The sequence below is a fragment of the Gigantopelta aegis genome, chromosome 9 (genome assembly GCF_016097555.1).
Source record: "Gigantopelta aegis isolate Gae_Host chromosome 9, Gae_host_genome, whole genome shotgun sequence".
NCBI classification, from domain to species: domain Eukaryota; kingdom Metazoa; phylum Mollusca; class Gastropoda; order Neomphalida; family Peltospiridae; genus Gigantopelta; species Gigantopelta aegis.
The window spans coordinates 38167030-38288925 of NC_054707.1; the positions used below are offsets into that span (position 1 = coordinate 38167030).

A 121896-nucleotide genomic window follows, 5' to 3' on the forward strand; every position below is an offset into this window, starting at 1 on the left:
TTTATACACACACAAACTGATAAAAATCATGTTTTATTTATTAGTGCTGATATTTAGAATAAACTGGTCCTCAAAAACTACCAAACATATATGACAACGTAGTGATATCGGGCTAATATTTATACACACTAGTAGGTGGTGTCATGAATAACAACTGTTTTAATGTATTGATAGTATCAGCGTTATATTTATTTATGAATTTATTGTTTTGACTGCACGCGTACCGTACGTGTCTTGTTACACGTGCGAGATGCAGAGAGAATTGAGGTTACGGTATGTTTGTTTACATCATCAAGAACAGTTTTTACTGACCTACTGTCTTGTGCAGTTTACATTTGAGAGATCAGTGTTGGGAGTGGCAGCCTCGTAATGACAAACTAGAAAGGATGTTATCGTTAAAGGGAAATTCCTTAGTTTGCTCCATTGTAAAATGTTTCCCCGGACCTATTAAAATATTTTCTACGATTAAACTTACATATTAAATACATTTTCTTGTTTAGAATATCAGTGTCTGTATATTCAATGTGTTTTTCTGTCGTCAAAATATTTGTAAGAAGCCCAAACGGATTCTATCTTCAAATAATTTCGTACGTACGCAAAAAAAAAAAAAAATTTAACCCTAGTATTAAATATTAGACTATCAGAACCACGTTTAATATACAGCCACTAATATTTTATGCAGAAAAATATATTTGATATAGTAAGTACAATCGTTATAAAAAACTCTCTGTTACTCGGTAACATCTTATACACTTGCAGCAAACTCAGGGAATTCCATTTAAGGGTCCCGTTTACGAAGCGATCGTGGAGCTAAAATCACCTCAATGCGTGCCATACGGTATTTAAGCACGAAAGTGATTTCAGCGCTAAGATCGCCTTGTAAAACGGGGCCCTATTTGCGATTTTTGAAAATATGTAGCCTGGTCCCGTTTTCCAAAGCAATCTTAGCGCCAAGATCATCTTAAAGTGGCATAACTACCAGTGTAAATAAAGTCTTGTCTTGCACTAATGTGATCTATGGCGCATAAATCGGCTCGTAAAACCCCGGAGGCCAAGGCAGTGGTAGCCGTCATGTAATATTGAAGCGCATGATGGATATTCTTGGTAGCAATGATCTCCTTTTTCACTCTGCCTTGTGGTGCAGAGATATGGATTTTGAATATAATAACTTATTTTGTTAAGATTCTGTAATTATTTTTTCAAACTTATATTACAAGAGATTTGCTTATGTGTATATTTTGTGTATATAACTACATGCAAGTGGAATAAATAACTCGATGGTACATTTTTTTTATTTATATTCTCGGACAGTGGTTCCAATAGATTAATTCCCAAGCTGTGGTTGTTCAATTCTCTACTTGAAACAAAAATATTTTTTCTATAGATCGGAAGGAATAATGGCCTGCAGATCGGAATGAATGACTGGCAGGCGTGGGCGCAGGAAACTTGTGTTCTGTACTGTGGCAAGCGACGTTTTCACGACGGTCAAGTCACGCTACCCAGGATAAAATATATTGAAGACATTATTCTAGCTTGGACAAGGGGGTCAGGCCCCGTGCTTATAACCCTTAAAGTCTAGAGACTTTAATAAAGAGTCCAGACTTTAACGGCATGCCCCGCCAAACGCCATTTAAATAGCATGACCGCGCAGTAAAGTCTGGACTTTATTAAAGTCTAGACTTTAAGTTTTATAAGAACGGGCCCTGACACCCGAATACTCTAACCCCCTCCTAGCGCCGTCTTTTTCTATCCCCATTACACATACGTAATGCTAAAAACTGCTGTTTTAATGCAAAACAAAACAAACAAATTGTGTCTTTTGTGAGTTTGTTTCAACTGTATTTTATTTAATTTTTTTAAACAATCGTCTTTTAGTTAAATTGGTTACCAATGTCATTTGTCCGAATGTTAAATATATATTGACATTTCTTCTTTTTTTTAAATAAATTTTAAATATATCATTGAAATACCCATTTATTATTAATCGATTTTTATTTTAGTTTACACCACATGTTTTTATATATGTTTAATGAATTTAATGGAATTTGTTAAATTTGGGACATTCGTATAAATATTTCATTATTTATACTGTCAGACTCCTAAAAAAATGTTCTGGTCCGATGGTCTGATAATTGTCATGTACATGGGCCTCTTAATCTGCCAGTGACTCGGGTCACTTTAACCGTGAGACTATTTTGCATAATATATTATAACAATTCCTGTTACTATTCTTTAATACCCCTAAAATATGTTGTTGTTTTTTCTACATTAAAGTTAATTTGCAATACAGTATGATGTATATAATGTATTGGGATTCGTGTCCACCACAACTAGTAACAAATTGTTGATCCAATCAAATAACTCCTTACAATGAACGACAATACGGGAATTGGCAAATAATTATTTGCAGTCACACTCGCAAGCATCATGAATGTTAATAAATACGTGTAGTTCCACATAGAGTACTCCTTGACTGACGTTTCGTTTCTTCATTGTCTGCAGTACTTTCGAGGGGTAATCGGACTCATTCAAGTTTCATTCTGTATGAGAAGATTTCGATGTTTAGTTTGTAAGATTTAAAAATACGCGTTTGTTTATGAACGTTGATTTTTTTGTCGTCTATGAGACTATGACGTATCATTTTAGCAGAACGGTATCGTAGACGCCTATGAGTTCCTGTGAGTAAAACGTTTCGTTTTTGATTTCGACCTAGACATTATCAGAATTACTTTAAAATTAATTTGGTTCGATTTATGTTATGTTACGCTATACATTTATATTCTAGTGTCTAAGTTCAAGGTGGTGACAGTTTCCTAAATGAATTCTAATTAAGTTCACTTCAGATTTCGGTGTTAATAGACCAAAGTCACAGAGGAAGAATTTCGAGTCGTTTTGGAAGTCCTAAAGATAGTGGAAGTATTGCCAATTAAATTTGACTGGATCCAACCATTTTGGATAACTCGCCCATCCATCACCACCAACACCAACACCCCCAGGCACGTTGTCTTTACGCGGTGATCCAGTCGTAGTATTCGCTGACTCTCGCGTAAACGCTCGGGTAGGTGACCATGCAGTTTTCCGCTGACGACAACAACCAGATGCAACCCCGGAAACCTTGTTGTTGCACCTCGCTGGACCACCAGAGTCGCCCTACAAACAACAACAACAACTATAATTACAACAACAACAACAACAACAAAAGTAATAATAATAATAACTTAAGCAACCCCCCGACTAGACGTAGTTTTTTTGTTAATTTAAATTAGAGGTACTTACATTTTATATTTAGAATATTCATTTTCAATACACCTGAAAGTGGTTCTAGTTGTCCAGGTTTTGGTAATTACACAAAATGCATTTTTAAAACGACACGTCAGTCCGTAGAAGTAATTATTGTCGAGACAAGCTCTAGTTATGTTTAGACGGTATTTCCCCGTTAAATATCACAGATATTAGCTTCTCTCTGTTATAGCCTTATCCAAACGGTGTTACAGGTTTCTCGTCCATTTACACGGGTTGAAACTAGGGTCTGAGCCTTTAATTTTAAAGTGAGGTTATATGAGAACGATGTCTGTATACCACGACAGATTTTAAAACTTTATGTATATAGAGTAGCAAAAAAAACTTGGAGCACATTATAATATGGAAAATACTTCCGGTGAGACGTTAATGTAACTCTGAAAATATTAACAGAATATTGACAATACTTTTTAATAGTACCATATACAGTTATATATACTGACACACAATGAAAACGCAAAACAGATATTTTTCAATATTTTGTTGCCATTAATGAAAACTATATTTATTGGACTTAAAATAACAATTTATGAGAGGAAGCCATTGATTGGTACTTTTGTCTGGGTTTTAATCCTGGTTTTGTTCTCGTTACACATACAATAGCAGACACACACAAAATGGTGTGAAATGCGTTCACTACATGCTCAATCATGTTGCATGCAATGCACGTGAAATGCCAGTATGTGGACACATAAAAGTCACGTAACGGTGTCATATTCCTCGTCACATTAAGAATGTCACGACTCAGAGAAGAACAAAGGGAGCGAGCGTTGGGCGTGGTTCAAGGGGGGACATAGCAAAGCCAAGTTGCTAGGACCTTCAGAGTCCATCCATCAACTATTGGACGACTTGTTCAACGTCATCAACAGACCAGGAATGTCCGTGATCGACCTCGACCTGGTCAACGTCCCGTTACGACCCCACGCCAAGATCGGCAGATTCGACGACACCACCTCCGTGACCGGTTCAGAACTGCGATCGTCGCAAGCAACACGATAGGACGTCATGGAAGGCCTATCTATCCGATGACGGCCATCCGTCGACTCAGAATGGCTGGACTCAGATGCAGACGCCCGTACAACGGTAACATCATGACACCGCGACATCGTGCTGCGAGACTACAGTTTGCTCTCCAGAATGGTAATCATCCACCAGCCTTTTACCGGAGCATTGTTTTCTCAGATGAGTCCCGTTACTCTGTCTCCTTTGCCGATGGAAGAGCACGTGTGTACAGGAGACTCCATGAACGGTACGCTGACGGATGTGTGAGGGAACGTGATCGGTTTGGCGGCGGTGATTTCAGGAGTGATCTCATCATTGTCCACGATGCCCTTACAGCCCAGCGTTATGTTGACGTTATTCTAAGACCAGTTCTCCAGCCCCTTTTGCGCCGTCACCGAAGACCAGGAGGTCCCCTTCTCGGTCTGTTTCAACAAGACAGTGCCCGTCCACATACTGCAAGAATTACCCAGGCATTCCTGCAACAAGCCGGTATCACCGTTATGAACTGGCCCGCCGTTTCACCGGATTTGAACCCAATTGAACACATGTGGGATGAGTTAGGACGTCGTGTACGTCACCGCCAGCCACCACCGCGTAACGTCGCTGAGCTTGCATAGGCGTTGAATGAGGAGTGGAGGAACATTCCTGTGGCATATTTGAGATGTTTGTGCCAATTCTTTCTCCGTCGTCTTCACGCATGCTCACGGGCCAATGGTGGACACACCAGATACTGACCTTGATATGGGGGGGGGGTTGAACTTTTCGATTACGAATGCAGCTCGATCACTGATGATAACTGGCCATGTTTCCATGTGAATGTATCTCATGAATACCAGTCATTAATGTCATATTACATTATCCATCAATTCATTAATAGTTTGTCGTTATTTGCAATGAAAAGTTGTTTTTGCGTTTTCATTGTGTGTCAGTATATATATATATATATATATATATATATATATATATATAATTTCAAGCTTTCTAAACATTATAACTGTTGCATTGTTATATTGATGTTGATCAGCACATTCGTTTTGTATTTACCATAGTTTGACACCCAATAGCCGATGTATTTTTGGTTCATGGGTGTCTCTGAACATCTATTCTATTCTATTCTAAACATTATACAAATATTCTGTTCAGGTTCAGTGTTAATAGACGGAAGCTACAATGGAAGGAATGCCAGTCTTTTTGGAAGTCCTAGTATAGTGGAAGTAAGTTGGTCACTTTTTCAGCGTCAAATATACTTTTACATAATATACTGTTCTCATTATTAAAAACTTGTAAACAATTCATGACATTTAACGTTTTGTTTTAGGTATTGTTTTATTTTACTTTAACTGGTAAGACAGACTACTGTCAGCGGACTTGCAGGTTTTAATTTAATTTTGTGTGATGTATTTTAGCAAGATGATGATATTTAGGAAATAAAAGTATTGAACATTTTATATTGTCAAAATTCAAGATAATTCGTAGCAGAAATCAAAACGTACATTAAGAATTGACAAGATTTGACAAGTGTGTAGATTAAATTCATGCAAAGTAAGTGTCCAATTACTTTTCTTTGAAAACAGGGTAACATTTAAAATAATAATATATTAACCTATGTGGGGGGATTTTAATAATGTTGGTTTCGTTGTATTTCAGAGTTCAACAGACTTCAAACGTTACGATCTTGCAAACAACTAGCAAGTGGAAAGAAGATGATATACTACATATTCGTCACACACACACACACACACATACACACACACACACATACACATACACACACAAGCACACACAAACCACACATAAACACACCAAAACTACACACAAACACACCAAAACTACACACACAGACAAGCACACCACACCTACACACACACACACACACACACAAGCACACACAAGCACGCACACACACACAAGCACATATAAGCTCCCAATCCTTTATTGTTCCAGTCCAGCTGGTCTTCTCATTTGTTTCCTATACACCTTTTGTAGAGAAGACAGATATTTTTGGTATCACGTAGTGATATTGCATGTGTTGGAGATATCTTTAAGGCATCTGATTGGCTAATAGTTTTATAGTTGCAAAAGACTTTTAAATTTCTTTCACACCTGGTTTATTGACGATATTAAAAAAAAAAAAAAAACTTTATATGCGTTTGATACCATTTAATTTACAACTAGCTGTTTAGATACGTATACTATCCAACTCGCTTTTGTTCATGAGATGTTTTGAAACAACTTGTTAAGATAAATGGTATCTAACGTCTACTCGTATAGTATGTTCTATGACACCAGCTCCTGCTTTTTATCTTCGTCTACCCTTCAACTCCATATCCCAGTCCTCGTATCTCCAACTGTTTTACGTGCTTGTCTGTTGTAACTGTTCATTCTACATACTTGATGTATCAAGGAGCACTTACAACCACCTACTATGCTCCTCTGCAATAGACGATTTGGTGGTTTGTTTGTTTGTTGTTGTTGTTTTTTGGGGGGAGGGGGGGGTGTCCTTGTCAAATAATGTATAAATATAATTATCCATATATTATTATTGGTGTGTGGTTTGTGTGTATAATTATCCATATATTATTATTATGTGCTTTATACACACACAAACTGATAAAAATCATGTTTTATTTATTTAGTGCTGATATTTTAGAATAAAACTGGGTCCTCAAAACATACCAACCATATATGACCGTAGTGATATCGGGCTAATATTTATACACACTAGTAGGTGGTGTCATGAATAACAACTGTTTTAATGTATTGTATAGTATCAGCTTTATTATTATTATGAGTTATTGGTTTGACTGCACGCGTACCGTACGTGTCTGGTTACACGTGCGAGATGCAGAGAGAATTGAGCGTACGGTATGTTTGTTTACATCATCAAGAACAGTTTTTACTGACCTCTGTCTTGTGCAGTTTTACATTTGAGAGATCAGTGTTGGGAGTGGCAGTCCTCGTACTGACAAACTAGAAAGGATGTTATCGTTAAAGGGACATTCCTTAGTTTGCTCCATTGTAAAATGTTTCCGACCTATAAAATATTTCTACGATTAAACTTACATATTAAATACATTTTCTTGTTTAGAATATCAGTGTCTGTATATTCAATGTGTTTCTGGTCGTCTTAATATTTGTAAGAAGCCCAAACTGGATTCTATCTTCAAATAATTTCGTACGTACGCAAAAAAAAAAAAAAATTTAACCTAGTACAAATATTAGAACTATCAGAAACACGTTTAATATACAGCCACTAATATTTTATGCAGAAAAATATATTTGATATGTAATTACAATCGTTAAAAACTCTCTGTTACTCGGTAACATCTTATACATTGCAGCAAACTCAGGAATGTCCCTTTAAGGGTCCCGTTTTACGAAGCGATCGTGGAGCTAAAATCACCTCAAGTGCGTGCATACGGTATTTAAGCACGAAAGGTGATTTCAGCGCTAAGATCGCCTTGTAAAACGGGGCCCTATTTTGCGATTTTTGAAAATATGTAGCCTGGTCCCGTTTTCCAAAGCAATCTTAGCGCCAAGATCATCTTAAGTGCATAACTACCAGTGTAAATAAAGTCTTGTCTTGCACTTAATGTGATCTATGCGCATAAATCGCTTCGTAAAACGGGGCCAAGGCAGTGGTAGCCGTCATGTAATATGAAGCGCATGATGGATATTCTTGGGAGCAATGATCTCCTTTTTCACTCTGCCTTGTGCAGAGATATGATTTTGAATATAATAACTTATTTTGTTCAGATTCTGTAATTATGTTTTTCAAACTTATATTACAAGAGATTTGCTTCTGTGTATATTTTGTGTATATAACTACATCAAGTGGAATAAATAACTCGATGGTACATGTTTTTATTTATTATTCTCGGACAGTGGTTCCAATAGATTAATTCCCAAGCTGTGGTGTGTTCAATTCTGACTTTGAAACAAAAAATATTTCTTTCTATAGATCGGAATGAATGGCCTGCAGATCGGAATGAATGGCAGGCGTGGGCGCAGGAACTTGTGTCTGTACTGTGGCAAGCGACGTTTTCACGACGGTCAAGTCACGCTACCCAGGATAAAATATATTGAAGACATTTATTTCGCTTGGACAAGGGGGTCAGGCCCCGTGCTTATAAACCTTAAAGTCTAGAGACTTTAATAAAGTCCAGACTTTAACGTCATGGCAACGCCATTTAAATAGCATTATGTTAAAGTCTGGACTTTATTAAAGTCTAGACTTTAAGTTTTATAAGCACGGGCCCTGACACCCGAATACTCTAACCCCCTCCTAGCGCCGTTCTTTTTCTCTCCCCATACACAATACGTAATGCTAAAAACTGCTGTTTTAATGCAAAACAAAACAAACAAATTGTGTCTTTTGTTAGTTGTTTCAACTGTATTTTATTTAATTTTTTAAACAATATCGTCTTTTAGTTACATTGGTTACCAATGTCATTTGTCCGAATGTTAAATATATATGACATTTCTTTCTTTTTTTTAAATAAATTTAAATATATCAGTGAAATACCCATTTTATTATTAATCGATTTTTATTTTAGTTTACACCACATGTTTTTATATATGGTTTAATGAATTTAATGGAATTTGTTAAATTTGGACATTAGTATAATATTTCATTATTTTATACTGTCAGACTCCTAAAAATGTTTCTGGTCCTATGGTCTGATAATTGTCATGTACATGGGCCTCTTAATCTGCCAGTGACTCGGGTCACTTTAACCTGAGACTATTTGCATAATATATTATAACAATTCCTGTTACTTATTCTTTAATACCCCTAAAATATGTTGTTGTTTTTTCTACATTAAAGTTAATTTGCAATACAGTATGATGTATATACTGTATTGGATTAGTGGCACCACAACTAGTAACAAATTGTTGGATCCAATCAAATAACTCCTTACAATGAACAACAATACGGAATTGGCAAATAATTATTTGCAGTCACACTCGCAAGCATCATGAATGTTAATAACATACGTGTAGTTCCCATAGAGTACTCCTTGACTGACGTTTCGTTTCTTCATTGTCTGCAGTACTTTCGATGGGGTAATCGACTATTTCAGTTTCATTCTGTATGAGAAGATTTCGATGTTAGTTTGTAAGATTTTAAAATACGCGTTTGTTTATGAACGTGATTTTTTTGTCGTCTATGAGACTATGACGTATCATTTTAGCAAGATACGGTATCGTAGACGCCTATGAGTTCCCTGTGAGTAAAACGTTTCGTTTTGATTTCGACCTAGACATTATCAGAATTACTTTAAAATTAATTTGGTTCGATTTATGTTATGTTACGCTATACATTTATATTCTAGTGTCTAAGTTCAAGGTGTGACAGTTTCCTAAATGATCTAATAAGTTCACTTCAGATTTCGGTGTTAATAGACCAAAGTCACAGAGGAAGGAATTTCGAGTCGTTTTGGAAGTCCTAAAGATAGTGGAAGTATTGCCAATTAAATTCTGACTGGATCCAACCATTTGATAACCGCCCTCCACCACCAACACCAACACCCCAGGCACGTTGTCTTTACGCGGTGATCCAGTCGTAGTATTCGCTGACTCTCGCGTAAACGCTCGGGTAGGTGACCATGCAGTTTCCGCCTGACGACACAACCCAGGATGCAACCCCGGAAACCTTGTTGTTGCACCTCGCTGGACCACCAGAGTCGCCCTACAAACAACAACAACAACTATAATTACAACAACAACAACAACAACAAAAGTAATAATAATAATAACTTAAGCAACACCCCGACTAGACGTAGTTTTTTTGTTAATTTAAATTAGAGGTACTTACATTTTATTATTTAGAATATTCATTTTCATACACCTGAGTTGGTTCTAGTCGTCCAGGTTTTGGTAATACACAAAATGCATTTTTAAAACGCACGTTCGTCGTAGAAGTAATTATTGTCGAAACAAGCTCTAGATATTTTTAGACGGTATTTCCCCGTTTAAATATCACATATATTAGCTTCTCTCTGTTATAACCTTACCCAAACGTGTTATAGGTTTCTCGTCCATTTACACGGGTTGAAACTAGGGTCTGAGCCTTTAATTTTAAAGGTGAGGTTATATGAGAACGATGTCTGTATACACGACAGATTTTAAAACTTTTATGTATATAGAGTAGCAAAAAAAACTTTAATTTTCGTCCTCGAGTGGGGCGGGGAGGGCACCACAGCGACCCACCACCACCCCCATCCCTTGATTCCTGCAGGTCTGTTAAACCTACTAATGCCGGTGTACAAGGAACGCAGGTCCGTAGGACCTCGGTTCCTAGGAACAGTAGTCCTTTCGAACCTCCATAGCTTAGGAACCATAGTCCTATCCGGACTTTCATGCTTGATTTATTTTTAAGTTGTTTTTATCCTAGTACTTGTATTCCTACCGGACTTAAATTCCTTCTACAGCAGTGGCAGTCTGTGGGACTTTTATTCCTTGGAATTTAAGTCTTTCAGACGTGGATTCCGAGGAATGTAAGTCCGTGGGACCTTTATTCCTGGTATTCCTGGTCCACAGAACTTTCAATCCTAGTATTTCTAGTCCTCTGGAATTTATTTCCGATATTTTGCTTATTACATATATATACATATATATATGATTCGTGAAAGTCCCTGAAATAAAACTTTGAAAACTGTACTTAGTTCTAGTAGTTAGTACTAATAACTAGTACTATACTGACTAGTTAGGCCCTACTACAATATAAAAATAACAGGAATAATAAGCATGAAAAATTACCTTTTACTGATGAACAATTAAAAATGGCATCAAAAGACTTGAAATTAATTATTATTATGGCAGTTTTGGCCATCATAAGCATAAGAGACAAGTTGGGGAAAGGGTCTCTGTATTGTTATACCTGTTCGTTAGAAACATCATAAGCGTTCGAGACTGGGTGGAAGTTGGGTTGGGGGGGGGGGGGGGTAAATTGTGTGTGCATATTATTGACAGTATGATAATTGTTCAGGGGTTACTGTTTTGTCTTAGTCGGTGTAGTGGCCCATTGAGCTGCTAAAACCCACTATTTCTATTAATTGATGAACCTTAATGATAACCATTTAACATAGTTTGTTATTGATGGTATGGTTGGTTGGGACTAAGATATCATAGAGCCCAGAATCTGATATGTCATATGTTAGACCAAATTAATTTTTGAAAATGAGCAAAATTGACAAAGCAGGCACATGTTCAGTAAATTATGCAGGGGGAGGTCTAGACTGGGACAGGTAGAAATTTGTTTTCAAGAGGGGTGTTTATACCACGCCACCCCACCCCACACCGTATGTAAACGCGCCTGCAACATTATTGACAAAACAGACCCAAACTTAAAAATTATATAATAAGATAATTTATATAACGCAAATATCACATTTTTATAGTTGAATTATTATTATTATTATTATTATTATTATTATTATCAAATACCAGTATATAATGTCTAACATATAATTGTGTTGGTATATCAGATGGGCAAGTTATACTTATCTGCGAGTACTAATAATGCTTCGAATTATGGAAAATCTTTTCGAGTTACTTTTAAATGTTTAAACATTCATTAGTTGGAACAACACACAATGAATAAAGACCTTGGTTTTGCTCGTATAATAAGGTCAACAAAATGTGTACATACTCTTGCAAATGATATAAATGGAAAATAATGGAATAAATAGAAAATATTTAAATAAAGAGAGGCGCCAGTATCCCAAGTTAATTAAATCATTTTGTTTATATTTAAAATGTATTTTTTATATGTACCGCCGGACTTAAATTTTGATTGTCCAGGAATGCAAGTCCGACCCGGACTTAATATCCTGGCAGTCAGACCAGTATTCCTAAGGAACGTAAGTCCTAGGACTTGCGTTCCTAGGTATATTAGACCTAGGACCTGCATTCTTAGGAGACTAAGTTCGGCCAGACAACTATTCCTACGGACTTGCATTCCGTTTACACCGGTTTTCCGTGTGCACCAAACTGACTGATTCTAACCGCGTCGCTTAAATAAAACAGCACATTCATTTATTCATCATCGGCTAATGGATGTCAATGAATGAGAAATGTGGTCAATAATTGTTTTATTACATAATATTATCCATAAGATTCATACATTCCTGCTTTATTTATCAGAATTGAAATACGCCAACGCTTATAATTTCCCGCAATGCCTTAAAACGATGGGATTTAGTGACGTCCCGTAATCCTATGACGTTGTATGACACGCAGAGGAATGCGGAAATAAACAGTTGAAACATTACTATGACAAAAATCAAATTTGAGACATTATAACCAGCAAGAGAGTCAAAATCATATTAAAAGCAAAATAAAACACAAAATGTGATAAATTTTATTTATAATGAACAGTTACCTATCACCTCCAAATGCATTTTTTTCTAAATTTGTAACATAAAACCCTGAGTGCCGATTCCAACGGCGTTTCTAAATCTGCGAGATATTGCATACACAATTTGACGATTACTGACCTTGTTTTTGTTTACATTAGAATTATTAGCAGTTGATGTTGCATTACGTTACCAACTCATTAATTGGATAGAATTTTGTCTCATCTTCATTTTCATTGGTTAAATCTCCCAGGGCAATATCACTTTTGATGGACCGGTGAGACGTCTCAGGGCAATACCACTATTTACGGACGGTCATGTGACTGGTTTTCGACCAATAAGAATACAGATATATTCTTATTATGTAATAAATAATAAAACAAATAGCAAATAGAATATTACGAATATGTAACTGGTTGAATGAAGTACTTTTGCAGACAAATTAAATGTATGTATTATAGACAGTATTTTTATGTCAGTTGCCCTATGTTTTTTTAGCGACACCACTAAAGAACATTAAATTACAGAATCATCGACTATTTAATGTCAAACATTTGGTAATCAAACAACGTAAATGTGACATTAAATAAAACAACAATTCGCTTGCCACACACATGCTACTCCTTCCAACTAGCTTTTTCATGTGTGCACCCGTGGCACAAGTATGATAAAACACAGAGAGAGACAGAGAGACAGACACACACGAGTGATTAATTGCTCCTTTACCTTAAATTATGAGGAGCCATCACCGGCCTCGGTGGTGTCGTGGTTAAGCCATCGGACATAATAAGGCTGGTGGGTATAGAGTCCGTAGCCCGGTACCGGCTCCAACCCAGAGCGAGTTTTAACGACTTAATGGATAGGTGTAAGACAACTAGACCCTCTTTTCTCTCACTAACAACTAACCCACTGTCGTGTACAGACAGTCCAGATAGCTCAGGTGTGCCCAGGACAGCGTGCTTGAACCTTAATTGGATATAAGCACGAAAATAAGTTGAAATAAAATGAAAGGATACGAGGTGGGACGTAGCCCAGTGATAAAGCACTCGCCTCTCGGATCGATCCCCATCGGTGGGCTCATTAGGGGATTTCTCATTCTGTCTGAGGCTGCATATAAAAGATCCCATGCTGCTAATCGAAAAAAAGTAGCCTATCGCGTAGCAGAAGCAGGTTTCTCTCTCATACCTGTGGTCCTTAACCGTAATTATAATTGTGTTGAGTGCGTCGTTAAATAAAACATTTTATTCATTCGTTTTCTGTCCGAGCTCTATTTAAATAAGTCTCTTGAGCATTCTCCTGCGTTTGTTGCCCCTGTAAAATGTAACAGAGCCTTTTTAACAACTAAAATTACACGTTAAATACATTCATTCCTTCCTTTCCTTCCTTCCTTCCTTCCTTCTAAAGGTATACTTACATTGCATGCACCAGTGCCGGAACTACTGAAGCAAATGTGACCTGGGCCGATCTTTCCACCCATAGCATTCATAGTATTCTCGCAGGAACTGCTTACTAAGGCGGGCATCTGCGTCTGTTGTAATGTCTCCGGTAGAGTGTTCGAACCTGTTAGTAAAAGTAAACACGTTAGATAGCCGGACCATGGCATATATATACAAGGGAACTGGGGAGACTGCCCAGGTGGAGCACACAGAATGCCATTGTTTAATTAAAGGCATATTGTCACAGACGTCTGACTTATTTAATGGTCTAACAAAGTATTAGCTGAACAAAAATAATTTGATTTGTCCCTAAACGTACTTTATTCAACCATCTTCAATAACCACCATATTAATGATATTTTGTAAAAATAATTGAATTATGGCAATGGTCCATAATTCAAAAACTAAAATTGCCGAGAGGGTTGACTTGGATTTCACTCCATCATGGTTCAGTTAAGGTGATGCGATAGCTAGATTTGGTTTCCAACAATTAATGTAATTTTTATTTATTATTCATCTTTAGATAAATACGGTCCGTAAATTCGTGACAGTATTCCTTTAAGCTACTCCAAAATATTAACCAAAAACAAACAAGTTTTATATACTATTAACTAAAGACAGACTGATGATTTTTCTGTCTGAAAGTTTTAAACAAGAAAGAGGTTGTAGACAAGGCAATCCACTTTCCCCCTATATTTTCATAATTTGCGCCGAGATACTAGCTATATTAATAAGAAATTCAAAGGATATGTCAAAAGAGAAGTACTAATGCAAGACTATGTAAATGGAGGCATCAAAATGCTAAACATTAGAAATTTTACAACTGCGTTAAAAGCTACTTGGTTAAGAAGACTTCTAATATCAAACTCGAAATGGACACATCTTTTCCAAGCTGCAACAGGCTTAACGACAGCAAATATGATTAAGTATGGAGATCATTATATTCAGCTAAAAATAAAAAAAAAAAATAAAAAAAAATTGGAAAGATGTATTACAAAGCTGGCTTACCATTCAACAGAAAGAAACGCCTCATAATAATGAAGATTTAATGAGCCTAAACATTTGGTACAATAGTAAAATAAAACAAAAAACATCAAACCTTTTATTTCTATGAAATATTTGCAAAAAAGCATAGTATTTATTCAAGATCTGATAGACGAAAATGGAAAATTAATGAATTACAATACATTCATAACAAAATATCAAGTACAATCCATTTTTTTTTTTTTTAGAATATGCTTCTTTAATTAGAGCCATTAAACTATATATTAGTAAAACAACAAAATCAAACAACCAGTTTTAACCCGATTCTTCCGTTAAAAATAAAACTATTTTTAAAAGATATAAACCTAAGTAAGCAAATATATGCAATATTAAATCGCACTACAACAGTTCCTACGTCTCAAAAAAGATATTCAGCATTGGGGTTTGACTTCACTTCACAATTATGAGGAACGTATTATGCCCTACCATTCAAAACTATTAAAGACCCATCTTTTTTATGGTTCCAGTATAAAATTTTACACAGAATAACAGCTACCAATATATTTTTAAATAAAATAAAATATGTTAATTATAATATTTGCGATTTTTTTCATCTTATGCCAGAAACACTCGAACACTTATTTTATGAGTGCTCTAAAGTTACAGTTCTGTGGAAAGCAGTAGAAGAATGGGCATTAAAAATGTGAAAATTTTCAATTGGATAAAAACATGGTTTTATTTGGTATCATAACAAACAAGCATTGTTTTATTAATTGGTTGATTATTAATATAAAGTATTATATATATATATAACGAAATTACAACAGATCAGATTAAATAAAAACGCAATGCTAAGATTCATTATTAATAAAATACAGATTAGATTGAAAAATATATATTTTATAAAAATTGCCTATATAAAGACTTTGATGATCAGTGGGAACCTTAGCAGCAGTTCTTCAAACAAATTGTATAAATTCATGTATAAACTTATTAATAACAAAATATATGAATATGCTAATAAGCATACTTTTATGCAAAATATCGCCAGTTCGGAAAATGTATCTCAACTTTCTATAATTTCTTTTCTTTTTAAGATTTCATTATCTTTCAAGAAAGGTTTTTTTCCGCTTCTCTCACTCTTTATTTCTATTTCTAGTACTCTTTTTCCTAGTCTCCAGAACACTTCCCCTTCAGTTATGTAAGGCTTTTGCATTGCTAATATCCCTTTTTACAGTATCATGTTAAGCCTATCTGCTTCATCTTAATATTGAATACTATGCATGTGTGCATACATCTCGCGACCTTTGTGTTCCCTTTCGTTTATCTTCGGCTTCATCCCTGTTACTCCAGACGTCCGTGTCTGTCTGTCTGTCTGTGTCTCTCTCTCTCTCTCTCTCTCTCTCTCTCTCTCTCTCTCTCTCTCTCTCTCTCTCTCTCTCTTTCACCACGTATTTTGAAATGAGTTCTATCAAACTCGTAAGCACACATTATTAAATTACCTAGGAGCAACAAAAACACCCCATCCCACATATTGATTTCTGGAAGAATCCTTACTGCTAGTTCTTCCCCACCCTGTTAGGGTACATTCATCTCCTGCGAAGTTCCCATCTCCGGGCTTTGCGAGGTCTGCCACCTGAATGTTTGGGTTATTCAAATCCACAGGCGCTGACAACGTGGCTGTGGCTACGTCGTTGTAGAATGTGTAATCGCCGTTGTTGTAGTTTGGATGCTGTAATGCAACAAAATTATATTATAATACATTCAGCTCTCTCTCTCTCTCTCTCTCTCTCTCTCTCTCTCTCTCTCTCTCTCTCTCTCTCTCTCTCTCTCTCTCTCTCTCTCTCTCTCTCTCTCTCTCTACCCCCTTCTTTCTCTCTCCATCATTCTCTCTCTACCTCTCTATCCCCTTCTTTCTCTCCCTCGTTTTCTCTCCCTCGTTCTCTCTCACGAGCTTTAGCAAGTGACAATGAAAATTATTTCACGAGGGACATAAACATGATACGAAATAGTAGCGAGTTTAATATCCTATTTAGTACCAATAATCGTTCTTAATTTATAACACTCATCTTGTTTCGTTGAGGTTCCTGTAAGGTTGTATTGTGCTAATTGATGATGTCATCATGTGATGTCAAAAGTGTTACGTCCCACTTGGCATTCTAGTGGGACGTATCACTTTGATATGTACCAAGATAGTTGTAACCATATGGGTAATAAAACATATTACTCACCATAGCAAAACCTGTAATCGATATGTCTTGCCCCACTGTACGATCCGTTTGTCCAGCTATTACAGAAAAACGCGAAGCTCTGCAATTGAAAAATAATTGTGGTGAGTAGTATTTCGTCTGTTTTTAAAGGGACCATACCCTAGTTTTTAAACACTAACGCATATTTTTGACTATTATAACCATTTTTCATAACTTAAATCATACTTTACTTAGATTTTATTGCTTAGATTATCAATTCCGTATATTCGAAGTGTTATTGGTCATCCTGATGTTCTCATATTTTTAAAAACGCACGTGCGTCTGAGAAGAAACAGTTATGGAGTCGAGTTTTAGTCTATTTTTAGAGGGTATTTCACCGTTTCAAAGTCACAGACTCATGTTTCACTCTATTGTAACTTTATCCAAATGTGTTATAGGTTTGTAGATTAACTAAACTTAGTGTTAATTTTCACGAGTTGAAACTAGGGTATGTCCCTTTAATACAAAATACAAATATATAGTAGTAGTATTCTGGATCTGTTTATTATGTTGTTTTCGTTGATAATTATGATCAACATCATGATCATCATTTTCGCCATAACCCGAGATAACTGATTTCAAAAACATTAGTTCTGACGTGTTTTTTTAAAAATTATTTATTGTTTTTTTTATTTAGCCATGATGGAGGTTCCTTTACCCAGTCAAAATGGGGTTTTTTCTTCTTTTAACGAATGACATAAATCGCCGTTTTCAAACCTCAGCAGTATAGCCCCACTGAGGAGGAAGGGCGGGGGTGGGAGTAATTTAACTGTTTCATGTCTTTATATACTCACTCCCGTCCGTCGACGCAGTGGGCTGCGGTGAGGATCTTGCTGGCGGAGAGGATGACGCACCCACACGTGTGGGAGCCGGAGTAACGCAGAGAACACTGGTACGGGTAGTCGGCGATGTCAGCATCGGAACCCCCAATGATGTGAGAGTCAGGCGCCGCCAGGATCGATCCTACGTACACCAGGCAAAGACATATTACACAGTCTAACTAGGTAACTGTGAAAACAGTGTGTGTGTATGTGTGTGTGTGTGTGTGTGCGTCTGTGTGTGCGTGCTTGCGTGTGTTTGTGTGTGTGCGTACGTGCGTGTGTCTGTGTGCATGCGGTGTGTGTGTGTGTGTGTGTGTGTGTGTGTGTGTGCTCCAGCTTTTGGTGCCTACATAATCACAACTCCTAAGATACCTTAAAACATGTTTAGTGTATGCAGTGGTGAAACAACGCCAAAGAAGTTGTTCCATCAGGGTTATGATGTCCAGGATCACAGAGGACATTCAATAAGGTTTATGGTAAATATTTGGAGGCTATATCTAGTAATTAATATACATCACTGACCAAAATTATGGCTGATGTTATTCCATATTTTGATCATTTTTGCCCATCGTTTTAGATGAAGTGACGGACTTAAATTTTGGTCTGTTTGTCACGACTTATTTAGAACATAACAAAAGTGCAATATAGTATTGGTTATGTCTACTTAGTACCTATAGAATATGATAAAATGCGAATGAATACTGTATTATTGTTTTGACCCCAAAACATATATATATATATATATATATATATATATATATATATATATATATATATATAGTACAGGGACTGCAGAAATAAGTAGGCTGCTAGAAAAAGTGACGCAGATAATTTCGTGTAATTTCTATTTTAATCCAAAGATTGGGGAGGGGATTATTGTTACGAGTGTAGCAGATTACAATATTGATATTCTCGAGTTAATTATGTAATAATTATGTATGGAATCGATTAGTTTGTAATTAGTTACTACAAATACAAAAACTAGAGAAATGTTGTATTTCATCCATAATAACGGACGTATTTCGTGATGGCGACCGTGGTGTGTGCTACCTTGTCTGTGGAATGTTGCATATAAAAGATCCCTTGCTAATAATGGAAAGTTGTAGCGGCTTTCCTTTCTAAGACTATATGTCATATTACCAAATGTTTGGCATCCAATAGCCGATGATTAATATATCAATGTGCTACAAAATAAAATTTTAACTTTTATTTCGTGATAGGGTGTTGTTAACATTCATTCAGTCATTCCTTGATAACGAACATTTAACGAGCGCGGCTAAATATTGTAAAATGGATAAGTGAAAAGAAAATATTCTTATATTAATTTTTAAATTGGTAACCTAAGATACTTACCGACCAAGGCAATCAAAGAGACCAGTGTAGTAATCATCTTCGCGTTTTCCAAAGTGTGTATGCTCGCATATGTAGCCATGTTTTATAGAGAAGAAACCCTTCCACGTATCCTTTTTCATAAAATTTATGATTTATCGTTATATTGATTTATGGAAGCGCCATAATTATAAACCGTCGAGTATTTAAACTTTATAACCGATCACGTGTCAAATTTCACACGTTTCGAGTACATTAAAGTGCAGCGAAAAATTGGTCAATTGTGTCAATTAACCTCCAATTAAATACGGTTTCAGTTCTACTTATAATAAATTAAAGATATAGTTCGTATTTAATTAATTCTATGTTTTTTATTTCTTACCAATTTAAAAGAAAACTGTGTAATATTTATGATATGCATGGTAATATTCAATATAAGATGGGGTTACATTTACATAAAGACGTCTGACCGGCTGCTTCGATCGCCAAGACGTCAAGACCACCCGCATATTGAAATTAACACTACCGATGTCGATACCTAATAATCAAAAATATGTCAAATGTGCAAGTGTTATAAGGACGTTTAATATTATTTTAAGCCTGATTATTTTTCAGGATATGTAAGAAACGAAGTACACTATTGTCCATTTAATTATCTTTGTTCAAAAACAAACTCATCTCGCGTTTGCTGCTTAGCGTGTCTCAAAGACATCCTAATAAATAATGATTTTGATAGATGTCGACCATCTAATCAACATTTAGTGACTGAATTTACATACAACTGTTTATTTTTATTAGTTCTAGATGAAATTAATTTATTTTTAAACATTAACGTTTTCTATACACTGCAGTGGCATAACACCACGGTAAAAACTTGTAAAAAGGTACATATAGCGAATTTAAGTACCCGTGTGTGTGTGTGTGTGTGTGTGTGTGTGTGTGTGTGTGTGTGTGAACACTCGAACACAGATGCTATCTCACGGCAAATAAAAACAGCACTATCTTATGAAATCGTAAACCTATTAAATTTCTAGTGTGGAAAAATTGTCACCTGGTTTGACGTGGCATGTCCAAGGTGTTGATATATTTAGCCAGCGTACGTGTAACTACCGTAAATAAAGACTGGTGATCCTTACCCTGTTTAAACAGAGATGATAATGGTTCGTGCCATCCACTTCCAATTAGTAGATAATGAGAAAAGGTGTCCTTCAATTTTTTTTTTTTTTTTTTTTTTTTTTTTTTTTTGGGGGGGGGGGATTTAAATAGTGTGCTATATTATGGGAATTAAGGTTATAGTGATAGACATCCAAATGGCCAGTCAGTCAGACAGACAGAAACATAACACAGATGTAGGCAGACTGGTTTATAGGCAGACAGACAGGTTTATAGGCAGATAAGCAGACAGACAGAGGGGAGACAACATTTAGAACATTTTACATTGTCAAAATTCAAGAGAATTCGTAGCAAAAACCAAAATGTACATTAAGAATTGACAAGATTTGACAAGTTAGTAGATTAAATTCATGCAAAGTAAGTGTCCAATTACTTTTCTTTGAAAACAGGGTAACATTTAAAATAATATTATATTAACCTATTGGTGGATTTTAACCATGTTTGTTTCGTTGTATTTCAGAGTTCAACAGACTTCAAACGTTACGATCTTGTAAACAACTAGCAAGTGGAAAGAAGATTATATACTACATATTCATCACACACACGCGCACACACACACGCACGCACGCACACATACACCATGCTCCCAATCCTTTATTTTTGTTCCAATCCTGCCGGTCTACTCCTTTGTTTCTTACACATCTTTTGCCGAGAAGACTGTGATCTTTTTGGTATCATACAGTGATATCCCATGTGTGGGATAACTATTTAAGGCGTCTGATTGGCTGATAGTTTTATAGTTGCAAAAGACGTTTCAATTTCCTTTACACCAGATCTCTAATGACGTCACACACATACAAGTTGTATGGCATTGTCATGATATTAGCGTCTCAGACTCTATTATATTCTCGAGTCTAGACTCTAAACGTTTTATAAGCACCAGGCCTAGTTTATTGAGGATATAAAAATAAAAAACTACATGTTCTATGACATCAGCTCATGCTTTTCATCGTCGTCTACCATTCAACTCCACATCCCAGTCCTCGTATCTCCCACTGTTTCACGTGCTTGTCTGTTGTAGCTGTTAATTCCACATACTTGCTGTATCAAGGGGCACTTACAACCACCTACTATGCTCCTCGGCAATAGACGATTTATTTTTGCTGTTTTTTGCGGGGGTTTTGTTGTGGGGGTTTTAGGAGGGGGAACACCGTTGATGTCCTTGTCAAATAATGTATAACTATAATTATCCACATATGTGCTTTATACACACACAAACTGTGATTAAAAATCATGTTTTATTTATCTAGTTATGTACATGTGCTGATAGTTTTAGAATAAGACTAACCATATATGACCGTATAGTGATATCGGGCTAATATTTTATTTATATATAGATATAGATATAGATATAGATATAGATATAGATAGATGATATAGATAGATAGATAGATAGATAGATAGATATAGATATAGATATAGATTGCGAATACATTGTCTAGCAATCATGATTACAATCATGATTACATTTCCACAAATCTACACAAATAATGAAATGATGTTACCACCATGAAGTTATGCACTTTATTTTACAACCATACCGATTTCATTCATTGAAAGACATAATGGATAATTTTGGATCATTTATTAAATTATTTCAAACATTTATAAATGTATGTATACTGCAGGGAAGGAATCAGTTTCCAAAACCAGATTTATTATTCTTAAATTTGGTTTATTGACGAAAAGGTACACATAACCATAGGTATAATTATTGTATCAATGCATAACATATACATTTTGTTATATTATTGAAATAAGCCATAATTAGTAATTGCAAACTGTCTGATCACTATTACTTGTGTTTTTTTTATTGTTTGTAGAACGTATACCATTTAATACCATCTACAAATTAATTTTTAATTTTTTTTTTAATCTATAAATGAAGAAATAAAGAACGAAAGAAAAGAGCAAACAAGTAAATAAATAATTAAATTGCTATCTGCATACATATACATGTGCACAAGTTGCTCATTGCCTTTAATTGTTGACATTCTAAACATGACTATTATTAATGAATCGATTTGTAGTCATGCTTGCTTATAAGGATCCAGTTGTATTGGTGAAAATTGCAAGTATCTTGGTCTGGGTGTGTTTATTTTGGTATCATTAGAAGCGCCGCGTTTCGTAGAACATCTGTTAAAATCAGCTTTCGGGAATTTTTATCAGACGTATTAATATTTTAAGCTATTTTATAGGAAAATAAACCAAGGTTTATCGTGATAGACTACTTTCAAGTGGGTGTTTGCTTAATTAGCTACGTTATTTGTGCTTGTGTATGCAACAGGGTAAGGATTACTGCCCATGGAACCAAGCTTGATACGACTGCAGTCGTAACCAATAATAAAAGAAAAGAAAGTTTGCCACGGTACCATTGGTGGACTTTCACACCTGTGATAAAACGAGATATTGTCAAGCGTTTCTTAGTTGAATTCAGACCCGTTATATATATATATATATATATATATATATATATATATATATATATATATATATATATATGTATATATATATATATGTATATATATATATTATTCATTTTTTTACAGCAATGAATTAGGACACAAAACTGGGGCATGGTGCAGCGCCCTTTTATATATTGCTAGCTAGAACACTGTATTCATTCAAGTGGTTTTATAGTAAACGTAAACACGATACATACCATTATGTGAATGTGTGCCTTCATCCCCTGGGTAACATTCAATTGATAATCCAGACGTTATGTTCCCCTATTTCTCAAGGCAAATAATAATTCTACTATGAGAGTAGTAGACAATGGGAGATCAGTTCTATTGACTGACCAGTATTGCTTCTAACTATAGGCACTGTTACTGGAGTTGATGCTAAACACGTCTAAGTTTAGTAAATAATTATGAGTAATCATGAAAGTAATCGCTGATTACGATTATATTAGCAATGTAATCGATTACGATTGCATAACATTCTCAAACAATGTAATCGATTACGATTGCGATTACATAAAAACATGTAATCGATTACAATCGATTACGATTACTGATTACGATTACCCCATCGCTGATATACTAGTAGGTGATGTCATGAATGACAACTGTTTTAGTGTATTATATAGTAACAGTTTTATTCTTACGAGTTATTGGTTTGACAGCACGCGTACCGTACGTGACTGGTTACACGTGCGAGATGTAGAGAGAATTGAGCGTACGGTATGTTTGTTTACATCATCAAGAACAGTTTTCACTGACCTCTGTCTTGTGCAGTTTTACATTTGTGTGATCAGTTGGGAGTGGCAGTTCTCGTACTGACAAACTAGAAAGGGTGGCATCATCCAGGGTCCAGTATTTTCGAAGCCATCTTAGCTACGACATATCGTAGCTAGTTAAGAGTAAAATACGAATGTCGTACATTTAAGACACGACAGATTTTCGAAGATGTCGTAAAGTTATCTTAGTGTGTCAGAATTTAGGATATTTGTCGTCAACATCTCTCATTAAGTGAAGATAAAAAGACATCATCAAGGAAATTCCCTCTAAAGGTCATCTTGATACAGCCGACTTCCCAGAATGGACACTATATGCAAGCGTCCAAACCCCCGACAAAGAGGCCTCTTAAGAGAAACTGTTGTTCCATAGAAGTGGAAATTTTAATTTTGGATGTGGGGAAGAAGTCCAACATTCTTTTTTCTTCTTTTGGCTGGTTAACAGTGATCAGGCTACATTAGTCCCACAATACTATATATATTAATGTATATACACATAAATCTTTTCTTGTTTTTCTTTTTATTTATGAATACGAGTGGTCGGTCTGGGATCGATCCCCGTCTATGGGCCCATTGGGCTATTTTTCGTTTCAGCTAGTGCACCACGACTAGTATATCAAAGGCCGTGGTATGTGTTATCTTGTCTCTGGGTGATGCATATAAAAGATCCCTTGCTATTAACGGAAAAATGTAGCGGGTTTCCTCAGTAAGACTATACATGGGCGTAGGAAGGTGCCAAAAAGTGTGGGCGCGCACATACACACACACACACACATATATATGTATATATATATATACATGTAGTATTAATTTATAAAAACCATCGCTGCAGCTAAAAAGTGGGGGGAAATGCCCCCCCCCCCCCCCCCCCCCCCCCCCGCTTACCACGCCAGTGCTATAAGTAAAAATTACCAAACGTTTGACATTCAATAGCCAATACTTAATAAGTTAATGTGCCCTAGTGGTGTCCTTAACAAAACAAAACTTTAATCTTTAATCTTTAATAACTGAAAATCGCAAATTAAAGAAGGAAAATGAATGCAGCCTATGGGACCGTTCAACTATTATGTAAGGCTATTTTGTCAAAATTAGACGACCTCCCTCGTAACGCTAAGTAAAGCTAGACCATACACTCCACACAAAAAAGGTAACGCTCGGAGACACCCCCCCCCCCCTCCCACCCCCCAAATTTCTAAACAAGTCATGCCATGGGTGTAATATAATTTCACTGGCGTAAGAAGCGGGGGGCAAGGGGGCATGATCCAGTAGCAGCAGCGACAGTTTATATATAGGTCAGGTCATAGGGCTGTACGTGCATACTCAGAGCAAGCTGTTTATATATATAATTTATATATATATATATATATATATATATATACATGTGTGTGTGTGTGTGTGACGTTTTTGGCACTAAGACAGCTGTGAAAATATGTAGCCTTGTCCCGTTTTCCAAAGCAATCTTAGCGCTAAGATCATCTTAAGTGCATAACTACCAGTGTAAATTAAGTCTTGTCTTGCACATAAGGTGATCTTAGCGTTAAGATCGCTTCGTAAAAGGGGGCCCAGGCAGTGTTAGTCGTCATGTAATATGAAGCGCATGGTGGATATTCTTGGGAGCAGTGATCACCTTTTTAACTCTGTCTTGGGCAGAGATATGATCATGTATTTTGTCGTTCAGATTCTGCTTCACGACTGGTATCTCAAAGACTGTGGTGTGTTCACTTCTGACTTTGAAATAAAAAGCGATCTCATGCTATAGATCAGAATGAATGGCCTCTGTTGCAACAATGGAGTAGCGAATTTAGCAGGCGAATACATCGGCTATTGGTTGTCGTGGCTGGTATCTCAAAGACCGTGGTGTGTTCAATTCTGACTTTGAAATAAAAAGCGATTTCGTGCTATAGATCAGAATGAATGGCCTGCAGATCGGAATGAATGGCCTATGTTGCAACAATGGATTAGCGAATTTAGCAGGCGTGTGTGTAGGAATGTGTGCGGGGTGTGTCTGTACTGTGGCAAGCGACGTTTTCACGACGGTCAAGTCACGCTACCCAGGATAAAATATATCGAAGACATTTATTTCGCTTGGACGAGGGGGTCTGACACCCGCACACAAGCCTGTTTAGCGAAGTACATATCGCAGTTCTTTCCCCTCCCCATACACAAACACTACACATGACATAATATATCTATATTAAAATGTTTGTTAAATATACTGAGAGGCATAAATAACGCAGTAGGAATTTACTTAATATTTTCTGTAAAAGAGGATTGTATTCAAATCGGAGGAGGGAGTAATTGGAATAAAATACGATTGAAACAAAAAACACAATTTTGTGTTTATGTGAAAATCAGGTACATTGTTTTGTTGTTGGTTAGTATGTTGTTGAGTTGGTTTTGTTTGTTTGGGTGTGGCGGGGGGGGGGGGGGGTTCCGTTTTTTTCAATATGCCACGATAACTAATACTTTTTTCCTTTTTTATTGCAAAACAAAACAAACAAGTTGTGTCTTTTGTTTAGTCATAGTCATAAGGATTAACGTGTACATTCAGAGCAAGCTGTTGTAGCGCACGCCTGTTATGGGAACGGGTGCCGGCCGTAGCCGGCTACTTTGTCCAGGACAGGATTTGGTTTTTTGTTTCAAATGCAATTTATTCCTTTTTTCCGATTTGAACAATATCTTCTTGCAGTTAAATTTGTCCCCAATATGTCATTTGTCCGAATGCATAATATATATATATATATATATATATATATATATATATATATATATATATATATATATAATATGACATTTCTATACGAAACTATCAGTGAAATACCCATTGCGTTATTAACCGAAATAAAATATTGTTTAGATCATCAGGTTGAATGAATTTAATGGAATTTGTTACATATGGACATTAGTATAATATTTCATTATTTTATACTTTGCCATATTTTTAAAAATGTTACTGGTCCTATGGTCTGATACTTTTTATGTACATGGGCCTCTTAAGCAGCCAGTGATCCGGGTCACTTTGACTTGAGACCATTTGCATAATATATTATAACAATTCCTGTGACTCTCTGCCCATGTGAATTCTTCTTTAATACCCCTAAAATATGTAGTTTTTTCTACATTAAAGTTAATTTTAAATACAGTATGGTGTATATACTTTATTGGATTAGTGGCACCACAACTAGTAACAAATTGTTGGATCCAATCAAATAATTCCTTACAATGAACAATAATACAGAATTGTCAAATAATCCTTAACAGTCACGATCGCAAGCATCATGAATATCAATAAAATGCTTTAGTTCCGATAACAGTACTCGTTTACTTACGTTTCTTTTCGTCACTATTTACAGTAATTGATTATTTTAGTTTCATTCTGTATGCGAAAATTTCGATAATGGTTTGTAAGATTTTAAAAAAGCGATTGTTTACGAACGTGATTTTTTGTGGTCTATGGAGACTATGATGTATCATTTTAGCAAGAAACGGTATCGTAGACGCCTATGAGTGCCCTATGACTACAGCTTTTCGTTTAGATTTCGACCTAGACATTATCAGAATTACTTTAAAATTAATTTGGTTCGATTTATGTTATGTTACGCTGTATATTTATATTGTAGTGTCTAAGTTCAAGGTGTGACAGTTTCCTAAACGATCTAATAAGTTCACTTCAGATTTCGGTGTTAATAGACCGAAGTCACAGAGGAAGGAATTGCAAGTATTTTTGGAAGTCCTAAAGATAGTGGAAGTATTGCCAATTAAATTCTGACTGGATCCAACCATTTGATAACCGTCCTCCACCACCACCATCAACACCCCAGGCACGTTGTTTTTACGCGGTGATCCAGTCGTAGTATTCGCTGACTCTCGCGTAAACGCTCGGGTAGGAGACCATGCAGTTTCCGCCTGACGACACAACCCAGGACGCTATCCCGGAAACCTTGTTGTTGCATCTGGCTGGACCACCAGAGTCGCCCTAGAAACAACAACAAAAATAATAACACAAAAAACAACACGTTAATTTTTGTTCTCGACTGGGAGGAGGGTCCCACATCACCCATTCCCCAATTCCTAAAGACCTGTTAAACCTAATAATGTCGGTTTTCCGTTTGCACAGAACTAACTTATTGTCTCTAAAATGAAAGTTAGTTTGTTTTGTGTAACGACACCACTAGAGCACTTCGATTTATTCATTATCGGCTATTGGATGTCACCTATTTGATAGTCTTAGACAGGAAACCCGCTACATTTTTCCATTAGTAGCAAGAGATCTTTTATATGCATCATCTCACAGACAGGATAGCACATACAACAGCCTATGATATACCAGTCATGGTGTACTGGCTGGAAGGAGAAATAGCCCAATGGGCCGACCGACGGGATCGATCTCACGCCGACCGCGCATCAGGCGAGCACTGTGTGTGTGTGTGTGTGTGTGTGTGTGTGTGTGTGTGTGTGTGTGTGTATATATATATATATATATATATATATATATATATATACAGTATATAATGATGGGGAGTGATCGTCACATAACATGGAAACTGACAAATACACAATTACAAATATGCAATCTAAAACTAGATCAAATTAATTTGTATTTATTTGCATAATTACTTATTATAAACACTGTGTATGTTGTTCTTTAGCTAATGTACCGCTCATTACCACAAACCAGTTTGTAAAGAGTGTGGAAGAGGTGATTAGTTTTTGTCTTCTCATTTACAGCTACGTAGCCGTAATTCAGTTGTATAACAAAATATCTATAGCAAGTGGAAAATTACGGATACGTAACTGAATGAATGAAGGAAGGAAGAAAATGCTGTATTTAACGACGCGCTCAACACATTTTATTTACCACACAGATATTGAGAGGAAACCCGCTGTCGCCACTTCATGGGCTACTCTTTTTGAATAGCAGCAAGGGATCTTTTATATGCACCATCCCACAGACAGGATAGCACATACAACAGCCTATGATATACCAGTCATGGTGTACTGGCTGGAAGGAGAAATAGCCCAATGGGCCGACCGACGGGATCGATCTCACGCCGACCGCGCATCAGGCGAGCACTGTGTGTGTGTGTGTGTGTGTGTGTGTGTGTGTGTGTGTATATATATATATATATATATATATATATATATATATATACAGTATATAATGATGGGGAGTGATCGTCACATAACATGGAAACTGACAAATACACAATTACAAATATGCAATCTAAAACTAGATCAAATTAATTTGTATTTATTTGCATAATTACTTATTATAAACACTGTGTATGTTGTTCTTTAGCTAATGTACCGCTCATTACCACAAACCAGTTTGTAAAGAGTGTGGAAGAGGTGATTAGTTTTTGTCTTCTCATTTACAGCTACGTAGCCGTAATTCAGTTGTATAACAAAATATCTATAGCAAGTGGAAAATTACGGATACGTAACTGAATGAATGAAGGAAGGAAGAAAATGCTGTATTTAACGACGCGCTCAACACATTTTATTTACCACACAGATATTGAAAGGAAACCCGCTGTCGCCACTTCATGGGCTACTCTTTTTGAATAGCAGCAAGGGATCTTTTATATGCACCATCCCACAGACAGGATAGTAAATACCACGGCCTTTGTTACACCAGTTGTGGAGCACTGGCTGGAACGAGAAATAGCCCAATGGGCACCCCGACGTAACTGTATGAATAAAGTACTTCTCCAGACAAATTAAATGTATGTATTTTTAGCCAGTATTCTCTCAGATCAATCTAAGGTCAGTTTCCGAATGACCCTGCCGTTAAACTTTGTTTTGATTTGTTTAGCAACACCACTAGAGCACATTGATTAATGAATCATCGGCTATTTAATTTAAAACATTTCGCAATGAAACGATATAAATTCGCTTCCAACACACATGCTACTCATTCAACTAGCTTTATTATGTGCGCATAAGTGGCACAATTATCAATCTGATTAAAATTAGCTCTACTGGTCTACCAGTAGATCTAACAGCATTGCGTGGACTCCCATGTCCAGGTGACATTTCATCTATAAATAACAATTTAAATATAGACCAATTGCACTTCGCCTTTTATTCGGGAGCATACAAATTCTAAAAATATCGGGCGAGACTATTTATGCAATAGGCGAACTTATTATTTATTTCAACATTAAAGTAAGGTTTGATTGCTCAAATGAAAGGTCAGCTGAACATGAGCTCCAACGGGGTGTTGTTAGATCCACAGGTAATAGTAATTAACAAGCGGAGTTAATTTTAATTAGATTGCACAAGTATGACCATCTTCGCAAGCCAAGGTACCATTCCATAAACAGTATGCTATATGGAATGGTACGTTGGCTTGCGAAGATGAAGTATGATCGAACACACATATGATACCTGTATGAGGAGAGTGATTAATTTCTCCCCTAACGGTTTCTATGTGTACTAAACGGTATATGTGGCATGACGTATCCCAGTGATAAAGTACTCGTCTGCTGCGCGGTCGACCCCCGTCGGTGGGCTCATTAGGCGATTTCTCATTCCAGCCAGTGCTCTACAGTGGTATGTACTACCCTGTCTGTTTGAGGTTGCACATAAAAGATCCCTTGCTGCTAATCGAAAAACAAATAGCCCATTGCGTGGCCGCAGAAGGTTTCTCTATCATTATATGTGTGGTCCTTAATAATTGTGTTGTGTGCGTCATTAAATAAAACATTTTCTTACATAACCGTTGGTGAAAACACCATGTGTTATTTTTGATAACACATACATGTAGTTGTTTACACACGTATGTGTGTTAACAATTTCAAGACATACGACTGACTGCTCCTAGGTGATGACCAGGTCACCAATGTCATACGTCCAATGAAAACACAGCACGGTGGAAATCGATTACACTGTGACGTATAGTTAATCTGGCAGTCATGTGTTTGTGATGCCTAAGGCAGCTACAAGTGCAAAGGGTTGTAAATATCTTATAGTCGGTAAAGATATTAAAATTTCCTGGGGGTTTTTTTTGAGGATATATAAGAAATAGAATAATACATTCGTGTCCGTTGGATACCATTTATTTCACAACTCGTTGTGAGATAAATGGTATCTAACGGCCACTCATGTATTATTCTCTATTTATTCTATCGTTTTCTGTTTTGGGTGAATAGCGAAGACAGATTTCTAAAAAAAATTAAAGTTTCTTGAGGATTGTCCTGCGTTTGTTGCCATTGTAAAATGTGTCTGAATAACAGAGTTTGTTAAACAACTAAAATTACACGTTAAATTTATTTCTTCCTTCCTTCCTTCCAAAGGTATACTTACATTGCATGCACCAGTGTCGGAACTACTGAAGCAAATGTGACCTGGGCCGATCTTTCCACCAATAGCATTCATAGAATTCTCGCAGGAACTGCTTACTAAAGCGGGCATCTGCGTCTGTTGTAATGTCTCCGGTAGAGTGTTCGAACCTGTTAACAAAAAGTAAACACGTTAGATAGCCGAACTATGGCACAGAACAGAACAGAACAGAACTTTATTACACTCAGGCCGTTCCACAGCGGCGTTAGAGGAACATACATAATAAATAGTATAAACGTGACAAGATGGTTTACAGGAGGATGAAATAATAACATATGATAATACATAATACATGCATTTACTTGTATATGATATTAATTGATAATAACTGTAACAGTAGTAGTATTAGTATTAGTAGTATTAGTAGTAGTAGTAGTAGTAGTAGTAGTAATAATAATGGTGGTAGCAGTAATGGTAGTCGTAGTAGTATAATAATAGTAGCAGTAGTAGTAATAGTAATGGTAGTACATGGTACAGTAATAATAATAATAATAATAATAATAATAATAATAATTGTAATATAGCTAGGAAACAGTTTTGATTGTGACATGAGTTATTCAGTTACAAGGACGTTTAAAAACCTGGCAAATTACATTTATAAATTTCGCCAACTTCTTTAATACACTTATTTTCTTACTGCTCATTAGTTCTTTGAATTTGTAGGTGCTTGGTCTAGTATAATAATAGAGATGTAAAAATCTTACTCGTGAATTATGAAAAAATATACATACAAATAAATAATGGAATTCATCACCAATGTCACTTTCATCACAAAAAGTACACAATCTGTCTCCACAACCTATGGGAATGATAATTTTTCAAAAATGAGTTTCTTCTTTAATGAACGGTCCCCTTTGATATGCTTTATTCCATATTGGGATAATTGTACCTTTAAGCCATTCGTCTGGGAAAACAGAATGAACATCTAGTATTGTATTAAACAATTTAACATAGACTGGAATGAATAAGTCAGGAGTAGATTTAATATATTCATTAATTACTTGGTCGGTGCCGGACCGCTTTGTTATTTTTCAGTTGATTTATGGCCCTTTTAATTTCGTCTTCGCTAAATTTTCCGTTTATGGTTTCATTGTTATTTACTTCGTCAATTACTTCGTTTATATTAAAATCTGGTACAGTATCATTTACAGCACATATATACAATGGAACTGGGGAGACTGCCCAGGTGGAGCACACGAAATGTCATTCTTTAATTAAGCTACTCAAAAATATTAAACAAAAACAAACAAATTTTTATATCTTAATTATTGATTACAGATAGAGTGGGATGGTGAAGTGGGCCATTTTTTGCATTTATTTACTAAATATGTTTTTGTATTGTGCGCGTTATTGAACCTTAATACACGTAATCACATGTACGTATGTGCCCAAAGGCCATTCGGACTAATGAACGAACCTACAATGGATGCTAGCGTTATTCAAATGGTTCCTTGATGGCATTAGCTCTAACACACACCCCAACTTTCGTCCCATTCTTTCCCTTCCCTTCCCTTCCCTTCCCTTCTCGTCCTCTCTCTCTCTCTCTCTCTCTCTCTCTCTCTCTCTCTCTCTCTCTCTCTCTCTCTCTCTCTCTCTCTCTCTCTCTCTCCACAACATTCGCCTCAATTTTCTATGAATTAGAAACGATCTACGAAATTGCAACATGGTATAGTTCTATGGCAAAATGAATGTCTGCAGAAATACATTCAAACTCGCAAGCACACATTATTAAATTCCCTAGGAGCGACAGAAAACACCCTGCATATATTGATATCTGGAAGAGCCCTTACTGCTAGTTCTTCCCCACCCTGTTAGGGTACATTCAACTCCTGCGAAGTCCCCATCTGCGGGCTTTGCGAGGTCTGCCACCTGAATGTTTGGGTTATTCAGATCCACAGACGCTGACAACGTGGCTGTGGCTACGTCGTTGTAGAATGTGTAATCGCCGTTGTTGTAGTTTGGATGCTGTAATGCAAAAATATTGTAGTATAATACATTCAGAACATTTGTTCGAATTCGAGTAATGAATATCAATCTGTCTGTCTCAGCTGTCTCTGTCTTTGTCTGTCTGTCTGTCTGTCTCCTTCCCTCTCTATTTCCCACTCTATCTATGTTTCATCTTTCTCTCTCCATCTCTCTCCATTTTTCTCTCTCTTTCTTTTGTATCTCTCTCTTTCTTTATCTCTCTCTCTCTCTCTCTCTCTCTCTCTCTCTCTCTCTCTCTTTATTTTTTCCTTTTCTATCCCTACCCCCCACCCCTCTCTCTCTCTCTCTCTCTCGCTCTCTCGCTCTGTCTCTCTCTCTCTCTCTCTCTCTCTCTCTCTCTCTCTCGTCTCTCTCTCTCTCTCCTCTCTCTCTTTCTCTATCTCTCTCTTTCTTTATCTCTCTCTTTCTTTTTTTATCTCTCTCTTTCTTTATCTCTCTCTTTCTTTTTTCCTTTTCTATCCCTCCCCTCCCCCCTCTCTCTCTCTCTCTCTCTCTCTCTCTCTCTCTCTCTCTCTCTCTCTCTCTCTCTCTCTCTCTCTCTCTCTCTCTGTCTTTACATTTGTAATTCATAGAAAATGGAAGTGAATGTGGTTGAGAGAGAGAGAGAGGAGAGAGAGAGAGAGAGAGAGAGAGAGAGAGAGAGGAGAGAGAGAGAGGAGAGAAAGAGAGAGAGAGGGGGGAGGGAGGGAGGGAGAGAGAGGGAGGTGGAGGGAGAGAGGGGGAGGGAGAGAGAGAAGGGATGGGACGAAAGGTGAGGTGTCTGTTACAGCTAATGCCATCAATGAACCATTTGAATAACGCTAACATCCATTGTAGGTTCGTGCATTAGTCCGAATGGCCTTTAAGCACATATGTACATGTGATTATGTGTATTAAGGTTCAATGTATGTATGTATAATATTCTCTTCAAAAAAATAACAACTTGACATTGGTAAAAATAATGCAATCGGATTATTTTTACAGAAGCAAAGACATCGTAAAGACAATCAAGTAAGTGAGCGAATGGTGATGCAAAAACATTATAAAACACGTTCGATTCGCATAAACATAGCCATAGTCAACGTTTGTACTGATACGCAAAAGCGCAATCTTCAGAGAAGCACGTGCATCATGAAGTTCTGTAACTTTGCATGCCGAACCCTCCGTTGGTGGGGCATAAACGGCCACCTCAGCAGAGATTGAAACAGACCGCATAACGACCCTGTAGGTAACGCAATAATGCCAAGATAGACGTCAGCTCAACGCAATAATGCCATTAGGAGATTGCAAGTAGGGTCAACTCAAAAAGCTGTGGCGTGACGTCTCCAAACAAATCATCTCTGGTTTATAGGCACCGTACAACACCACTCAAAGTGTTAATGGCAGGTCAAGGTCAGGTCGTCCTAGAGTAATCATCTCCGCTCAAGATCGATACATCCTGGTGTGTTATCTTCGAAATCGAACCACAACAGCAACAACCACAGCAACACAAATCCCTGGACTACGCAGAATTTCTGACCAGACAGTTCGTAATTGGCAGAGGGAAGCAGGAATTTTCCCTAGAAGACCAGTGCAACGTAACGTTTTGACCCCACGTCACTTAGCGGAACATCTGCAGTGGTGCCAGCAGAGAGGGTGAGATGAACACGTGCCAGGTGGAGGACTGTTTTGTTCAGATGAGTCTCGTTTTCTCCAGTCATGTGCTGATGGACGCACATGTGTCTATAGACGTCGAGGGGAACGTTATGCTTCAAACTGCGTGCAATAAGTGGAGCGTTTTGATGATGGCAGTGTCATGGTGTGGGCAAGAATCCATCATGGTGGTAGGACGCCTCTAGTGCATGTGGCAGGTGCACTGGCGGGCATCAGATATCGAGACGAGATCCTGTAGCATCTCGTCATTTCGCACATGAACATCAACGGTGAAATGTTTCAGCATGACAATGCCAGACCACATGTTGCACGTGTTAGTCAGGAGTTTCTGCAGCGCGACAACGTCCAGACACTACCTTGGCCTGCCCGTTCGCCGGATTTATACCCAATAGAACATCTATGGGTTGCACTGGATCAGCGTGTGCGCCGGAGGAATCTACCACCCCAGACACTTCCGCAACTTCTTACGGCACTGCAGCATGAGTGTTAGAACATTCCACAACGTGTTGTGCAACGTTTGATAACTTTCATGCATCGCTGTTGTCGAGCTGTCATCAGGGCTCATGGTGGTCATAACCGATACTGACATTATGTCCACCTCTATGTCACACACATGCATGTGTACATGTTTCAGGTGGATTCCCAGAGATAATGTTTCGGACATGTACAGAGTACTACCCTTCACACGGCGTCTTGATCTTTGGATAATTGTATCATGTGTACCAGTCTTTTGTTTTTAATTAAACTTTGAAAATCAATGTCAAGTTTCTCTCTCTCTCTCTCTCTCTCTCTCTCTCTCTCTCTCTCTCTCTCTCTCTCTCTCTCTCTCTCAAGATTATTGTTAATTATTGTGTGTGTGGCTGTGTGTGTGTGTGTGTGTGTGCGTGTGTGTGTGTGTGTGTGATGTAACATATTACTCACCATAACAGCACTTGTAATCGGTATTTGTTGCCCCACTGTACGATCCGTTTGTCCAACTATTACAGAAAAACTCGAAATACTGCAATTGAACAAAATTGTAGTAAGCAGTATTTCGTATGTTTTTTAATTTTAAAAAATATTATTATTATTGTTGTTGTTGTTGTTGTTGTTGTGTGCTGTTACTGATGATGGTGCTGATTATGATGTTTTCGTTGATGATGTTCATCAACATCATGATCCTGATTATGTCGATTATAATGCTGTTATTGGGGCTGCAGTCTCGTAGGAATGATATCAGAAGTGTGTGTGTGGGGGGGTGGAGGGGGGGAGGGGGGTTACAACCTTTATTAACCAGCTAAATTTTTACCTGAAGAACGTATTCATTGAGTCGGCCCCTGCGTGTGCTGTAACCTCACCGTGGTGCAGGGGTGTAACATTCTCTTTGAGAATGGCCAATACAGCACAAAATTGAAGTTTTTAGTAAAATTCAGTATCCGTAAAATCTGTGATATATGTGTTTTTGCTCAGTTCTTTACACTGTTTTTGTTTAGGTCTTGAATTTTTATATTGATGTTGATCATCACTTTATTTGTTTGCATTACCATGGTTTGACGCCCAATGGCCGATGTATTTTTCGTGCTGGGGTGTCGTTAAACATTCATTCATTCATTGAGTCGGGTTTAGATTAATTTGGACAGATGTATAGATGGAAGTGTGTACTCCTGGATAGTAGTAATGATTGGTGTGGATATATAATATAGCATACTGATGCCATCCTTTATAATGATATGTTTGCCATAACTCGAGATGACTGGTTTCATTTTTTTATATAAAACATTGCTGTTTTGTTGTTGTTGTTTTTTGTTGTTGTTGTTTTTTGGGGTGGGTTGGGGGAGGGTTTTTTGTTTTGGGGTTTTTTATTGTGGGGTGGGGTTTTTTGTGGTTATTTGCGAGGGGGTTGGAGTTGTTTGCTTGTTTTGCTTGTTGTTTTTTGTTTTTCTAATTGTTGTTGTTGTTGTTTGGGGGCTGTTTTTGTTCTTTTAATGTGGGTTATTGTTGTTTGTTTTTGTTTTGTTTTGTTGTTGTTGTTGTTTTTGTTGTTTTTTTTTGTTTGGTTTGTTGGGTGGGGTTTTTTGTGTGGGTTTTTTTTTGGGGGGGGATGGGGAGGGAGGAGGGGTGATTGTTTTTGTACTTGTGGGTTTGGTTACAACAAACAATTACGTTTGACGGATGACCTAAATTGTAGTTTTCTAACTTCAGCAGTATACCGGCCTCGGTGGCGTCGTGGTTAGGCTATCGGTCTACAGGCTGGTAGGTACTGGGTTCGGATCCCAGTCGAGGCATGGGATTTTTAATCCAGATACCGACTCCAAACCCTGAGTGAGTGCTCCCCAAGGCTCAATGTGTAGGTGTAAACCACTTGCACCGACCAGTGATCCATAACTGGTTCAACAAAGGCCATGGTTTGTGCTATCCTGCCTGTGGGAAGCGCAAATAAAAGATCCCTTGCTGCTAATCGGAAAGAGTAGCCCATGTAGTGGCGACAGCGGGTTTCCTCTCAAAATCTGTGTGGTCCTTAACCATATGTCTGACGCCATATAACCGTAAATAAAATGTGTTGAGTGCGTCGTTAAATAAAACATTTCGTTCTTTCTTCCAGCAGTATAGACCCACTGGACAGGAGGAAGGGGGAGATAATTTAACTGTTTTATGTCTTGATATACTCACGTCCGTCCGTCGACGCAGTGGGCTGCGGTGAGGATCTTGCTGGCGGAGAGGATGACACACCCACACGTGTGGGAGCCGGAGTAACGCAGAGAACACTGGTACGGGTAGTCGGCGATGTCAGCATCGGAACCCCCTATGATGTGAGAGTCGGGCGCCGCCAGGATCGATCCTATGCACACCAGGCAAAGAAATATTACACAGTCATAATTAGGTTCAAGTGAAAACATTTTAAAAAGCAGACCTCCTCTCTCTTTCTCTCTCTCTCTCTCTCTCTCTCTCTCTCTCTCTCTCTCTCTCTCTCTCTCTCTCTCTCTCTCTCCAGAATATACATACATGTAGACACACATATACACACACACCCGCACATAGTTATACAAACACACGCATACACATACATACGCATACACGCACGTACATACGCACACACATAAGGATTGCACACTTACACACTAATTAAAAATAATACAATACTACCATAAAAAGTAAATAGTTTACAATTAAACAATCAGAATGTAAAAGAAACAATAAAAGGAGAGGAGATGAAAGGGAAAGGAAATAAATAATAATAATAATAATAATAATAAATATAACTGTAAGTGGTAAATGATGGATTCCCAAGCTATAATAGCTGTACATTACTCAGACATATTTATACATTAAATTACAGCAATAATTGCCACACACACACACACACAACCCACATACACGCACAAACCGTCACCTATTACTCAGACTTACTAGAACTTAATTTACAAACAACAATAATACTCTTTTTTTTTTTTTTTTAAACATACATAAAACCTGATACTCATATTTTATGTTTATTATTCCTTTAAGAACGGGGCTAGCTGTCGATGGCTGACCTCTTACATACAGATCTGACCTATTGCCCAGTGCATCTCGACAAATCGAAAGTACCCACGCGTGCAGGATATATTTTGTTTAGGGTATTTCATTAAACGACTTGCCATATTAACAAATAGCATTGCACTTCTTTCATATTTTACACGTGAATAAAGCAGTAAATGATTGATTATAACATACAAATTTTATTTCTGTCACATTAAAAGATTTAAAGATACAATCTCCTCAAATATGTGCAAGTTTCATTTGTAAAATCTATGTGAAAATTTTCAAAAATTAAAACATTTAAATCGACAGTTTATTACGCACTAAAGAGTAGGCCTAGATTACAACAGTAAAAATAAAACTGGTGTAACTTCAAAACTTCTCGACTTGCACGTACTTTCGTGTTTTAAAAATTAAGAAACTGTTTGAAAAGGGCCGGACCTAACATTAGAAATCCCAATTCCCCCGGAAGTAAACAACGGATTAATTCAATATTGTGAAACCTCTATGTAGATAGGCAGTAGAAATTAAATCTAGTATTTCAAGAGTTTTTATTTGTAAATTTCATAGAAACTGACATACAATACGACATTCGCGATAGAGGACAATACACATAACCAATACACACCATTTGTAATACGATCAATCCCCCCGATGCACTGAACTACCCACCAAATTTCAGGTAAATCGGTCCACAACCTTTTTCAGAAAATGACTAAACAGAAGAGAACATAACTTTATTACGCTCAGGCCGTTACACAACGGCATATGAGGAACATGATATATAAACTGTTGTGACAAGATAGGGTTTACAGGAGACAGTAGAACAATGGTATTAATACAAATGCAACACAATAATAGAGACAGTAGTATAATACAAATACAATAGAATAATAAAGGCAATAATAAAATACAATTAGAATAAAGTAATGTAATGTCACATTATTGTAATTACTACCAAAATGTGCTAATCAGAAGCGCACACATATATATGTATACTTGTATACTTGTTGCCTTTTGAGTTAGCTGTTTTTTGCTTGTATTAAATTTATTTAGTTTAGTAAAAGTAAGACCTAGGTATTTATATTCTTTTACGTTTTCAAGCACATCATTTCCAAGTGTAAAAACCTTATAATCATTACTGGTGCCACTGAAAATTATTATTTTACTTTTACTTGCATTTACTTTGAGTTTCCATTTATTGCAATATTGTGAAAAGACATTTAGAGATGGTTGTAAGTCAGAGGCGTTTGAAGCGAGAAGCGCAGTATCGGCAGCATATAATAAACATAAAAAGTAAAGAGCTGTTTCATAGAACGTTTCATCTGTCGCCAGGGATACCCCAGTACAATTATGGCTTTTTAAGTAATTATTTAGATCATTTAGATAAAGGGAAAATAGGACAGGCGACACATTTTCTCCTTGTCGGACACCGACGTTGCATGGAAATAGGTCTGAAGTTTCGTTTTTTGTACAAATACATGACTTTATTCCTTGATACATTTGATAAATTATTTTAAAGAATTTCCCATTTATAACAGACAGATTAAAAAAACACCAAATAATAGTAATAATAATCCCAGCAAAAACAATAGGTTCCCAGCCTTGGCTTGGGAACCTAATAATAATAATCCCAGCAAAAACAATAGGTTCCCCAGCCTTGGCTTGGGAACCTAATAATAATAATTACAGCAAAAACAATAGGCTCCCCAGCCTTGGCTTGGGAACCTAATAATAATAATAATCCCAGCAAAAACAATAGGCTCCCCAGCCTTGGCTTGGGAACCTAATAATATATTTTTATTTCAGATCAGTGATCCATAGAACATATTTAAAACATCACATACAAACTAATTATATAGTATATAGTAGCTTGTGCCAACGATTTACACATACAGATTTGACGTACACACGTGTACACCGCAGGTGGGAAAGTAGGTCGTTTGAAGTTGTTTCGATACTGCTCTTCGCGAATATGCTGTTGATCGAAGTAAAATGCTAAAGTTTTTTACTCGATGACTGACAAATATCTTGCTGGCACTGTATGATCGTCGTTGTCCAATCACCCATCGGTATGCGTTGTTATAATATATGTTAAGATTCTTCATGGTATCCTGCGTTAATTTCACCCATAATGCACCAGTGTACAAATTACTACAATAACTCACAAATAATTGTGTTTTAACAGATTCTTGACATTTTGTAAATCGCCGCAACAACATGTCTGCACGTACACAAAGGGTTCTATACTGTCGTTTAATATCTTTGTCGTCTTTCATGTTTTTGCAATATAATATGACCTAAATATTTATAGATGTCAACAAATTTCAGTACATCACCACACAAATATATCGAAGGCACATTGATCAACTTCAATTTCTGACTCAATACACATACAAATAGTTTTCATTGTATTATATATAATATCATAATCTTCTGCAAATTTCTCGCAGATCGTTAACATTTTTCTAAATACAGAAATAGATGGGGAAAAAAGTGACATATCATCAGCAAAACAGACGTTATTTAGAAACACCCCACCAACATTAAACCCAACTGCACATTTCGACAACTGTAGGTTACGTCATCAACATATATATTAACTAATAAGGGTGGCATTACCCCCACCTTGTAATTTTTAATTTCATTTTTTATACTTACTTGTTTAGTACTGATATTTAGCGTGGTTCTTCCTTTACACACTAATTACAAGTTAACTGGTTCAAATTATTTAAAGGCGTTAAAAGAAATTGTGTTTCCTGCTTATACAATTTACATTGAAAGAAATCATAATAGCGTTTTTCAAAAAAAAAAGATAACTACAATCCCACGAAAGATGCCTAATAAGGCCACAACGATATGCATCTGCATTTAAAATACTGCAAAATATTTCTTCACAATTTCGATTTTATAAGTATTCCAGAAACCAACCATTGAATGAACAAATTACATTTAGAAAGATTTGTTTTAACAGTGTTATAGATATGTCGTCTTCGTTCCTAAGTATGTAGTGGACAGGCTTAAAGGTGACTAGCCATTGACGTTCATATATGTATTTTTAACTGAGATTAAATTCTTCAAGTTAGAAATGGACCGAGTATTAATATGCATACATATGCTTGAACTAATAGACCATCAGTATGCAATATCGGGGTGCAGCTATAGATGTTCCTACCTTAAGATAATATCGGGGTGCAGCTATAGATGTTCCTACGTTAAGACAATATCGGGGTGCAGCTATAGATGTTCCTACGTTAAGACAATATCGGGGTGCAGCTATAGATGTTCCTACGTTAAGACAATATCGGGGTGCAGCTATAGATGTTCCTACGTTAAGACAATATCGGAGTGCAGCTATAGATGTTCCTACGTTAAGACATTAACGTCACAGACCCTAGTTTCAACCCGTGAATGGATCCACCAAGGTGGTTCGATCCTGCGACGCAAGCATCTCAAGCAAGCACTCAACCGATTGAGCTAAATCCCGCCCCTGATCAGGAACACTAAGTTTGGTTAGTCAACAAACTTGTAATATACATGTATCTGGATAAATTTACAATAGAGTGAAACAAGAGTCTGTCAAGCTAAAACGGGAAAATATCCTTAAACATAGTATTATTAGACTAGAGCTCGTCTCCATAGCGGTTACTTCTCAGAAATACATGCGTTTTTTTAATATGAAAAAAAAAGCATTTCGTGGTATTAGAAAAACCATGATGGCCAAAAAACACTTCGGATGTACGAATATGGATAATCTTAATAATAAAATCTATAAGTAATGTCTGATTTCAATGATCAGAAACGGCCCTAATATTAAAAAGTACGTCTTAGTATTTGAAAACTAGGGTCTGTCACTTTAATATATATATCTCTCGATAATTTCGATCTCTCGATCTGAAGCGACGGTCTCGGCAGAAATGCTATACAAACTAGTAATAACGGCCTTCGAAAACTCAAATATGTGTGTGTGTGTGTGTGTGTGTAAATGCCATCATTTTTCTTTCTTGTTTTTTCTACCAATAAATGCATGTGTGTATATATATATATAGTACAGGGACTGCAGAATGAAGTGGGCTGCCAAAGTTGATAACGAAAGAGAGAAAAGTAAAATATACTTTTGCAATATTTACGTTAGCCAGAAAACGTGACGTAGATAATTTCGAGTAATTTCTATTTTAATAAAACAAAATTGGGGAGGGGATTATTGTTACGACGAAGGTAGCAGATTACGCTATTGATATTATCCAGTTAATTATGTAAGTCAAAAGAAAATATTCTTATATTAATAATTTTTAAATGATGCTTAATTTTCAAATTGGTAACCTAAGATACTTACCGACCAAGGCAATCAAAGAGACCAGTGTGGTAATCATCTTCGCTTTTTCCAAAATGTGTATACTCGCATCTGTAGCCATGTTTTATAGAGAAGAAACCCTTCCACGTGTCACTTTTCAACAATTTTATGATTATAAATTACATGTTTTATGTAAGCGTCATAATTATAAAACGTCGAGTATTTAAATTATATAACCTATCACGTGTCAAATTTCACACGATTCGATTAAATTAAAGTGCAGTGAAAAATGGGTCCGTGGTGTCAATTAACCTCTAATTAAATACGGTTTCAGTTCTAATTATAATAAATTAAAGAAACAAACAAAGAAATGTTTTATCTAACGACGCACTTAACACATTTTATTTAAGGTTATATGGCGTCAGACATATGGTTATGGACCACACAGATAATGAGAGAGGAAACCCGCTGTTGCCACTTCTTGTGCTACTCTTCTCGATTAGCAGCAAGGGATCTTTTATATGCACCATCCCACAGACAGGCTAATATGCCAGTCATGGTGCACTGGCTGGAACGAGAAATAGCTCAATGGGCCCACCGACAGGAATCGATCCCAGACCGACCGCGCATCGAGCGAGCGCTGTACCATTTGGCTACGTCACGCCCCATAATAAATTAATGATATAGTTCGTATTTAATTAATTCTATGTTTTTATTTCTTACCAATTTAAAAGAACACTGAAATGCATGGTAATATTCAATATAAGCTGGTATTATATTTACTTAAAGACGTTTGACTGGCTGTTCCTATCGCTAAGACGTCAAACTAAATGCTGGTCTACTCGCCCCAAAACCAGCTCGCTCCAAACGGTTTAGTCAACTCTCCCCCAGAAAGGTTACCAACTGGCCCCACTGTTTGGTCAACTCGCCCCAGTGTTTGGTCAATTCACCCACAATTCCAACTGTACTGTCTATAAATCATTTTGACGATATCATTAATTTAAATGAATGTCTACAACGCTGGTTTATCATTTTATTTATTATTATGGTGAAACTCCTATATTACGACCACTTATGCTTCTTATTAAAACTGGTCTTATGTTAGAAAGGTCCTAATATCGGATAAACAATAATCTATTATTAATAATGACGATGTACAGTTTGATAGTGTATCGTCTAACAGGGCCGTAGCTGGGATTTTTTTTATTGGGGGGGGGGGGGGGGGGGGTCAACTGAGTAGTTAATAGTCTAAAACTCCTTAAACGGTTAAGAAGAGAATTTTCTTTAAGTTTCTATAAAACATTTCCGGATTGTCCCCGCTAGCTACGGCCCTGTATAATTATTTTTCCGGTATGTCTTGACAACTGTCATTTACAAACTGAAGGTATTTCAATGAATTGTGAAGTCTCCTTTAAAGTTGTCTGTCAGTCTGTGGCCTTAATTGTAGGAATGTGTGACTTCTTGGTCATGCGACTGACTGAAGTAGGACAGTTGTGAACATGTAGTGCTTTTTTCCCTTTTGATGTTCGAACGTTTTGTCACAGGAAAAACACAAATCAGTAAACTAAACATTGCATTTGTCATCCACCAGGGCCGTACCCTCCGGGGGGGGGGGGGGGGTGGGGCAGGAGAAGCAGTTGACCCCCTGAGTATGTCACTTTTTTACTCCAGAAAATAGCATATACATTTCAGGGTTTAATTTGTAGTAGTAGTAGTAGTTTATTTACTTTAAGCCGTGTGGCTCATAAGCATACAAGTATATACAATATTATAAGTCATATATAAATAATCATCAGCATAAACATAAACAAGTGGATGTGTATTTGGAGGATGGACAGTTATACATGTTGCGATCTTAAATGTAATGCATGTTTTAAATATTGTCCAAGGTTACAAAGTTGTTTTCTATTCTGAACAGACAATAATTGTATTAATTTGAAAACAGACGGTCTTAACCAGTAGTATTTTTTTACATACAATACGCGAATATGCAAATACAATGGACATATTAAAATAAAATGAAATTCATCTTCAATGTTATCCAGATTACACATACGACATTTTCTCTGTGATCGTTCAATTCCACAATACTTTCTTTGTTCAGTGAGTAATTGGTGCGATGAAACACGAAATTTTGTGATAAGAGATGAATAACAAATAGGTAATGATATCCTTAGATAATATTGTAAACAAAAAGTATCTGTTAAATACCTTAAAATATTACATTTTGGTGAATTGTTCAACAATATGTCTATTTTTTTAATACAGTGATCTGACAGGCGCATGTTAATTCTTTTTATAAATATTACATGATTATCAACTTGCTGATTAAACCATACATCTCCAAATCCTAAAGAAAATAATAAATGTTTTACATCGTGTAGCCAGTTAAAAGATTCCTGACTTTCTAACATACGATCATATATTGATTTCAAGATACAATTCTTCGTTTCTAAAAGTTTCAACCAATATCTAACAATTCTTACTTTACGTACTACATGTAGAGGCAATCTTCCTAATTCTGTTAACACAGTATTGTCTGCGTACATTAAAATAAACAGTGAAATATGCTGTATATGCATCGGCTCACTAGAACCTTTAATTAACTCGTTCTCAAAATCATTTACACACAATGAAAACAAAAATGGTGACAAAGCTTCGCCTTGTATAAGTCCTGTGTTACTACTGAAAAAACCAGATTGGAATTTTACACACGTCTTTAAGACCTCATACATAGATTTAATAATGGTATGAATTTTCCCTGTGATACCGTTTCGGGCTAATTTAAATAACAGTTTATATCTATTTATGTTGTCAAGGGCGTTCCTGTAATCAACAAAACAACAATACAGCTTCTTCTTACATCCCAACGCTTTTGAAATGAAATAATGAAGAGCAAACATAGCATCAGTTGTACCACAACCAGGTTTAAAACCAAATTGTGTATCTGTCACAGTATTATTTTCAGCTGACCAATTAAACGGTCTATTATTTAAAACTGAGGTGAAGATTTCCTCAAGACAACTGATCAGTGTTATTCCTCTATAACTATTCGGATTATTAGCATCTCCTTTCTTATGCAATGGAATAATTATACCTTCTGACCAGCTATATGGAAAGTTTCCACTTTCAAATATGACATTAAACAAACGACATAAAATAGGAACAAGAATATCTTGAAAAGTTATAAAATATTCATTAAGTAAATTATCTTTTCCAGGAGATTTTTTTACATTTCAAACTCTTTATAACATTCTTAATTTCTTCCTCAGTGAATGGGTTATCTAACTCAGGATAAATACAATCTGAATCATTACAGGTATATATATTAGAAGAGTCATCACTGTAACCACATATATAGTGTATAGTGTTTCATTTGTTTATAATTCAATTTAATATAACTGTCCATTGCTCCTGTTACTACAGTGATATTTATAACTATGAACTCCAAGTGAATGTTTTGGCGTGAAATACGTTACAGTTCCGTCAAATGTAATATATTAAATTAAGTTTACTTTAAACAAAGCCTAATAAAGTGCAATTGGGGCGAGTTGACCAACCACTGGGGCGTGTTGGTAACATTTTTGGGGCCGATTGACTAAACGGTGTGGGGCGAGTTGACCAACCGCTGGGGCGAGTTAGTAGGGGGTGAGTTGGTTTTGGGGCGAGTTGACCTGCTCCCGTCAAAACCACCCGCATTATGAAATTAACACCACCGATGTCGATATCTAATAATGAAAAATATGTAAAATGTGCAAGTGCTATAAAGACGTTTAATATTATTTTAAGCTTTATTTATTTTTCAGGATATGTAAGAAACAGAGTACATTCATGTCCATTTAATTATCTTTGTTTAAAAACAAACTCATCTCGCGTTTGCTGCTTAGCATGTCGCAAAGACATCCTAATAAATAATGATTTTGAAAGAAGTCGACCATCTAATCAGCATTTAGTGACTGAATTTACATACAACTGTTTACTTTTATTAGTCCAAGATGTTCTTTTAACGGTGAAATTCGTTAAATAATATATTAATGTTTTCTATACACTTCACTTGCATCACCCAGCGGTAAAAACCTGTAAAAGGGTACATATAGCAAATTTAACGACCCAAGTGCGTGTGAATATTGTGTACGTGTGTGCGTGCGTGTGTGTACGTATCGGTGTAAATGTATGTTCGCGCGTGCGTGCGTGTGTGTGTGTGTGTCTGAACACTCGAACACAGATGCTATCTCACGGCAAATAAAAACACCACCATCTTAAGAAATCGTGACACTATTAAATTTCTAGTGTGGAAAAGTTGTCACCTGGTTTGACGTGGCATGTCCAAGGTGTTGCTGTAATATGCCAGCGTACGTGTAACTATCGTAAATAAAGACTGGTGATTCTTACCCGTTGTAAGCAGAGAATCTGATAATAATGGCTCGTGCCCATCTACCTCCAATTAGTAAACAATGAGAAAATGTGTTCTTCATCATTCAATTTTTCTTTCTTTCTTTCTTTTTGTGTGTGTGTGTGTGGGGGGGGGGGTGTATTTAAATAGTGCGCTATGTTATGGGATCTAATGTGATAGTGATAGACATCCAGACAGAAAGGCAGGCAGACAGACAGAAAAATATGACAGATGTAGACAGACAGATTTATAGGCAGACAGACAGATTTATAAGGATACAGACAGACGGACAGAGGGGAAACAACGAAAAGGTGGGTAGGGTCGCGGGTTCAAACCTCCCTTGCTCAAAGCGAATTTACTTCTTTTTTCTTTCTTTTTTAAATTCCGGGGAAGCATGACTCAAAACCCCTTAATCTCCGATCGCCAATTTAGACACCCACCCTGCATAATTTCCTGCATACGCGCCTGGGGAGAGAAAAGGAGAGAATATAAAATGGGTGGATAGAGACAAATAGACAGAAACGCTAACTATATTAAAAGCCGTGGTATTTTCTTTCCTGTTTTTTTTTCCTACTTTTTTTGTGTGTGGTAAATCTCTAAATCTCTCAAACATTTAAACTTGCTCTAAATTAAGATGAGCATCTCAGATCGCACTGATAGGAAAGGATTTATACTATTTAAAAAAAAACCTACATTTTTTGCTTTGGGTTTTTTCACCCTGTCTTCTTATCTTAGCGCCAGCCATAGGAAGGCAATCAGAAATCAGCTTGGTACGTCTTTGCGGTTCACGGTACACCAGACTATTTAAATCGCCGCATTAAACAAACAAAAAATCGCGAAAGTTTAAAAAAAAGAAAAATCTATCATCTTTATATACAGGAGATACTGTGAAACAGTAACTTCACCCACTGGTTTAATCTCGATATATCTAATTATTTTACGGAACAGTTCCGTTTTGACTGTTCTGTCCAGGGCCGGATCCAGGCTTTTGTAAAGGGTGTGGGGTGGGGATCATAAAATTCTAAAAAGGGCGATTTGAGTTTGTCGAAGACAAAAAAAACTCAGGTTCCATCGAGTGCGAGATCTGTAGTGCACAGGGTCGGGAAGGCATCTTCACCAAACAAAATATTGAAATAAAGTCTGTTTTTATTTAACGACACCACTAGAACACACTGATTTATAAACTATCGGCTATTGGATGTCAAACATTTGGTAATTTTGATATGTAGTCTTAGAGAGAAAACCCGCTACATGTTTACATTAATAGCAAGGGATCGTTTATATACACCACACATACACACACACACACAGAGAGAGAGAGAGAGAGAGAGAGAGAGAGAGAGAGAGAGAGAGAGAGAGAGAGAGAGAGAGAGAGAGAGAGAGAGCACTAACTTCGACCTGTGATATGATAGTCGTGGTGAACTGGCTGGAACGAGAAATAGCCCAATCGACAGGGATCAATCCTAGACCAGCCGCGCATCAAGCGAGCGCTTTACCACTGGGCTACGTCCCGCCCCCTTGAAATGAAGATGCTGTAAAACGCGTGTTCAGGGCAATTTAGTGCTGCATACTGTGGATGATGAATTTAAAACGAAACAAACAAAAACGTCATTTAAAAAAAAGACACTTCAAACAAGCGGGAAGGGGTCCCGGGACCCCTGTGACCCCTGTGACCCCTGTGACCCCCCTAGCCTCTGGATCCGCCAGTGCCGTTCTTCCAACTCTCCTTTCTGTTTATCCCAGCCGTTCGGTGGAATAGCGAATTCTGATAGCTGCACACACGGTACACTAGCTACCGACTGGATTGGCCTGTACCAAACAGCAGGCGCAATATGTAGGGGGAAGTGAACTTGGGGAATAGTTGTATGACTGTGAGAAGTCTTCAATCCTTTGATTTCTAACTGGAAGTGCACACCATGTGAACATACGGGTAGCATGATTTAGATCGGGCTGAATTTATTTACAGCTTTAAAAGGAAAGGTACAACAATACCATAATAACTGGTTGTAGATCTGCATTATCTACAGGAGACAGTTTTACAAAGTGCTCGCTTTTTTTCTACCTGGAGATGGACAAAATGAAATTGCAGGTAAAAAAAAACGTAGACTGGACAGAAACATATAGCTTCGTAGTGGAAAATGGACTGTTTTCTTACTTGATGTTGTTTATGAATTTACAAATAAAATGTTTAGATGGGTTAAAAGAAAATCCTTAAAACCATAACTGGAAGTTGTTTTCTTACTGGAACAGAACAAAATGAAAGTACAGGTAAAATGAACAAACTTATGAAACAACAGCTATTAAAAAACATTTTTAATAATAATAATAAAATTCTAGTGCAATAGATGCAAAAGTTATTTCTATATTTTTAACGGAGTGTGATAACATTGAAAATACAAATAACATTAATATATCGGGCTGAATGAAAAACAAAATTCACAAAGATTATTTCGTTTAAAATCATTATAGCCTTCAGAAGATTGTAGGCTACAAATCTCTCTCGCATAAAGTAGATGCAATGAAAATGCAGGTTACGTCTTTAAATTACGGCTGAAAGAAAACAGATGTCTACAAAATACATAGCGGTTTGTGATTGTTATTGATGGTTTTGTTCTTATGCATATACTGATTACAGAATGGCGCTGCTTCGTAATTGTGGATTACACAGGTGTCCTCTTTATGTGGTAGCGTGGATTGTACTTGCGGTTTACCTTTGCGGTTTACATCGTGTGAGTGGTCAGCCGACGGTGCAGCAATTTTTCTGGGAGGAAACGTGTGACAGCAACAAGGACGACGAAATAAGGAAGGCTTTGGACTTCATTCTTCTCGAGGTGCAGAGACAGAAACACGAAAATCACCAGTTGAGATCGGAATTGCAGGAACTGCGACAGAAATCCACCGAGCACAGGCTAATTCTTCTGCAACTATCCGACAACGTCTCGTTGCTCGTGCACAAGTTGTTGAACAGCAGCAACTACTGCAACTGCCGCGGCGGCGATGGCGGCGGAGGTGATGGCGTCGGCAGCAGTAGCGTGCGTCCGCACAACAATGCAGAGCTTCCACAGGCAGATTCCGAAACCCGCATCATCATTAACAAAAATAAACAGAAGAATCTAAAGAAGGCTACAACAATACAAACAGCGTCAGATACGACGTTATCTGTAACGCCAACGTTCACAACGCCGTCGACGACGACGACGACGACACCGGGGGTTGACCCATTACTACAAATATATAATGGATTTGTGCCTCGAGGTAAGGTCCTTCTTCTTTCGTTCTTTTTTTCATCTTTTTTCTTTTACTTTTTGTATTATTGTTTTTAATTATTACACTACTGAATATTCCTATCCAGGTTATAGTTGCACATCATTGTTAATCATTGGCTATTTGATATTAAACATTGGGTAATTCTGACGCTGCATTTTTATGTTAGTAGCAAGGGATCTTTTATATCATATTTGTATCATCCCACAGAAAGGAGAGCACACACCTCACATTGGCGAATCCAGGGGGGGGGGGGGGTCACAGGGGTCCCGTGACCCACCCTCGTCATTTAATGTGCCCTTTTTAAATGGATATTTTCTTTAATTCATCACCTACTAAACAAATATTGGCGGGTCGCCCACCACGTCCTTTGATGCTCCCTTTTTAAAAAAAAGCTTTTTAAAAATTACTATTCATAATCCACTAAACAAAGTAAAGGGTCATTTTTTTTATATCGGAACACTTCGCTGTGTCGCCTGGAAAAAAAATTGCGTACAACTATGACGGAGGATCGATTATATGGACTTGCACTCATGCATATTGACAAAGACGTCGCTATCAACTCGGTGATTGACATTTTTGCAATGAAATTTCCAACACGCATGCAACTTGTCCACATTGTTCACCCCTCCGTACACAGACTGACAACATTACACATGTTGTTTCTTGGCTGATGCTTGCTTTCAGCTTCCCATTAAACCATATTATATATAAAATTCACACATTTTCCAAACAGAACAACTAGCAAACCAGTAAATTGCCTCGACAACTTACCTCTGAGCATCTATATTTAAAAACAGCATGCACCCAGACCCCCCCCCCCCCACCCCCCACCCCCCCACCCCCTACAAGATGTCGCTCCCTTCGGGAGCACGGGTCGTTTATCTTAGGCAAACTTAATGGTGCCCTTTTTATAATTTTGGGACCATCTCCTTACGAAATCCTGGATCCGCACCTGTCTCAGTTTGTTGAGGAGCACTGGCTGGAACGAGAAATAGCATAATGAAGGTTCCCACATAATTTCATTTCCAAGAACATAATGTTTACAGGATATTCAAAATCTGTAGTACGGTAACAGTTTTACGCGTATAGATCTAGATATTTGGCACACACACATTCAATTAAATGTCTGCCTATAATTCCTTGTGGTCAGTTGAAAGAAGAAATGAAACCTAGATAAGTTCTCTGTGTATTTTCACAAATAAATGCCCAAAACCAAAATCCACAACAAAAACAAAAAATAAAAAATCCCAGCGAAATCTGGCACATATAGCTGCAATAATGGACCTTTAGTAATGGTGGTAATAATTAATAATCATGTTTTGTGTTGTTGTTTCTACTTGTGTTTGGGAGGGAATACTAACATTTTATTTTCAAACTCCCAAGGGCGATTTACCAAATCGAGGATGACATTTGATTTTAGCCTATTGCATCTCTCTCTCTCTCTCTCTCCTCTCTCTCTCTCTCTCTCTCTCTCTCTCTCTCTCTCTCTCTCTCTCTTTGAAAATGGTACCTTAAAGTGTCACATAGGCACGAGAACAACGTTGGAAATTGTGCGGTTCAGGTTGACATAAAATAAACATTCGTAGGTAATTAAAACCATTTTCCCATTAGTAGCAAAGGATCATTTATAGGGATCCCACAGACAGGGTAACACATACCACGGCCTTTGATATACAAGTCGTGGTGCACGGGCTGGAACAAGATCTGGTTCCGTACGTAACTTGCAGTGGATACCACTGGATACAGTCGGAACTCTGACATGGATAGAAGATTCAGTCAAAAACCGCCCAAATGCATGACAAAAATCTAATGTCTAATTTCCCAGTTTTTTTCTTCTACTTTTTTGCTAATTAATTTGGAAAATAGAGCTGGGCGGTATTGAAATTTGAGGTTCGGTATCGATATCGGTAATTTTGGGTTGATTTACTTCGGTATCGGTACGGTATTCGGTATTGACACGATACCGATATCCAGCGCTATTTTCGGTATACTCGGCTTTAAATGCATGCCTGTGTTATGGCTCACCCGCAAATTTCATCTAAATACAATTAAACTCCATACACAAGGCTCTCGTCTGATTTATGCCAACCCAGTTTTCATTCGTCAGATATATTATTAGTACTTTCCGAGAAATATTTTTCAATACCGAAATTTCGGTATTTTGAAATTTGTTCGGTACGGTAAATCGGTATTGACATAATACCGATACCGAACGGTATATACGGTATACCGTCCAGCTCTATTGGAAAATTTAAGGATGTCAATTTGTTTCTGTCTGTTTCACTTGTATCTAGGAACTAAAGACAAAATTACTGACTAATTAATTGTTCAACTGTCAAAGTGTCTGGGGGTGAACATGGTACCATTTTCAAATAAGGACTCCAATTCAAATAATTAGCCAGGCCCGTAGGAACTATATCTGGAGCTGGGGAGGGGGCACAATATCTAATGGGGGGCTGATGGAGGGGACTCAGATATAGTGGGGGTGGTACAAGCCAGATTTTTATCTTTATTTATATGAAGTCACTGTGAAAAAAAAACACCTGTACATTTTCGTCCTCAATGAGGGGCAAAGCAACCCCTCACCTAACCTTCACCCCCTGATTCCCTCGGGCTTGTTAAGACATAGACAATCGAGTGTGGAACGTTGTTAATTCTCTGACGGCCATTTTAAATAATATAAACACATGAACGATGTTTTTTAAATCTAGACTGTAATTGTGAACGCTACAATGGAAAACAACTTTGTACAGAAAGCTGTCAAAGTAATCTTCGACTCGGTGGTTTTGGCACCCTTACACCAAAACAAGAAAGAAAGAAAAAAAAAGCGAAAAAAAGCCATCAACGCAAGGATTCGGTTTAATCAGTGCCGCTGCCTGTCATTGATAAACACTATTTCCCAACTACTGCTAATTAAAACGAGACCATGCTGTTTTTTGGATACTGGTGTAGCAAACAAGCTTTCTCGACTATTTTGGTTGCCTTGCATTAAATCAAAGACTTCCGGATCGCAGTTTGCTGTTCATAATCAAACGTAAAAGTACAACAATGCAGTTGTAATTTTTTGTAAAATATCTGGTGGGCAGTGAACAAAATCGTGGCACGGTCAATATGGGTTTCACTAGCTAGACGAAATATAATACTTAAGAACAAATGGCACTTTTATTCAATTTTCTGGACGAGAGTGCATCTACATCTTGGTGCCTTTAGCTACGATCATGGGCTACTTGTGATTATAAATATGCTTTAAATCCTTGAAGTGGCAGTGCGACTTTTCTTATATTTTCCCCCCCGAATAACAACTTCGGAGAACCACACCAGTCAAACTAACAATTAATTATAAAACGTTTAGCGTAAAACAGCTGGCTGAACGTATAGGCTAGTGTCGAGTTCAAGAAGCCAAGCGTTCGCGGACAATTTGACTGGTACCGTCCTCTTCTATTTAGGAAGGAAGGAAATGTTTTATTTAACGACGCACTCAACACATTTTATTTACGGTTATATGGCGTCAGACATATGGTTAAGGACCACACAGATATTGAGAGAGGAAACCCGCTGTCGCCACTCCATGGGCTACTTTTTCGATTAGCAGCAAGGGATTTTTTTATATGTACCATCCCACAGACATGGTAGTACATACCACGGCATTTGATATACCAGTCATGGTGCACTGGCTGGAACGAGAAATAGTCCAATGGGGCCACCGACGGGGATCGATCCTAAACCGACCGCACATCAAGCGACCGCTTTACCACTGGACTACGTCCCGCCCCAGTCTTCTATTATATCACATTTATCTATATAGGTTGGACTATACCAATTAAAATCTCATAGGCGACCATGTTAACGTTTATGTTTAAAAACACTATACGCAATATATCAACCAAACTGTGACCCATAAATATCAGTACTACAACCCCTACCTCAAAGTATTAACTGCAGAAAATGGTACCTTTCATGGCTCATTTTCGGTATAACCAGATGTTTTCTGCAACACCCCTAGTTTCGCACAAAATGTCAGTACTTTTTTTTACATGTACCCCATACATGTTCTAAGCACAAGGCTACTTGACACAGTGGTACTTGATGAATTAAAATTGTATACATTTTTAGCCCAGATGAAACTAATTTTTTTTACAGCCAACAAACTCACATTTATAACCAATAACAGGATTTGTGATGTTAACTTCTCTATCAAAAGCGGTGCACCTCGAACTTTGACCGAGCCGGAAATTAATTGGTTTAGTGCTACCTCTAACGTTAGGTACACTCGCCCTCCATTACATGTTTCAGGCTGCTATTTTTATAGATATATGACGTTGGCGTTTACCTTCTATTTTTACCCAGAATGCTTGAGGAAGACACATTTTACAACAAGTGATATTATCGTCTGAATTATGTAACTATCATGTGTGAGATTAATTACATTTGTAATTATTTGTCAGGAAAAAATATACAAATAGCTAAATATAGCAACTGTAACTACTGCATTTTTTAAGGCAACCGGTGTGTTTGTGTGAAAGTGGTACGTGAGACCACCCACGGTGCACGAGACTGGCATGTGAAACACGTGACGACGACGTCGTAAATGATGAAATACAACGCTACCATCGAGATATAGCCGTGACATTCGCCGAGATATACGCGTAGTCGTACATCACGATCGCGCTGTTTAATTGATGCAGCTGGTACAACCAAAACCCGTGATCTGCAGTGCACATGACAAACGGAACTCTGGCGGAGCCAACTGGCGAAACTCGGGGAGGGTGGGACCAGCGCATTTCAAAAGTCTCGTTAATATATTTTTTTTAAACCACAAAAAAAAAAGCAAAACAAAAACAAACCAAAACAAAAAAACACCGCATACACCTACACATAATCCTTTTTATGTATATAAATGGCACTAATTTCACCTATTTTTCATGGCATCTGCTTTGAGTAACAGCAAAACGTAAATCAAATAGATACATAGTTCAATAAATGATATGTTAAATTCCACTGTGTGATATTGTATGGATGAAAAAAAACATTTTTTTTTTTTTTTTTTTTTATAAACAACAAAACAAAACAAAATCAAACAATACACAATCCTTATTCTGTATGTAAATGACACTATTTTCATCTATTGTTCATGGCATCCGTTTTGAGGTTAGTATAGTTACCGGCAGCCACAACGCAAACGGAGTAAATCAAATATGTCCACTGGTATGTTAAATTCCATTATATAATATTGTATGGATGAAAAAGCTTCTTTCTTTTTTATTGTTATTTTTTTTAATGCCTTGGTGCTATAGAATGCTTGCTCGAAAAGTGAACCGATGAATAGGCATATAATGAATAACGTTAAAACTCATATCAAAACATAAATTATTACTCTTTAAACCCATGCCAACTCGCAAAACATTTTTTTTTTAATTAATGCGAATAGTGCGAATAATAATAATAATTTAAAAAATGTTTCTTTACAAATTACCATCAAATTGCATGTGTTAAATCTCCTTTTTTCGATACAGTGATGAAAAGTAAAGTTTGTTTTATTTAACGACGCCGCTAGAGCACATTGATTTTTAATCTTATCATCGGCTATTGGACGTCAAACATATGGTCATTCTGACACTGGTTTTAGAGGAAACCCGCTGTCGCCACATAGGCTACTCTTTTTTACGACAGGCAGCAAGGGATCTTTTATTTGCGCTTCCCACAGGCAGGATAGCACAAACCATGGCCTTTGTTGAACCAGTTATGGATCACTGGTCGGTGCAAGTGGTTTACACCTACCCATTGAGCCTTGCGAGCACTCACTCAGGGTTTGGAGTCGGTATCTCGATTAAAAATCCCATGCCTCGACTGGGATCCGAACCCAGTACCTACCAGCCTGTAGACCGATGGCCTGCCACGACGCCACCGAGGCCGCGATACAGTGATGAAGGCAACTGGTGGAACAGCAAAGTTAAAACACCCGCAATTCTGCTTTTAGTCTCTGTGTACTGCATTCTCTATTACATCATTTGAAACTGCATACTTTGGCTGTTCCAGTTTTTTGTTTCGACCTCTGTATTAGAAATTAGCTTTAATCTATATAATTTGATGATTATTTGTTATGATTTTGTTTCCATTTATTTTTAATTTATATAAAAAAAAAAAAAATTGGGGGGGGGAGGGGGGTACAAAACATGTTATGATAGGTGGTATGTATTTAAAACTTAATATGTTTTTAAATGAGTTTTAGCATTATATAATATATAGGTATACTCCAATTCATCTGTTCTTTTGCCGCAAACGAACTATACTGGGTTGGAGTGCACCATAGTTTTATCTCTGATACCTACGTATTAAATCTTTGTACTGGATAAACAGGTTTGCACCGAGTTGTAAGCCCAGGCAAGCATGCTGGAACATTTTTATTGATGAAAAGGAAAAAACATTATTATTACCATTATCAGTAATCTAAAACAGTTTTTACTGGCTATCACGGAATACGGCAAAGAATGTCTCTTTATGTTTTGTTGTTGGGAGTGGGACTGTTTGTGTTGTTGTGGTGGTATGTGCGTCATGTCTGTGGGGAAATGCATATATAAAATATCCCTTGCTGCTAATGTAAAAAATATATATATAACTGGATTTCTCAGAAGATTGCGTTTTAGACTTACCAAACGTTTGAGATCCAATAGTCGATGATTAACTAATGTGCTATATTGGTGTTGTTAAACAAAATAAACTTTTTTGCATAATAGCATACAGATAATGCTGCCTTAAATGTATACACCCACACGATCTCATAACAGCATACAGATAATGCTGCTTTAAATGTATACACCCACACGATTTCATAACAGCATACAGATAATGCTGCTTTAAATGTATATACCCACACGATTTCATAACAGCATACAGATAATGCTGTTTTATATGTATACACCCACACGATTTCATAACAGCATATGGATAATGCTGCTTTAAATGTATACACCCATACGATTTCATAACAGCATACAGATAATGCTGCTTTAAATGTATACTCCCACACGATTTCCAGTCTTGACAGGTTTTTATCTTTAAAGAACGATTATTGCACCTGCATGTCGAAACTACCTTTACATTCGGCGATTCTGTTTAAACGGAAAAGATATTTCGTTTACCAGAAACGTTCTGCCTGTACATGAGCAATTTCACAGAACGTAAACAAACCATCTGCCAACAGTTGGGAAAATAGTTTTATCTTTGAGTTTTCTTGATAATTACGAGTACTAATCTTATACTTTGCTTATATTTATAAATACTTTGCAGATACGAAATGTATTAAGTTATCAACATGAATGTGAAGAGTTGATATATAAAATAGGCAATCGCCCTATTCATGTCAGTAATTTTAAGTCTCATGTTAAGCATGTATATTTTGATCTGACCTTAATGTTACATAAGATGTGGATTGTTTATACTCTGAAGAACAGAGCCACCCTGTGTTTATTTTAACGCGCGTTGTAGTTACACTTTATAAATATGCTGCCTCGTGTTATGTAAAATTTCAGTTACAGTGAACATGGCTATCTTGTATAATTTAAACTTGCCTTTTGGTTGTTGTTGTTGTATTTTACAAACTTTAAAATATACTTACCTTGATGTTTGTATTGTATTCCAGTGTACGTTTCCCACAGCTCTTTACACTGTGTTTTACATAATTATATATAAAACAAAAATAAAGAAAATAATCATAATGATGTAGGCCCTACTTACCTTTGTTCGACACTTAATAGCCGATCTCTGTTTGTGTGTCTATGCAAGATCCATTACATGAATTCTCTCAATTTCAGAGGCAGATCCATCGGAGACCAGGGGCCCCTTCCCTCCCCATTATATTCAGTTGCTTGCGTCATAGGATCGAATCACCTCAGGCGAGCGCTCTATCGACTGAGCTAGATCACTGCTCATTAAAGAGACTGTCCCGAGTTTGCTCCATTGCAAGATTTTAACCACTAAAATTATATATTAAATACAGAAAGAAAGAAAGAAAGAAATGTTTTATTTAACGACGCATTCAACACATTTTATTTACGGTTATATGGCGTCAGACATATGGTTATGGACCACACAGATTTTGAGAGGAAACCCGCTGTCGCCACTACATGGGCTACTCTTTCCGATTAGCAGCAAGGGATCTTTTATTTGCGCTTCCCACAGGCAAGATAGCACAAACCATGGCCTTTGTTGAAACAGTTATGGATCACTGGTCGGTGCAAGTGCTTTACACCTACCCATTGAGCCTTGCGGATCACTCACTCAGGGTTTGGAGTCGGTATCTGGATTAAAAATCCCAAGCCTCGACCGGGATCCGAACCCAGTACCTACCAGCCTGTAGACCGATGGCCTAACCACGACGCCACCGAGGCCGGTATATTAAATACAGTTTCTTGTTTAGAATATCGGTGTCTGTATATTCAATGTGTTTCTGGTTATACTAATGTATTTCAACTGGATTTGGTTTAGTGATGAAAAACCCTCTAGATCTTGTAAGCGCAAAATCTTAACAATGGCAACAAATTCAGGACAGTCCCTTTAAAAATAAAGTCGGGTGTTCGGGGAGGGGGGTAAACAAAGTGTGCGTGCATTTCTTTAAACAAAATTATCTTGACTAATTTCGTAAATAATGTGTATATAGAGAATAATACATGAGTGGCCGTTAGATACCATTTATCTCACAACGAGTTGTTTTAAAATGTATATAAGGAGCGAAAGCGAGTTTGACACGTTTTTAAATAACGAGTTGTGAGATAAATGGTATCTAACGGACACGAATGTATTATTTAATTTCTAATATATCCTCAAACACCAGGTTTTAAGCAAATTTTAACATTCTTTTTCGACTAAACTTTATTTACAGCCGTTGCACTTGTAGCTAACTTACGCGTCACAGACACATGATTGTCAGGTTAACTATACGTCACAGGGTAATATATTTCCACCGTGTTTGGGTGCTTGGCACTGGTGACTAGGGCCCCGTTCCACGAAGCGATCTTACCACTAAGATCACCTTAGTGCATAAGCGCTAAGATCGCTTTGTGGAACCCAGCGCCCCGTTCCACGAAGCGATCTTAGCCCTAAGATTACCTTAGGCGCATAGCTACCCTATGCAATTAAGGTGATCTTAGCGCTAAGATCGTTTCGTGGAACGGGGCCCTGGTCATCACCTAGGGGCAGCCAGTCGTATGTCTTGAAATTGTTAACAGTCATACGTGTGTTAACAAAAATAATGTTTCTCACCAATGGGTGTGTAAGAAACGTTTTTCACACGTATTATTAACGTATTTAATTTATAATTGTAATTTTACACGGCAGTTATTTATTTGTCAGTAAAACCGCCAGGGCTGGTAATAAACCGTCATGTGTCTGATTCACGCTGGTTAGTCGTGTATTGTTGAAACCTCCAGATAACGTGAGATTTTATTACGTGGAATATCATATCTTTGCATGCGCTTTTGAATTAGCATCGCGGTGGTGCAATCATTCGGAGCGATAAACTCATACACCGATGAACGTACGCACCATGTGACCCTGATAACTTTTAGTGCGCGCGCATTAGCTGCTGATTTGTAAATCAAACGTAATTACTCCCCTGGTAGTTGAACCTTAACTTTGGCCTTTAGCATTCCATCGCTGTTCGTGGCATCCATTTTGTATTTGATTTCAAATCGACGTTATCGTCTAAAGTTCTCGCTCTGTCTCTTGTCTTTGATGCTCCACAGATGAAATGGAATATACCGCACTACAAAGAAAAACGAAATGGTCATGTCTCGGGGCAACGTCTCGAGGGACGGGTTTTTTTCTTTTCTTTTTAGCATTGTCTAATTACAAAAGCACTTCAGACAACAATGTTAACATTTTGCCAACCTGCTAGGCATACTCCAATACAAAATCTCTTTTCCAGTTTTTTTTTTTTGTCTGCGTTATTCTGCCAAAACTACAAACTGATACTATCGCGATTTTTCTTTTGAACATTTTCTCTCAATCTTGCAAAACGATATCGGTGCGAACATCGCAAGGCGTGCCGAATAATGTGCAAAATGTGAAACGTCCGAAACACTATCATACCTCTGCCAAAACCAATAGTAAATCGTATTCTTCATTGAGTTCGTGTTCTTTGGGTGAATACCTCGAATTGTTGCACAATGTAATTGTACCAAAACCAGCACGTCTGTTATAACCTAGCTATTTGTTTTTTAAATTAATGTTTTGTCTTACATTGTATTGTGTGTAGCTAGTCGAGTGTTAGCCTATATCCGAGTCAAGCGTTTCGGTGCGTTACGGTTTAACTCCGGTTCAAGAAAGCTATTAGAAGCACAGACCCTATAAACTAGTCATATAATATCAATGTAAAATAGTTCCGGCTATTACAGTGGTATGTTCAGAAGGGCGAGTGATGGTTGCACTATACCAATTAATTTCCGGCTGGGTCGAAGTTCGAGGTGTACCGAACTTTTGATAGAGAAGTTAACACCACAAGTCCTGTGATTGGTTATAAATGTGAGTGTGTTGGTTGTAAAAAAAATTAGTTTCATCTGGGCTAAAAATGTATGCAATTTTATTTGATGTAGTACCACCGTGTCAAGTAGCCTTGTGCTTGGAACATGTATGGGGTACCTGTAAAAAAAAGTACTAAAATTTTGTGCGAAACTAGGGGTGTTGCAGAAACATCTGGTTATACCGAAAATGAGCCATGAAAGGTACCATTTTCTGCAGTTAATACTTTGAGGTAGGGGTTGTAGTACTGATATTTATGGGTCACAGTTTGGTTGATATATTGCATATAGTGTTTTTAAACACAAACGTTAACATGGTCGCCTATGGGATTTGAATTGGTATAGTCCAACCTGATCGCGGTTGCTCACTAGACTGGTTTTTCCGCTTAATGTAAAAATGAATGTGATAATATGATAGAAGACGATATAGTACCAGTCAAATTGTTTGCGATCCCCCACCCTCCTGAACATGCCACAGATATTATGTCGTCGTCATCGTCGTTGTTGTTGTTGTTGTCGTTGTTGTTTTAATGATTATGAGTACACATTACTAATTAAGATTTTCTTGCTGATATTATCAAATTTGGCAAACTTGTGTTTACAGTTGCAGCTACAATATAAAACTGAAGTTCAGTTCAAAGTCCTGTTGCTAGTCTGACTGTTTTTTTTATTTTGCACTGCTGACAACTGCAGCAAAGGTTAAAATTAAGTTGATAACAAAATCAGACAATGTTCAACAAGACTTATGTGTAAAAAAAAATGCAAAGCTGCCGTCGATCGATTGAGGCGGGGACACAAGGGTCCCGGGCCCCCAAACATTTGGTCTGGTAATTAAGTGAGGAGCCTTGTGTATCAACACCACCCAACTACATTACATTCTCCTAAAAAAAATACTACAGTGGCGTAGGAAGGTGCCAAAAAGTGTGTGTGTGGGGGGGGGGGGGGGGTACACTTTTATATTTACACACTTTTACACTATTATAAAGCAAATATAAAGCAAAAAATCTGAAAAGTGGGGGGCCACATGCCTCCCTTGCGTCCCCCCCCCCCCCCCCCCGTTTCCTACGCCAGTGTACTAGATCCGCACCTGATATAATATTCTTCAAATAATCACTAATGTCCTTTTATGACATATTTTTAATATATTTTTGCAGATTGTCAAGATCTACTGGATCATGGATATGACCGGAATGGAACATACCAGATACGACCGAACAACACCCGAGATCATTTTCCGGTTCTGTGCGAGTTTTCACATCACAAAGCTTGGAACTTGATACAGAAGCGGGTTGGCGGTTTTGTCGATTTCTACAAAAACTGGGAGGACTACAAAAATGGATTCGGGAATTTGGCCGGAGAATTTTGGCTAGGAAATGAAAAGATTCACTTAATCACGAACCAAGCGTCATACAAACTTGGGATTGATATGTGGGATTGGAGGGACATGAACGACCCCAAAGATGTGAGCAGATACTATTTCTCCGAGAGTGCCTTTTTCCGTATTGATAATGAATCTATGTTTTACCAACTTCACGTACCAGAAGATTATTACGAGTACAGTGGGTTTGGTGGAAGTGGCCTCCGGGTGCACGCCGGGTCTTTTGTCACGTGGGATAAAATGCCCCCGGAAATGCGTGTAAACTGTGCTGTCCAGTTCCACTGCGGATGGTGGTTTTCGACCTGTGTCCGAAATGCTAATTTTAATGGACGTTACTATAATGGTGGGTATAAAGATCCACAAAAGCGAACAAGAGCACCAGATGACATTTACTGGCCAAACATTGATCAGTCACTTAGAAAAGTTATTTTAAAATTGCAACGGAATGATTAGATGACGCCATTAGCACGTTGGATGTAGACATGGTTATGTAGGCCGTAGGAACCGGAACCCCCCCCCCCCCCCCCCCCCCACCACACACACACACGCTTAACTAGAGATAGTAGCCCCTTATACACATTCAAAACATCGTTCTTACGGGCCTCTGGGAATCACTAGATCCCATAGACGATTAAAATTGAAGTTTCTAATTTGTTTGATAGGTGGAACACTTGAAACCTACATTAAATTCAGTGACCCTAGTTGCCTTCTTCTACATGTACATACCTTTTCTGTGTAGTATAAAAATGTATTTTCAGCTATTACGAACACCAGGACGATCAAAAACATAATTTAAGCATACATTTCAAAGGAAAACCAAACTGCATTAGCTGATGATATTTTACCCTGCCTACCTAATAATTAGATTGAACAAAGACATTAACTTCATTACCCATGCAATAAAACGTTAACGGTGCGGGATCCCGAATATATTTGACCTCCCATTACTGATTGAAGAAGGCATCACGTTTAGCTTTTTGCTAAGGAATCAAGATGGTTGGCATCTCTTTTTATTATGAAGTTTTAAGATGTAATTGCAGGATCTCAGGAAATCTAACTTATTTGGGAAGCATGTAGCGCAATCATACAACTTGAACCAACGCATTCTTTCGTTTTTTGACACCCAATAGCCGATGTATTTTTCGTGCTGGGGTGTCATTAAACATTCATTCATTTCTTTCAACTAAAACACTTGACAAGCATAATCCGATTAGTTTTAACTTCAGAACCTCCTAGAAAGGCTACTATAACATATTTATTGTGCACTTGACAACGGGATCAATAATGCTATATAGAGCTCTGTAATTATATGAAGGGTCCATTGGAATAACCTGTTATGTCACATTTTTAGTAAGGTGATCGTGGAATATTTATGCCTAAGAAAGCATCATTTACCAACTACTTTTAATGGCCTACCAGAATTATAGGTTTTTAATATAGTGTGTCATTGTGACCTTGGCATACACGACCGTTATAATACTATCTGTTTGGACATCATAGGTTATTCCCGTGGACCCATCATATAGTTGTGATTCTTATTTCTTAATCAGATATTTATAAACATGGCACAAAGGGGATGCAAGCTGTACCTAAAAATACTCTGTATTCGATACTGGAGTCCTGAACATATGGTGCTAGAAGTGCTGTGCTCAGAAGAAGTGTCATCGGTTGCATACAAGTGTTCATTTAACACATTGCATTTTATCTTGTTAATATAACAGTATTAACACATTATAAAGTTATTATACATGTATGTATATACAGTATTCTGTTGAAACATTAAAATTGTCATGCATTCTTGTGTTAACGGTACCAAAAGTCTTGCATACTTGTAATTTATGTATTTAGGTGTGTGACCTAATAAACTTTGGCACAAAATTCAGATATTTAAATCACTAAACATATAAATCAAATGTTTTACAATATTTGTCGAGATCATCAGTTCTGGCTCCATACGGGGTCCAGGAGTTGGTTGCTGCACACATCGATAAACAGTCACAAACGGAAGGAAGTACATGTACGAGGCGCCAAGTTTCTCACGGCCAATATCACAGCTGTGGTGTTGTTAGACAATCCCTGTCGTTATATGAGCAGTATATTTTAGAAGACGTACCGCGTTGGTTGCAGAGGTTTTTTTGCTTGAAAACAAAGTCGTTTAAATAAAACGCATAGTTTAGTGTAACCAACACTATTTTATCAGTAGTCTGTATGTACACGGTTTCTCCGTTACGTCAGAAAGATTAATGGTAACAAGAAGAAAAAATCTACCCTTGTTTAACTCATAAATTAACTGCACCCCAGCATACAGTTTAATCAGAGGCTATTGGGTGTCAGCCAAATTGGACTTGCGAAACTGTTTAGGTAATGAGATCACAAACTGTACAGGCTGGTCTCTTTCTTTTTTTTCGTCTGGCACCAATGGGTCTTTAATTACTTTCTGCAATCAGGACAGCATGCCTCAACGGTACCAGTACATGTATTTGATATATTATAATTGGTTGGAGTGAGAAATTTCGTTTGTAAATAACATGTTTTACATTCGCATAAATCGATTTATAAAATGTAAACGAAAGATGCAATTCTGTTAATTCAAAACAAAATCAGTCAACGAGACTGTCCTGCGTTTGTTGCCGACTAACAGATCTATACGTTTTAATGACTAAAATACATTTCTTTTTACATAAAACATCAGTGGCTGTATTTTAAATGTTTTTCTGGCCATTACAGAAACAAAAAAGAAATGTTTTATTTAACGACGCACACAACACATTTTATTTACGGTTATATGGCGTCCTGTTAAGGACCACAGGGATTTTGAGAGGAAACCCGCTGTCGCCACTACATGGGCTACTCTTTCCGATTAGCAGCGAGGGATCTTTTATTTGCGCTTCCCACAGGCAGGATAGCACAAACCATGGCCTTTGTTGAACCAGTTATGGGTGCAAGTGGTTTACACCTACCTATTGAGCCTTGCGGAGCACTCGCTCAGGGTTTGGAGTCGGTATCTGGATTAAAAATCCCATGCCTCGACTAGGATCCGAACCCAGTACCTACCAGCCTGTAGACCGATGACCTAACCACGACGCCACCGAGGCCGGTCTCTGGCCATTACAGTGTTTGTACTAGATCAAACTTCATTTTATTTCCCAATACATTCTTTTTTAGAACGTACGAAATTATTGAGAGTCCAAATTCAGTTGGGGCTACTTACAAACATTAGGACAACCACAAACACTGAATAAGAAGAAGTGTGTTTTGTTTAACGACACCACTAGAGCACATTGATTTATTAATCATCGGCTATTGGATGTCAAACATTTGGTAATTCCGACTCGTACATCCGCTATTCCTAATGCAGCCAGGGATACCACAACCATTGAATATACAGACACTGTTATTCTAAACAAGAAGCTATATTTAGTGTGTAATTTTAGTCGTTAAAAGATTTGATCAGTTGGAAACATTTTACAACGGCAGCAAACCGGAACACTCTCTTTAAACTGGTTGCAGTTTTGTAAAGTCACTTAGATAGTATCTAGATCTTGTTTCATTATTAGCTCCATGCGCTCGTCGGTACGTGTGTTGTGGGGCTGGTGGATAAGTTGCATACCTGCACTGTATTGTTGTGTCTGTGTAAGTCGGTACAGCATGCACGTCACTCAACATCTTTGTCTGGTTGTATGCCTGGTCTAACGCCAAGTCAAACTCTTCGTATTACATCAGCCCCGATAAAACAAAATGCTTGTTATCATTACAAACAACCACCTGAATACAACCGCAAAAATATACTGTTGAAAAAAAATAAGGGAACATGTTACATTTTAGATCAGTTTAATTAATTACTGTGTTTTTATAAAATACAAAGATATGTGGATTGGATGTCACTAATATGGGTTTAATGTCGGTGAAACGATTAGCTTCCTATGGCTGAGGGTTTTGGTTGTAGTCAGTATTTGCTATTACTACTTGTGTGTTCCCTTATTTTTCTACATCAATATACAATTCTTCACTGCAATGCTGTCTATTTATGTGTCTGGCATCCGACTTGAATAGGCTTATGCAGATTACAAAAATATACTTTCAAATGCAATAAACTCACTCTCTCTCTCTCTCTCTCTCTCTCTCTCTCTCTCTCTCTCTCTCTCTCTCTCTCTCTCTCTCTCTCATGATGTAAGCGCTTGTATTGTTGTGTCAAATTTCGACATAAGTATGCACATGTTATTTCAAATGTCCCAAATAATATAATATATACTATATATTTTGTATGTTTAATTCGAAGTTAAAATATGTTTCTTCTTTTTTAAATAATAAACATTCATTAATATCATTTCGAGGGCCATATTTTAATTGTTTTATTTTATTTATTTTATTAATTTTCTTTTTGTCTTTAAATGGATCATTAGTCACGTTATTATCTAATGATATTTTTAATGCATTAACTTGTTCGCGTTTGCTTCTTTTATTTTTTAACCTTTTCTGACACCCAATAGCCGATGTGTATTTTTGTGCTGGGGTGTTGTTAAACATTCATTCATTCATTCTGTTATTTTTTAATTTAAATTTTTTGTTTTTAAAGTTTACAAATTATCTCGAATGTAACAATATCTTAGATTTACTGTCTGGCACCAGCAACTTCGATATATATAAACTTTACTGTATGTATATGTATAATATGAATATTTTACAGGAAATATTATTTTAATATTATGAAATAATAAATACTGCTATATGACATAATTTATACTTCAGTCGGTGCAGTAGCCTTACTTCTCTACACTAAACTGTGCAACAATCACACATGAAAACATTAATGGTGATTTCAGGATGTTCAGTATCGTGAACACTTGGCGTTCATCGTGTTCATTGTGATCAACATGTCTAAGTGTTCAAGAAGTGTTACATCGCTTTGAACATGTAAATGTATTCAGAATGTGTACATGTGCAACAGGTGTTCCGATAAAAACAGTAAGCGGCCAAGAAGTAGTCACTTATCTGAACATGTGGAATTTATTAATTCGCAGCCTGTTTTTGATTTAAACACGTGTAACTACACGTACATACATTAACAATTTGCTTAAACACCTGTGTTTAAGAAAAAAACAAGTTAGTAAATTTGGTCCCATGTTCAATATATATTTATATATATTAAAATTTCCATGTTTAAATAATGTTAAATTCCTGAACACCTCAATTTGCGGTGTGGGTTCTTGCTAGTGTCAGACTGACAACTGTCACGACGAAGTTTGCCAACTCGACGGTAACCCCCCCCCCCCCCCCCCCCCCCCCCCCAACTCCCGACTTACGACGGGTGCGCTCAGATTAACAACTAATAGGTTATACGACGAGAATCGAGTTGTAAGAGCGCTCAGACTAGTTAGTCGTAGAAGTCGTGAAAGCAGAAAATTGTCCAATTTTCTGCTGGCAGTTGGTAGTCTGAGTCTAACATTACAGACTCATCGACAGAGCATTTTCTATTGGGGGCCATAAATAAAGTAGGGCCTATTAATTAATATACCTATCTGTAACAGAAAGTGGCATGGTACTTCCAGGGACATACTAATATTTTTTTTTTTTTTTTTTAAACGAAGATGATGGCGCATTTTATAATCATTTAATTTATTCTATAATTTCAGGCCTAGCGAAGGGGTGTGTGTGGTTATTTTCCGCTCCCCACAAAAAAATATTAAAAGTTAATGTTAACATTTGTTTGTATAACGATACCACTGGAGCATATTGGTTTATTAATCATCGGCTATTGGATGTCAAACATTCAAGGTAATTTTTACGTTATGATAGTCTGAGAGGAAACCCACTATATTTTTCTATTAGTAGCAAGGGATCTTTTATTAGGACAATCCTACAGACAGGATAGCACATAGCACAACATTTTATCTACCAGACATGGTGCACTGGCTGAAACGAGAAATAGTTTAATGGACTCATCGACGGGGGTCGATCCCAGACCGACCGCGGATCAAGTGAGCGCTTTACCATTGGGCTACATATGTACGTTTCCGCACCAATATAAAATGTTAAAAATGCCCTTTTTATCTAGCTGGAGAAGATTCTATTACTGTTCCTTCGCCTCTAGTTACTTTATATTAGGTACGGCCCTGCATTTAAAACTGAGGTGAGTTTGATAGCCTTAAAGTATATCATCTAAGATACCCTGCACAAAGGCAATACTTTAATGAAGTTACTTATCGTCATCCATCTGTCATTCCGTTATGCGCCATAAGCATCTGAAATGTTTGGGTTCGCGTCTGTGTTGTTTGTATATCCTATCTTTGATATACCACGGCATTAAGATTCGTATCAACTTTCCTGCGGCCAATGTTTTTAACACCTGTGCAGACACAATCGCCATAAATTGGCACAAACTAGTCTGATCAGAACTGCAACTGCGATAGGAAACAGATGGTTATAGTCGATAGCCAATGGGAAATCGTCTAACAGTCGTCTGCATTTCATGATTTCTTTCGCAGACGGCATAAAATTAAATATGCATTCCTAGCTTCTGGTCGGGTCTGGAAAATATGTCGTAGAAATGATAAAACAGATACGTTTTAATGACTTTTGGCCTTATTTATCTGCGTTATAAATAACAAATCAAAAACAAGATATTCCTTTTAGAAGATTTTCATTTCTTGTTTTTCACTTTAGTTATACATGACCAAGGTACATATGTTATACTTTCTAGTAAGACTTCTTTTGGAGATTGTTTTTTCTGACACGAGTCTCAAAAACATTAATCCTTGCTCGCTCCAAGGATTGATTTTCTTGAGACGAGTGTCAGCAACATCCTCTACAAAAAGACGAGTTACAGAACTAATCTGGGTCAGCATATGTGATCTAATTTAGGCCATAAAATCTGTTGGTACCAGACAAAACATGCCAACCCATCACCAAATTGTTTTAAATACAAACTATTAAAAGATTTTTTTTTTTTAAATGTTTATAACAATACTAATTTCCGTTGCAATTTTTACAAAATCGTTAACTCTTGTCAAATTATACCAAAGAAAGAAATAGGTATATATATTTGTTCATTAGATCTCGTATTTATTATCATGGCAATCATGCAATTTATATCCAATGAATATTCAATTACGTCATTAATACATTTCATTAATTATGTTATTTATGTTTTGGTACTTTTCGTTTGCTTAGTTAATAGTTTGTCATTGTTACAAAAATAGAATAAAGTCATTATTTGTAATGGGGTTAGTTTGAGTTTTCTTTTGTTTAGCGGCCATTGTTTTCTTGATCTCAAACAAATATTAAATCGTTATGATTTAAACACACCTGTTTTTCCCCCGTCGCCCCATAACATTGGCTAGCCAGGATTTGATACCTTGAGGTGGAGCGGTGGATCCACACTATGAAACGGGTTGTGGGCGGCAGGAAGAAAGTGTGATTGGGGAGTCGGACATATGGTTACAGGGACAACATGCGACGAGGAAGCTGCTGCTGCTTCCACTCCTAGGGCTATACTCTTCTATTAGCAACAAGGGATCTTTTGTATGTACCATCCCACAATCAGCATAGTACTTATCACAGATTTATTTTTACACCGGCTGTAGTGCAATGTACATTTTTGACATGTGACATACAGAAATTGATTGAAAAAGATATTTTAAAAATGCTAAAGAAAATAAAGAAGAAGAAAAAGGAATATCTAGAGTGCACCACTACAATCGTGAAAAAAAAAAAAAAATTACTTTCTTTTCATCCTTATATTCAATTACATTTCAAGCAAGCTGTTTAGGCTATGAATACAAACTTCGGCTACTTAGGCAATTTGTCCATTACATAGATTAGTGGTTACAGGGCTCGAACTTAAGAATTGATCACCCACGGCAATTAAAAAAACAAATTGCCGTCGGCGAAAGGGCCCACCGACGGCAATTTTGAGTATGCCGACGGCAATTATTTTTAAACTGACTTTTGCAGCAATTAAACTTGACTGAAAGGCTATTTTTCTGTATGTCCATGTAGTCCAGTTTCTTCAATTTATGTCAATAAACTTCAATAAACAAGAATTTACTATAAATGGAACCATGGACTACTAGCATAAGCTAACATGAAATGGAACCTGGTGTGTCTGAGACAAGTTGCCCAAGTTTTCGGTGAATATGACATGAAAATTGTTCTATGGATGACATTAAGTTGTATAGTGTTCTCGCTGGGTGAAAATTAAAGGAGGATGGTTGCGCATCCCACCACACCATTTACAAAAACACACACACAAAAACCACTTAAAAGCAACAAAATAAAACAATAAAAAAATAAAAACATTTAAGATAATTGAAAAATAATAAATAATTTTTTTAAGCGACCCCCTACTGTGGGATAACATTTTTCTGTTCTTTTTATTTCCATCTTCATCGAGTGAATCGATCGCATTGATATTCCCAGCTGATAAAAAAGTAGTTTCATTTTTGTAAAGGCGTCGTATATATTATTTGACACCCAAGATAAATGATTTTAATAATGAACACTACTACTTCCGTTTTTATAAGCGGTGATATCCCCCTCCCCTCCTTTGATGTCCAATGTGCAGACTGATTGATGTTTTGCAGTGTGAAAACAGTGTACATTTTTAAATAGGGGAGCCGAGTGCTGTAAATTATAACAGGATGCCGAAAAATAAAGAGGCGTGCAGAAAACCAAATGTGAAAAGGGGCAGCGTAACACGAAAGCGAGACAAAATGCAGCCAGAACGTATATTATACAACACAGCATGACTAAATATAGTTCAATCGCGTGGAACTAAAAAACCGCCCATTAACTCCAACCAGGACCCAAACGCCCATCTTAAATACTGCCAGGTAATGTCCATACACGTTTGTACATTTTGCCGTCGGTGAGGAGCTTTACCGACGGCAGTAATTTTTATCCAGCGGCACAAAAGTGCCATAGGTGACGCCCCCAACCGATGGCAGTTTATATGTCACCAACGGCAATTGCCGTCGTTAAGTTCGAGCCCTGTGGTTAGAAGTAGTGAAAGAGACACACAATTAACGTGCATCTACACCTAAATAAATTACTTTCCACCATTCCCCTGAGACTCCCTCAAGGACATAGCCTAGTGGTAAAGTGTTCACCTGATGCACTATAGATCTAGGTGAACCTAATGGGCTATTTCTCATTCCAGCCATTGCACTACATCAGGTGTAATAAAATATGCGATAGTTTCGGGGGGGGGGGGGGGGGGGGGGGGGGAGGGGGGGGGGGGGGGGGGAGTTTTATAACATTGATATAGCCAGGATTTTATATTGGAATGGGAGGGGGCAGTTTATAAGTCATAAATTACAGGAATTAAAGGATTTTATATTAGGATGGGAGGGAGGGGGTGGCTTATATGTTGTAAATTATAGGAATTACAGGATTTTATATTAGGATGGGAGGGAGGGAGTGGTTTATATGTTGTAAATTATAGGAATTACGGGATTTTATATTACGATGGGAGGGAGGGAGTGGTTTATATGCAGTAAATTATAGGAATTACAGGATTTTATATTAGGATGGGAGGGAGGGGGTGGTTTATATGTTGTAAATTACAGGAATTACAGGATTTTATATTAGGATGGGAGGGAGGGGGTGGTTTATACATGCATGTTGTAAATTATAGGAATTCACTGACCAGATGAAGCAACAGTTATGACAAGTCTTGTTACATCTCTCCAATGGCAGGCATGACCATAGTTAATGTAACGTAGGTACACTTGAAACTTCGATCCCGTGAAAAAAACATCTCTCGAAACAAAATTTGGTTTCTAGCCAAGTAACATAAAGATGTATGTATTCAGACACTAGCACAGTTTGACACTTTGTGCAGCAGTGATGTTAATGAATAATTATAATACAAATAAACTAAATCAAAAGCTATATTTAATGAAACAGAATAAATCACTCATATTTTTAATGAGGAAAATAGATGAACGTAGCCTTGTTGATACTTCTAATCTTAAAAATATTTGCAGGTTTTGGGAGAAAAAACTAATAACTCATATCTTAGTGTAACCAATACTATTTTATCAATATTCAACATGTACAAGATATTTTCTCTCTATTTGCAAAGATGAACAGCAATGAATCTTTTATATCCTTCCTGTAATATTGAATTGTGGTTTCGTAGTAAAATCCCTGATCAGAGTTTAAAAACCAACAAATAACAAGGTCTAGGAACAGCCAGTTATTCAAACTGCAACTTATTTGTTACATTTCTTGACCTGTCTGACCATATTACAAGGTTCATACACAAAATTGGAAGGCAAAATTCAATAATGTTTTTAGCACTTTTCACTGTTATTAGTTTTTCAAGGTCTTTTGTATTCACCATATTCAACTGGTAGCACTTGGTCTCATTTATTTTCATCAGTATTTGTAAGTGTATCCAACAATTTTATATATTTGTGATAAAATGACACAGACTAGTAAAAACGTTCAACAATAATATCAACCAACAAATTTTAGAACTACGAAGAAATATACTTGAAGGTCAATTTTAATCATTATCAGCAGAAATATGCAATTCAAGCTCTTCTCAAGATGATTTTCTCAAACTCAATCACTTTTCAAGCATTTTGACAAATTCAAGAGCTTTTCATTACGATCACTCAAATTTAAGCTTGGTTTAAAATCTGTCTGAATCCTGTATTATAAATTAAACCCCGTCTTTCCTTTCTTGTTTTCTTTCTGTTCAGTTCAACATATCAGTTCTCGTCTCTCCAGTCACGACCGGTATCTGTCTCTTGTAGTCTCCTTGGAACACAATGTTTTCTAGCAGTGGCTCTCAACTTAGTCTGGTTTGATGGTTATAGCCTATCTTTCATTATGACAGACCGCACGGTTTAAGGGGTGAGATCACTCCAATTCCTATCATTCCCATGAGACTAATTCAAGGAGTGATTGTTAGCTCCCCTTAGCATTTGAATTTGTTTTAACAAGCAGTATAAAAAGATTAAATATCAGTGCTGAATATACATGGGAAATACGGTTATATCATAAATGCCTGCCTGTAACCTACGGTAAACAATTAATCACTCCCCTCATTTTTGTTTTCGCTGAGAGGTAAATGTCTGTGATAAGAAGACACCCATAATCACCTTGTAACATGTCCTACTAGTGGGTGTAATTAGTGCAACTGGGTAGGCCTTCAGATTATATTAGAGGTCAGTTTGGTTGGCACAGGTTTTAAAATACATACACACAACAGAACTACATATATATATGTCACCTGCTAATCTGGTTGATCCTTCTTCTGATTGAGAACTCTGCTAAAACTTAATAAAAAGGTATGTAATAAAACCATATTTTATATCTCCTCTCAACTAAACCAAATGCACCAACATCTTCTGCATAAACGATAAACCAACTAACTCTGTCATAAATTAAAGTATAAAATCTCTATGGTTATTCATAGATCACACATCCATTTTCTGATTCATAGAGAGGTGTGACCCAGCTACCATCAAAAAAGGGTTGTTCATCACTGCACTGAATACTTCGAGGAATCGAAATGCTTCAGTCTCGTCGATAACACTACAGTCATAGGAAAGAGTTGCATTCATTTTGGTCACCGGTCTGTCATATTCTCCAATGTCTATCCGCGACGTGCCAATAGCTAGAATGGCAAGTTGAGGTGGATTTATCACCGCCGAAAACTCTGTGATTCCAAACATTCCAAGATTGGAAATACTGAAAGAGATATTAAACTGTTATGCAAGATGAAGCAAAGGCATAATATTTGAAGTGCATATTTATGAATTAAGACGGTTTTGAAAGAAAAAAACCCACCCACAACAGAATGATGTGGACTGTACAAGTACATGTATGTAAACAAATTAACACCAGAGAGTATTATATACTAATGAATACAGTAATAAATAACTTGAAATATAATATGTATTATCCATTCTGTGGGATGGTGCATATAAAAGATCCCTTTCTGCTAATCGAAAAGAGTAGCCCATGAAGTGGCAACAGCAGGTTTCCTCTCTCAATATCTGTGTGGTCCATAACAATATGTTAGACGCCATATAAGCATAAATAAAATGTGTTGAGTGTGTCGTTAAATAAAACATTTCCTTCCTTTCTTCCTACTTTTGCTTTCAAGTAAATGCTACAAAGAGTCTTACAAAATACCTAGGCTAAACATTTCAAACTTTATTAAAAAATAAGGACACCGTATACATGTATGTGACATCATTTTAATGTTTTCTGTACGTACACTATAGAGCAGATGGGGGAACTCATACAAATTACATCACTATTCAAGAGAAAACTATACCAACAAAATCACTATTCAAAAGAGTTAACTCTAGGTGGTTTTTACTTTTCAATAATTTTTATAAAATTGAAACAGCCTTTATTGGTTTTTCTGGCCTCGGTGGTGTCATGGTTAAGTCATCGGACATAAGGCTGGTAGGTACTGGGTTCGCAGCCCGGTACCGGCTCCCACCCAGAGTGAGTTTTAACAACTAAGTAGGTAGGTGTAAGATCACTACACCCTCTTCTCTCATATTAACCACTAACAATTAACAACTAACCCACTGCCCTGGACAGACATCCCAGATAGCTGAGGTGTGTGTGCCCAGAACAGCAAGAAAATAAGTTGAAATATTGGAAATGAAAAAATATGTAACGTTATCTCTTAATATCTGACTACAACTTGGCATAACATTTTATGATCTGGTTTTAACTTTACTTTATTATGAAGTTAACCTGTAAGTCAGTCTTTTGGTGTATCTTTAATTTACATGAATATACTCACGTAAAGCTCCCTCCTTGAAACTCATTTGGTGCAAGTTTCCCTTCTCTGGCACGCTTCGCCAATTCCTAAGAAGAAAATAAATATATGTAAATGAATACTGTAATTACAGTATTACACAATCCTGGGTGCATGCTTTCAAAACCATTTTTGTTTCAAACCTCTGTATGGTATTAAATTTCAGACATCATGAATGAGCAATGAATCCAGACCAAAATGTTTAACTATAGATCCAAGGGTCAATCCTAAATGGGGGAGGGGGGGGGGGGGGGGTCAATGACGCACTTCCCACAAGGTAAATATTTCTAAAAGTCCTTTTTATTACAAAAGACCTCTTTATCGCTCGCTGAAGAAGACCCTGCAATACTCTTTTTCTTTCTGGGTTGTTTTTTTAATACTGCCCTCCTCCTTCCCTTGTCAGTTTAGGATAGGCATGGCTCTGGATCCTGAAATACCTTCAGTAGTTATTTAACATAGGTTTCACAGCATATTTCTTATACAATGTAAACTCATAAGTGGATATAATAATACTCGCCTTAATTTTTAATGATATTTGATCAACATCTAGGTATGCAGCATTCTGCACAATTGGTGTAATTAGTCCATTATCTGTTGCCACAGCTACTGAAATGTCTGTTGTTGATACCATCTGCACTTTATCTCCTTGCTTGATTGCATTTAGTTGTGGAACTCTCTGGAAATAAACATATGAGCCGTCACACGCGAAAACCTACAACTTAGCATGACGTCAAAAACCTAGTAAACGCGGCTCAAAGTTTGAATTCACATGTAAACGCACAGTAAAGGTTGACATGCTGTTTGCATTGTTTGTTTTGGAGAATTTAGAAGATGACATCTTCTTCTTTACATGAAGATTAGTTTGAAGTAAACATATATCTGTATGTAAATATTGTTTGGTTACTATTTTGTATTTTGTACCTGAGAACATTGGTCGAGATTGTTAGCGATACCATTAGTACTTTGATACACATTTACAAGCATAGGGAGAAGTCCTATATATCGATATGGTATGCAAGTATCACACGTTTTTATAACGTACATGATTATACATAACATAAAGTTCAGCAAGTTATATACAATATTCATAAGTTAGACCAAACATCAAATTAGGATCGTATCGGGTTGCATGGGTCTACCACTCGGTTAGGCCTACCTGTTCTGTGAACTACAATCAACACCACTATTTCGACTCCTATTTCTATTTATAATCTAAATACTGAAAACAAAATCATTTCCTACAAAAATATATATACATGTATATATATATCTGTAACAATACTACATTTTTAGTTATTTATTTTACCATCGTTAGCAAACAAATTTACTGTCGTCTGCACACACATTGCGGTACGGTAACAGAAACGTTTCATTTATATACCTTTATTATACGTCATGATGTCATTGCATAAGCTGGTCTAGAGATTTAACATGCAGAGGTATAGTAGATCAATTCTCGAAAGGTTGTTTCTCCATCAACCAATTTTATTATTATTATTATTATATTATTGCTGTGTGTGTGTGTATGTGCGTGCGTGTGTGTGATAATTATTAAATTATTATAATATCTGTTCACTTTACTCACTTCACATCATTTGTATAGAAGGAGTTGGTTTTCTTTCCTTACAGATGTATATTTTAATTTTACAAGTGCCTGAAGTAGGCCTACTCTTTGAGGCACATTTTGGAATTCAAAATAGAAGACCAAGACTAAGAACAGTGCAAACGGAAGAAACAGTATATATCTGTATTAGATAATGAGTGAGACGTAGTCCAGTGGTAAAGCGCCCACCTGATGCGCGGTAGGTCTGGGATCGATTCCTGTCGGTGGAGCCATTGGGCCATTGAGCATATCAAAGGCTGTGGTATGTGCTATCCTGTCTATGGGATGGTGCATATAAAACATTCACTGCTACTAATAGAAAAATGTAGCGGGTTTCCTCTGTAAGTCTATAGGTCAATATTAACACATGTTTGACATTCAATAGCCGATGATTAATAAATCAATGTTCTCTAACTTTAACTTTAACTGTATTGGATGAATAAGATAAATACAGTCCAGTAGATGTTGACAATAATACTGAACCTAGAATCAAACACTTATCTGATGATAACACCAGTGAGAAGAATGACACTGAACCTGATCCAATTAGCACAAGTTACAGAATGCGTGCAGTGGACTGTCTTTTAGAAAACAATCTAAAAATCAAATTTATGACCATATTTTGAAGTTGAGGGAAATGGAAAAAGAGCAGAAGGAAATGTAGGCCTACATAATATTCTCGCTGGGTAAAAATTAAAGGAGGGCGGAAGCCCCCCCCCCCCCCCCCCCCCCCCCCCCCCATCCACCCATTCCCTCTAAAAAAGAAACCAGAAGAGAAAAAGAAAAAAAAAGGTGGGAAACATGGTTAGCGTATAGGCTAGCCCAAGTACTTGGGCTACGTATAGGCCTATCGTTGGGTATTGGGACTTTGCGAAAAGACATACTGCTTGTTTTAATAAAGATTTCAAGATATCTAAAAATAAATAAAGGTGATTCCCTAAATTGGGATAACATGTCTGTGTTCTTTTTATTTCTTCATCGAATGAATGGATCGCACTGATATCGCCAAGACGTTTTTGGCGTCCAAGAAAAATACTTTAATGATGAACACTGCCACTTCCATTATTTTTATAAGCGGTGATATCCCCAAAATGAAAAGTTTATAATATTTTATAAAGAAATGCCGAATAAACAAATGACAGTAATTAAAAATCATCAGTTACGACCAACTACATCTGCAATTGAGAACAAAATATCAGATGAAAGTTAGTGAACACAAAAGAGTGATTGACCGAGGCTGTTAAAATAGTTTTAAATTACGTTACGGTAACTATCGTAAGCTAATGAAGTTTTTTCACACCGCAGCTTGTTTTCTTTGATGTCGAGTGTGCTGACTGATCGAATTTTTTTTTTTCAGCGTGAAATATAGTAGGATGCGGGAAAATAAAGAGGGATGGAGAAAAATAAAGGGGTGGCAAAACACAAAAGCAGGGCAGAAAAATGCAATAGCGGACTGGCTGCCCTGTTTAAATGGAGCAGCGAGAACACTTGACACAACAAAACTAAATATAAAACCATTCGACCCTTTGTCCGCCCCAAGTACCAGATTACAACATGCCCACCATCAACCAAAGAATGAAACGATATCGTTTGACAGTACGACACCAACAAAATATGAAATTACTCCATAGTGGATACAGAAATCTGAATAAAGTGGGGTGGGGTGCAATATGTAACAGAAAATTTAAAAACATTGGTGCGAAATGTAGTTCGCTAAATTTCATATCTCTCACTAATTAGTATTACATTCATGTATGGGATCTGTAGAGTTATTTAAAAAAATTAAATCGGAATATATCGCTTTAAAAAAAATCAAAAATCAGAATATATAACTTAAAATACTTGGTAAAAATAAAATGAAAAAAGTACCGATTCCAAATCAATTGATTTCATTGAAATTGAATGGGAAGTAACCTAGAATAAGGTAATAACGTTGAAATTTCATTTGGATGCCATCTACTAACTTTGAATTTGAAAACGTGACGTCATTAATGCTGTATTTCTACAAGAGTATAATTAAGATAGAGCCCAAATACCTGAGATTTAGTTTTGTAAGGTTATTATCTGTTATTTACTAAACAATAAGACAAACTTTTTTTTTGTGCTAAGTTGTAGGTTTTCCCATGTGACGGCTTATATATTATTATATACAAATTATTCATACAGTGTCAACATTGAACAAAACACAATTAAAATTTAAAACAATTACAGTTTTAATTACAATTTCATGCTCATTGTATATTGGCTTCTATATTCTTTAAAATATTTGAAGAATGGTCATGGAAAAATATATTTTGTCATGGAAAAATCTATGTGAAATAAAGCTCATTTAGCCCATGGAAATTAGCAGTCAGAATCTAAAATTGATTATCCATGGATATCACATAGGATAAATATACAGCATGACCATATCATTTTCATTTAAAAAACATTTTAAATTTTAAATTACTTTGAATTATCTTAAAACCTTTAAATTTGTTTGTGTGATTGTAATAAGTCTCTTGGGTTGCAGTAAACAATTTAATATTTTTGAAGGTGACCTCTCATCACTACAGCCACCCTCTCTAAAACAGAAAAGGCCAGTGGCTTTATACATTTTAAAAGTCAGTTTTCTGACCGCATTACAAACTATTAGTGGGTAAACCGAGATAGAAACAAAATTCTATGACTATCCATGCTTTTTCATAACCAAGGAAACTGGAAACTCTGGCTACTTATTTCAGTTAGCAACAAGCCCCCATGTCTATGCACCACCCCAGGGCTTTAAGACTGCATCAAAGTCAAGGCGATAAACGTGCCCAAAATACATATGTCCAAAATAATCACGCCCCAAATTAAGTACAAACATCATCATCGTTACATGCTGACCTCAAACTATTTCACCTCAAAACCACACTGAAATGTTATGTTTAATTATATTAAAATAACTTGAAATGCATTTCTGAATATTGACAACTCTCCAGCAGCTGTTAATGACAGTACTGAACTAAAACGACCTTCCTGCGCTTAGAAAAGACAAAAGTCCCCGTTGTGCCCAAATTAGTGAGAGCTAACGCCCTGCAGACAGGATAGTACAAACCACGCCCTTTGTTACACCAATTGTCAAGCACTGGCTGGAATGAGAAATATCCCAGTGGACTTACCAATGGGGATCAATCCTCAATCGCAAATCAGGCAAGTATTTTTTACAATATATTTAGTTTTATGACATACTTTATCTCTCAGGTTATTACACACACTGGGATTTGTTTTCATTACAAATTACCTGCAATGCAATAGCTGCTGCTTTGATTATGAAATCATTCACAGACACCTTGATACCTTCACCTGAAACATAACAAAAATAATTCACTTCCATATTTTGTAATATTTTAATTATATAAAACAAATGAAGTTTCTGAACAAGTATACCCCTGGGGAAGCATGAACAATGAAACCCACTTCTGACAAATGGGTTGCTCTGTATTATTAAATGGGTTGCTGCTGCATACAAAGAAATGATCTTTGGTATATTAGTGCTGGGTTACAGGTTGATGAATATGGCTTACACAGGGCTTCTAGATTATTGTAGCCCCACTCCCATAGCTAGTGATATTCAATGTTGGGCTAGTAAATAACTACTATTGTCATGCCAGACGACAAGTGAATTTGTTGGGGGTTTTAGTCAAATGTTGCAGTTAAGTCTATTTTGTAAATATGAATATACTGCCTCCATCCCATTCCCAATGTTAAGTGTTTTTAAGCTCTATCTCCCTCTTTCGGTGACATATCTGATTATTACTATTATTTAGTAAAATTGTATTAACTTAAAGTAAAGTAGGGCTAGTGAATTTTTAACCGTGGCTAGTAAATGTTTTAAATCACTGATCCCATGGCTAGTGTTTTTTATAACAATTCTAGCAAAGCACAAATTGGATTGTAACTAGTATACTGGGATATAAACCAAATAATGGAATGTTGCATCACACTATGATTTATTTAATATGAGTTATCTCTCTACTTAAATACAGAATGGAAATTTAAAATTTAAAATTTAAAAAAGCACCAGAACTTTGCTCAAGATTTCGGTTAATTTTTAATACTGCATATAAGCTCGTATCTTTTTGTGTGATCCAAGCCTAAAACCTCTTTCAGATATGGTTCAAGTTAAAAGATGAGAATTTAATATCAAAGATGTATTTCTTACCTGCTAATTGTTTTCTTAACTTTGTAACAGATTCAATATTGCAGTCTACTGTAGCATAAGAATGTGGTATTGTGGTCTGAAAGTAAAGCACTCATTTAAATAAAAGAGGCCCATTAAATGCTATTTTTAACAATATAAGAACTGTGCTGCAGAAATATATTAATAAAAAAAACTTGATCATAAAATAACTGACCCCAGGGTACAGGTATGCATGTTTTCAGGTTTGCATAAAATGCAGTTTGAGCTAATACAAACATTAAAAACAACAAAAAACACATTGGTTTGCCAAAATTAACATATGCCAGAAATTTCAACATAATTTAATTGTAAAAAAGCCATAACTACCAAAACTATTTCACACTGCCTAATAATTAGTGAAAGTACCTTTTAAAATGCTCTTTAAATACAAAGTGAAATACAATTCTTCAATTTAGGTTCCTTATGGATGAGAAAATTATAAATTATCTTGTGGTTACATACCACCATTAATTACTCAGTGCAATTCAATTTCATTGTCAGAATATATTCTATGAAAAATAATAAAGTGACTGTTAATTTTAGTGAGTACTCTCCCTTGAAAACTACCTTACAAAAAATCACCATACATTGACCACAAATATTTTCTCAGCCACCCTTATTCCAGAGCACCACCTCATTTTGCTGTGATGCAAGTGGCAGTATTGAACATGCACAATTATTATTTGTTATTACTAAAAATAACAAGTAACGTCAATGGGTTATTTAAAATACTACAGAGGTTAACCTCCTTGTAATCATCAAAGAAAGATTTCAAAAGGTAGTTTAGATAGAACTAGTTCCTAAATCGGACTATATTAAGCTACAACAACAACTAGTAATGACACAACACATGGTGGTGTGGTGTGCCTTGTGTATTTATATGTTTTATTTGAGGATTGTCTGTTATTTCTTTTACGTTCATCTGGGTATGAACAAAAACATCAGATCATCAGATATGATGTTCCTGGTGATGCTTCGACCAGAAGCAGTCAGGCCCTTATAAAGGGCCTTATGGGCAACCTAGGGAGACACCACAGCATCGTAGAGGTCTAAAATTAACGAGCTACTCTCGATTCACTAATATCAAAACTTATATTAGCTCGGCCATTTACCTTTCGACCGACCATTCAAAATTGCGCCAAATTCCCTCGATCAAAATTGCGCAACCTTTTCTCTTTGGCATTTAACTGCTCCATTCAAATTCCATAGCACCACCACCACCACCACCCGCCTGCTACCGATTTGATCGGGCTGCTGGTGCTCCCTTGCACCTGCCAGTGCAGGCGGTCCCTCCTCTCCCCTCCCCCCACCTTTCCTGTCATGGACGGAGGCCGGCCGGCTCTTGTGCCCACGACAGGCGTGCACTACAACAGCTTGTTCTGAATGTGCACGTAAAACCCTATAACATGACATGACATGACATATGATGTTCCCCGATGATGTAATTTTTACGTTCATCGAGAATTGAACAAACTCCCATTGCTACGTCTGGACCAATGGGATGACGTTATATTGTAATGAATATAACAGAAATTTAATTATATTACAATATACATAATGTAGATAATTTCATAACTATAATCTAGTCATAGTTTTTATTCTCAACAATGCTGACATTTGAGACTATCTTCATGGAACACTAATGTGCCACATCTCACCAGCTGAGCAGACATCCCATGACCCACTGCATCTCAAGAGAGTTCCCGAACAACTGAGTTACATTAAAAATATATATACTGGAAGGGCATATTTAAGTTCCTAATACCGGCCAATTGGGTAGATGTAAGGCCACTACACCCTCTTCTCTCTCACTAACCACTAACAATTAACTAACCCACTATCCTAAACAGAGAGCACAGATAGCTGAGGTGTGTGCCAAGGACAGCGTGCTTGAACCTTAATTGGATATAAGCACAGAAATAAGTTGAAATGAGTTTCTATTTCGAGCCCCACATCAGGCTACATACTTTAGATTGTGTAAGTCTACTGGCTATGGTTTTCCTCATGCTGCTGCTGGGTATGTCGGTGAACGGTTCCCCATCGACAGGTGGCAGGGCAGTGGGTGATGAGGGCGGTGTCGGTGCAGCAGAATCACTGGGCGGAGGTTCAGACTGTATTGCAACTTTGTGAAGATTCTTTGATTTGACTAGGTTCAAAACATCACTGGATAAAAGAAAAAAAATGACGTCATATGGTTAAGGACCACACAGATATTGAGAGGAAACCCACTGTCACCACTTTATGGGCTACTCTTTTCGATTATCGGTAGCAGCAAGGGATCTTTTATATGCACCATCCCACAGACAGGATAGTACATACCACAGCCTTTGTTACACTAGCTGCGGAGCACTGGCTGGAACGAGAAATAGCCCAGTGGGTCCACCGATGGGGATCGATCCTAGACCAACTGCACATCAAGCGAATGCTTTACCACTGGGCTATGTCCTGACCCTTCATTCAAGAGGATTTAAGATACTAAGAAAAGGTTGGGGTTTTTTTATTTAACAACACAACACATTAATTAAATCAGTGTCTATTAAATACACTGTGGGTAGAAAATGAATCCTTGGGCACAGAAAGAACATGAAATTCTAAACCATCATCTGTTTAACAACAACACAGTATATTGTCTTAATTAGTGGCTATTAAGTGTCAAATGTATGGTGTATATGACACAATGTCCAGAGTGTGAGAGAGAGTTTTGTTTATATGTTAATAATAGAAGATTTGACTAAAAAAACAAAAGTAATGGTGATTTGACTAGCCAAACACTGAGAGATGTTCCAGTGTATCTCAAATACATATTGTTTTCAGGCACGATAAATCAATGTTTTGGTATGCATTCATTTATCCAATCCTGTCCAGTGTGTGGTGTATGCTATTTAACACATCAGAGTAGTTCCAAACATTAGCTGAAATCGACTAAAACAATAATGACTAAACAAACCCTTTGAGCAAACGACCATGAGGTCCAGATGCGGGAACATCCTCAGCATGTAAACCGTACTCTTCAAGAAGTTTCCTCACCGAGGGGCCTGCCATAAAGCTAAAATACAAATACAAATACAAATATACATACATACGTACATACATACATACATACACACACAGACAAAAAGACCGACAGACACACACACAAATACATGTAATATATATTTCTCCCATCTCTAGCTATGCAAGACAGACCCATTCCATGACGTCAACCCATACGGAATAAATCTGTCTTGTATAGGCTATGACGTCATTGCATTTAACATGGAGAGTATTATGTTGTTGGCAATATAGGATGTCATATTAATGCGAGTTGGTTAGTTCAATATTTTAAAGGCTACCTTGTTAATTTGTAGTGTATATATCCTGGTAACACACTACCAACAAGCAAATAGTTTTAGCCAATAAGAAATGTAGATATGTTTTGTCAATAAGTTATTTGAAGTTTGTATTATAACAATGCTTTATTTTAGTTTACTTCTGACTTTTGAAGCTAATTTTCTGCTAGTGCTTACTCGATGTACAATTTACAATCAATTTAAATGCCTTTATTATCTACAACATGCTCTTTGCCCACAAGAATTAAACTATAAGAGATACATGTATGTTACTGTTATAAGACTACTTGCAAATTATAATCCTGATTAAGAACCCTTAAAGCTGCAATGTCTGGTTTCAATCGTATACAGTCAAGTTCTAAGTTCAAATACAAGCATATCTGCACTTTTAATTCACTCGCAAGTTGTCGTCATTAACGCATATCGTCAAATGCTTACTAGCCAGTTAGAACAATTCTCGCCATTTTGTAATACCGAGCGCATTCTAGCAGCCACTTCCTAGCAGCCAATTACGCTAGCAGCCAATTTCAGCAGACACGCATGGCGACGTTCTAAACACCGGACCATTACGCCTTTTATAATGTGTGTTGTGGTGTGGGCTATACGATACTAGTTGGACATCCTATATTACCGTAGTACAGACGGATTTTTAAAGTGATACTTCAGATATAAAAGTGCTTAATAAAACGGTTAAGTTGTATTTATACGGATATTAGTAACAATAAGACTGTGAAAATGAGTCTTGGTTGTTATTTTGTTTTTGTGTTGTTATTATATAAAGATACTCTTTAAAACTCTAAAATTCTTAAGTTGTAGTGAATAATTAAAAATTAGCATAACAGTGTGTATAAAAGTGTGTGAAATACAGGTAACAATCGAAAGGCGTATGAGTCCGGTGTTTAGATCGTTGCCATGAGGGTCTGCTGAAATTGGCTGCTAGCGTAATTGGCTGCTAGGAATTGGCTGCTAGAATCCGCTCGGTTTTTGTAATGCAACAATAGCCGAACCGTACTATTTTTAGCCCAGAGGGAGCCCGGCAAAAGTGTCCCATTTTCAAAATAGTGGGTTTATTTTTAACTTGGAAAAGCCAGTGTAGTGAAACCAATTCGGAGTGCGGCGTCTTATATGCTTATATGCTTCTGTTCTAAATGCTTAAATAATAAAAATATTCCAGACATAGCCGCTTTAATTATGACAATGGTAGTCACCAGAGGGGTGTCTGGGTGTGCAGATGATCCTTGTTTTGACAATTATTGTTTTTAATAAAAAAAAATTGTTGTTGTTACAAAAATTCCTGGCAACAAACATGGATAAAGTTTGAATGGCTCATACATTATGTACTCACTTTATCCATGTGATTATTCAAATGTGTTAATTTTATTTCCATGCTTATATCCAACTACTGGCTAATGCACGTTGTACTGGGCACACACCTCTGCTATCTGGGTTGTCTGTCCAGGACAGAGGTTAATAGGTTAGTTGTTAGTTGCTAGAGAGAGAAGTCAATGTAGTAGCTTTACACCTCTTCAATGGGTCATTAAAACTTGCTCTGGATGGGGGCCGGTACCGATGTACAAACTCAGTACCTACCAACCCTAAGACTGATGGCTAAATCACCACACCAACAATGCCGACCGTGTGATTATGAGTGTCTTCTGAACGTATGAATTAATGAGTATATGGCACTGAGACTGTTCAGTTTTATCGACTGCAGTATATTGAAGGTCAAGTACAATTAAGGGCCATGGTCCAAGAAACAAGTGGCAATGCAGGCCTCAACGTGAATAAAATTGAGGGTAGTGATTAATTGCTACCCTAACTTAAGATTATGGGGAGCCAATTAACATATTACCATACTGATATAAATTCACTTGCAAAGAGGGGCTAAATATATCTCTCCTTGAACGAGTCTCACGGGAACAATGAGGGATAAGAGTACCTAGATCCCTTTAAATGGCAAGGTCTGAAATGTCAACATGCATGAACGTTAACAGAACTTTAAATTGGAGAAAACTTGGAGGGTTTTCTCTTTTATAGATACATCACCTGTCCTCAAAACTAGTCACTTGAGGACAGGTGACGTTGAAAAGAAATGGAGAAAACTTGGAGTGTTTTCTCTTTTTTATAGATACATCACCTATCCTCAAGGGACTAGTTTTGAGGACAGGTGATGTTGAAAAGAAATGACTTTAATCAACTGTGGACTCAGTCAAAGAGAAAATCAATTCTCATGACTTTCTTCAAGTCAGAATGACAGCAGGTTACCTTGTGTGGGCATCAGGAACTGGTCTGGCTGGTGCTTCAGGAGAACTAGGCGTCGGACGAGAGTCACCAGTCTCTACAGATGGAGGTGTCACGTCTTTGGGAATCTCAACATTCTGCCAATCGTCTCCTTCTTCGACCATCAGGGCAATTAAAGTGCCAATTGGTACATTCTTCGTATTTTCTGGTACCTGCAAAATTACAGACAACATTTTGTATACACCTATTAATAACTCATTTGTATATACATTATATACACTTATTATTAACAATAAATCAGTTCTACATGTTATATATACATCTAATAATAATAATAAATCAGTTCTTGAGCAATAATGTATTGAAATTTTATTTGTCTATAGCCTAAATCCGGTTTCCTACAGCATTATCTTTATTTTAAATATGTTATCTTTCTACACTAATGTAGACTAAAATGGAGCAGAGCGGATAATTTTGTCATGCTCATATACCACTACGGTTTCGAGCATGTCCATCCCGGATCCCGTCTCTGGATTGCCAGACCGGATCCTGGACATGAGACTAAAATGGTGTTTACAGTCAAACCTCGTTAATCCAGACAGAATGGTTTTCCCACAAATTGACCGGATAAACGGATTTCCGGACTACTGAATCATGTCCAGAGTAGTCTCCCTTTGATTACAATTTTTTTTTTTTTTTTAAACTGAACATACACCTCTGGGTTTAAATCGGTTCCAAAACAACGTGGTCTCCGAGCTTTGGCAATTACGAATGGCTTAATGTTTATTTCCCCGGTAGCATTTGCACACAATGCAACTGTTATTCTCTCCTTTGACCATTTAACCCCTTTCACTGGCTTTGATGCGAAAGTATAATTTGGACCCAGTTTAAAAAACAGTCCGGTTTCATCCATATTGAAGATATCTTCCCGCTCATAGTTCTTCAACATCTTCTTCAACTCTTCTCTGCCACTAATTACTGCAGTGTTGTCAGCACTTGCTGCTTCCCCCTGGTACACGCATTTGGTGACGTTGTGTCGGGACTTGAACCGTGACAACCACCCACGGTAGTATGCGAAATCTGTTATATTCAGTTTAACACCTAGTTCTTTTGCTTTCTCAATCAACATTTGATTGTTGACTGCTGCATTTCTATCAGACATATCGCTCAGCCATAAGTACATTGCCTCTTCTAGTTTCTGGTTCCTGGCGTGGCGGGCTCGTGACAGTGCGGATTCATCTTCGGCAATGCCTAACCATTTTTTTTTTTTTTCACAATGTCGCCAATAGTCAACTTCCCGATGTCATGACCAAAAGTGTTACCGAAATACTTTGCCATCATATCAAGACTAGCTTTGGGGTTTTTAAACTTTGTATTGACATATTTCTCTCTTTTCACAGGCTGTAATCTCGTGACGTTTTCTTTTCTTTGGTTGGTTTTCCATAACAACAGTTAGAAAATGGTGTCAAAACCTTAAAAGTTTTATCTTTATGCCCCAACCAGATGGCAACAGTAACTCAAAATTGATTATCCTCAATTGAGTGGACATTGTTAAGATAAGAAGCATTAAATTAAATGGAACATCGATCAAAGGAAATTTCTTACAAAATGTGCATTTCTCTGTAAGTATTTAAAAAAAAAAACATGTGATATCCCTTAACTCTGACTATTTGTCTTTTGTCGACCAATTGTAACAGTAACTCAAAGTTAATTACCCTTAATTGACTGTTTTAAAGTTTATAAAACACAACAGGATCATAGAGCGGTATATCTAACACAGTCCCTCCTGCCATGGAACCCTCCACTGGTGAAGTCAGAGATCGGATCTGTGGTGGGCGTGCCTGAACCTTCGTGGATATGGGCATGTTAAACGAGTTTCCATTCCATTCTAACACAGTGCACCGAACCGATAAGTGTGTAAAACAAACAGAGGTGTGAAACCCCTTGCAGCCATTAGAGCTCGTGTGGATTGCCTGGCTGGTCTTAACTGGTCGCGTTTATTGAAGGCAGGGGATTTGTTGTTTTAGCAGTAACCGGTTAAATGAAACAAATTTCCTTTCTTCTTGACACTTTCTTTTGGATTTTGACCGCCCGGATTCGAAAGCTGAATATCCGGACTAATGAATAAATTTGCAAAGTAGCCATTTCGTTTTGTCGTTCATCTGTTCGGAAAGTAGGGTTTCCGGATAATCGGAGTCTGGATTAACGAGGTTCGACTGTATATATAACCATGTACTTGATCAACAAATTTCCACTTACAGTATTTGACGTATATTAAGAGCCCAAGGTGCTTAAAAACTTTAAAACGTGCAGGGCTGGATGCTTATTCAGATTTAGTTTAATGCTCGACTTTCAGAACCATTCAGTTAAGAAACATATTTTAAACGTGAAAATAGGACTTGGTTCCATATTTCAGTAAACTAGTCAGTTAGTTATAATATCCTTTTGCCTGGCATATGTATATAATGAGCTCCATTATGATTTGCACAATCAAGTCAAAATATTAATTAGACTGAAACCATGCAATTTATACATGTACCAATATTTTGGCAAGAATGCCTTCCTCTTCATTCTCCATGCTTACAACAGCCTTGTCTGTTTGAATGTCACAGAGAACATCTCCTGGGCCCAATTTGTCACCTGGAAAAGAACAACATTCAGTCTGAAAAATGTACACTTATTTTTGTTATGTACTTGTACCTATAGTTTGTTTGTTTGTTTTGTTTAACGACACCACTAGAGCACATTGATTAATTAATCAATCTATGGGATGTCAAACTTTTGGTAATTCTGGCATGTAGTCATCAGAGGAAACTGCTACATTTTTCCAAATACAGTGCAAGGGATCTTTTATATATATGCACCTTCCCACAGACAGGAAAACACATATCATGGCCTTTGACCAGTTTTATTATACATCAATGGCTTTTAACTCTAAATACCGGCCTCAGTGGCGTTGTGGTTAGGCCATCGGTCAACAGGCTGTAAGTACTGGGTTCAGATGCCAGTCGAGGAATGGGATTTTTAATCCAGATACCTCCTCCAAACCCTGAGTGAGTGCTCCGCAAGGCTCAATGGGTAGGTGTAAACCACTTGCACCGACCAGTGATCCATAACCAGTTCAACAAAGGCCACGGTTTGTGCTATCCTGCTTGTGGAAAGCGCAAATAAAAGATCCCTTGCTGCTAATCGGAAAGAGTAGCCCATGAAGTGGCGACAGCGGGTTTCCTCTCAAAATATGTGTGGTCCGTAACCATATGTTTGACACCATATAACCGTAAATAAAATGTGTTGAGTGCATCGTTAAAGAAAACATTTCTTTCTTTCTTTTTTAACAGAAAACCAGTCTTGGTGGTATAATGGTTATTCCATTAGTATTAATGTTGATCTACCTACATGTATGCTAGCCATATTATATCAACTTCTCTTTCACTACAGCAGAGCTTCTAGAATTTTTATAAAATCCACTAGCCATGGGATCAGTGATTTTTTAAATTTACTAGCCACGATTAAAAATTCACTAGCCCTACTTTACTTTAAGTTAATACAATTTTACTAATTAATAGTAATAATCGGATATGTCACCTAGAGGGAGATAGATAGGCATGGCAATAGTAGTAGTATTTACTTGCCCAACATTGAATATCACTAGTCATGGAAGTGGGGCTACCATAATCTATAAGCCCTGCTACAGCTAACCACTAATCTTCATCAATGCATGGACAGGCAGGTAAAAGTGAATATTTTCTATAGTAGTTTGTCCATCCACACAATCTGAAACTATTTCATTATAAATTCAGACCTATACATTGGAGATACCCGTAACAAATGGAGGAGAGAGACTAATTGCTCCCCTAAGGTTGACTAGATTATTGTAGCCCCACTCCCATGGCTAGTGATATTCAATGTTGGGCTAGTAAATAACTACTATTGCCATGCCCGATGGCTTGTGAATTTTTTTTGGTCAAATGATGCAGTCAAGTTTATTTTGTAAATATAAATATCCTGCTCCCACGCCCACCCATACACCCTCAAATATTAGTGTTTTTAAGCTCTATCTCCCTCTTTAGGTGACATATCCAATTATTACTACTGTTTAACTTAAAGTAATGTAGGGCTAGTAAATTTTTAAAATCACTGATGCCATGGCTAATGAATTTTGTGAAAATTCTAGAAGCCCTGTAGGGAGTCATTTAGGATATTACTGTTTTGATACCATATAAATTCACATGCTAGTCTCAGTGGATGCCAGAGTGATAGCTCCCCTTAAATGGTGAGGTTTGTAAATTTGTGTATACCCACAAATGGAACATCTATACTCAGTATATACATGTATTTTGCAATCAAGACTTCTTAATTGTACCTTCTTTTTTCAGCCATTTCACAAGAGTTCCATCTGCCATTGTTGGTGACAAAGCTGGCATTTGAATTTGAATAGTATCTGGAACAAAGAAGGTTTTGTACAGTTAGTATTCATGAATACTTTACAAATTCACTTCTTTTTTTTGTCAGGGTCCCATGTCTTATGGGATTGGGAAAATTATAACAATTTAAACATAATTCAGTATTTGACAAATTTTTGAGAAAGTCACTATCCCTCGCAGAAGCTTTGGCTATATTCCACTAGCCCAGACCAAACATTCACTAACCAGAATGGGGGCTAGTGGATTTGTTGAACTCTACATAACTGCTTTGGTGATGCAATGCACCTTTGGTATATTAATTTATCACCTAAATAGACAATAATAACAAAATTATTTACACATTAAATTAGCAATTTTCTGGGCTATGTAATGCTTTTGGGAAGTTGCCTACATATATCTTCAGTACTGCCATTATAAAGTAGACATACGTATACTTACTTACATTAAATAAAATATTGTTTACTTTTTTTTAAGGCACATTCTCAAAGTTGCAAAATGGTGCCTTCCAGCCAAAATTATTTATTAACTTTTGCTTTGAAATGTAAACACTAGACTTTTAAGTTTTAACCGTATCAGAATATGACCATAAAAAACAGGTAAAAGAAAAGATATTGGAGAATATTTAAAGGATGCAGGGCTTGAACTTAAGTATTTGTCACCCACAGCATTTTTTTTTTAATGCCTTTAGTGAAACGACCCACAAATGTCAATTTTCAGCTTTTTAAAAGTCTGTCTCAAATGTACAAAATTGAAAATGTGTATACAATTTTTATGCATACATTTTTCCAGCATTGAAGAGCTTTACCGAAAGTAGGAACTTTTTTTCATGCAGCAGCAGAAAAGTACCATCGGTGACACACCAGACCTAGGTTCTATCTCAATGATGGCAACTGATTATTGAGGATGACAAATGGAATTGAATGACAAACGGAATTGGATGCAATGAAACGAACACTCTGTACAAGTACATATCTTCATTTCCTCAAAAACTTTCCTACTATTAGTACTCGGTATTCGAGATTAATGGTATCCCGATATCCCGGGGATACCAGAATTTAATTTTGGATACCAGACTTCAAGAACCCAGTATCCCACCGGGATACCATATAATACTAAATTCTCAGGTGGGATACCAGATTTTGAAATGTTAGTATCCAACTGGGATACTGGCCAAAAAAAATTAATCTCGAACACTGGTACTAACAGGAAATGGCTGATACACATGCTCAGTGTTGTTACCAACTTGTTGTTGCTATAACTTGTTACCAACAGTAATGTTTTCACTTCAGAAATAAAATGTTGAAAACATTTTCCATATAATCACTTGTTTTTGTTTACACAAACATTCTGATAGGTAATAATTAAGAATGTCCTTTTTCTATCATCTTCCGAAAACCATCCTGTGCAGTTATCAAAGTGAATCACTTATTTTAACTATATATTAATCAAACCAGTTTATTGGTTGACATGATTGGGATACACCATTTATCCCGTAGAAAACTTGTTTATCAACAGTTCGAAGGGACGTAGAAAGTGTGGTTCTTTCAATGTCCGAATATTGTTACATACCCTATACAACATTTTAAATTTTTTACGGATTCGGACATCTCTGATTGAAAAAAAAAACTCACTTACTTGGCACCAAATTTGTCATGTGATCAGAACGGTCATTCTGTCTTTTGTCTCCACTAACTATCGTCTGATATTTTGTCCTCAATTGCAGATATAATTGGCTGTAATTGATGATTTTTACTTTTTGTCATTTCCGTCATTCTTTTTATTCAGCAGTTCTTTCTAAAAATATTATAAACTTTTCATTTTTGGGGGATATCACAGCTTATAAAAACAACGGAAGTGTTTAATGTTTATCATTAAAATAATTTATTTTGGGTGCCAAATAATATATACACCGTCTGTACAAAAACGAAACTACTTTTTATCAGCTGGCGATATTATTTTATCACAGCAATTGATTCATTTGATGAAGATGAAAATAATAAAAAATGTATTCGACATTAGGGGATCACTTTACAAACATCTTTGTTGTTTTTCGTATATCTTGAAATCTTTATTAAAAATAATAATATTAAAACTTTGATCGGTTCAGCAAAACCAGAACTGCCCGTGAACGTCAGATGGATAACATCTCCAGTTCAATTAAAAGACGAGTCGGCTTGTATTTCGTATAAACTTTTTTTTCACTTTTTTTGTAGGCAAAATAAGAAGTATGTTTTTCCACAAAGTCTATCAACATATAACAATATAATAACCATTCCCCCCCCCCCTTTTTTTTTTTTTTTTTTTTTTTAGCTTTTCGTTGGGTTTTTGGGGGGGGGTTTAAGGGTGTGGTGCCACCCTTCTTTAATTTTCACCCAGCGAGAACACTGCTATATATATAGCTGGTATTCAAAACTTGTGGCACCATGTTTTAACCATTTCTCAATCAAAATAGTGCAACAAATGAACACACAAACCAAAAATGTATACTTGCATCATTATTAACAAAACAAATCTTCGAACGACAACATAAAACATTTGCACGCCATTTTAAATTTGCTAAATAGAAGGAAGCAACTTGCCCTGCACATTAAGAAAAGTATTGACATAATGTGTGCCCTGCACTAGTTTATCAATTACAAGTCTTATTTTTAATTTATATTAGGCAGGGCATTATAAAAACTTAAAGAAAAGGAGTTTTAGACTATTAACTATTCAGTTGCACGCACCCCCCCCCCCCCACAACAAAAAATCCTAGCTACGGCCCTGTTAGGTATGCATTGAAGTGGTATTCAGTGTGATGGTAGAATGCAGCATTGTGCAGCGTATTGTGCACAAAATTAATTGTTACCTTTTTTTAAATATATATTTTAATTTTTATCATTTGTTCAAAAAGTGTTCCCTGAACAAATGTGTTGTCAATTATTTGTCCATATGTACAAATAGCAAAATTGATAATGTATTTTTAATTTGGAAATTGCTATAGTCAGACTTTATTTTAATATTCAGTTTGCAAATTTTAATTTAAAATTGTGTAGGCTATAAATTAATAAGACTATAAATTATAATTTATAAATTCGGTCTTATTAATTTTAAATATGTTCACAGTATATGAAATATCTATTTTATAGTTTTAATTATACCGTAACATGCAGAATTTAAATGGAAACATCTTTCCACTGATGGAAATGTTTGTCTGTAAAGGCAATGCACATTAAAAACCGATCGTCCTCCAAATTTAATAAACCTAAGAATGGCAGACGCCATTTCCCCAGAGGTGATACTTTCTAGCGTTTCTCTCAATGTTACGCCAACGTATCGTTGTATCAATGCAATGTTTAACAAGCAACCGTGTTACGCCAACTATAGCGTCCTTGACATTTGGCTGAACTCCGCATGTAAAATATTAGTCTGTTGCAAATTTCTTTGTAGATCTAGCTATTGGTAAGAATGTGCTTGTATTACAGTGTCATTCCCTTTGAAGTCTTTTGCTAGTTATAGTTGGTTATTTTCATTAACTTAATGAATTAAAGCAATGAACATAACTTGTGCATGCATAACAAAACAGTTACAGTGTTACTGAGTGTAAGGGGTTAGCCTATTTTTAAATAGTATTTACCGCCCGGTAGCCCGGGCATCGCCCGGCGACAAAACCAGAGCCCGGGTGTTAATGCCGCGGTGTACATTGTTCATATTTGGCACAAAGATACACCTCAGAATGGTGAATCTATATATGTTTAAAAAATATATGAAGGAAAAATATTTTTTGACAAAATCACATTTTTCAAAACTTGTGGCACCATGTTTTAACCATTTCTCAATCAAAATACATAAAGAAATCTGTATTCGTCGCCTGGAGACAAAACCACAATCTAATTAAAATTAGCTCCACTATTACATGTGGATCTAACACCAGCCAATTGGAGCTCATGTCCACCAATCAAAACCTTACTTGCAGAATCCTGCCAGTGATTTAAAACTGGGGATGACGCAAGTGGTTCATCGAGAATATCGTCAATACATATCGAATTATTCGTTGGCGATAGCGTTTGAAAGACATTTTCATTTGTTTCAGTCATTTTCATTAATGGAACAAAATGATTAGGGGTCCATATTTGGTTTGGAACAAATTTTTCGACGGATGTCCACATTATGTATATGGTTGGCAACCTTTCATTTGTTAAACGCGGCGTGTGCACTGTATTCATGAGGGAGAAACACAAATCATGCAAACCGTTGACAGGCGGATAACACGACTGTATGTTACGTTTAACCACATTGCAAGCTGCCATCATAGCCCAGCAATCCTGAAAGACACAGCGTTGAGCTGCACAACGACATGCTTCCTCATATTCGTATGAAAAAACAGCCAATTTTTTTTTTCTACATAGCCAGTTCGTAATGAACTTTATTAGCAACTAGCTCAATACAGGTTTTAACTCGAATTTCATTAGACGCGGATTCATTTTGAAATAGTGCCATTGAAATGGAATCAAAGAGGCAGTTCCCGTCTCCTTTTACTGATACTGGCTTTCTTTGTCCATGTCGCAAGACTAAAATGTTAGAAACTCTATCCAGACCCATTTTTGTTGGTTCGGCGGTTCCTGACGTAATATCGTTTTTAACTCTTCTAATCAAAATTATTTCTAATTTCACCACTTGTTCTAATTCACCGAAGTTAGTCTTACAAGCCACTGCCTGCAATCGGTCCAAAGAAGATTTAAAGTTGAATGTGCCATCCGCATTCAAATTGCATTTGTCGCATTGATATTCGATTGTTTCCGGAAGATTGACAATAGCCTTAAACTGAGACGGAGTTAGCCCTTCACAACTCTTATGAACCCAAAATTTGCATTTGACACACTGAATTACTTGACTTGTACATTCGGAAGAACAAACACTACACAGATATTCGGCCATCTCTGTCTACAGGCAATAACAGATGTAACAAATGTGTTATAAATATTAAAATACTATACTTTTGTAAAAATCAAATAAAATAATTATTCTACGTAAATGAAAATGATAATTACTGAATTCAATACAGTAATTGAAACTGAACTGTCATATAAAAATAAAACCACAAAATACATGTACAGATAAATATATTCACCACTTGTGTCGCACGATATACTGTTCAGTCACTCGGTGCCGCCTTTATGAACAACTCCGCTAAGTGCTGCAGTCTTTTATTCTGCGGTGACCACATTGTGTATACAAATAATAAAAGTAATCCCGGATGTGGTACAATCATCTCTCCAGAAAGTGTGAACTAAAGACAAACACTTGTACTAGTAATCTTGTTTTAATGTTTAAACACCGTTTGTTAAAAACATGTCACCTCTTGTTTTTTTACAAAAATATTTGTGTCTCTTATTTTGATTGGCAATACAAAATGGCTCATTATACTAATGTTTTGTACAGCCCGAACATGAAAAATGCAATTTTGTGAAAAAATATTTTTCCTACATTTATTTATTTTATTTTTTAAACATATATAGATGCACCATTCTGAGGTGTATCTGTGTGCCAAATATGAACAATGTACACGGCAGCATTAACACCCGGGCTGTGAGGAACGTTTTTGCGACGTGAACCGCCCAAAGATGAAAAACGTTACTAAAAATTATTTTCTTGTTTTAACATATTTAGATACATGACACTGATAGGTATTGCTATACCAAATTCCATGATTGTATATGCCATATTTAATTGATTAATTGATTTTTCCTTCTTCGGGTGGTGAATACAGATTTCGTTATGTACAGCCCGAACATGAAAAATGTGATTTTGTCAACAAATATTTTTCCTACATTTATTTTTTTACATATGTAGATGCACCATCCCAAGGTGTATCTGTGTGCCAAATATGAACAATGTACACCGCGGCATTAACATCCGGACTCTGGTTTTGTCTCCGGGCGACGAATACAGATTTCGTTATGTACAGCCTGAACATGAAAAATGTGATTTTGTCAAAAAATATTTTTCCTACATTTATTTTTTTTAATATGTAGATGCACCATCCCGAGGTGTATCTGTGTGCCAAATATGAACAATGTACACCGCAGCATTAACATCCGGGCTCTGGTTTTGTCTCCGGGCGATGAATACAGATATCGTATCACGGTTATGCGGGCTACCGGGCGGTAAATAGGCTTACCGAGTGTAAGTGTTACACTGAGTGCATGTCACGATGACATGTCATGTGGGCTGATGAGTGATGTTGATTATATGATAATGAGGTGGGGGGGGGGGGGGGTGCTAAAGGATGGCGGAGATGGGTGTACGTTGCCTTAAGTTTCAATCATTATTAATATAATAACATGTCAAAGTTAATGTTTCAAGATCATTATATACAGTTAGTTCACCAAGATAAACATCTACGGTCCGTTTTTTAACAATTTGACATTTATTGGACCTCCGATGTTTACAAGTTTAATAGCAAAAACAAGCGTGGATTTTCCGTCCAGATTTCAGGTGGAATCGATACAACCATGGAATTAATTATTTCGTGGCAAAATATGAGATTGTACCAATAAATGTAAACACTTACTGTATAAAGAAAACTTCCTGAGTTACGTTTTACGCATAAAGAGACAGTTTGTCCAAATAGTAATCCTGCATTAATCCGATTTTCAGTTACGAACAAAATCTCGAATATTCCCGCCAGCCATAAAAAGCACATTAAAAATGTGATTAAAAACTGTTGGCAGAATAGGATTATTTTTACAATTATTCGTCTCAGGTTCACGAGTGTCTTCCACAATATACGATATTTAATGGAATATCATGTTTAATAATAATAATATAAAATAAATAATAATAAATAAACTAATTAATTAATATTTTTTTAAAAATCAATTAATAAATAATAAATTAATAATTGTAATAATAAAAACTAAATAATATAAAATTAATTAATACTTAATTGATAATTAATAATATAATAATAAATTACTGAATAATATTAGTAATTATAATAAATAAATAACAATAAATAAATTATTGATTTAATAATAATAAATTAATTCATTTAATTATTAACTAAATAAAAACATGCTTTTTTTCATTTATAAATGTTTCCTTCACACACACACACATACACACACACACACACACACACACCTTTTCCCAGAAAAGATTAATAGAAAGATTAATGAAACTATTATAATTGAAGATTTTTTAGGTTGGGGGTTGTGTAGGTTAATTACAAAATATTTATAATATTTTTTTAAACTGAATAAAAACCTTAAAATAAGTTCTAATAACCAGTAATTATAACAAAAGAAATTTAAAAAAAACAAAAGCAAAAATTAATAATAAATAAATAAATAAATAAAACCCTTAAAATAACTAATGACCTGCAATAATAATTAAACAAAGATTTGTTTTAAGAAGTAAAAGAAGAGAAAACTCTTTGAAACACATGTAACCATGCAATGGCCTGTAATAATAATATGAAGAAAAATTCTAAAGGAAATAATAAGTTTAAAAAAAGTAAATAAATGAAAGCCTTAAAATAAGTAATGACCTGTATACTGACAATAATTATTTTTTTAATAATAATAAAAAAGAATAATGCCCCCCCCCCCAAAAAAAAAACTTTAATGGCATAAATGTTAATAATGCATATAATGCAACCCATACAGAGCACATGTATAGAAACAAAAATAACAAAATGAATAATCAGTTCCATTCAGTTCCGAAATATTTCTTTTTATTGGCTGTACATACAATGTTTGATACAAATAATTGTTGTTCCACCGTATTTTCATTCCGCATTTTGGATGTGCCAGGATGAAAATTGCTTTTAAATGTGAAAATGTGTCATCTTCAAACATCTAATCCTGGAAAGGTTACCAACCGTATTGTAATTAATATTTTAGTCTAAAATTTATTAAAATATGTTGTATGTGTTGAGGCTTTTAAATAAAGCACATATGCCTGATTTTATTAAATCGTGATTGCAAATGGAAAATTCGATCCAGTGGATAAATGTTACGGCACAGCAATAAACATCACAATAATAAATATCGTGCCGGAGACGTTTATCAGATTATCTTGATGCACTATATATACAGTATGGTAATTATTAAATAAGTGTGAGATATATTCTTTTCCATTCCAAACAGTGGCCCATGAGTGGTATATCAAAGACTGTGGTATGTTTGTTCCAGTGTTAGGCTTTTGAAAAACCACTATTTCTCACTCCAGCCAGTGCACCATGACTGGTACATCAATGGCTGTGGTATGTGCTATCCTGTCTATGGGGTGGTGCATATAAAAGATCCCTTGCTGCTAATCGAAAAGAGTAGCCCATGAAGTGGCGACAACCGGTTTCTTCCCTCAATATCTGTGTGGTCCGTAACCATATGTCCAATGCCATATAACCGTAAATAAAATGTGTTGAGTGCATTTTCTTCCTTGAAAAATCGCACACCTCAAAATGCTTATAGGCGAGTGAAACATTGCACTCATCAAAATGCTAAGGTGAGTGAAAACTAACTTAACCAAGCATTATTAATTGATGAAGTAATTGGTACATGTAAATGTAGAGACATATGTTGCAAAAATGAACCAATAATGTTTTCTTCATGTTGTTTGGTTCATTAGTGGAGTGTGACTTCTTTTCCCTTTCAGGAATGGAGTTATTAAAAATTTCAGGAACAGTGCTATAGAAATATAATTATGACATACACTGATGCAGACAGTTTGATTTTTTATTTACATTACTAGTATGTATTATTCAGATAATTTGATGCACACAATTATTGATACCTTTTCAGTGTTAGATAGTTTGATGAACATACAGCTAAACGTGTGGGAATCAATGTGTCTTGAATTTCATTATTATGTATAACAAACATGATTATGATAGATGGGATGGGAAAAACCCACTGGTTCTGAGGAAGTGGTTCAGTTAGAACTATGACCCAAGCATCTCAAGTGTACACTACCGACTGAATTAGATCCCTCGTATTATTTGATTTGTTTAAATAACTTGTTAAATGTAAGCCTTCAATTAGTTCAAAGATGTCTGTTAAACCAGTGTTTTCCAATTTGTATAGCAAAAATAAGTACCAGTCATATATTAAAAGCTTGCATGGACACTACTGGTCATGCCACATTCTTTATTTTTCTGGTATTATTAAACAGGTCTTTCTATCAGCTGCATATGGTAAATAGTGGCAATCAATATACAACATTATTTTACGTGCGCTGTTTGTTAAGTGTAATGTGTGTTATTTTTCACACTTGCCAGATTGAAATTATGTGCGCTGTACGATCGCGATCGCACTCGCTCACCTTAAAAGACGAGGTCTGCTGTTTTGTCTGATTAAGTGCATATAAAATATCCATTGCTGTTAATGAGAAAAATGTAGCAGGTTTCCTCTGAAGACAGTATACCTGTATACCGGTAACTTTACATGTAGTTCTAGAAACCCATCCTAACTCAAAAACCTAATAAATGTGAAAATAAGACTTGTAATTGATAAAGAAGACTTATACACAATAAACGATGTATCCCAGTCATGTCTGCTAATAGACTGGTCTGATTAATGTCTAGTTGAAAATCATGTGTTTCACTTCGAGCATGGTTTTCGGGAGAGGGTAAAAAAATTACAGATTCTTATATTACCAATTATATGAAAAATGTTTCATACATTTTATTACTGAAGTGAAAATGTAAACATTAATTTACTATTTGAAACAAGTCATGTCCTGTTTCGAGTAAATGAGGATACAAGTCGAAATTACGAAATGTTTGACATCCAGTAGCCGATAATTAATTTAACCAATGTGCTCTAGTGGTGTCATTAAACAAAACAAACTTCAGCTTTTTATTGTCACAAAGTACCAATATATTTATGTGTTCATGATAATTATTAGATTTTATGAGGTCTGATGTCATTTTTACTGTTATTTAGGAATCTTCCCTCCTGCTCAGAGCTGATTGATTACAAAGTCAGGAATATCACTTTAAATATCTAACAGAACTTCTAGATTATGGTATCCCCACTCCCATGGCTAGTGATATTCGATGTTGGGCTATTAAATAACCACCATTGCCATGCCCGACGGCTATATGTAGTGAATATTTTTTTGTTAAATGTTGCAGTTACCAGTAAGTCTGTTTTATAAATGTGAATATCCTGACCCCACCCCAACCTCCAATGTTAGTGTTTTTAAGTGCTATCTCCGTCTTTAGGAGACCTATATATGATAATTACTGTCATTTAGTAAAATTTAATTAACTTAAAGTAAAGTAGGGCTAGTGAATTTTTAATCGAGGCTGGTAAATGTTTACAATCACTGATCCCAAAACTAGTGGATTTGAAAACAAATTCTAGAAGCCCTGTGTAATAAATATATACAACAAGTTTGGCTTTAATTTATATTAATTTGCAACAACCTGCAAATGTTCTGTTTTTACAGACAGTACCCCTTTCCATCTGAGTGCAGATCTCCAGTAATACAAGTGGAAGGAGGACATCAGCCCAGCTAATCTGAAGAAGTCCTGAACCTTGATGGATCTCAGCAAATATCAGAGCATTGATGGTAAACCAACAGAACTGCATCTGGGACATGTTAGAAAGTCTGGCAAACAGGAGCCATACAAATCACAAGAAAATGATGTACGTCAGCAACCAGATTATTAAATAAACTGTTATCATGCTTATATCCATTTATAGTTCATGTACTCTAACAGGCAAGCACATACATGTAGGTTTATATATAGGCTTCTATTGTTTTTAGGTTTATTTTTGCCCAAATGAATGAGTATGCATTTATCTGGATTGCAACTGATGTTGTGAGTAGAATGATGGAAATAAATGGTGAAAAGGTTTCAGGCCAGCTCATTTTGCCCAAAAGTTGACTTCATCAATTTTGCCTGAATGCGAAGATTTGCACCAGAACTGGGAAGGGGTGGGGGTGTCAGTTGACACTTATGGGCAAGTAACTCAGCTACTGGTATGTTAGCTGTCTGTCTAGGATAGAGGTTAATGGTTGGTGAACAGCATGTGCACTAACTCCTTCTGGGTTGGGTCCTTAACTTTAATATATGTCAACACCATACAACCATATATACATAAAAATGTGTTGAGTGCATTGTCAAATAAAACATTTCTTTCTTTCATTCTGAGTTGGATCTGTGCATGGTATATTATCTCATTACCTGCTATCTGTAACCTTGATATGCAAATGCTTCTACAATTAATAAATTGCTATACTACAGAATATGTAAAGAGTTGCTTCCCTTGAATCAGAAATTGTGAAATAAAAAATGGTCCAAACACATTAATTTTATTTTATTTTTTCCAGTGAGAACAATGGATTCAAATACAAATGTTTAATATATAAATGTAAAATAAATGAGTGAAAACTAATTACCGGTACAGACTTAAATTAGCCATGAAATAAATACTGGGGAGTGATTATGGGGAGCCATTTAAGATATTACAATATTGAACATTGATATTTAACCTTAAGTAGTACCTTTTAAAAATATTGTACCTGCAAAGGGGAGCTAAAAATTACTCTCCTTGATCTAGTCTCAGCTAGACACCACTAGAGCACATTGATATACTAATCATCAGCTATTGGATGTCAAACATATGAGCATATTTGATACAGTCATAGAGAGGAAACCAGCTACATTTTTCCATTAGTAACGAGGGATCTTTTATATGCACCATATCCCACACAGGGCTAGCTCTACCACTTGCCAAATTCACCAATTGCAAATTTTAGGAATAATTGGCAAATTTTATTTTAATTTTGTAAAAAACATTAAAGTAATAATTGATTTTTTGTTGGAAAATAACTGGGTTGTGCATTTTTTAAAAGATAATTTGGCGAAATGTTTTGCTCACCCAGAGCTAGCTCTGCCAAAGACAGGATAGCACATACCATGGCCTTTGATATAACAGTTTGTGGTGCACCAGCTCGAATGAGAAGAAGCCCAATAGGCCTACTGACGGGGATCAATCCTCGACCGACCGCCAGGGTTTGTACGTGCCTGGAAAACCCTTGAAAACTCTTGAAAATAAACTAATGTATTGCAGTGCTTGAATACCCTTGAAAATCATCTTGCGGTCTGGAAAACCCTTGAAAATGATAATTTGATGTCAAATAAAATATAAATGCCTAAAACGGAGGCATTATTTACTTTATTTAACATGTAATTAAATTATGTGTTTCATTTCCGCGGAACAATCAAAACCAATCGCCCGGCCAATCGATGTTTACCGGCTCAGTTGACGTGTGAATGTTTTTTGTTTTTTTTTATCTCGCGATGCAAGAATCACGCGGCCACAAGATCCAAGAGACAGTGGATATTGGAAAAGAAAGTTTGTCACTTTTTGCCGCTGGGTATTTAGCAAATTCAGGGAGTTTGTAAACCCACAAAGATGGTTGGCACTTGCGTGTTTAACGACCTGTGGATATGATGTTTCCTGACAGCGACATTGCCTCAAAATGTGGTTGTGGGGAGTGCAAATGCAAAAGTTTAGTCATAAGTTGTCCACCATTAACTCGGTAAGGTCCAGGAATTTTGGTAAAGTTGACCTGGAAAGTGCTTCAAAAACCCTTGAATTTTGACTTCCTTTGAGTGTATGAACCCTGAACCGCGTATCAGGCATGCGCTTTACTACAGGGCTACATCCAGCAACCTTACCTCGTGCATGCAGAGTTGTGAGCCATCTTGACTTCTATATACCAGTTGTAGCTAATTTCTCTTTGAAATGAAGGAAGCCAAGACTCCGATTCAACGTTTGTCTTTTGCGTGTTGTCGTGGTTCATAGTAATAAGTACAATAACGTGTTTGGGGGGTATTTAATTATTTACACATACTGTCTCTTTCTAAACTTTAGGATCAAATTGGTGATGAACATCCACGCCGCCTTATTCCTGAACTTTGCAGACTGTTTTATAAACTCGGCTGGCTTACAGGCACGGGTGGAGGTGTAACTATAAAATTAGGGTAAGTTGTCACACACAAACATTTTTATTCTCAGTGGTTTTGCCTTTTTAGTGTTTACACAAATTCATAAAAAAATATTCTTGTCACTTTGGTGATGAATTCTGTTTGAAATTTGTATCTGACAGATGTGAACATACAAGAATCATGTTCTGGGCTGCAGGTTTGTTTTACTTATACAGGGCACAATATTTCACGAGAATCGCCAATCGGTTACGTGGTGAACAATTACATTCTAAAATTAAAAGTACCATGTATCAGTAATGAAAGTGAAACTCAGTTTATATTTTTGAACCACCAATGTAGCACAGAACCATAGTTCAAGTGTTTTAGGATTAGGTAGGCCTAACTGATCGGTTATGAGGACTATATTCACGTAACCAAACAATCAGTTACCTAAGTAAAACTCATGTGAACTGACTTCTGGTTACCTAAGATTTTGAAACGTCCCCTGTTATGCAATTATTCTGCTTTTTATTTTTAGTTTCATTATTATTTTGTCTTTTAACTGTTTACTCCTGGAAAACAATAACAAGCTATTTTTTCAAATTTTCTTGGACAATATGTAGCTAAATTCAATTTTTATTTGTCAGACATACAAGTAATGTAACAAAATAAAAGGTAATTAAAAAGGCTCATTCTCAGTTTTTCCTGTAATGTTTTAACTAATTTAATTATTACAATTTTGCTGAATTCCTGTCCTTGGCATGCAAGCAGACTGATTGTTTATATTTAAATATTTTGAATAGGTATGAATGAATGAATGAATGTTTAACGACACTCCAGCACGAAAAATACATCGGCTATTGGGTGTCAAACTATGGTAAATTTTCGAATAGGTAACCAAGATTAATTTTCTTACCTTGGCACTCCATACTTTTACTGGTGTAACAAAGACCATGGTATGTACTATCCTGTCTGTGGGATGGTGCATATAAAAGATCCCTTGCTGCTGATCGAAAAAGAGTAGTCCATGAAGTGGCGACAGTGGGTTTCCTCTCAATATATGTCTGGTCCGTAACCATATGTCTGATGCCATATAACCATAAAAAAAATGTGTTGAGTGCATCGTTAAATAAAACATTTCCTTCCTTCCTTCATTTCTACTCGAGACAGCAAAGAATGCATTTGTGTTCAGCGAACGTCGATGTTTCTCTCTCTTCCCCCCCCCCCCCCCCCCTTTGGCCAAATATCGCGTTGAATACAATGGGAGTTCAGCTATTGTTACCTTGTATTATGGTGACAATAGACCAAAGAGAATGAGCAGTAGGAGGAGAAGGCTTCCCAAGGCGGCTCGGGGGAACGAAGCCCAGCGGCTCAACCACCAAAGGCGGTCCCTCCTGCTTCAAAGAAGAAGTCGAGACCGGTAGTGGGGGACAAAACCGGCAGCTCAACTGCCGGCGGCGGTCCCTTTTGCTGCGCTGCCCCCCACTACTCGGAAGCAGCAGACGCCAGGAGCGGCAAAGGGGGGCCTAAGCTGTCAGTTCAACTGGCAGTGGATTTCCCTCCCCCTGCAACACTAACGCCGATGGAGACAGAACATGCAAAGTGTTGTCAGCTCCAGCCAGCCCTCCGGTGTCTCCACCAGTTGTTGCGACAGCTGGTGAAGAGCGGGACGCCAAGAAGAGGAAAGTGTCGGTTCAGGTGACACCCAACCCACTACTTGGCTGATCGCCTGCGACAAGCTTCCTGGATGGTACCGCAAGTGTGTCAAGGGGGAGTTCACTGCTACCTCCCAACTGCTAGGCCCCTTAATCCCCAAGAGTTGGGAGACCAACACCATCTGGTCAGGGGCGGTACCAGTTCCAGTACGTTGAGAAGAGTTGCACCTTCTACTTGATGTCTGAGCGGAACGGGGTGTATTGGCAAGGAATGCTGAAATCAGACATGGATAATCCAGTCGTCCATCAGATTATCATGCTGATACTTCCGGAAGATTACCCAGCCTTACTTCAGGGAGAGTGCTACATTAACCTGCCTCACTTCTTCCTGAGGTTCCGGGCCGATCACCCCCAACATCGAGCCATGAGTTCTGCCAAATCTCTCCTAGGACAGGAACCTCCTTTTTGGGGCTTAGTTGTACTTTAAATCTTTTGGTCGTGGTTTAAAATTTTATGTTTATCTTTTTGTAAACAGTCCGACACACTTTACTTTGGCAGCCCGTCTAAATTGCTCAAATCACCCTAACAACTTTCTGGCTGAGCACTCTAATATTATTTTTTGGATTTTAAATTTTATCCAGACATGAGTCGAATGTAGCAGCTCCTTTTGGTGTTAGGTCCCTTGACCTAACTAGTAAATTTGTATTCCAAATTCCGCCCATATAGATCGGACTTTAAACTTTTAGACCTCCGTTCAAAATTTTATGTCGAAATTACTTCTTTTTAAAAATATTATTAAATAGTCCGATCCTCTTCTTTCTCTTATTTATTTTTGGACTGTTCTTCTAAAATGCTCCAAATTATATAAATATTTGGCCGAGCAGTCAGTTCTTTTTATTTTTGGCTTGTAACTTTTTATTTAATTTTTTTTTAATTCTATTAACTTTTTAACTAATTGCTATTTTCAAAACCCTAATGGTACATGTATATGGGCATGTTAAACTAGTTATCTATCTATCTTCCTTCCTTCCATACTTTTAGTTTTGTTTGCTGCAATCCCCAATCTTTGTTTTATAAAATATGTACTCATTGTTGTGCATTAAAGAACTGAAATTGGCCTTCTTGCGAACTGTTTAGTTTTTTAATGTAATAAAAATGGTGACAAGACTTGTATCTTTCATCAAGGCAATTGACAATATCCAGTGATAGCAAAATACAGCAGTTTAATTGAAAAATGTTGCTGTGTTTGTATTATATATATTATGGAATAGGGACGGCATTGGTTACAGTCATGAAAAATTTGGTTTTGATTTATTATACCGCTATGGAAATAGATTTACACAGAAATTCATTAAAGAGACTGTCATGACTATGCTGCAATTGTCAAAATGTTTCTGACTAATAGAATCTTGTTAAACACTAAAATTACATCTTTCTTCATTAAAATATTTTCTTGTAAATCTCAGTGTCTGTATATATGTTTCTGATTGTCATAATGTTTACTGTACAGGTAAAATTTAGGTCTATATGTATTTCCTAATATACATTTCTTTTGTACACAAACAAAATTATTTGATTGCAAAATCCAGTTTGAGCTAATACAAACATTGTGCAGCCAAAAACACCTTGTATATACAAATACTGATTTTCTAAGCCAGAAAATGTATTTAATATAAAAATGTAAGCATAAAAAAGCCTCTATTAGTCAGAAACATGTTACAGTGTTCAACAAACTTGGGACAGACATCGCTTTAAAACATCTGCATTTTGTTCTGTAAAATGGACATAGTGATTTCCTTAGAAATTATGCAAGGCACTTTTGGGGCATTTCCACCATTTTCGGGGCACTTGTATTTCATTTAAAATACACAAAAATTAATTGAAATAAACATTAATGTAATTTATGTGCTTGCTTTAATAAGTGAATTAATTTATTAATTAATAATACCTTTTTTGGTGTTTTATAAAGGCAATTTTAGAATTAATTACTGAAAAAGGCTTGTTTAATCTCAGGGCAGCATGGTGCTGATTAAGGCAAGATAGTGCTAGGCTATTGAGGCATGGTGCTGCACTATGCTGAAACAAGCTAGGAAAAACACTAGAACATGTATCATTCATAGAAAACCCAGTCTTATGAAGGGGAGACTGTTGGTTGATCTGATCAATAGAATTTGAATACTTTACTTTTTATTTCAGAAAGGAAATTTATATTGCTCCATCTGGTGTACAGAAAGAAAGAATTCAGGTACTGATCATTTCTCATTGATATGCATGTAAGTCTTCATTTGGACACGTAGTTTTATAAAGTGTATACAGTTTATAAATAGATTGGTTGCTGTTACCATAAATAGTAAAAACCAGTCTTGAGCTGTAGTGGTTAAGCCATCAGACATTAAGGCACCCCAGTACCAGCTTTCCCACCCAGATCAAGTTTTAACGACTCGGTGGGTAGGTGCAGGTAAAGCCACTGCACCAATTTCTCACTCATTAACAACTAACCACTGACCTACTGTCCTGGTCAGACCATTCAGATAGCCGAGGTGTGTGTCCAGGACAGTGTGCTTAAACCTTCATTGGATATAAACATGACTATAAGTTTAAGATAAGAAGATCCCTCACACAAATCCATTTCCAGCTGTCGTGAGCAAGCAGTCCAGGCAAACAAGTTGTGGTGAGGATAACAGGCTTCAATCTTTGTCATCGTCTCTATAGTTTGGTTATTCAATATGTATTTGTGGCTGGAAAAAAAATGCAATAGTTGTCTGGTCTGAATTCATTTGGTGCTCTTTTTTTAAGCAGAGTGTAAAATGTTTTTTAAAAATCTGTTTTTATAACAGATAAATTCAACATTGGTAACTTTCTGTTTTAGTTTTTGTCTCACTTTGACAAAATGTAGGTGTTACAATTCCCTTTCTACAACTTTTTGTTTAGCTCTACATTAAGTTTCTAATTTACTTACGTTTCTGTAAGTTCTAAATCATGAATCTTTGGACATATTCATCTCCAACTACGTGTATATGCCTGTTAAAACAAGTAATATTAATTTTTAATTAAAGTGCTGTTCCAGATGTATGGTGTATTGGGCTGTATTAATCGACATATTATTTAATATGATTAGAAAATTAAAAAACAAATTATTAAAAAATTATATACTAGTATATTTTCCATTTTAAAATATTCCCCAGAAAAACAGAACCAGCTCAATTTGTTTTGGTAATTTCCGTAAGATTTGAAATGTGACGCCACGAAGGGAACTCCTTTCGATAGTCAGCGCCATTGTTCATTGCTTCTTGTGTGTTTATTATGGTTAAACGGCGTGTTGTTGGCGGCTGGAGCAATACAAGAGCCGATAAATTTAGTCTTCACGTATTTCCTAGTAATGTTGCTGTGATAAAGCTGTGTGTGAATTTGATTAAAACACATGGAAAGACTGCACAGGAAGAAAATGCCGGAGTCCGTTGCGACAGCAGACACTTTAGTTTCGATTCGTCCGAACTGGCTTGTCGGCTTTATCGAGATATGGGAATACCATGTGTTACGGCTTTTAAAAAAGATGCCGTACCAACAATTTTTCTGCGACACAAAACAAATGACAACAAGCTGACGCCATCCACATCGAAACGACCTTGGGGTGCATATCGTCAATGTCCCAAACTGTGTTATGCTTCCAACTCCTGCCAGTTTGTTTTCTCATGCAAGGTTCGTGCAATCAACCAGATCAGATTTGTTGTCGTTCGCATCTCGTTAATTTGTGAGGTTTTTCTTTACAGTTCGAGAACATTTTTATTAACAATAAAGTTCAAACAAGTAAGTATCTAAAGCCTAGTCCGTCCCATCCTACAAAATTTTGTTTGTTTGTTTTTGTAAATAAATAAAATAAAATAAATAACTTGTAAATTCCATAGTATGAAAAAAGGCGTTCCCTGTGAGACAGACTATAAATACATTAAATTAATTTTACTATACCTTCCCACAAAGAACACCTTTTTTCATACTATGAAATGTACTATAAGTTATTTTTTTCTGAGCCGATTGTTTTCACAACTGCACACAAAAATAGTATTTTTTGTTCTTTCCAAAACACTCTTACTTTTTTTCTTACGTCAAATCAAACTGAAATTATTCACAAAAAACATCTTTATAGAGGAATGGGACAGACTAAAAGTTGTTTTTGTTTATTTCTTAAAATTACCAATGTTGGGTCCACTTGACTCGTAGAATTCAAGTGTTATTTATAGTCTTCTGCTACATCACGTACTAGAACATACAGTGTAGCAAAATAATTCGCACGAAAAGCTAAAGAACAAAACAAGAATAAAAGTTGTAAATTAGTGGTAAGCTGTCTCCACGACCATTTTCATCGTCATATGTCAGTCCTGTGGTTCTTCGGAAGATGTTCCAGGTTCAAACTGATACGGCATCATTTATTGTGTTGCACAAATATTAGTCCAGTCGTCATTACTACACTATTCATCATCGAAAGAAGAATCGCTTGATAATTGAGCTTGGCAGTCGCTGTCGGTCCCACTTTCGCTTGCGCTGGAAGTAATCTCGTGGTAGGTTTCTGTGAAGCGAGTTCCCTTCATGACGTCACGGCTATTTACAGGCAAATGTTTTTACCGAGAATGTTACTCGGTCGTTTCCGGCAGTGTTCTACGGGAGTGATGTTTTAATAATTTTATGGGGCATTTTTGTAATTATTGATTTACATATCGGTGTAAAATATTATTGCAATGAATTAAGAAGGTATTTAATTGTGGAATTTGAAATTTTAATGTATGGTCTGGAAAAGCACTTTAATTTAAAAAAGAAATTTGTAAAATATGTTTGTTAGTCCCCTACCAGTCCAACTGGAGGGGACTATAAGTTTCACCTCTGTCCTGTCTGTCTGTCTGTCTGTCATGATTTGTCCCACATATAGTTTTCCACTTTTTTAACAGTGCCTCAATATATTGATCCGAAATTTTGTGCATATATCTTTATCATGCACTGTCACAATGCCTCAAAATATTCAGCAGCAATTTTGTGTTACAGGTCAAGTTTGACTTTAATGATGATTTACCCATTTTTCTCAGTTACATGCACAGCCCTTGAACTTAGGAGATACATGTATGAAAATTTGTTGAGCCCAGTATAAGGGTCATGTATTGCTTTAGCAGTACTATTAGAAATTAGAATGCTTTTTTTTTCTTATTTGAAGTGCGGTAGTCAAGACATTGAATTCCTTTTACTAAATTTAATCTTTATATCATTAGCCAGAAGATTTGTTCATACAGACCCTAGATAACGAGGACATCTCAGGCCCCCCGGAAGCCAAGAAGTTAAAGAAGAGCCAGTGTACACCTCTCTTTATGAATGCCTACACCATGAGAAGTAGGTCCAGTTCAAAATCTTAGAACGAGAGAGCACAGAATTTCACTGGCATAGGAAGAGGGGGTGGGGGGGGGGGGGTCAAGAGGGGCATGTGCCTCCCACTTTTCACACATTTTACTTTATATTTGCTTTATAATAGTGTAAAGGTGTGCCGTCGCTGCCCCCCCCCCACCCCCGCCCACGTTTTGGCATCTTCCTACGCCACTAAATTTATTTAAATTTTATTGTTAAATGTATTATATAGTATATTCTGTGCGCATTTACTTCTTTTTACCAAATTTCGTAGTCATGGTCAAGATGTGAAAGAAAGAAATGTTTTATTTAACGACACACTCAACACATTTTATTTATGGTTATATGGCATCAGACATGGTTAAGGACCACACAGATATTAAAGAGAGGAAACCTGCTGTCGCCACTTTATGGGCTACTCTTTTCGATTAGCAGCGAAGGTTCTTTTATATGCACCATCCCACAGACAGGGTAGTACATACCACGGTCTTTGATATACCAGTCGTGGTGCACTGGCTGGAACGAGAAATAGCCCAATGGGCCCACCGACAGGGATCGATCCCAGACCAATCACACATCGAGCGAGCGCTTTACCATGGGGCTGCATCCCGCTGCAGGTCAAGATGTGTGTCTAAAGCATACATGTAGCTTAAAAAAAGTTGTTGGCTCTAACATGACTCTTGACCGACTTAAACAAAAATTTTATCATATTTTCTTCTTCCACTTTTAATAAATATACTTACCTGTGTTTGATATCCAATGTATTTCTTGTGCTTAGACATCATTAAACATTTATTCATTCATTCCATTTTTTTAGTAATGTGACATTTTTAAAAATGAAGTTAAATGCTAATATATTGTTAAAATTATGCATTATGATACAGAAAACTAAACAAAACGTAAGTTGTGTTTCCAGTCCTCTAATAAGTGTCTTCTTTAAACATCTTGCCCTATTGACCTACATGTATCTTTGTTTACATGTTTTATGTTAGTTAATGCATGTATTTTTCACCTGATTAAATAAATTCTATTTTATCCAGATGCAGGGGCAGTAATCCATAGTCACTCAAAATCTGCTGTCATGGTAACACTAGTGTTTCCTGGCACAGAGTTCAGAATTTCACATCTGGAGATGATTAAAGGTATCAGGAAGGATTCTAAAGGTATGAAGAAACCTTTGATTAAATGTTCAGTTTGTATAATTTGCAAGTCTGTACCTAGCCAGATATAACTGGGAGGAGGGTGGACTTTAAAAACAGAGAATAGAGCACAGTAATATTGGATCTTCTGTTAAACAAAAAAAGCAATTTCAAACTAAAAGGGATGATTTGCTGATTTTTCTTGTCTGCTAGATACAACCCCAATTTGTAATTATAGTACTAATATACTCCCCGCAAAAAAACAACAGAAGAAACTTACCGGGGTTTTTTAAAAATTATCTTTCCAACTGTGTGTTTGTATGAAGTTTTCATGAAACTCAGAGAAATTGTTAATTTGGTAGAATTATTTATTTTTGGAATGTTATCCGAAATATTTTCATTAACACTGAATTACAGAAATACATCCATTTTTGATATAGAGAATAATACGTGAGTGGCCATTACATACCATTTATCTCGCGAATTGTTTTAAAATGTTTTTGATGAGCGAAAGCGAGTTTGATACGTTTTTAAACGAGTTGTGAGGTAAATGGTATCTAACAGATTAAAATGTATTATTCTATTTCTTACTTATCCTCAAAAATCAGGTTTTAAGCAAAATAACATCTATTTCGACTGAAAGTTTTTTTACAGCCGTTGTACTTGTAGCTAACTTAAGCATCACAGACCCATGATTGTCAGGTTAACTATACATAACAATGTAATCGATTTCCATTGTGTAGTTTTTCATTGGATGTATGGTAGTGGTGACCTAGTCATCACCTAGGAGCAGGCAGTCATATGTCTTGAAATTGTTAACACACGTACACGTACGGGTGTGTAAGAAATTAATGTACATGTAGCTCAACTTGAATTTCAGTTAATTATCTCTTTGTCTTTTACTCTAGTCTATTGATTTGTTATCTCATATATATTCATTTTTTGTCCTGGGGTGTTGTTAAACATCTATTGTATTCTGTTCTATTCTGATATTTATTCATTTTTCATGCTGGGGTGTTGTTAAACATCTATCTGTTTCTATTCTATTCTGATATTTATTAATTTCAGGTGTCAATTATACTTTCAATGAAGAAATTGTTGTTCCTATTATTGAAAATACACCTGAGGAAAAAGACCTTACCGTAAGTGAGAAGGCAGTAAAATTATAGATAATATCAATAGCTAATAATTTATTTGATACAAAAATCCTTAATTGGGAAAATGTAAACATTTTATTATGTTAGCTAGTAACAGTTTCTACCTAAAGGGTTTGCAGCATTCCATTGCCTTCATCACAGGAATGTAATTCTCTTAACAGTCTATGTGAAGTCCATCTTCACTTAAAAATTACTGCTTAGTATATAGAGGATTCGTCATGAGCATTTTTTAATATGGAAAATATCAACAGAGTCTATGTGAATCAATATTTGTCAAGGCTCTGCCTAACTAGACGAGGTTGATATTTTACATATTAAAAACATGTAGCGAATTCTATTTATCCTATAACACTAACATTTTAATTAGACTTTTAGTAAATCACCGTACTAAAGTCACCTCCATCGGTAATAGGAGCAGGATTTAGCTCAGTCAGTTGAATGCTTGCTTGAGGAGCTTGTGTCACAGATCGAACCACCTCTGTGGATCCCTTCAGCTGATTGGGTTTTTCTCATTCAGCCAGTGCACTACAACTGGACAAATGCCGTGGTATGTGCTTTCCTGTCTGTGGGAAAGTGTATGTAAGAGATTCCTTGATTCATTAGGAAAAATGTAGCGGGGTTTTCCTCTGATGACTGCACTTCAGAATTATCAAATGTTTCACATCCAATAGCCGATGATTAATTAATCAATGTGTTCTAGTGGTGTCGTTAAACAAAACAAACTTTAACCATCTGTAATTTGATAACACCATGATTAGCAAAAATTAGTTAGACTTCAAGCATTTTAACTAAATCTGGTGAAAACATTACACAGGGCTTTTACAATTCACTAGCCTTACTTTAATAAATACAATCAGATGCAGGTATGTCACCCAAAGAGGGACATAGAGTTTAAAAACCCTTTGATTTTGGGTAGGTAGATCGGGCAGGAAAGTAATATTTACAAAACAAACATAAATGCAGCATTTTACCACTTTATTTTTTAACTAGCCGTCGGGCATGATGTTAGTAGTTATTTACTAGCCCAACATTGAATGTCACTAGCCATTACGCTCAAGTATACGGGTCATGTTGGCTTATAAACAAATGTATTACCTACGAAAGAAAGAAGTGTTTTATTTAACGACGCACTCAACACATTTTATTTACGGTTATATGGCGTCAGACATATAGTTAAGGAACCACACAGATTTTGAGAGGAAACCCACTGTCGCCACTACATGGGCTACTCTTCCGATTGGCAGCAAGGGATCTTTTATTTGCGCTTCCCACAGGCAGGATAGCACAAACCATGGCCTTTGTTGAACCAGTTACGGATCACTGGTCGGTGCAAGTGGTTTACACCTACCCATTGAGCCTTGCGGAGCACTCACTCAGGGTTTGGAGTCGGTATCTGGATTAAAAATCCCATGCCTCGACTGGGATCCGAACCCAGTACCTACCAGCCTGTAGACCGATGGCCTGCCATGACGCCACCGAGGCCGGTCTGTATTACCTACGAGGTACAGCATAACGAGTGTCATATTTATCGTACGATTTCCCTCGTATGTCATAACTAAATTGTATGTCTTGACATTGTCATTTAACGATTGGCTGTTGTAAGAGTACATTTCTTTCTGATTGGCTGACACGACATTCCACAGATACTACTTTCTTCATTAATACATTTTTATTTCGAGTGTAAGCTGATCATATGCCGTAATGACAAATACGTGCATTAATAATGTTAAAAAAAAAAAAATTCAATAGCAATTTTGCACTGGAATTTTTCCAGCATTCTTAAAACGGAAATGTCAAGTACCCAATTTATAGTTATTGTAAGGAGATGCAAAGTGACGTCATTCAAATTCAAAACTAATTATTTCAGTTACTGTGTATTTGTTTGCTTTTTAGTATACACATGCTTTACAATTTACAACTGTTGATACATGTGTACTCTTTACTTATGGGCGTATAAATATCACGTAACTTTAGAACAGGTTGTGATTTGGTTTTCAAGACATCAATGAACAAACATTACTCCGCCGTTAAGGAAACATTAGTTTGTAAACTATGACTGGAATGTTCATTTAGCAAGACAGTTCTACGGTAATAAACAGAATATTACATTCGTGTCCTTGACAGACGATGTTTATGACACTCGTGCCTAAATTATCGCATTTCCCTCACTTCGCTCGGGAAATATGATAATTTAGGCACTCATGTCGTAAACATCGTCTGTCATGGACACTAATATAATATCCTCTATGACCCATTAACTGCAACACATTATTATCTAAAGACCTTACAAATTTGCATATACCTTTAAATTTGAATACCATTATTAACCGGGTTAATACATATACAGAACTTGGCATACATTGTTTTTGCTTCCTATTTATTGCACAAGTTTATTTTGCGCAAGAATATATACCACGACCGTGTAGCATTTGAGTGGTATGTTCTTTCGCAAAATAAACAAGTGCAATCAATAGGAAGTGAAAACAACGTATGCGAAGTTTTGTATTTATTACGTACAATGTACTTTCTTTTATGTTTTACAAAAATGTTTTTTAATTTAATGTCATAACAATACTTTGTTAAATCTATGATCAAAACTCCTTTCATGGATTTAAACATGTACTTAGCGTTAAGAAATCATTATCTGCGGCAGCTTTGTGTAATGTTTCAAATACGATGTCACGTTATTTGTAAATGATATATGATGTCAGTAAATAAAAGGCGCTAACTGTAGTAAAACAAAAAAGGAAATTCGCCATTTAAAAGTTCCGGTCCAGATCACACTCATGTGCGATACAAAATACATTTATCACACAGTTACAAAATATCTTTATCACTATAGTAAGATTGAATAGGTTTGTAATGAAAAAAGAAATGATCACATGGATGGGTTTATGATATGGATATCATGGGTAAGTTATAGAATAAAATTCAGTATGTATTCCTAAGTGAAAATGGACATTACAAGTCATATATAATTGTCATGCACCTGATTAATGGCTGTGTTTCTTGTACAGATTTTGTACACACCACCAGTTGGTAAGTGATGTCATCTTCCCAGGTCATAGCTATCTGCATTCACATATCTCATTTAGTCATGTTAAAAGTAATAGTGAGATTTTACATTCTTTGTGTTTCTTGTACAAATTTTGTACACACCACCAGTTGGTAAGTGATGTCATCTTCCCTGGTCATAGCTATCTGCATTCACATATCTCATTTAGTCATGTTAAAAGTAATAGTGAGATTTTACATTCTTTGTGTTTCTTGTACAAATTTTGTACACACAACCAGTTGGTAAGTGATGTCATCTTCCCAGGTCATAGCTATCTGCATTCACATATCTCATTTAGTCATGTTAAAAGTAATAGTGAGATTTTACATTCTTTGTGTTTCTTCTACAAATTTTGTACACACCACCAGTTGGTAAGTGATGTCATCTTCCCTGGTCATAGCTATCTGCATTCACATATCTCATTTAGTCATGTTAAAAGTAATAGTGAGATTTTACATTCTTTGTGTTTCTTGTACACATTTTGTACACACCACCAGTTGGTAAGTGATGTCATCTTCCCTGGTCATAGCTATCTGCATTCACATATCTCATTTAGTCATGTTAAAAGTAATAGTGAGATTTTACATTCTTTGAAGGTGAGTTATAAATAAAATACCACTCTCGTTTTCATTAGATGGCACGCAATAGCTGATGTGTATTTTTGTGCTGGAGTGTCGTTAAAGATTCATTAGATAGCATGTTTTTACAAAAATCTTGAACTTCCCATGATAGCTGTTGCTAATACTGCTGGTTTGTTGTCACACATTTTTGTGCTGTCCAAGTGAATATTGTGGGGTTCCATCCAAATATATGGATGTCTGTCTATATATATATATATATATATATATATATATATATATATATATATATATATATATATATATATATATATATATATATATATATACTCTTCAAAAAAAGAAACGCAAAAGGGTACATAACTCCGATTTTGTGTTTCCTACCGGTTCATGCTTTGTGAATATAAGGTCATTGCATGTCCCAAACACATTCCCACGGTTACATTCGATAAAACGCAGCTACTGTACAATAAAGTTCCAAAATGTGAATATTCGCAAAAACGCAGCCACGTGCAAACCATGTCACCACTGCACGTGCGTTGTCTGCACGTGCAACATGAACACCGACAGTATAAAAGTGCAGGGTGTTCGCTTGCCTGGCCTCTGTATCTGGTCGACAGTTGACAATCCAGGACATGCCACGTCTCAGTGAACCGCAGAGAAACAATGCCATCGGCCGACTAGACGCAGGCGAATTCAGAACGGCCGTTGCCAGGGCATTCCATGTGTCCCCAAGCACCATCTCCAGACTGTGGGACCGTTACCAGCAACATGGATCAACACGTGACCTCCCTAGATCCGGTCGACCACGGGTCACTACCCCCGGGCAGGACCACTAAATCCGGGTACGCCACCTTCGGGAACGATTGACTACTGCCACCTCCACAGCCGCAGCAATACCAGGTTTGCGCAGGATATCCGATCAGACCGTACGGAACCGCCTACGTGAGGTAGGAATTCGTGCCAGACGTCCAGTTCGAGGTGTCATCTTAACACCACAACACCGTCGACTCCGACTGCAGTGGTGCCAGATTCATCGACAATGGCCTCAACTGCGATGGAGACAGGTGTGGTTCAGTGACGAGTCCCGATTTCTGCTCCGACGTCATGATGGAAGATGTCGCGTGTATAGGCGTTGTGGTGAACGTTATGCGGCAAACTGCGTGCAGGAAGTGGACAGATTCGGCGGGGGTAGTGTCATGGTGTGGGCAGCCATCTCACACACTGGCAGAACTGACCTGGTCCACGTGCAGGGCAACCTGAATGCACAGGGCTACATTGACCAGATCCTCCGGCCACATATCGTTCCAGTTATGGCCAACGCCAACGCAGTGTTCCAACATGACAACGCCAGGCCTCACACAGCACGTCTCACAACGGCTTTCCTACAGAACAACAACATTAATGTCCTTCCTTGGCCATCGATATCACCGGATTTGAACCCAATTGAGCATCTATGGGACGAGTTGGACCGACGCCTCCGACAGCGACAACCACAGCCCCAGACCCTGCCCGAGCTGGCAGCAGCCTTGCAGGCCGAGTGGGCCACCATCCCCCGGGACGTCATCCGTACTCTGGTTGCTTCAATGGGCAGGCGGTGCCAGGCAGTTGTCAACACACGCGGAGGCCACACCCGGTATTGACTCCAGATGACCTTGACCTTGGTGGTGTGTCCTATCACTTACTCACAATGGACTAGAGTGAATTGTGAACAATCCTGCAACATTTGGTAATTATTGGACTCACCATTCAATAATTAAATCAATTCTCCAAATGTTATGACAATGTGGTTTTGCGTTTCTTCTTTTGAAGAGTATATATATATATATATATATATATATATATATATATATATATATATATATATATATATATATATATATATCTGTCCATCAATCTAGGTTATTTTTTTACGTCTATGGGGCAAGATCTAGCCCAGTGGTAAAGCACACACCTGATGCATGGTCAGTCTAGGATCGATCCCCATCAGTGGGCCAATTGGGATAGTTCTCATTCCAGCTAGTGCACAACTGGTATATCAAAGGCTGTGGTATGTGCTATCCTGTCTGTGGGATGGTGCATATAAAAGATCCCTTGCTACTAATTTAAAAATTTAGCAGGTTTCCTCTCTCTCTCTGACCATATGTTTGACATCCAATAGCCAATGATTAATAAATCAGTGTGCTCTAGTGGTGTCATTAAAAAAAAACTATTTTTTTTATGTCTAATAAAATGAGTATAATATTGGTGCTATTAGGAGTTTTTTTTTTTACAGTTGTTGCATTAAAAATTTAATTTAGGAATATGGAGTAAGATTTTAAAAACACATCCTAAAATTCAGGTCGAGTGTGTTATGGAAATATAATTTTTTAAATTCTACATTGTTCTGTGAATATGAAGTATGTATATATTTGTATGTATTATTATGGATTATTGTATGAATTGTGTTAATACAGGACGCCATGGCGAAGGCTATGAATGACTATCCAGATACATGTGCAGTGTTGGTAAGAAGACACGGATTCTATGTTTGGGGAGAAAACTGGCAAAAAGCCAAATCTATGTAAGTATATGCTGTTTTTCTTATCACTGTCTGGAAAGCTTTGTCAAACTTACCACTTACTAATATGATCACCAAGTATTAATGCAGACCCAGATTGTTTCGAAGGAATTTTTTTTCTTCTTGGAGGTTCTGCGCAGAAATTTGAGAAAGCATTTTGTCTTGTTTATTGATCTATTTTATGCAATTTCCAACACACAGAACAGCACACACCCCAGTCTATTTGTCATAGGGTTGATATCTCTTGATGGACTTGTGTTTTGTTCTCTATCCCAACCAGTGCCCAGTGACTGCTACATCAAAGGTCATGGCATGTAGTGTTCCATCTTTAGGAAAGTGCATACAAAAGATCTGTATCAGTGTTATGTGATACTGTAAACCAGATTAATATTGTAATGTGTTTATTTTTCTTGCAGATATGCACCTTAGTGTATCCTTGCAATATGTAAATTTTGCAAACATCGTAGTATTTGTAATGCATATCTGCAATGAAAATAATGCATACATGTAAAATTGATGTTTGACACAAATGGTGTGGAAATTATACACAAGCATTTTTTCCTATCCCCATATCTTTGAAGCTACATGTATCTTAGTCTTATAATATCATAAAAGTATGACATCACTTTGATACATATCATATCCCACAGACTGTTTTGACAATACTGTAGCACTAAGATTGCTTCCAAAATATGGGCCCTGGTTTACAATATTTGGCCCTGGTTTACAATATTTGGCCCTGGTTTACAATATTTGGCCCTGGTTTACAATATTTGGCAGAAGGCGCTTTACTCTCTCTTTGTCTGTCTGTCTGTCTGTGTGTGTGTGTCTCTCTCTGTCTCTGTCTCTGTCTCTCTCTCTCTCTCTCTCTCTCTCTCTCTCTCTCTCTCTCTCTCTCTCTCTCTCTCTCTCTCTCTCTCTCTCTCTCTCTCTCTCTCTCTGTCTCTCTCTCTCTCTCTCTCTCTCTCTCTCTCTCTCTCTCTCTCTCTCTCTCTCTCTCTCTCTCCCCCCCCCCCCCCCCCCCCCCCCCCCCAAAGTGTTAAAGTAAACATTATCATTATGTTAGCAGTATTTCTGCCAGAAAGAAATTTTTGGGTATGGCGCTATGGAAGTTAATGCAATCACAGTCAACAGGGGGTATGGGCGATCTCCCCCAGAAAGAAAATGGATTAAGTTTAGGATTAGGGTTAGAGTCATTAATTTTGTCAAACGGTTAACTTAAAAAAAAACATTTGCAAAAAATGTGGGTATGGTGCCATACCTGTTTTACCCTCTGGCAGAAACCCTGGTTATAGCTATAGACACCAGATAGCCATGACTGAAACTGTACAGAAGTGTGGTTACCTCTCTGTTCTCTGTCGATTCACATTTCATGCGAGTGGTGTACCACTGACCTAAGATCTTCTAAGCATGGGTGGGATCTAGCTCAGATGGGGAAGATTTCTCATCTCAACCAGTGCCTCACAAATGGTACAGCATATCAAATGCAATGGTATGTGCTGTTCTGTTTCAAAGCTTTATATTATATAAAATATCCCTTGCTGCTAATGAAAAAAGAGGATTTTTTCCATTGGCTGATGATTAATGAATCAATGTGCTCTAGTTGTTTTGTTAAACAAAGCAAATTTTAACTTTTTTTCTTCTTCTTCTTGTTTTTTTGCTCCTAAATAGTGGCAGTAGTAGATTATTATACAGTAAAACTCTCTCTAAACCAGACATCCTCGGGACCAAGTAAAAGGTATTCGGTTTAGAGGTTTTTTTTATTTTATTTTTATTTTTATTAGAGAGGTTAGGTTCTGTACTCATTTAAAAAAAACAGACCATGAAAAATGTCCGGTTATGGGGGAATTTCGGTATACAGAGGGTCCAGTTTTGAGAGGTTTCACTATAGTTAAATTATTGTTATCTTCTCTCACTTTATGTTCTTTAATCTTTTCATTGAATATTTTATGTTTCAGGTGTGAGTGTTATGACTATCTTTTCGACATGGCAGTCCAGATGAAACAGCTGGGGATGAGCACAACTGGTCTTCCGGAGCCACCAAAGGGTGCTTACGTTTCACACGTTTGAAAATCCTAGGTTTCGGCGTGTAAATAAAATAAAAAACTGTTTGACAACTCTTTACATTTTACAGATAATCCTTTTAGGATTGAGAACTATTTTTTATGTTCCCATATCCATTTAAGTTTCATTTGCTAAGACTTCACCTCTGGAGGCAGCTTAATTAATACTATTAAGGAGATTTGATCAAATACCGGGAGACTCTCGCGGAATCCGGGAGGGTTGACAGGTCTGATTAATAGTACCCGGTATTCAACTACCGTATTTGACCGGAAATAAGACCATGTCTTTGAATAAGCCCCCCTCCGTTTTGATAGCATTTAAGAAATTAGGCCCTGATTCGTAAATAAGCCCACCCCCAACTTCGTCACCTTATAAATAACACGAAATTGCAAGTTTGCTCAAAGTTCATTTAAAAGGTCATACCTCCTGCAGATAATTAAACACAAATGTAACACAATATTTTACCACCAGTGAGATTTAGCAGTCTGACAATAACAGTAACATTGTTTTCAATTTCATGCCTGCAGTATTTCTTTGAAGTATCCAAGCCCAAGTATGAACTAAAAACCAATGTCTATTTTTA

At 36.7% G+C, this 121896-nt stretch overlaps 6 protein-coding genes and 1 long non-coding RNA gene across 7 annotated transcripts in view; 4 read left to right on the top strand and 3 right to left on the bottom strand.

Annotated features, from left to right (window-relative positions):
- Positions 1–1579, top strand: part of LOC121381567 — a 91904-nt gene extending 90325 nt beyond the window's left edge. Inside the window, exon 22 of the mRNA XM_041510899.1 lies at positions 1385–1579. Within this exon, the coding sequence (XP_041366833.1) occupies positions 1385–1579 (195 nt within the window). The remainder of the gene's footprint in view (positions 1–1384) is intronic.
- Positions 1580–3624: 2045 nt separating this feature from the next.
- On the top strand, positions 3625–6012 carry LOC121380758. The gene is made up of 3 exons (XR_005958997.1): positions 3625–3658; positions 5446–5516; positions 5950–6012. It is a non-coding gene; the product is annotated as an uncharacterized LOC121380758 (long non-coding RNA).
- A 3838-nt stretch (positions 6013–9850) lies between these two features.
- Positions 9851–19542, bottom strand: LOC121381569 (fibrinolytic enzyme, isozyme C-like). The gene is made up of 6 exons (XM_041510900.1): positions 19506–19542; positions 18126–18294; positions 17314–17392; positions 16670–16814; positions 14077–14222; positions 9851–9994 (listed from the first exon to the last, which is right to left on the bottom strand). The coding sequence occupies exons 1-6, from the start codon at positions 19540–19542 to the stop codon at positions 9851–9853; spliced, it is 720 nt and encodes a 239-aa protein (XP_041366834.1).
- Positions 19543–27037: 7495 nt separating this feature from the next.
- LOC121381570 (fibrinolytic enzyme, isozyme C-like) lies at positions 27038–37730 on the bottom strand. Its single transcript, XM_041510901.1, has 5 exons — positions 37504–37730; positions 35776–35854; positions 33027–33201; positions 31201–31346; positions 27038–27868 (listed from the first exon to the last, which is right to left on the bottom strand). Exons 1-5 carry the CDS (start codon positions 37728–37730, stop codon positions 27725–27727), a joined length of 771 nt encoding a protein of 256 aa, XP_041366835.1. The 3' UTR covers positions 27038–27724.
- A 23545-nt stretch (positions 37731–61275) lies between these two features.
- On the top strand, positions 61276–64010 carry LOC121381720 (angiopoietin-related protein 2-like). Its single transcript, XM_041511067.1, has 2 exons — positions 61276–61647; positions 61975–64010. Exons 1-2 carry the CDS (start codon positions 61566–61568, stop codon positions 62649–62651), a joined length of 759 nt encoding a protein of 252 aa, XP_041367001.1. The 5' UTR covers positions 61276–61565; the 3' UTR covers positions 62652–64010.
- An 8205-nt stretch (positions 64011–72215) lies between these two features.
- On the bottom strand, positions 72216–94078 carry LOC121380924 (pyruvate dehydrogenase protein X component, mitochondrial-like). Its single transcript, XM_041509962.1, has 11 exons — positions 93933–94078; positions 90732–90809; positions 88908–89008; positions 86393–86580; positions 83746–83844; positions 82766–82961; positions 80781–80856; positions 79860–79921; positions 75509–75667; positions 74977–75041; positions 72216–73901 (listed from the first exon to the last, which is right to left on the bottom strand). The coding sequence occupies exons 1-11, from the start codon at positions 94054–94056 to the stop codon at positions 73628–73630; spliced, it is 1422 nt and encodes a 473-aa protein (XP_041365896.1). The 5' UTR covers positions 94057–94078; the 3' UTR covers positions 72216–73627.
- Positions 94079–94157: 79 nt separating this feature from the next.
- On the top strand, positions 94158–121693 carry LOC121381017 (methylthioribulose-1-phosphate dehydratase-like). The gene is made up of 9 exons (XM_041510094.1): positions 94158–94233; positions 101230–101429; positions 103668–103777; positions 107572–107620; positions 110631–110748; positions 111801–111923; positions 112968–113041; positions 119146–119252; positions 121208–121693. The coding sequence occupies exons 2-9, from the start codon at positions 101322–101324 to the stop codon at positions 121317–121319; spliced, it is 801 nt and encodes a 266-aa protein (XP_041366028.1). The 5' UTR covers positions 94158–94233; positions 101230–101321; the 3' UTR covers positions 121320–121693.
- The last annotated feature ends 203 nt before the right edge of the window (positions 121694–121896 follow it).

Coding starts and splice junctions, on each gene's coding strand:
- LOC121381017 (XM_041510094.1), top strand. CDS start 101,322: ATGGATCTCAGCAAATATCAGAGCATTGATGGTAAACCAACAGAACTG. Junction 103,778..107,571: donor GGTGTAACTATAAAATTAGG/GTAAGTTGTCAC, acceptor TTTTTATTTCAG/AAAGGAAATTTATATTGCTC. Junction 113,042..119,145: donor CTGAGGAAAAAGACCTTACC/GTAAGTGAGAAG, acceptor GTGTTAATACAG/GACGCCATGGCGAAGGCTAT.
- LOC121381720 (XM_041511067.1), top strand. CDS start 61,566: ATGTGTAAAAAAAAATGCAAAGCTGCCGTCGATCGATTGAGGCGGGGA. Junction 61,648..61,974: donor GCCCCCAAACATTTGGTCTG/GTAATTAAGTGA, acceptor ATATTTTTGCAG/ATTGTCAAGATCTACTGGAT.
- LOC121381570 (XM_041510901.1), bottom strand. CDS start 37,730: ATGTTTTCACTTGAACCTAATTATGACTGTGTAATATTTCTTTGCCTG. Junction 33,202..35,775: donor CGATTACAAGTGCTGTTATG/GTGAGTAATATG, acceptor TTTGCATTACAG/CATCCAAACTACAACAACGG. Junction 31,347..33,026: donor AGGGTGGGGAAGAACTAGCA/GTAAGGGCTCTT, acceptor TTTTGTTAACAG/GTTCGAACACTCTACCGGAG.
- LOC121380924 (XM_041509962.1), bottom strand. CDS start 94,056: ATGGCGTCTGCCATTCTTAGGTTTATTAAATTTGGAGGACGATCGGTT. Junction 86,581..88,907: donor GCATTCTTGCCAAAATATTG/GTACATGTATAA, acceptor GTAATTTTGCAG/GTACCAGAAAATACGAAGAA. Junction 75,042..75,508: donor AAATATCATTAAAAATTAAG/GCGAGTATTATT, acceptor TTTTCTTCTTAG/GAATTGGCGAAGCGTGCCAG.
- LOC121381569 (XM_041510900.1), bottom strand. CDS start 19,542: ATGATTACTACACTGGTCTCTTTGATTGCCTTGGTCG. Junction 16,815..17,313: donor CGATTACAGGTTTTGCTATG/GTGAGTAATATG, acceptor GTTGCATTACAG/CATCCAAACTACAACAACGG. Junction 9,995..14,076: donor CCGGCACTGGTGCATGCAAT/GTAAGTATACCT, acceptor TGTTGTTTGTAG/GGCGACTCTGGTGGTCCAGC.